The sequence below is a fragment of the Oreochromis aureus genome, linkage group 15 (assembly GCF_013358895.1).
Source record: "Oreochromis aureus strain Israel breed Guangdong linkage group 15, ZZ_aureus, whole genome shotgun sequence".
NCBI lineage: Eukaryota > Metazoa > Chordata > Actinopteri > Cichliformes > Cichlidae > Oreochromis > Oreochromis aureus.
Genome location: NC_052956.1, coordinates 14,113,902 through 14,248,654, shown reverse-complemented (window position 1 = coordinate 14,248,654; position 134,753 = coordinate 14,113,902). Strand labels below are relative to the sequence as shown.

At 40.4% G+C, this 134,753-nt stretch overlaps 5 protein-coding genes and 1 long non-coding RNA gene across 7 annotated transcripts; 2 read left to right on the top strand and 4 right to left on the bottom strand.

Moving 5' to 3' along the window:
* The first annotated feature begins 14,911 nt into the window (after window positions 1–14,911).
* On the top strand, window positions 14,912–55,708 carry enpp1 (ectonucleotide pyrophosphatase/phosphodiesterase 1). Its single transcript, XM_031744706.2, has 23 exons — window positions 14,912–15,206; window positions 20,225–20,294; window positions 23,996–24,056; window positions 25,986–26,083; window positions 26,164–26,243; window positions 31,132–31,251; window positions 32,621–32,730; window positions 32,837–32,902; window positions 32,998–33,070; window positions 34,434–34,542; window positions 35,923–36,054; window positions 36,170–36,201; window positions 36,336–36,463; window positions 37,608–37,677; window positions 40,007–40,094; window positions 41,273–41,457; window positions 44,151–44,190; window positions 44,275–44,435; window positions 46,299–46,434; window positions 47,934–48,002; window positions 50,454–50,586; window positions 53,666–53,810; window positions 53,945–55,708. Exons 1-23 carry the CDS (start codon window positions 15,078–15,080, stop codon window positions 54,095–54,097), a joined length of 2,388 nt encoding a protein of 795 aa, XP_031600566.2. The 5' UTR covers window positions 14,912–15,077; the 3' UTR covers window positions 54,098–55,708.
* A 155-nt stretch (window positions 55,709–55,863) lies between these two features.
* Window positions 55,864–67,887, top strand: sytl3 (synaptotagmin-like 3). The gene is made up of 14 exons (XM_039598827.1): window positions 55,864–55,961; window positions 58,619–58,913; window positions 59,529–59,738; window positions 61,120–61,187; window positions 62,003–62,054; window positions 62,162–62,228; window positions 62,321–62,393; window positions 62,835–62,962; window positions 63,286–63,408; window positions 63,600–63,766; window positions 63,886–63,982; window positions 64,702–64,872; window positions 64,982–65,044; window positions 66,045–67,887. The coding sequence occupies exons 2-13, from the start codon at window positions 58,816–58,818 to the stop codon at window positions 65,018–65,020; spliced, it is 1,293 nt and encodes a 430-aa protein (XP_039454761.1). The 5' UTR covers window positions 55,864–55,961; window positions 58,619–58,815; the 3' UTR covers window positions 65,021–65,044; window positions 66,045–67,887.
* Window positions 59,627–62,940, bottom strand: LOC120433141. Its single transcript, XR_005608353.1, has 3 exons — window positions 62,821–62,940; window positions 61,089–61,150; window positions 59,627–59,762 (listed from the first exon to the last, which is right to left on the bottom strand). It is a non-coding gene; the product is annotated as an uncharacterized LOC120433141 (long non-coding RNA).
* Window positions 67,888–68,037: 150 nt separating the features above from the next.
* Window positions 68,038–99,425, bottom strand: ezrb (ezrin b). Of its 2 annotated transcripts, XM_039598826.1 has the most exons (14): window positions 99,310–99,425; window positions 97,658–97,763; window positions 92,118–92,201; window positions 86,156–86,251; window positions 83,805–84,079; window positions 82,766–82,849; window positions 82,499–82,645; window positions 77,483–77,579; window positions 76,837–77,000; window positions 74,455–74,585; window positions 73,545–73,705; window positions 71,883–71,975; window positions 71,490–71,726; window positions 68,038–69,570 (listed from the first exon to the last, which is right to left on the bottom strand). In XM_039598826.1, the coding sequence occupies exons 2-14, from the start codon at window positions 97,667–97,669 to the stop codon at window positions 69,406–69,408; spliced, it is 1,746 nt and encodes a 581-aa protein (XP_039454760.1). In that variant the 5' UTR covers window positions 97,670–97,763; window positions 99,310–99,425; the 3' UTR covers window positions 68,038–69,405. The 2 variants fall into 2 exon arrangements, with proteins under 2 accessions (XP_039454760.1, XP_031600564.1); XM_031744704.2 differs by lacking the exon at window positions 99,310–99,425 and having other exon boundaries at window positions 97,658–97,867.
* A 2,108-nt stretch (window positions 99,426–101,533) lies between these two features.
* Window positions 101,534–107,635, bottom strand: rsph3 (radial spoke head 3). The gene is made up of 8 exons (XM_031744765.2): window positions 107,380–107,635; window positions 105,583–105,664; window positions 105,364–105,505; window positions 105,122–105,267; window positions 104,078–104,281; window positions 102,643–102,805; window positions 102,401–102,487; window positions 101,534–101,677 (listed from the first exon to the last, which is right to left on the bottom strand). Exons 1-8 carry the CDS (start codon window positions 107,487–107,489, stop codon window positions 101,598–101,600), a joined length of 1,014 nt encoding a protein of 337 aa, XP_031600625.2. The 5' UTR covers window positions 107,490–107,635; the 3' UTR covers window positions 101,534–101,597.
* Window positions 107,636–114,941: 7,306 nt separating this feature from the next.
* On the bottom strand, window positions 114,942–133,691 carry tagapb (T cell activation RhoGTPase activating protein b). Its single transcript, XM_039599085.1, has 14 exons — window positions 133,572–133,691; window positions 131,302–131,387; window positions 124,792–124,962; window positions 121,879–122,043; window positions 120,030–120,071; window positions 119,592–119,676; window positions 119,439–119,492; window positions 118,989–119,058; window positions 118,583–118,722; window positions 118,120–118,281; window positions 117,664–117,773; window positions 117,161–117,347; window positions 116,839–116,920; window positions 114,942–116,723 (listed from the first exon to the last, which is right to left on the bottom strand). The coding sequence occupies exons 1-14, from the start codon at window positions 133,689–133,691 to the stop codon at window positions 115,594–115,596; spliced, it is 2,604 nt and encodes an 867-aa protein (XP_039455019.1). The 3' UTR covers window positions 114,942–115,593.
* Window positions 133,692–134,753: the final 1,062 nt, after the last annotated feature.

Genomic DNA, 134,753 nt, shown 5'->3' with positions numbered 1-134,753 from the left:
CCTGCAGACCTGCTGCAGGCTGATCAGTTTTTTTTTTTCCCCTCCACTGTTTAATCACCAATACATCTTCATGAGTCTGAGCACTTCCTGCAGCTATGGGCCCATCATAAAAAGTTTTCCCGTGTTAGGATTTGACCTGCGGCAGTTTAACCAGGGCATCGAAACTGAACCCTCATTACTGCGATTTTGAAGAGGCTCCACACAGAAGTCAGAGCTTTGATGTACTCTGAACATCATGGATTTTCAGAAATGTTAAAAACCACATTGCTTTAGCTCCTAATGGCAAATATCAACCACGAAAAACAGATTTAAAGGTCATTAGACATGGATTTACAGCTGTTTTATTTATTCTAGGCTCTGGGGCTTTAATATCAATGTCTAAATTGTAAACACTTTTTAATGACTCAGCTTTAAACGGAATCTCCCGACTGCACAGTAAATGATGTTATACTGCAAAATGCTATTTACTAATTGCACAGCTTAGTAAGTCAAGGAAACAGAGGGGAAAACACCAGATATAATGAGTCACACCATATTTGCTGTGCATCTTTAAACTGATTTACCTGTGAGTCATCCCCTCTCACTCAAACAGGTCTTCAGTTAGAGGAGATCCTCTCTGAAATGTGTCCTCTGTGATGTGCAAAGGCACTCTGATGATCTCACAGCACTCACTCAAAGTTAAGTAGGAGAAACAATAGATGTAGGTAGCTAAGCAGGCAGCTGTGTGTGACTCCATCTGAGCAGGAAGAAGTGCTATGACCTTCTAAAAAAGTTGGCAAACCTCATCATGACTTTGACAGGATTTCCCTCTTGGTCTGTGAACTAGTAAAATCTTTTAGATGAGCAAACATTGCACTGCAACCAAACAATCAGTGTCATTCATTGCATCTGTGGGGAGTTTCAATGTTGACTGTGTACACTGGGTAGGTTAAAAAAAAATTAGGTGAGAAGCAGGGACATTATCAGGAGGATGTAGCTGTGTTCCATTAGTGCAAGCAAGGCAAGCAGTACTTTTCTATAGCTCAGTTAAAAAGTAACAAAGTGAAGGTGATCTCTCTTCTGTCGTCTAAGAAAGGGTTCTGCCTCAAATGCATTCTATTTACCTCAGAGCGTGTTGGAGTTGAGTGTTGTCCAGTAATATGTCGAAAATTTTTTTTGCTCCTTAGCAAGATAGAGCCATTATATCACCGGCAATACAGCGTAATGCTTGGGGGTTTTCTTGTTGTTTTTTTGTGCTTAAAAACATTACTGCATCCCATTCATGGACAGTAACTGGTCAGTTCTCTGTGTATGGTTTATTTAATGAGTCACAAATACATAACAATGACTAGCGGTTCATGTCCCACTCGATGCAGGGTCCGCTGTTTTCCATCCAGAGCATCTTCCGGTGTGACGTTCGCAGCATTCATATCGTCTTTGATTCTCCATCAAGCACTTTTTTGGGCTTCCTCGTAGCCTGTTGCTGCCCGGGTCTAATCGTTGGGCTGTTTTCACAACAGACTTCTCATCACAACGGACAACATAGCCATACCATCAGGGCCTTGACTCTCGCATCTTGTCCGTGATCTGCGCCACTCCCCATCGTTTCCTGACGTCTTCGTTCATCACTCGGTCGAGTCGTGTGAGACCCAGGGGCCACCTTAGCATCTTCATCTCTATGGTGTGAAGAACTTGCTCGTGCTTGCTCATCGCTGGCCAGCACTATGACCCGTAGAGTGCCACTGGGCGCACGATTGACTTGTAGACTTTCACTTTGAGGTAGATTGGCATTCTCTTGTTGCACAGGACACCAGTGGCACAACAATGGCTGCACAGATTAAAAGGTGGGGTACATTAGGTGGGGTACAAAAGGTGGGGGTGCACTACTGCCATCTTGGATTGTGAAGGCAACTGGAAATGTGAAATTCTAGCTGTGTCCTAATTCCTAGGCTGCATCCTTCAAAGGACCAGGCCTTCGCGGTCTATGTGGGCCGCATCCTCCGAAGACTGAGAAGGCCGGAAGTGCGAGGCTGTGAAATGGGACGGTCTAGCCCTCAGATTTGCGTCACCAGCTGTCTCGGTGGAGTTTAATAAACTCAGCTGTCTGCTCCTTGCTCCATAAAATATAACAGGACACTGGAGTAAATTCTCTACCATCTCACACTTCTGTTTAATCAGTTTTCTGTTTGACGTTTATTCAGCTGTGTGGAAACTATAATCTCAGCCAAACCAATTTACTCAAGAACAAATAAAACACTGAAAAAAGCCAAAAAATAACATTTTTAAGTTATCTAAGTGACTTATATATCATGTTTAAACTAAGTAGCGAAAGACGGCAGGGATCTGAAAAGGATGTGCCGGGAGTTCACTTTCCTCTCCGGCTCTAGTGAGCCTTGACCTCCCAGTCAGCTATAAAGGTGGTGGGTAACAGACGTCTCTGAAAACGTCTGAGCACTTTTGCAAATATGTGATGTCTTGATAAATCGAGCAGATATTTGAGGTTTACACAGCTACATTCTTGCCTGAAAATATCTTAAAAGTTTATTTTTTGACCCAGAAAGATAATATTAAAACAAAGTAGCTGACACCATTGTTAGAAACTGGAATTGGCTGAGCTGCGCTCTGAATTCTGGGATAGGTTTGCCCACGAAGGATACACCCGACCCATCCTTCAAATCCGGGGAAATGAAGGACACATTTGTTGGCTGCATTTAGAGCAGCCTTCGAATTTGGACAGCCTTTGACACCTGGCTGTGACGTACTCAGCCTTCAAATGCAGCCTCCAAAGGATGCGGCCTAGGAATTGGGACACAGCTTCTGACTTCCAATTTCAGATGGAACACACCAAGTTTCTTGTTGGCATCCATTCTTTAAATTACTGCCATCTTGTGGCCACATCTGGCTACTGTCTCTGAAAGCAGAATTAAGTCTGCTTCACTGTGTTTACACTGGAATCCATATCAGTTCTCCTGTAGATATTGACAATTACCTATATCACAGGGCTCAAAGACTTTAAATTCAGTTGTGATTTATTTTAAAAATGTTTTTACTTCTTTAAATCAATTTAGGCCTGTTTTTATGAGCTTGTTAACATCTGGGCTTTTTTTTTAGATACATGGGCGACTACAAATTTATAAATTTATAGAAATGCTGTATATTAAAAATAAGGTATTTAAAATGGGTCAACCTTAAACAGCTGCAGCTATAATGTTGACATATATCATACCAATAGGGAACATTTCTATGCAGAGTAATTACTTTTGTTTTTGATAATCTACAGTTCTTTGTTAGTAAGATGAGGTGTTTTATTGCTACTTATACTAAAGTAATGGTTCTAAAAAATCAAAATCAAAATAAACATCTCCACTATGATAACTATAGATAATGATACTTTATAATTCTTAAGTCAGGAAGGTGTGCAACAAGGTGCAGGAGGCTGTGTACATTTAAGTAGCAATAGCTCATAAGTAAATAAAAACCTGATTTTTGACTTAAAAATAGCAGAAAAATGTTTTGTTTCATTTTGTTTTGTGTTTTTTTAAGCAGTTGCAAAAACTCCATACTCCGGGCTACTGCAAAGATGCCAATCTACTCACCTAGTCACCCTCTGCTGGCCAGTCCTTGAAGTAAACAGTATTGACAATAATAGAAGAGCTTTACTATTTTTGTTTTCAGTTAAAAATCTTTATTTATTTGCTTATTTATTGGCAGGTTGTATTTGTTATCTGTGCTTTCAGTGGCCTGAGCTAATTGATGTCATATTTCGATGAGCAGTTAACTCCAGCTGTGTTGCCAGTGTACATCTACACACAGAATTATGCACAAGTCCTGCACAAACACAACTCGTGGCAGGCCTTGGGGTGTGTAAGGCTGACTAAACTTTACTGGAGAACACGTTATGTAATGGCATGATACGAGGACATCATTAGGGCAATGCAAGGGAGACAGCAGCCATCCCTCCCCGAGTGTTCACCCCCCACCTTCTTCCCACCCTTAAAGCAACCTGAGAGGGGTTCCCTTCAGTTGCCTCCATGTCATTACATGAGGTTTAACGCGGCCTTCAGCTTCCCAATGACGTTCAATTAAAGCCTCTCATTTTCCCATCATTTGCTCTGCCTCCGTGACTCTGCCACTGCCCCTGCTGTCATTTTCTAATTATTCCAAATAGCCCTTCAATTAGAGAAGAATCTGTTTATTAGCCTTCACACCCCAGTGACTGAGACACACCTGTTCTGCTCTGCAGGGCAAAGGAATGTCACATTGCACATTAATGTGAATATTTTGGTCAGGACTGGTTCACTGGTTTTCATCTGTGACCTCTGGACATTTGGAAAGTTTGTTCTGATTGGGCTGTACCACCATGACATACGGGTCAAAGGTAATCTCGCTATGAATGAAATGTGTTATTTCGGTTTTGCTTTCTGTTAGATTATAAACAATCCATTCTGAAATCGATTGCTTTCTCCAACATTTTTCTCCTTAATTGGGCAATTTACTGACCCCAAATTAGGATTCCAAACACAGAAATACTACAAGTATACTTTATTTACCAAGAATGACCTGTATTGGCAGGCAGTATATAGCAATAAACCACAAGATTAAAGCCACCTGCATAATAATTTATTGATCCTCAACAGGGTGTAGGTTCTTAATCAGATTGGGATCTGGGAAGTTTTGAGGTTCGGTCAAAACTTCTACTTGTGCTCCTCAGAAAGTCCCATTTCTGTAACGATTCCACTTTTTCCTGCAGGATGGCGCCTGAAGTAGAACTTTGTATTGTGGCAAGATAGTAAATGTTCTTCACCTGTAGAAGAACCAGTGCAAACGCTACAACTAAGCACTAACTTAGTTGTCTAATTTTTACCTGGTATTTCTAAACCCTCGGGTAAACTCTAGTTTTAACGTCATAATTTCGGATCTTTGCACCGTCAGTCCAACTTGATATTGCGAGAAAACGTGTAATAGACACACTTGTCCACCATGTCCATTTCACACTTTGCCTCTGCAAAACGTGAAATAGGCATGCCAGCAGAAGTCTCAGTAACAGCAGAGGGAGATATTTTATCTCAAACCAACATGAAAATAATTTAAAAAAGCCCGGTGAAAGGCATTAGGAACCTGAAACCAAAAACACACAGATATCCATTGTACATGAAATAGCAACACTGAGCAAGGAGTGTTAGGGCTAGTTATACACACTGATGGGTGATTTTCTAAATAAAGTTAAAAAAAAAGTTAAAAAAAAAAAAAAAAAAAGTTAAAAAAAAAAAAAGGAGGAAGGGAAGAAACTGTAAGCTGGGAACGGGAAACAAAACTTCAAAGTAAAACAGGAAATAACCAAAGGATACTAATCCTAACCTAAATACAAACTCCTGACAACAAAGCATGACACATGGAAATAAAAAGGAACCAAGTGAAAATAATAAATAAATAAACAGAACAAGACAGATGCGATGTTGACACAAAGAACCTGAGAAACAGAAAGAATGCCTGGAAAAATCTAATGAGAAACTAGACTTGATACGGTCACAGCAGAAAAATGAAGGAAAAAAGCAGGAATAAAACTGCAAAGACAAGTATAGAAAGTCTGAACAAAAACTCAGAAAATGAAAACAAGACACTCAAATAATCTTCTGCTGGAATAAAGATGAGCACACTGACATGAAGATAAAACAAAAGAAGCAATCAAAAAAGAACAAAGAAACCAGCTTCCAGAGGTGAACCAAAGCCACCAAGAATCAAAAGTCTTGCAATCAAAACACACTCGTGTCTCACTTCATCCCCTGAGTGAGCCCCTCAGAGGGAGTCAGGCCAGGCTACATGCAAATAGCTCACAGGAGGTAGGGACGAATCAGCATATTTATAGATCTGTGTAGAGTTTAATTTACATCTAAGCTCTTAACATGAAGACAGATGAGTTTTAAGGGTTTAATCAATATCTGGAAAAGGATTGGGTTTGTTAGCTTGGGAGGGATTTGGTTATAAATGTTTAAAAAACATCACATATACAAATAAAATCCCTCACAACCTCACACAGCACAAGATGACACATTTCTTTTTAAAAAAAATTTTTTGATCAAACAACGGTCTAAAAACCTGACATAATTGATTTCTTATTAAAAAAGGGCAAACAGCATAGTGATAGAGCTGAGCTACATAAAGTGCAGATTATTTGACAACAGAAATCTGATTACAAAAATAGCCGGTGATTAATTCTCTATCAGCATTCCCTGTCCTCTCCTCCTCAGCTAAGATAACACTTGTGTTAAATACAGTTACAACTACGCTTACATCATCAGTGACCCACCATGCTCCTGTCTGCCTCAGCCTTTGTCCTTCATCACAAGTCATCCCTGCTGCCTACATCAGCACCATACACTCTAATCAACCCTGTCACATGTCTGCTGCGTTATTACGTAACACGTGTCGCTCTACACTGTATGAATATTCCAGTGTAGAGCGCACTCGCCCTGACACCAGCTTTCCTTCTCATAGATTGCCAATAAACTTTGAAGGCCTGACCCTCATTACATCAGCCTCAAGTGAGAAAAGTCATATATTGACTCTGAGAGATTGATTCAGCTCAAATTGATTGAAGTAATTAAAGACATCCTCCTTGATCAATGACTGCACTTAAAAAGATAGACACCCTCCAATTTAAACGATTTTTTCCCCACTCACTTTCCATTCTCAATTGATCTGTTTAGCCCCGTACAGAAATATTTTTTTAGCAGGCATCGTTAACCCTAGTGCCTCAAATCTCATCCATAAGAAAACTGCATAAATTCAATATCACAAGATACAGGCAAGTACCCGCATTGATGTTTTTCAGTGATTTTTCAGTGGGTTTTTTTTTACTTGTAATTCATCTTTTTTTGTGGGGGGAAAACATAAATGAATATGTAGGTATTATAGTGGTTTTTATACTTGTATCCCAAGGTGTCACATATTAACCTTCCCCATTTTAACTGTTGCAGTCATCAGTAATTTGAGACCTCAATGAGCGTAAACCATTTAATTGGATGAGAAACCATATTTCATCATTTCAGTGGATCTCCCATCCCTCTCTTTAATATCATAGAACTACAAGGATTTCTCTGAGCCAGTCAGGCTACATCACAGTTAATAAAGTCATGGCATCTAACACCCTGACCCCCGACTCTAACCCTCACCCTAACCATATGGTAACATTACCAACCTTAAAAATTAGAAGTTTTGAAGAAAAAAGGTCACAAAACTAAAAGTGACTGCCCTCTAAAAGTCAGTGTCTGACATACTGTTATCACATATGTACATTTTCCCTTTTATGTTGTTTGTTTATGATTGTTTTTTGCTATCCGCAGTCTTGCACAATGATAACAGCCTCCTCTACTTTTACTCATAGTGAATCTAATGTCATTATAAATAAAAAATGAGAGAAGCAGAGAAATATTTGTATGACCAGCAGTTGTCACTGTATCTTATTAACAGAAAAACTAAAAAAAAAAAAAAAAAAATGTCAGTGCTTCTGTTGTACCTAATAACCCGTCGATGGCACTGTGGATCCAAGTAACACTTAGTGGCTCTCTGCTGTCTGCAACTAATTGCACTTTAGTTCAGTTGTCCCTTATGGTACATCATTCCAACATGTCCTGATGCATCCTCAATAATCCAGGAAAGCAAATCCCAGAAAGCTGATTTCCCTTTGGAGAAAAGATTCAATATTCACCCATCTGACTTCTTCAGACTCAGTTTACTGCATGTTTAATAACAATAATATCATTGCTTACATCAGCATCATTCATTTCATGATCGTTAATATTAATGATCATGAAACTGAGGGCGGATGGAGCAGTAATGAACGATTTCTCCCACTGAAATCCAGCCACTGAGCAGAATTTAGGACAATTCCTTTCCCATTACTTTATCCCTCAGTGTTTTGAACACACATACATGTTAAAGGTAACTTCTTGTGTTCATTTCCAACTCTATATTCATCATTTTCAACTATACCCCAGTAGCTTTGCATGATTCCCAGTACAAATGTGTCTGTATTTATCTTATACTTGGCTTTGGTGCAGCCCCCAGGTCATCCTTAATCTGAAACCAGCAGTATTAGCTCCACTGACTTCATCTTCTAGCCTTTGGTCTGATTGGCTGCCCCAGAAGCCATGTGCTTGGATATTCCTCTCCCAGGAAGAACTGCCTTAAACTGAGCCTCAAACTTGAATTTTTGGACTACATGGATTACTTGCAAATCACTTATTGTTGCGGGCGACATGCATTCCACTTTGATCTTATGTAGGCTGGACTGGTAAAACTCAAATTTCTGTCAGTGTAAGAAGGTTTAACTACACATATAATCAATGAAATATCCTAATATAAGACAAAAAAGCACAAGTTCAACAGTAAATCTCAGTTCTTCTACATGATAAAAAAAATGGTGCTCTAGTAAATGAAAGAAACTTGCCAGTAGGACTCTTTGATCTTAAACTGTACCATGTGTGTAAAAATTAAAGAAATTTATCATTTAAATACTTTGTACTGTGAATGGCCATGGGGGAGATTTTTATCAGTAGTAAAAGCTCTATAACTTGTTAAATTGCAGTCAAAGGTCAGAAATTTATGTCTTCATTCACATTTTCTAAAGCCATCTAATGGACTGGATTGGAATTTTGCCAGACCCATTCTGGTCCCCGAGCCTTATGTTTGACACTCCTTTTCTAGAACTTTGAATACATTCCCACCATTTCAACTAGATGAAAAAAAAAAGAAAATCATAATAGATCTCATGTTGTCACAGTTCACTCTCCAGGTGACTGTGATAATTACTCTTTTGTTTGCTGTAAATAAAGCAATTTTATCTTTATTAAAACCAATTCAAAGCAGAATTTACTCAAAAAGCCTTTACCCAGGATCAGAAGACAAGAACACTGACTATTGCTTGCAGAAAGTGTAAAAAAAAAAAAGATTACATGTTACCTTTGAGTAGAGTTGGCAGGCCGCATGATAGAATTTCATCCTGGGCAAAAAAGGGCTGCAGCTGCAGACCTTGACCATAATACCTCCACAGACACATTTATATGTGGAGAGACATATGCACACCACGGTCTGCTAATATATGTCCCAAACTGTCACTTTGTGCAGAGTACATTTCTTTCCCTGCTGTTCTCTCTGTGCAGGGGTTCATTTCCCAAAATATATTCAGTCTATGACAGAAAGCTCATCTGACATTAACCTCATGAGATTTTTCCCTACTGGAAGATGTCTTTTTCTGGTTTTACGCTGTCTCAAAGAATCAGTGACACACCTGTGAAAATGCACAAATTTTGAAACACAAAGCTACGTAAGACAAACACAGAACATCTTGTACTAGCGCTGGTCTTCCACAGGGAAAGCATGCTTGTTTAACCCAGAGGAAATGTGCAGATTATGTGTGTTTTTCCCTTGTGTGCCTTAAACTTGAGGGACATCCCTTCTCATGGGCAGTATTTGTGCTTATTCTACCCTCTGTGCTTCACTGTTATTTGTAGTTTTTGATGCAGAACTACAAAAGCAAACTTTACCAATGCACAGCAAGAAAGTCCTTGGTTTGAATCCTCTGGCCAGCCATGGGTCTATTTGTGCTAAGTTTGCATATTCTCCGTGTGTTACCATGAGTTCTCTCTGGGTGCTCCCACTTCCTCCCACAGTCTAAAAATACACATGTTGGGTTCGTTGGTGATTCTAAACTGTCTGCTGGTGTGAATGTGAGTGGCACCTCTATTGCAGGTTAGGCAGAGTCCAGGGTCTAAGCAGGGTACTCTATGTACTATGTACTCTAACTGGATGAGCATTTCAGAGATTGATGGATGGATTTTTAATGCATAAAAATGAAACATGGAAGAATAACAAGACCAAGAGCAATGTTAGCAGCTCTACATAAGCTTTCAGAGGCTTGGAACAAATCAGCGCTACCATTAGTGCTGAATTAAGAAAAAAAATCTGCTTTTCTTTTAGTCACATTAAAAAAAACTTGAGCAAATATGACAGCAACTTCAAAGCTTTTTAAAGTGTCACATCCAACCTCAGCAGATTTGTAGCATCATTTGAAAAAGTGAAACTCAAAAAAGTTTAAACTATCCAACTAAAACCCGTTTACACCAGCTTTCACACCTCCATAATGTTCATAATGCAGACTGATGTGCTGTAGGTGTGTATAACCTTATTCCGGCCCTTTTCTGATCCCAGTAACTCAATAAAGTGTGCTTATATAACTCAGATTTGCTCTGATCTTACAAACATGGTGAAGCTAAAGCAAACTGCTAATGTTCAACCTTATGTTTTATGTTGTAGTGTCACATGCTGTCCTTTCTTATATCAAAACTCAGTTAAAACCAAAAATATGTCAGCATGTTCCAGGTGGGCAACATGTTCCAGTTGTGGGTAAGTATATATCAATATTTCTTAAAGGTGCTCATTATTTCAGGGCAACAACAAAAGCAGGCCTCAGACTGAAAGCATAGGCGCTCCGCTGTGAATGCTGACAGGTAGTTGGTGACACACATGCCTGTGAAGACAGAAGACTTCAATATTGGTTGAGGATTGTGCAAAGTTGAAGAAATAACTCAAGTGCTTGCAGTAAATCTCAGGGCGGGGAATGTGCTTATAACTGTCAGCTGATGAATTCTTTAACCTACTGCACCAACTGCTGCTTTCACAGTGTATTATTTATAAATCGAGGCTTTATCTGGGTTCATCTCCTCTCTGCTTCTCATCTCTGCTCTCAGTGCTGCAGATTGCTTCAGCAATGTCAGCAGTGATTGCAAAAATAGTTGTTGTTGCAATCTGTTGCACATGAATGAAAGGTTTAATTTTATGAATGCACATATGATATGTTTGAAGAGCAAAAGAATTGTTAACAGGAAATTCTTTACTGTCTTTTTATTGTTTCTTTGAGTGTCTTCTTTACTTCTTTATTTGATGTTTTGCTTCCTATGTTAATTTACCCACTGTGTGTCTGCCTCTTGCTTATCTGTCAAAGCAAGCTGCTAACTGTCTGTGAAGGTTCTCAGTCATCCAGGTCATCGTAGTCTAAGGAGCTTGGAAAGCAAAGAATCTGGACTTCTTTAAGTTTTCTTGAAGACATTTCACCTCTCACCGGAGAAGCTTCTTCTGTTCTAAGAGCAGTTGGTGGAGAGTCTTGGGAGTGTCCGCAAGAGGGTCATGGACCCCCTATTGATCCTCTGCCTAATCACATGAGCCAAAGTGTGAAAACGGGTGTGGGTCACAATCAGCCAAGGTTTCAGGTGAACCCATAGTGAAACCTAGCCCCACCCTATCATGTGATTTATTGAGGTCAAATGGCCCAGGATGTGAGTGGGCATTAAGGCGTCTGGAAAGGGATCTCAAAACTGGATTATAGATGGCAGACAGTTGGCTACCGCCTCTCCCATAGAGATAGGGTGAGAAGTCCAGCCATCAGGGAGGAGCTCAGAGTAGAGCCGCTGCTCCTCCACATCGAAAGGAGCCAGTTGAGGTGGTTCGGGCATCTGACAACAATGCCCCTTGGGCGCCTCCTCGGTGAGGTGTTCTGGGCATGTCCCACTGGCAGACCCAGTACACGCTGGAGACATTATATCTGTCAGCTGGCCTGGGAACGCCTTGGTGTTCCCAGAGACAAGCTGGAGGAGGTGGTTGGGGAGAGGGAGGTCTGGGCTTCTCTGCTTAGGCTGCTGCCCCGCGACCCAGCCCCAGATAAGTGGAAGAAGATGGATGGATGGGTGTCATTATCGGTCATTATTGAACACCTTTACAAAGTTTTTCCACAACCTTCTAAGTGCCCAGGCCCACTATTGGGTCTCTGGGTTCAATCAACTGAAAAGCAAAGCATAAGTCAAACTCTTCTTGTTTTATTACAAAATTCCTTTTGATGATGGCTAGCCAAGCATCCTTTTGCTTTCAAGAGGTTCCCTTAAAAAGGTTTACATCTTTAAACTTCCATACACTATTGTTTCCTTCTTTCTTTAAAGACAAAGTTCCTTGTGCACTCTCCGGCCACTCCAACTCCTTTAATTCTTCATGGCACGGACTCACCAAGGTGTTGGGAACATTCCAGAGGTTTTTGTCCACACTGACATGATAGCGTCACACAGCTGCTGCAGATTTGTCAGCTGCGCATCCATGATGGGAATCTCTTGTTCCACCACATCCCAAAGGTGCTCTATTGGATTCAGATCTTTGTGGAAGCCATTTGAGTTCAGTTGGACTTTAGCAGGTCGTTTTGATCATCTCTACATGTCTAAATGTTCTGGGTTGCTGCCATGTGATTGGTATTTGATACTTGCCTTAACAAACAGTGAGTGTAGAGTACAGTACATTACTTTTCCTTTTATTCCAAATATTATTTGATGTAACAAAATGTTCAAATTGATCTGACTTGAATATTTTTAAATAACAAAAACAAGCTTGAAAGGATTTGATTCCTATGACAAATACTTTGCAGCTCAAAGTGCACAAAAAAAAAGGGTTTACTTGGATTATTTTGTCAGTCCGAGCGTTAGGTCAGAATCGTGTAGACATTAAGTGCCAAATGTGTAGGTCAGTATTAAAGGTCATGTTGTAATATCCAGCTGAGTCAGGGGCAGCTGTAGGGAAACACAGCTGAGAGACACGCAGCTCACTGAGCAGAACACACACACAGAAACAGTCACTGTAACAACAACATGAAACACACATCCGGGCATGCATGCACAGCCCTATAGCTTACAATGAAAAACAAACTCGGGCTTATGGAGCTAAGACACACACACACACATACAAACACACACTGGGAGACAAAACTAAACAGACAGTGAGAACATGTAGCCCTGGGCTGTTTATGAGTACAAGACAACACAGGGGTCAGAGGTCAGGGGCACCAGCCACATGTGATAAAAATGATCATACAACTGGACACAGCTGGATGTGAAAGAAACCATATTATATGACTGCTTATAGTGACAGGACACCAGCTCTACCACAGGGAGGAAAATGTATTATAATAGTGAAAGTGTTGCAACAGCACCATGTAGTGGATGCTTTAATACCACAGAGTAGTGTGCTTGGATATATGTGCATAAACTGCAAGTGCCCATAATAATCGATTCAAAGTTAGAGAATGTGAGTTTAAGTGCTTCCTGCAAACAAAAATGTGCTTTTGTGTTACTGTTAAATCATTTAAATTGTGTTTAGTTAGAGAAGAAGCAAATCGCAGTGAGGCTACTAAGAATCGACATCAGCTAATACTGCACCTGACACTTTAAATGGGCAACGGGGTGATCCAAATGAAATTTTCATTAGGTCAGAATGGTCAAAATAACCCGCAGTCGAGCACAAGTTAGTGTGTGATACACCAACATAATATACAAAGTTTTATTTGTATTTTCCAAAGGCTTCACTGAAACTTTAACAAAATCCAGTTGAATATGCTTTACTTTTAACAGCCTCTGCTAATTGCTGGTATGAAATGTCTTGATGGGATCTACAAAACTTCTGGCAGGATTACCTTATTTAATAAACACCATTAAGCACCAAAGATGGTCGATAAGTCCAAGCTGCAAAACAGCTCTGCTTAAGAGGCACTTGAAAAGAAGACCTTAGTATATTTTTGAAGAAGAATAAGAAGAATGTGTGAAGCTAAGATAGCTTTAATGCACACATAAGAGGGTGTGCATTATTTTAACTCTCTCTGGCAAGACAGGAAGAGAAAAGCGGCACTATTTATGAATGTTAAGTGTCATTCACTGAGTAATATCAGTGTCTGCCCAATGTGACAACTGCTCTTAAAAATGTTATTGTAAATATTGTATAAGTGAAGTCCAGGTCATACAGTGTTATGTAGGAAATTTTCAACAGGAAAGGCTGGAAAAACTCTGGAATTGTCACTATTTTATTACTTTTATTCCAAATTTCCATGTCTAATTACTACATTGTAATATTTTCCATTCTAATATTTTTCTGGCAAATATTTTTTGCTTGGTTATCCAAATACTTCCTAAGACTGATCTGTGTGCCTCCAGAATTTTTTCATAGGGGCGGGCTTATGGGGGGCACAAAAAATTGGGGGATGGCACACCAAAAACAGAATTAGCAGTTTGGCGGTGGGGGGTTGGTGGGTGGCCAGTGCTGCTCCCCCCCCCCCCTTGGTGGCACCCCTGTCTGTGGGTGGATGAACAACAGGTACCTTTCAGAGACAGGTGCAGTTTGGGCCATACATCGCTTCTAAACCAGCCAAGTACAGCTTACAGACCTGATGGAAGGAACTCTGAAAATAGCTTGGTTGCCTGAGGGTTATATATATTGTTAAAATACAAAATTAATTTTTTTTCTCATGAGGCCGAATATCTTTTGTTATCGGTGTTATTCCTTTTTGTCGACCAAATTATTTTTGAATAGAAGAAAGAATATAAGAGGTGGAGCAGCACCCTCTAGTGGATAATTTTTCCTCCAGTGGATAATTTTTAGCAAGTCAGTCACGGTAAGTGAAATTAAATAAGACTATAGTCAAGCCAAAAGCCTTAAATTTCTATTTACGGAAATGAACATGTGTTGAACTGTTTTTTAAATTAATTCATATATTTGCATGGGACTCAACCCTCGAATTGGAACCTAATGCACCACTTACGTCTGGCCACAAGATGGTGCCAGCACCATGACCCTATAATGGATTTTCATAGAAAGTCCATAATTACTGTATCTGTGTTTGCTTTTTATTTCGAGTCAATGTCCTAAATCAAAGAAATTAGAAGTGATAAGACGTTTGAGGCATGCGTATTCTGAATGTGTCAGTTTTTTTCTTTTAAAGTGACTCTGACTCCCTTTAAATTGGTTAAAGTACCATTTCCTCCCCACATTAGAAGAAAATGAGTCAGAATAAGGGGGAGTTTCTGCTTTCTGCTCTGCTTTTATTAGTCTTGGATCCTCCTCCTTCCTCAGATCTAACACATGTTGCCACTTTGCAAAACCTTGAAGACGTCAGAAAGGCGGGCATTTCCCCTCTATATATTCCTCAGAGCTGCATCCCATCCTGCTACTCAGTCCAACCTGGAAAGCACTGGCAGGCGTCCTTTTTTTGTTTTCGTTTTTTTGCGCTCAGCAGCATGGAAGTGACCAAAGGAGAGGACGGGTCAGCGGAACAGGCAGCGTCTTTATTTGGGACACGAGAGGTGGAGAGTCAGAGGAGCAAGAATGAGAATAAAAGGAGTTCCCACCGTAAAATCATTATTGGGGTATGTTCAGTTGCACTTTGGCAGCATGGAGGGCAACTTTAAAGACGATAAAGCGATTGACTTCCGCAGTGTGAAAGTCACACATTATAGTTAATGTATGTGTCTAAGCTCCTGCCACTCATATTGCTGCATGATCTTAAATGTGACTTTTAAATTGGGAAGCCCTCAAAGTGTCAGGGACACTATTGTTATAGATAATATTATTGATTAATAAGTAGCTGCTGTCTTTCGTCCTCTAGAAGAAATACTGAAAACAAAAACATCTGTCCCTGTTTGAAATGAAGAGATGTCCATCTTTTTTCTTTTGTGTCATAATTGCAAACTGGATTCTGGGGTTTACAAAACCCTGCTGAGTCTTAGTCCTTTTTTTGTATAATTGTTGTCAATCATTAGACAGTTAACCCAACTGACACTGTGTGATGTTTAACTAGGGGAAGAGAATCATCGTCAGGGATCAAAAACCACATCCTCGGGTCAGCATTTCTGCACTGTTTACTCACACTGTCATTAATCCACATCTGCCACACAGACGAGACTGTCAGTGTTGCCAGCGTGAACGTGGAAACTAAATGTTTTCACTCCAGTGCAAACAGACACAGGCCAGCAGGCTCTCTGCAGGTGGACAAGACCTGCAGTTGTTAGTGTGAAGCAGGTCTGGGTGGAGCTCTGACCACACAACGTTGACTCGGATTCAAACTGTCATTTCGGCCAAATATTGGTTGTATTCAGACAGTCGGAAAATGAGTCGTCCTGCCAGTGCTTTGTTTTGATGTAGTTTTAGTGGTTAAAGATGTTACAGTGCAGAGGCACAGGTAATAGCTGAACTATATAACTATAATAACTATAATTATTTATAATGTTGACTAATTGTGGAATTAGTTTCTAACATAATTGAGCAATATTTGTTTTACTCTAATGCAAGACTGTTCAACAAACAGACAGGCACAGTGCTGTGATAGTCAGCACTGATGCTAAAACTAAAAAGCTACTGGTTTGAATCCACTGGCTGGCTGGAGTCTTTCTGTGTGGGGTTTGCATGTCCTCCCAGTGGGCTCTATCTGAGTACTCCAGCTTCCACAGCCCAAAGATGTGTGTTCGGTTGATTGGCAGTTCCTGAGATAAACTGTGCAAAGTGTACCCCGCCTCTAACTTTTATGAAATGTGTGGTAGGCTCCAGCACCCCGCCCAAGAACCTGAATTAAACAGTGAAAGAAGATGGATGTGGACGTTTGTCACGGCTTGGCCTGTTCTTCCTGTGCTGCCATCAAGAATAGACTAATTTAAACCGGCCCATCTTGACCCTGGACTCTCTTACAAAACACATTGTTAATTTTAAGATTCTGACTTGATCAATAACCTTCAGTGTCCAGTAACATCCCCACATCTGGGCCAGTAGATCAAAACTTTGGTAGGTGTAATCTGTTATAATGTAGCATTGGTAAATATGTAATTATTAGTCTAAATCTGAAAAATGATAACTTAATAAAGGTTTAAAAATATGTCGACCAAAAGACAGGCTGTGCGAACTTTGACGCAATACTTGGCTATCACCATCACTGGCAGGAATGGACATTTTAATCTGCTGGGTCTGTTCTTTGTTTTCCCCAGAACAGTATTTTTATCACAGAAGGAACGTCTCAGAAAACAACAGCAGCTTTTATTGTTCACAGCTCCTCGGGACATTGAGACTAACCACACATAGTCTTTGTGGAGGCTAAATCTGGAGTGTGTTTCAGTCTTTACAGAAAAAAACATAATTGAAGCAATTGTAAAGAAAAATGCCGTTATGTTTTATGGACTGGTTTTATGTTGCTGCGGTCATAGTCGTATCAGAAAAAGTTTCTTGCTGTAAATAGTGAAATAAATTTAGATATTTTTTTTTTAAAGTTGGAAGTGGAAAGTTAAACATGTATGGAATGTGCGTGATCTCCTTCATCACTGAGGCATAAACTGCATGTCAAAGAAGTCATTTGAGAATGTGCACATCCTTTCAGCTATTCACTTGCGACCTTCAGCTAGACACCACAATAACCAGATGCTGTCTGCTTTGTACCGATTAGACACACACAAGGTCTAGACAATGCTACGCCTTGTGCTGTCACATATGTCATTTTTAAGGTCCACAAGAATTCGGACAATAGCACGACTTTGTAGTTTTGCCTTTGTACACTACCACAGTGGATTTTAAATTAAACCAATCAAGATGTGTTTTAAGTGCAGATTGTAAGCTTTAATTCAATGGGTTTACCAAAAAATGGTGCAGTAGCTGCTTTGCAATACATCCCTAATGTCTTAAAACCCCAAAATAACTCAAAAATAAGTAAAAGCTCAATCTTGAGTACCCACTAACACTTTATGACAATGAATAATAAAGTGAACGTCTACCACCCCTTCACCATGTAGATCTGTTCAAACTCCACCCACCTTAAACTGTTTTTTTCTATGGTAGTTCCTAATTTGCTCTGCTGCCTGAGAAGCTAGATTGCTTCATAATAGCTAAAAAAAAGCTAGATTGATCCATAATAGTTGCAACTGACACAGCATTTAAGACAGTTGTGCATCTGATTAACACAGAAAAGTAGCAGAGTTCTTGATTATAATTTTTTTGGATCAAGGATCCAGGCTTATGTGAGAGCAGCTTGTCATATCTACCATATCTTTCAGCTTTGTGCTTGTCATAAGGCCACACATGATGGCTGTTTGATGTGTAGCCCTAAGCTTTTGTGTCTAAGTCCACCCCTGAACTAGAATGACTTTTCCCTAAAAAGAGTTTTTGTGTCTTTGGGTAGCTTTTTTTTTTATGTCCACTTCGAAGATGGCTTTCATCTGTAGTTTAATTACATAACCTTTACATCATTCTCTTGTAGACAATGGAGAATGAGTGGTGGTCATGGTGGGGGGTCTGAATAAGTATTAAAGTGTGTTTCAGTCAGCCCAGTAGGTTTCCACCAGACAGTCTGTTTACTTTCACAACCCACAGAGACCCCGTCTCTGTGGGTCATTTCTGTGAAGCCCATCCGAGTTTTCAGTTTTTTTCACCTATAGCTGGGGAAAATAAGTACACGTATCCAGACACCAAATACAGCAGCGTGTTTTCATACCTGTATAGGAATTCCAGCTCTTGTGAATCACACTAAGCAGATTACTCCTGCTGTACTGCTGTAGCTTTCTAGCTTGGGAGGATCAGACTAGTTTTGACTTGAGGATCATTTCAGTTTGTTTAAACTGTAAATCCTCTGTAAAATCTTTCCAACAGGAAGGATTTATGTAATTCCACTTTAAGCCTGTTTTTTGAACTTTTTAGTTTAGCTTTTTTTCCCCCTTTCAGTTAAAAGTAATAGACTAAAGAAACAGTGTGAAAAGATTAAAAACATATCAGTTCTGGGAGGAAATTAGACTCTTTGTGCCAGCAAAAAGTGACACCAGAGAACAAAAGACTTGCTTTAAACTATGACTTGTGTTGTGCTAAGGAAATATTTGCAGCTGCGTTCCCAGCAGAGCGGTGACAAGATGGTCATAGGAATAAAAAGAGATAGTAATGCACTTACAAGTCATAATGCACTTACATATTATAGTCTTTAGAAACTGTGATTGTAAGGCACAATTTTACCAGAACAATAAATATTAAAATCTGGCGACACATTTAAAATGAAGATTTGTAATGCCATAACGAGCAAATATCCATGTCAACTGGCCTGGTTTGGGGCATTGCAGACGCTTCAAAATCAGCATCCGTGATAAACCTGGTAAACACTGTCATTTCTAAGTAAAGTGATCTTTGAAACACCCATCTAATTACAAACCACTCGGCCCCAGGGAGCTGCTGTCCTGGGGCAGAAAACTGGCGTTTTTAAAAAACAAACAAACAAAAAAAATTCTAGATCACTTCTTCCAACTGCAGAGAGCTGAGACTAATATATAGACAGATGGAGATGGAGATGGTGTGGAAATTGCTAAAATCAACAGTTGAGCCCGTGAGGATACAGATGGAAGTCTCGGTGGATGATAAAGGATAGCTGGATAAAGCAATGTATCTAAACCTCTTCAGCTGCAGTAAAACTTGTGTGAGGCTGTAATGGAGTAGGGCTTTGAGCTAAAAGCTAGTGTCAGCATAATTAGAAGTATACAGAAAATAATAGCATGGTGATTGAATAGTGTTTGCCACCCTAGTGTAATTCAACAGGTCCCAAATGCTAATTCTTAACAGTAAAAAAGGAACAAAGTTGAATAAGACGTGTACATTTTTATTTTAACTTGGAGATCTCAAACTGTGTATTTTTTTTCTTTTTTTTACATGATTGTAGTTTGGTAACAATGCACACAGAGTTGTAATGCGATCAGGGGTTTTCCCCTTGTAGCTGCGTGGTTTGTTGGACGAGGATCTGGGGAAAAACAGCATGCTGCCTCTGGTGCGTAAAGTGTAAATAAACTATTCAATAAAATAATTTTTTTCCAGACATAGTTTTTAAAAGGGAATTAGAGACAGTGAAGTACAGAGAAACACTGAGGCTGTTTGTTCTTGACCGTCTCGTTCCTTGGCTGTTTTTGTGATTCTCAGTCTGCATCTGCAGCTGCATCACATTTTTTGAAAAGAAAACTTGGAAATATAAGAGGGTCATGTGAGTCAGCTGGGTTCCTCTGCGAACTGTGGATACAACAAATTTCTTCATGATCGGTCCATTAATATTTTTTTAAGAGCCTGTAATGTCAGCCTCGTGTTAGTGATACTAAGAGGCAAAATAACAGCATGATTTAGTCATTAGGTGATGAGGATCCCATCTAATACTTAATTCTCAACACAGATGTACAACAGCCAACGCTGCTCTCTCTAGAGCTGAAGCTTTGAGCGTGGATTTAGTTTTGTTTATTTATGTCTTCTCTCGAGACAGACAAGATAATTGTTCACATTATGTTGAATTTTGTAGTGCTTGAACCTTTTTCTTAGAACAGCAAGATTAGTGGCTGCTATCTCTAACAGCTTTAACAAACATCTTGCCATTTTATCTTCTGGGTTATAGGTTCTGCTGCTGTGTTTACTGGTGGTTATCCTGGCTGTGGCGTTTTATCTGAGAAAGACGAAAGGATCAGGTAAGATTGACTGTTTTAGTTAACCAGCATTAAATTAATGTACATTTCACCTCCTCATTTTCATAATTCTTGCCCAATGGCTGTTGGAAAAGTCTCCAATCCCCCACCCCCATCCCTCTTCCCCCTTCATGATTTGTGCTTCATTTATAGCATATTTTTTCATTCAGCTTGGATTGCATTTAAATTTTAAAGAAACTTTTTTGCCTCTGGTATAATGGTGCCCTGGTCACCTTGGATTGGGACTGGCTATATTCCATAGTACTAATAGAATTTATTTATTTAACACCCCTGTTTCTCATCATACCACTTTATGCATGTTCTTGTGGTTTAACAAACAGGTTAAGTGTATCTTCTTCCTCAAAACAGCAAAAACAGTTCTATAAAGAATTTGAAAGCTACATTTCTTCACTGCCACGTTTGATTGCTTGCAGTCCCTCTTCCTTTGGTTGGTGCATATCCAGACATATTGCTGCTGCAGCTGTCAATAAGTGGTACAAGATGAAAATATCAGCGGGACTTCGTGTCACTGCAACACACATGTGCATCCTTCTGCGCAGGAAACAAAACAACAATCCGCATAAGTCTGTTACTGCAGAAATTTCTTTGAATTTTACTTTAGTAGATGTATAGTCTGTGAAGTGCAGGTGTTGAAAATGTGAATAATGTCAATACAGACCTCAGCGCCCTGTATTCACAAGGATTTCAATGCCTTTTCTTAATGAATTCTCAGAGCTAACCTTCGATATGCAGCTGTCAAAGTGCTGACCCGCTTTTTCTTTCACTCACATGTAAATCTAAGTAGTACCACATTAATACATTTTCTGTCTAAGCTTTGTCTAAGTCGTGGTTTTCACTCATCATGGACAGTGAATAGAGAGCTTTAGCTACAAGAGCGTGAGAGAGATTATCTCAGGTTACATTTTGGCATTTATTCAGCGAGAACTCATTTGGTTCGGTTGTCACTTGGTAAAATAACAATCAAGGCTCCACACTCTCATGTATAGGACCTAACATCCCGCTGCAGATCCTCCAGAAACTTGAAACTTGAAGTATTTAGAGGAGCAGTAGAGAAGGATAAAGTTACCAACCAGGCAGCAAAAGAGAGACAGAGGTGAAAGTTAACCCCCAAGACGCCACATGGGTTGAGCGTATGTTTTTGTCAGGGTGGTGCAGGCTAGTTTTTTCTGCCCATGGTTGCAAAACAAGTCGTAAATACCCTCTTAAGTGACAGAGGAATGTTTTCTGCAGCTATAGATTCCTCCCGGTTAGACGTGGGTAGCAGTGTCAGTATGCTCTTTGTTGAAAACCACCATGCCAAAAATGCTCCTCCAATTTAGGGGGCAGCGGCGATGACTGTGGGCAGCAGTCCCCAGCCTGGGTGGGGTCCTCTCTCTCCTGTGGCATTTCCCTTTAACTTGCACTCTATTTTCTCCTCAGTTAACATAAAACCTTCGCATATGGGAAGAATGCTTCTTTTCACTCACCAGTCCTTACATCTGTGCAGCTTTGTTGGGACTTTCACATCTTTCATACTGCTGCTTTCTTGGTGAGGCCTTTGGCAACAGATTAAAAGAAACAAAAATAACCCAGAACTCCACTTGTTCCTGTAGGCGGACACTGTGTTGTACAAAATGCTGAGAGCAGGTTTTTATGACGATTACTCACCATAGAAAGCCGTCTCCTGAGACAGAGCATCCCCATGTTAAGTCCAAACCACATAGCTGGCCCCAAAGCAGCGAGGAGGGGATTTTTCACCCATGTGCTAAGGCTCCCTCTGTCGTATGCCCTGTCAGTACTTCAGGAGACTTGATGGATGCATAAGGAAGGCAGATGTTTAAAGGTTAAAGAGGTGACCCAAAATTTCCTGCTTGGTGATGCCTTGCCTGTGGGAAAGTCCTTGAGAAAGGAAGGTTTCTTATCAACCTGTGCATACCGTTACAACATTTGAGGGTGTATTTTCAGTTCGCATTTGATTGCAACAACTAGAATAAATGTTATGGTTGTTTACTGTCTGTTGTCTTTCTCAAACTAAGTGTTGCTTTTGTTTTCTAAAAGCTCCAGTAAGCAACAATCATACATTTCTACATAACGCAGGAAGGAAGTGCTGCTCTTGCAGCTCTCTCTTAGATAATATACTAATGATGCATAAACAGCAGTATTGTATTAGCCTCTCTCACAGCAGGAAGAGCAAGTGAGGGCTTTTTTCCTTTTTGTTTTTTGTTGTTTTGGGAGGTTTTTTAGATCAAATTTTTTGTAATGCTTCATCACCTTCATTCGCTCTCTCTTCTCTCAACCAACCTTCATCTTCACAGGGCTGCTAAGACACTGTGCCTGGGATTACCGTAATAACCCTAATATCACTGAAAAGCGCAGAGTCGCTGCTTTCGGGAACCATTGCAATTCTTTCAATCAAGCAAATGGTTCAGGAGTTACGGGAGTTGCAGATATTGAAAAGAGCGTTGCAAAACACCTGTCTGATGCCAGCGACAGGTTAGGCTTGAGAGAGTTAAAAGAACAGCAACAAATGGAGCATGTAAAAACGTGTAAAACCCAAACACACCTATCAAAAGAATAACCTAATAGTTGTGTGTATTTGATACAGACCTTCTCATCAGTAAATGCATCAAGTAGGCACAATAAGAGCTCTAATGGAAATGAAGCTCATTTCTTCTGGGGTATCATAATAACCATGAATTGAGGATAACAAGACGGGATAAACCCCGTCACCAGTCTGTCACAAGGCTAACACAGAGAGGAAAACAGTCTTACATTCCCATCCTACAGCCCATTTAAAATCAAACTAACATGCATGACTTCGATCTGTGGGTGGAAACCCATGCAGACTCCTGCAGAACACTCAAACAGCCAACAACAAGATTCAGACCAGTAGTCTTCTTCCTGAGTGGTGTCATTATCCAACACGACAGACACGAAGTGAAACTGTGATATCATGACAGCCCTGTTATATAAGCAAACAGCTGATGGCTAAAAAGTTTGCACTGAATATGGCATGTACAGTTGTGTTCACGGGTTATGTAGTTCCCTGATGTAACAATCCAATTAATGCATTCTTAAAACATCATAACATCATTGTATATATTTCACTTATCAGATAAAGTGAAATAATGAAGGGGGTTTTTTTTGGGGGTTCAGTGCATGTGTGGACACATCAGGTTACAACGTGTTATGTTTCACTTCTTTGTTTCCAAGATGGTTTCTATGGTGAGCACATCTTCTCCGAGGCAAAATGAAAGCACAGCATGTGTTCTGCCTCGAAATGCTTCCAGTCTTCTTGTAAATGTGGATGAAAAAGTAACGTCACTTTGCACTTACACATCCTCTTCACTGGTAGTCAAATTATTCAACAGTGCCATTTAAAGGGTGAACTTGACAGATTGCTTTAGTTGGTGTCCACCAGATGGGATCAGATTATATCCTCAAAGCTTGTCAGGTGATGTCCTTTTGTGGTAACTCTAAGTGTTTAACATAGATTCAGTTATTTATATGAAAGCTTTTAAAATCTGTAAGAGTTTGAACTGAGGATCTAAGTGGTTGTCAAAACAGTTCTAGTAACTTACCTTGCAAGATCACTGTGTCATTTTAATATATATTATTTATTGAAGTTTGCATTTGCTCAAAATTGTGTTGAAATTAAATAGAAAACCTCAATTTTCCTTAATAACACAGTTCTTTTCTTACAGGAGGGGAGGTCTGGCTGAAAGAGGCCTTTCAGGAAGTCAGGCAGCCACAGTGTCCTTCTGGGTAATCACATACTTTTGTTTGGCTTCAGCAATGTGAAAACAGATCTACTTTTCATAAAATTTAATACACAAATTCCACCTGGGCTCCTTTGGATTACATCAGCTCTGGTCCTCCTCCGTCTGAATCCTAAGTTGTAACATATCACAGATCTGAAAGTGAAACTATTTAATCATATCGCCCACATTTTCCCTGAGGAGAAACCACTGTTCACTTTTAGCAAACACTATCAACATACAAAGCAGGCTAGAGTTTCCTTTCTATCACTCTCTGGTTGCTTACCCAGCTAATGTCCATATTTTTATCTTGCACATAGCTGAATCGCGGCTTGTTCTCTCCCAGTGGTGTTGCTTTATTGGGGAAAAGTAACTGTCTCTATGGAAACTGGGGTAATGGCTGAGTAATCAGGCATGTGTTGATGAGTTGTGTCTGTGTGTTTGTACGAGAGCGTGGTCACATGTTTGTGTTTCTGTCTTGGTGAGGGAGTAACCTCAGACAGACGCGTCAGACTGTGGAAAAATGGTCCTGTGGCTCCAGATGAAGCTATTTTAGTTTGAAAAATACAATAAGACACACAAATGTCTCTAGCTTTTATATGTGTTTTTTTTTTTTACTGTTTCTATGGATGCACCACACTTTTACTTTGTTTTTTATTCTTTACAATTTTTTGCAAAATGTTGATTGAAAACGGTTTAATTTCTTAAATATGCAGAATATTTTAGGACCATCTTTATCAAAGTTTTGCAGAGATGTGACAACTAACCACGTGGTGTTAACTTGTCCATCTTTTTAAACATGTAACAATCACCATGACAGTGTAGGATGAATTAATAAGGACCCAGTCACACAGGCCTAGAGACTGGTCTGCAACTATTTAACACTAGTTATGAGAGAAAAATGAGTTTTTCCTGACAGGTTGACAAAATCTTTCTTATGATTATTTTGGTTACTAGCATATTGCTGCTCCTAGTTTGACTGGATGTGATGAGCTTGCTCTCTGAGCTATTGTGAAACTTTTAAAAGTGACATGCAAACCAGAAATGGAGAAAGTTTGCCTTCAGTATAAAAGTTCTACTATAGTGCTGCAGTTTCAAAAAGCACATATTTTACTTTGAAGTTGAACCTTCTCTATTTCCACTTAGTGTCACACTTTTGCAAATTTTACAACTACACAGCTAATACCGGTAACACAAACTGGACAGTGTTATGTTTTTAGGGGAGATTTCTGGTTTTATTGTGAAAAACTTTGTGATTTTTATCTGTGAAATGAGGCAGACAAATTTTAAACCATGTCCGCATGATGTCACAACAAATTGCTTTAATTGTATCTATTTTTATATGATTTTCTGAATTCTATTGATGATTTTATTCTACATTAACAGTAAAAAATGAAATAGATTTTCATATTTACAACTCTACAGAAAATCATAACTATCTCTTCCTCCTCCAGGTCTGTTTCACAGCTTGTTTTGGTTTTCAGCCACGGACATTTCGGTTTTAGTTTAATGTCAGCGCTGCTACATAGTACAGCGCATTCAGCCACAGGTCTAATTCTTGCTCTCAGTGGCTTGAGACCAAAGCAATGTTAAAGGGCAGACATTCTAAGGGACATGATGTTGATAGACTCCTGAATTAAAAGGATACGGATAGGAGGACAGAAGATGATTGAAGTGTCACAGATGGAAAAGTAAAGTCAGTCAAATTTTCATTTGTCTTAAATTTGGTTCAGTTTTTATGTTTCAGTGAGCTATGATATGAAAGTTCGAAATGACTGACTGAAGCCATTTCGAGATGCTGTTGTGTGATTAGACTTGCTTATAGAAAAACTTGGCAGAAGGAGTGGAAAGATGACTCCAGATTATTAATGACGAATATAAACACAGGTCAGCGTCCCCTTAGAGAATGTGTTTATCAGATGTTTTTCCTGTCCAGATTTTCAAAGCCTCCTCTCATCCTGGTGTCTTTGGACGGTTTCCGGGCAGAGTATCTGAAAGACCATGCGAGTCACATGCCTGTTATCAACAAGTTACGTAAGTCAAAAACATCGCCTGTCTCACAGTTCTTTACGATTTACGGCTCAAGGTAACAATGTGACTTTGTTGCATTGCAGGTAATAATGGAACTACAACGCAATACCTGAGGCCTGTTTATCCCACAAAGACCTTTCCCAACCACTACACCATTGTGACTGTGAGTGTTTCTTGTTCATTGAGAAATACAAACAGGTTTGTCGGGCAACAGTGTTTGGTCAGTGATGATGAATAACTCATGTTGTGTAAGGATGTATTTATAACTGTTCCAGTGAACTTTGGAGCACTTTTGTTTGCAGTTTGAATGTGATCTGACCAACCCAATTACCTGGGACACTTACTACAAAGCACATTCAACATACCCACATGACATCACATGAAGCTGGTTATTAATTTCCCAGGGTTTCTTAATCTACCTGTAATCTAGCAATGATTAAGAAACCCTGTGTATGGTCATATAAGACATATGACAAGTCTACTGGGAGCAGATGGCATATTTTACCAAGAGAAAACTACACACTAAGTAGCAACAAAGTTGCTGCAGCCAAAGCCAGCAGCATGTAAGTCAGCATGATAGGAAAAGCACCTAATAGTTACAGTTAGAGTCCTGATTAAAGGTGTGAATGTGCCTTTAGTATGCCTCGGTTTCAGTGGTCAGTGAACTGAAGGGAATATTCTATATACATGTAAAGTGGGCATGAAATACTTGGTGTATAAAGGCTAATTTACACTATGGACCCCTGCTCTCAAAAACTGAAAAGACGTAACACTGTATGTGTAGCTGGATTTAAGAAACCTGTGATGTTGGAAAATGTCTGGATGTGTTGGGAAAAGAGAGGCTATTTTAATGCATAAAATACGGCTGATTGCTCTGAAGGCTCTCCTCCACACAGTGCTCATTCATAAAACGCTTTACAAACCCAAACATTACAGCTAACAACTGGATTTTTCCATTTGAGTCCAGCTACCCAAACAACAAAGAGGCAGTGAAAGCGAAAAGTATATATTTAGTTTTAACATAAAACTCATTGTTGTAGTCAGAGGCAGCACAAAAGTGATAACTTGAAACAGATTTTTCGTTTTAGTCACCTTGCTTTCCATTGCGTTATCGGTTCTGTCACTAGTTAGCTAACATAAACTAATGTAAGTCCATTGACCACAAGGAACCAACCAATCCGGTGACGTAACGTTCTGTACTGAAAGATTATGGCACTAAACGTGTCTTAAAAACTTTCACTTTAAGCACTTATTTCTTAAATCCTGCTTCGCAGACAGTTTTACATCTGTGTCAGTTTTTAAGATGATGATGTAAAATAGCCTTTATAAATGAAGTGTTTCATGTCCACTTTAAAGTTAGGAAAGAAAGCTATAAAAATAAATAAAAATAACTGCTTTAGTTAATACACTTATTCCAGGATTATACTTGTTTGTGAACGCGAAAACCGTGACTTATTCTTATTATACTTTTTTCAATTGTGCTTGAAGCCAAATACTTAAGGCCTCACTCACAGAAGCCTAGACACTGGTCAGTGACACCCCCTCTCTGTTTAGTTTGGTTGCTAGCAGATGTGACTGAGAATAAAGTAGCAAAACATTTAAAGTAAGAGAAGCTCAAACTCTAAATCTGTATTTAAAGAAGTGTAAACATCATGCTTTTTCTAAAATGACACTTCCACAGGATGGTAGGAATGGTTGAGGCCTAATGGCTTACATGTGTATGGAGAACAACTCCAGCAAGATGCTTATAAGATAAGATAAGATGGCCTTTATTAGTCCCACAGGTGGGAAATTTGTTTTGTTACAGCAAAAGTGCAAAGTTATGTAGCAGAAATTAGAAAACACTGGAATGCAATAAAATACAATAAAATAAAATAAAATACTATATACAATAGAATAAAATAGAATAGAATAATATATATAATAGAATAAAATAGAAATACAAATACTATATACAACTGAGTAGGAAAATACAAAAACACAACTTCGTCAGAAGAAGAATTGCACGTATAGCAGTCTTATTGCACATGTGTGGGTTTGTGTGTTTGATCAGCTGCAAAAGTCTTTATTGTAGAGTCTGACAGCAGTGGGGAGGAAAGACTCTGAAATCTCTCCGTCCCACACCGTGGGTGCCGCAGTCTCCCACTGAAGGAGCTGCTCAGTGCCGTCACAGTCTCATGAATGGGGTGGGAGATGTTGTCCATCAGGGATGACAGCTTAGCCACCATTCTCCTGTCACTCACCACCTCCACTGGGTCCAGAGGGCATCCTAGAACAGAGCTGGCCCTTCGGATCAGCCTGTTCAGTCTCTTCCTGTCCCCAGCAGAGATGCTGCCCCCAGCAGACCACACCATAAAAGATGGCTGAGGCCACCACAGAGTCATAGAAGGTCTTCAGGAGAGGGCCCTCCACCCAAACGACCTGAGTCTCTGCAGCAGGTACAGCCTGCTCTGCCCTTTCCTGTAGAGGGCGTCTGAATTATGAGTCCAGTCCAGTTTGTTGTTCAGATGAACACCAAGGTACCTGTAGCTGTCCACAGCCTCGATGTCCATACCTTGGATGTTCAGTGGTTGCAGTGGAGGATGCTTGTGCCTGCGGAAGTCTACCACCAGCTCCTTGGTTTTACTGGCATTGATCTGGAGGTAGTTCAGCTGGCACCAGTCCACAAAGTCTTGAGTCAGTCCTCTGTACTCCTTGTCGTCCCCATCAGTGATGAGGCCGACTATTGCAGAGTCATCAGAGAACTTCTGCAGGAAGCACTGGGTGGAGTTGTGGGAGAAGTCTGCAGTGTAGATGGTGAAGAGGAACGGAGCCAGAACCGTTCCCTGTGGGGCCCCGTGCACTGCAGACGACCCTGTCCGACACACAGCCCTGAGTCCTCACATACTGTGGTCGGTCGGTGAGGTAGTCCAAAATCCAGGTAGTGAGGTGATGGTCCACTCCAGAGTTCTCCAGCTTGTCCTTCAGAACCGTGGGAAGAATAGTGTTAAAGGCACTGGAGAAATCAAAGAACATGATTCTCACAGTGCTCCCAGCGGTTTCCAGGTGAGCGAGGGAACGATGTAGGAGGTGAATGACGGCATCATCCGCTCCAATGCCAGGTTGGTAGGCAAACTGAAGTGGGTCCAGTGATGAGCTCACAAGGCGCGAAGCTGAGCCAGGACCAGCCGCCCAGGGTCTTCATCAGGTGGGATGTCAGAGCCACCGGCCTGTAGCTGTTGAGGTCCTTGGGGCGTGAAGTCTTTGGCACTGGAAAACAACACAGGAAGTTTTCCAGAGCTGTGGGACTCTTCCCAGCCTCAGGCTCAGGTTGAAGAGGTGCTCCATCACACCACACAGTTGGTCCGCGCAGGACCTGACGACCCTCGAGCTGATGCCATCTGGACCCGCTGCCTTCTTGGCTTTAATCCTCCTCAGTTCCCTCCGAACCTGGGTGGTTGAGAGAGACAGGCTGGAGCCTTGTGTTGAGTGTGTATTGGATGCTGTTGTTGGGGTGGGGAGGAGAGAGCAGGGTGAATAGAGGAGGTGTGAAGTGTCTGAGGTGTCAGAGGTGGAACAGCAGCAGTGGGGGTGGGTGAGTCTGCAGCCGATGTTGGAGACTGCCTCATGGCTGAATCAAATCTGTTGAAGAAATGATTCAGTTCATTTGCCCACCTCACATTCCTCCCAGGCAGAGAGTTCTGATGTTTGTGGCCTGAGATGGTTCTGAGGCCTCTCCAGACTTCACCAACATTGTTTTGCTGAAGCTGGTTCTCCATCTTCTGCCTGTAGCTGTCCTTCCCATTCCTTATCAGTCCCTCAGCTCTCTCTGCACCCTTTTCAACTCCTCTTTGTCTCTGGATTTGAAGGCCCTCCTCTTCTGCTTGAGGACAGCTTTAATTTCTGAAGTAATCCAGGGTTTGTTGTTGGAGAAACACCGTACAGTCCTGGTAGGTACGGTGTTATCCACACAGAAATTAATATAGTCAGTAATGCATGTAGTAAGGCTGTCGATGTCCTCTCCGTGGTCGTCACAGATCACCTCCCACACAGTCGACTCAAAACAATCCTTAAGAGCCTCCTCGCCTCCTCCGACCATCTCTGCACTGTGCGGGTGGCTGGTGGCTCCCTGCGCACTAAGGGCTCATACACAGGGACAAGGTGCACCAGGTTGTGATCAGATCTGCCCAGGGAGGGAGAGGTGATGAACTGTATGCCTCTTCAGCATTGGCATACAGTAAGTCCAGTGTTTTATTGTCTCTGGTTGGGCAGGTCACATACTGGGTGAAGGTGGGCAGTGTGGAGTCCAGTGAGGCATGATTGAAGTTCCCTGATATTATGAGGAGGGCTCTCGGAGATTGTGTTTGCAGTCTGCTGACCACAGAGTGGAGAGTGCGAGAATTCCCGGGGCAGGTAGTATGGACGCATGCTAACGGCTAACAGCTCAATGTCTCTGCTGCAGAGTTGTTCTTTCACAGTGATGTGCCCAGGGTTACACCATCTGTCATTCACAAACACTGCCAGTCCCCCTCCTTTCCTCTTACCGCTCTCTCTCGTCCTGTCCGCTCGCAGCATCTGGAATCCCGGTAGTGTCACGCTCGTGTCCGGAGTTAGCGGTGTTAGCCACGACTCCGTTAGCATCATGATGCTACATTGCCGGTACTCCCTCTGTGACCAGGTTAGCGACGTGAGCTCATCCATCTTATTGGGCAAAGATCGTACATTTCCAATAATTACAGAAGGAAGAGATGGTCGATAACGTCTCCTTCTCGGGCGACGGCGCTCCTTCCCAGCACGACACCCCCGTCTTTTCTTCCTCAGTTCACTGGGAATGTCGAGTCTGTCCGCCGGCAGTACCGCTGCGGGACGCAGCGCTAACAGCTGACTTATAACGTTGACTCCCCCTTTATTGGTTGAAATCAGACACTTCAATTAAGATAAACTGCTGTGGTTACTGGTAATATTTGGGGTTGAAAGATGGTGAGAGAAGAGGTAATCACCTTTAAATCCCTGCAGCCACAGAATCAAAGCAGCTCATTGTGACTTGGTTTATCTTATCTCTATTCCTGCAGGGTCTTTATCCCGAGTCTCATGGGATTGTGGACAACAAGATGTACGATGTGAACCGAGATGCTTCCTTCAGCTTGAAAACAGATGAGAAATTAAACCCCCAGTGGTATCAAGGAGAACCGGTAAGTGAATCTGTTGTGTAGAAAGGTGGTAAATTAGTATAGCCAGGGGTGCACATAAGTGGTCCGCAGGTGCGCATTCGCTGTCAAAATAAAATATGCGCACCAGATAAGAAGTTGCAACGCGCGTTTGCGTACATATAAAAGGCACCGTTTTTGTCCGCTAGAGTGGGATTTTCACAGCATATTCTGCACCAAATCTCTGTGCGTTCATCATTTGTTTGAAGCCAGCTCACCTCCTGTAACCACTTTTCCGAGAATACGCGCTTCTTTTGCGGTTCGGACTCCTTCTGACATTTCTTTGGAGGTGGAGGAACACCAAAGTAATTGCTTAAAGGAGCTTGCTTCTTCGATACCTTTAAAGTTCTAAACAAATGTCTGTCCTCCTCCAGAAAATCTTAAGTACGCAAACGCGCGTTGCAACTTCTTATCTGGTGCGCGTCTTTTATTTTGACAGCGAATGCGCACCTGCGGACCACTTATGTGCACCCCTGAGTATAGCAAAACTCAGGCTCATAGCGGCCAAAAGTAAAACCTGCTTATTAAAACAAATCCTTTTTAGGGAAATTTAGGTTCTGTTGAACATGATCACAAAAATGTAGCTCTTAAGGGAATACTGTTTATTCCACACATCTGAGAATCCCAGCGTGTTGTTCATAGTCCTGCAAAAGTCAGCGCACTAGTCATGTGTTAGAAATAGAAATACTGTGCTCATCACAATGTAATTTGCTTTCTATGAACGACACAAGTCAGTGAGCAAGTTTGATTGCCGAGAATCGCTTCTCCCTGTAATGAGTTTCTTGATTATAATTATGGATTGAGCTCGGGCTAAGTGACAGCTTGTGAGGGCTGCGTGTTGTGCTTGTTTAGATGCTTTGTGGTTTTCATTTAAACGGGAGGCCTCTTAAATCTCATTTCTCAAGTGTGTGACAAACTGCTCTTCTTGAAATTACACAATGCAGCAGCCATATGGCTTTTCAGGAGGGAAGGAGAGATGGATGACCCCTGTCAAGCAATTTAGCTTGTAGGAATGAATTCTTTCATAATGACTTTTGAACCAATACAGCTAAGTGCATCAGCCAAATGTTTAGGAGACAGCTGCATAACTAATACATCTACCTGCAGATCTAATGGGTATTAATTTAGAATAAAATCCTACTCTTAGGTTGCCTTCTGACTTGACAGGGCTGTGAGGGATTGCGCTTTTAGCTCGATGTACTAAACACTGGTGCCGCGATGTACTGAAAATTAATTATCCATTTTTCTACTGCAACTCACTCACAATAAAGTCTAGATGGCACTCTGTTCTCCTCCTTTTTTTTAATTTCTTTCATTTTTTCATTTCTCCATCTCACCTAACTTCTCTCGTCAGGTCTGGCTCACAGCCATCAATCAGAAACTGAAATCAGCAACTTTCTTCTGGCCGGGCTCTGATGTAGCCATCGATGGCACCTTCCCAAGTTTTTACAAGAAATATGATAAGTAAGAGCAATGCCATGCAAGCTTCTGATTCAATGCCAATGAAGTGTAAAATGTAGCTTAATGCAGCGCTGTATTGATGCTTTCATAAATTACATTTGTCCCACAGGTCTGTTGCATTTGAGAAGAGAGTGTCAACACTGCTTGACTGGCTCAATCTACCTGAGGGAGAAAGGTTCTTGTTCATCTTTATGATAACAAAGACGATGTCGTAAGTTCCCATTAGGAGACTCTCTATATCACTCGTAACTGTTGGCTTTCTGTCTTTAGACCTGACTTCTACACTTTATACCTGGATGAACCTGATTCAACAGGGCATTCCTATGGGCCAGAAAGTACGAAGGTGAGTTATTTGCCTGGATTAATAAGCTGGTTATTGATTACCTAAAAGAATAAGTAAAAGAAGGGAACATCATTAAAGGAAAGCTCTGTGTGGAAAATTTGTGTGCTGACGGTGTTCATCAGCTGACTGAGCATGCTTTACAATGACGGGTTCACTCAGTTGTATAATGTATGCCTGGGGTTTCAGTTAATATGCTCCTGCTAGTGTAAATTGGTCCTGGTGAGGGGCAAATTAAGCACAAAATGAAGAAGAAAAAAGTGTTTAACTGCTTTAACCAGGATAAACACATTTTAGGATTAGGATTCAACTTTATTGTCATTACACATGTATAAATACAGGGTAAGAAAATACAGTTTGCATCTAATCAGAAGTGCAAGAGTAGTAAGTGCAGTAAGAGCAGTTATATAAGATACGTTAAGTAGAGAGCTACTACGGGGAAATGTATGGATATACTGATATATACAGATAAGGGTAGTATAAATGGTGGAATAGTTATGAACAGAGAGACCAAATATACAGATGAACTACAGACAAATGTACAGATGTACTGTTGTATACAGATATACAGATGATCTGTATAGCATACAGATGTTGTATATTGCTATACAGACAGGCAGATATACAGATGTACTATGAACAAATATACAGATTTACCACATTGTATCCATGGAATCCGGCCAAGCTCAGGATGAGGGCACCATCTGAAAACTGTTCGTCAACTGAGGGAACTCGACGCTGATGTGAACAATGGATTGTTTGGAAGGACATCTGCACTAAAAGGAGTTTGTCCATAACAAACTGTTTGAGCAGAAGGGTGTTAGTGAGTGTGCTGATTGCTTTTGGGGGGTTTTGGAACTGTATGTCTTGTCTTGTTCAACAGTTTAAAGAGAAGCTAAGTTGCTAGCCGACCAGCCACCTGATTCTGGCATCTGTCCTGAATGAGTCCTTGATGCCTTTTAAGTGTGGTGTTTTTGGAACGTAGGGGATGCTGTGGAGTGATTATGACTCTCTCAGCTTAATTAAGACCTTTTTAGCACCTCTCTGGAGAGATGGAAGTGGTGGTTGGTGGAAGGGAGGTCTAGTCAGCTCTGCTTACTGCTGCCTGCACAACGAAGGACCAAACAAGCATTGTAATGCTGTTTTTCCATTTTCATTCATTTATAGTTATTTTCTTCCACTGAAAGTATTAAGTCAAACCTCTTCAAATAGTCAAGATCGTTCATTTTGCTGGGTAAATATTTATCTAAAGCACATTGTTGATAAGGCGTTTGCATGGCAAAAGCACAGTGATTCTCAGTGTTGTTGTTCCAGTCATGGTAACATTTTAACTCTGTTAGAACTTGAACTTCTGTTATTCATTTAGGTCGTTGAGGCCTTGGAAGAGGTGGACAGGATTCTGGGCACGCTGATGGATGGCCTAAAAGCGAAAAACCTGCACAATTGTGTCAACATAATAGTCGCATCTGACCACGGTGAGATGAATACCAACTCTCCACAGCTGGGATACAGTTTACATGGGTTGACTGAGACAGAAAATTACCGGTTTACTGAAATTAAAATACACTTTAAAAGAAAAGAAACATTATCTTATGAAAGCTAGCAGATGGCTTAGTTTCTGATGGAAATACTGAAAACGACTGATTCACGGAAGTGTTAACTAAAATACAAATGGACATATTTTTAGCATTTTTGAGGAACAGAGCTGAATATTGCAAATGGAATTCAAAATAGCCAGGCTTTCTTTCCATTCGCTCACATAAAAGAGCATTTCTCAAGCCATACAACTTTTCCTACCTATGAGTACTTCTTATTCCAATAAGTAACATCATCAACTGATGATGATAACATGGAGACTGAAATATAGCAGAAATGTAACACTTCTGCAATTTGACAAGCAATTAATCCTGCAAGAAACTGTAAATCTTAGGATTTGAAACACAAAATAGTCAAATAAACATTTTGATTCCAGTTAATTATTTTATCGCTGAGAGCATTCTCAGTGCTCCTGTTCAGTTTGAAGGTAAAATGCTGCACATTAGCGCTCTGAAACTTCAAACTGGATACCTTTAAACATTACATGTTACTGTTACACACCCTAATAAAGGAGGCCTGAAATTTGTTGGCAGTTCAAAGTTAAATGACTTTTGAGTCTTTGAGTCAGTTAGTTTACCTGCTGTCGGTAAGAATGGAGACCACTGCCACTGAGGAACTGAATAAAGAAGTCATGTGCATGTTAATTAAGTAAAATGTTCTCAGTATTAGAGAAAGAGGTTTCCTTGGATGGCTGGAGACCAGATGTTTAGCCCTGTAATTACACACTCAAGATCAGCGTGTTGGAGTGGATGTGGCTCAGGGCGATGCCCGGATATCCTCATCTGAGACATTACTTCCAAGAGAAGAAGTACATTTTCTAAAATCCATGAACAGATTTTGTTCTTCATTAAAGGTTTAGCTTCATATCATTTACAAGAGAAGATGTTAATTTTAACTTTAGTATTTGGTAGTTCCTAGCTTGGCAAGGCAAGAAACAAGCAATTAACTGGAGCGCTCATGCCAACACATGTTACACTGTCATTTTAAATGCACAAGTCACATCCTGCATACACTGCAAACTTAAGCTCTGTGAATCTCTAGAAATGAATGGAAAAGTACGCCACAAATCTTCACCTTTTATTGAGGAAAGCTTTAAACTTTGTATTTCAGAGGAATTAAAAACCTTTGTAGCTTTTATACAACATTAAACAGTTCTTAAACATTATAAGGTTTTGTTTAAGAACTTCTTCTGGTGCCTTTCTCTGTGTCATTTGTTGCCCTGCTGAAGACAACCTAGTGAAATGACTTCTTTTCAACAGGCATGGAGAGTGCTTCATGCAAAAGGGCATCATATGTGTCAGATTTCCAGAAAGATACCTCTGGTTTTACTGTAATCCAAGGCCCAGCTGCTCGCATCAGACCAAGTCGCCTCCCACAGGATTACTTTTCCTGTGAGTTCCTGTTTAAAGACACCAGAATTTCCTTGTTCCCAGATTGATATCATTACTCTGTACCACTTTGTAGGAGATTAGCATGCCTGACTTGGTACTGTGTTTCTTTTTTCAGTTGACTATGAGGGCCTGGTGAAGAACTTGTCGGTATGCGAAATATTCCAGATCGGACTCTTGTATTCATAAGAAGAATGAAAGATTATCTGCTTGCTTGGAAAGTCAAACAGTCCCATTCTCTCTCTGTTGTGTGTTGATTCTCCTTGTCTGTGTCCATTTTGAAGTGCAGGACCGTTGATCAGCCAATGAGGCCGTACCTCAAAGAAAACCTTCCCAAAAGAATGCACTTCGCTAAAAACATCCGCATAGAGAGGGCTCACCTCTATATGAAGTCAGGCTGGCAAGCAGCACTGTAAGTAAACAATCAGTGATACTCTCTTTAATGCTTACTGTGTTAGTTCATCAGGTCTGGCTGCATGAAAACCTTTTATTAGTCCTATTAAAGGCATAGTTTAGTGCTAACTTCTGACCCAATTAAGTTAACATTTTTGTTTACAGGCATGTAATTAGTGCATTTTGGTTTTACAACTTCATTTTCAAACTTCGCCTACATGCAGCCTTGATGTGTAGGTGTGATGTTTTGACCCTTATTATTATTATATTATTTTATAAAACAGAATGTTTATTGTTTCGCTTTAAGCCAGCAAAGCTGTTTTTTAAGAAACAAGCTGACATATATTATATATCTTTATTTTTATTTTTTGCTGATGCTTTTGTAATGTACAAAAAAAACCTGACACTTCTGGTAGGGCACAAAAGTAAAACAGATGGGTTATACTGCAGTAGCCTGCTGCTTTGAGATAACCACAGTTCAGAGTTGGTAGTTAATACTGGGTCCATTTAACAAAGGTTAGCTGATAAGTTCTGTACAACCAAATCTAAAAATTTGGATAACATGAGAGAACTACTTAATTAGTGCTCAGGGATATCCATAACACATGTAGCTTAATAAAGCAGTAAAATGTCAAATATAGAGCTTTTAATGCACTATTTTTTAATGTAACATTAGTTTTACAGAAATTCAGTGCTTCATGTGTGGTTATAAGTGTCATTTTTTTCAGATTCATGAGAAGAACTAAGAATAAAAAACAAAGAGTGAAAAGTTTAGGTTTTGTTTCGTTGCAGACTGATATCGGGGGACAAGTCGTAGCAAGTCTTCTGTTGATTACCTGAGTTCATATCGTGGGAAATTCTTTTTATTTTTAGATATGCAGATTCACATGTTGCTCAGAAAACTCACATTGATTCATTTATAGTACTTACTGATAGGATCACGTACAGCGTACACTGCATGTTATAGCAAGAAGCTGTGCAGATACTTCCTTGAATGTCATTCGTGCGATCATCCAAAAATGCTGTAGGCTTAACCGTTAAACTGATTCAATTGGCAGACACAATGTACAGTTACACCTAAAAGAGAAGCATTTTTAGTGACTTCCAGAGTTTATTTTGTTCTGTGTTTTTTCCCTCAGATAAATTTTATTTTTTCTCCTCAGTAAACACAGTGATGTCAAGTATTGCACTGGCGGATTCCACGGCTCTGATAACCTCTTCACCAACATGCAGGTCGGAGGAATTTAATTTAAAGATGTTTATGTCACTTTTGAATTATGAACATTAACTCTTTCTTCATCTCATTCTCTCTCATTGGTTTAGGCTTTTAACCAGAGACAGTTAAAAACTCAGTAAATTATTTGGCATAGTCAGTTTAATATACCAATTTTAAGTTACTAAAAACTAAAAATGTGTACTTTGCACATCTAATCGACATCTAAATGTGTTAAGTAGAAATAAAAGCAAAAAGTTGTCGGTTAAGTACTGGAGTGAATTACAGATACCTGAAAATTCAATTTAAATACACAAAAAAAGAATTTGTGCTTTCTTACTTGCCATTTCTGCTAGTTATGCAGTGAGGCAGACAAAAAAGAAGCATGAACAGGAAGTATAATATCTTGGACGAACCATAATTGTCCTCCCTCACACACAGCAGTGAACGTTCAATAATGTTTTGTCTGCAATAGATCAGTGTTAATAGCACCAGTCAGATCATTTCGTAAGATCACTTGGCCACAATACACAGAAAGATAAGAGTTGTGTCAGAGATGTCTTGTCAGTGGGTTTTCCCCCTTTTAATCATCGCATAATACCTCACACATATCTTACGATGTTTTGACACACGTTTGGATAAGTCATGCTATGAGAGGGCAATTGTAGAAAAAGAAACTATCTTGTTATATTCTTTGTTGTACTGCTGTTTGCTCAAAAATATTCGATTTGTTCTGGATTTCTTTTATAAGTAATGTTCGAGCTTTTGTGGCTACATATACAATCACAGCTAAGAATTAGTCCAACATGATCTTTATACTGTAGTTTGTTTATAGAAATAAAAAAAAGGATATATTATTTTAATCAGTGAGCTTTAAATATGCATATAGACAGATTTTTGAACTTCTGGAAAAGCACCATCAGTGCTGAAAGGTATAAACAGGTTTTAGACCAACATCTGCTCTTATTCCGATGACATCTTTTTCAAGGAAGGGCTTCTATATTTCAGAAGGACGATTTTGAATTACATACCACAGCTATTACAGAATAAAGCACGATGTAATGTCTTAATAGATTAGCTTTAAAAAAAACTCTGGGTGCTGAACTGATCGTGGGCGATCGTGGCTCAAGAGTTGGCAGTTCGTCTTGTAATCGGAAGGTTGCCAGTTCGAGCCCCGGCTCCGACAGTCTCGGTCGTTGTGTCCTTGGGCGAGACACTTCACCCGTTGCCTACTGGTGGTGGTCAGAGGGCCCGGTGGCGCCAGTGTCCGGCAGCCTCGCCTCTGTCAGTGCGCCCCAGGGCAGCTGTGGTTACAATGTAGCTTGCCATCACCAGTGTGTGAATGTGTGTGTGAATGGGTGAATGACTGAACGTAGTGTAAAGCGCTTTGGGGTCTTTAGAGACTAAGTAAAGCGCTATACAAATACAGGCCATTTACCATTACCATCTGCCTTTAGTCCAGAACTTCACCAGTTAAAAAAACTTACATCGTGAAACAAATACACGACAAAGAAGAACCAGGACTGTTGAGAAGCTAGAATCCTATATCAGTCAAGAAATGTTCCTCTCCCCAAAGTCCAACAGATGGTATCCTCAGTTTCCAGATGTTTATGAACTGTTGTTAAAAGAAGAGCAGATGCTACACAGCGGTAAACACGGCCCCGTCCCGGCGTGTTTTCTCACAGATTTTGGAATTAGGCTTGTAGTGAAACAAATTAAAGGAAACATATGCATTAGGTATGTCTAGACCCGGGCTGAAGTACCATAATTACATTTTGTGTGGAAGATTTCTCTCCACCCACACAATCAACTTTTGACTGAGTTTGTTTTAATTGAGAAAGGTGTTTCTGTCTGCCTTCTTAATGTCAGTCTTCATGGTATTTTTGTGTATGCTTCCGGCCGTGGTTTACACTGGAATTTGCCTCAGTATAATTAGCTTACAAGACTGCTGACGGATCTAAAAAAAAAGGAAAGTCAACTTTTGTGTAAGTGGTTGCCAGCCTGCCTGCACACAGCTAGGGAAAGTTGCAAACTGCGCTTGAAATAGATCACAGACAAATATCTGTGAATCCACCCAAGGCTTTCCTAGAATTGAAACCCTTCACTTCTGAGGTTTTGTAAGTTCATTTTACTGTTTTAGTTCCTTTCAAATATTTATGCATTATCTAATTAAAGTGTTCAGTGATTTATTTTTGTGTACAAAAACAATTTAAATGTAGGTTTCAACTTGATAAACTGTCAAACTGTAGACCATATAGTTCAATGTACGCACTTGTTTATTTCAAAGGCTGCAGAGAAATTAATGAAAGTCTTACCTGTTTTTTTTGTTTGTTTGTTTGTCTCCATCAGGCGATCTTCATTGGCTACGGTCCAGCATTTAAACACAGCACAGTTGTGCCAGCTTTTGAAAACATTGAATTATATAACCTCATGTGTGGTAAGTCATTTTGTTTGTTGTTTGTTGTGCACACTGCTCACTGTACGTTATTCCCCTGTCCTGTAATGAAGACTAATATTTTTTCTTTATTCGGTTATTTACATATTCGCTCATTGACTTTCATGCTGAGAGCTAAATGAGAACATCCATTTTACTCTCGTACCCTGAAGTTTTGTTAGCCCCTCGAGGTTGCCAGGCGAGCTGAGGAGACTACAAGAATTACTGATCAAAACCAAGAACTAGTCCGCCCCACAAACCTTCTAAATTGATACCATAGTCTTAAACTGCAGGAGATATAATGTTTCAATCAGTGAACTCTAAACATGCTCATAGGCTGATTTTCTGTCTAAGGTAAGCATGCTGCAGCTACATATTTAGCAGATAAATGTGACATTAGCAGCAATAGCTTGACCTCAGACTATTTGCTGAACGTGTAACTATTTCTGCAGTGACATAATTAGTTTCCATCGCTTCATCATATGAATCATGTCCACAAGACACAGTCAAGTCAGCAAGTCTACAAGAGGTCATCTGATTTCATTCTTATTACTTTGCCTAACGTAGTTTACTAACCCCATAATTCATCAAATTTATAAAAACAGCTGCTTATTTTAAAAAGATAAGTTAACACACTTGAGAAGAGGAAGCAGGTGTGCTTCGCCTGCACTGAGTTTCAGATCTGTGCTATTTTGCTTCCAAAAGAAAAAAGTGTTAGAAAAAAGGAAACCACATCTACCAGACTGAAGAAAAGATAGAGTAACCCGGTTATTTCAGTACTCTAAGTCAAACGGAACACACAACCATACCACATAGTATGACAGCTACAGTACTGGTTGTGTAGGTCAAAGTAGAATAAAGCTCAGTAAGGCTGTTTGTTCATCTTCCATTAATTCAGGCAGTATCACTTAAAAGAAATAGAATTTAGGCAGATTTACTCTTTGCTGGTGTATTTTTTTAACGTACATAATAAACTGACTATTAAGGTTCACTCTCTTTGAAACAAATGTAAATTTGTATAAGTCTGAACTCTTATATCTGTACTGTGTGATAACTTTGGTAAAGATTCGGTGTTCTTGACTCTTCTTTTAATTTCAAATACACTGACATGTTGTCTTATGTGATGTGTCCTATTTATTTATTTATTTATTTAATCATTTTCTCCTCCATTTATCAAACAGATCTTCTTGGCATTAGTCCCGCTCCAAACAACGGGACCCACGGTAGTCTGAACCACCTCCTGAAGCACCCCGTCCATAATCCAGTTCTCCCAGCGCAGCTCTCCCACGACACCCCCTGTGACTCTAATGACCTCCTCCCCTCTGACAACCTGCAGTGCACTTGTGAATCCCAAACCACAGAAATGGTATGTGCTAACCAGATTTATTTTTGGCCTCTCGATGCAAATGTCAGTCCTATTCTTCGGTCCAGAATGAAATATATTTACAACTAGAGTGAAATGTGAATTTTTTAAAGCCATTAATGGGACCCACTGAATGTTTTTTTAATAGGTTTAAAGACACTAAGATTATTGTCAACCTACTAGATGGATGGACACAAAATTTTCTTTGACTAGACAGCTATGGACCAGTGCCTGGTCAAAAGTTAAATTAGTCTTAACTTATTTTTATATGACATGTTCTTCCTGTCAGTAATTTCTCATTTAACTATACAAAGATCTGCCAAACATCTATGTTTTTAAAAGATTTTATTGCTAATGCTAGCATTAGGTTTTAGCAACATACATACCCACTGCATATTGGTTTGAGTATCAAATGTGTATTACACAGTTATAAATGACAAACTAAGCTTCACAAATGCGCACATTAAGTTGTGTCTCAAATGCGAGTTTAAAGCTGTTTTATTTATGGGCACATTAATAAAATACAAAAGCTTTCTGTATATATAAAACTATTAGAGGCATTCTCTTTTTACAGATTATAGTTGTGTGCAGTTACATCCATATGCATTGGTTAGATTTGAGACTCTTCTCCGGTTTTTCAGCTGATGAGTGCTTTGTGGTGGTAGATAACTGGGACATGTGGGCCTTTTGCTAGAGTCATAATTTCAAAGAGTTTTGTAAATAAACAGAACAGCTCATCACTCCTACATCACAAGATCATGTAACACACCTTCAGGCTTATTTTGGGACTAGTTTCTATCCATAGTGGCATTGCTGTAGACTTTTAGGTGCTTCACTTAATCATTCTTTGTGTGCACAGCGAAAAATGAGAATTCACCAGGAACACAGCAGAGCTCGGGGATCTGACTATAACTACAGTTGCATGTTCCATGAAGCTAACATATGATGTTGTTTGATGTGTTAGTCTCTAAAGACCCCAAAGCGCTTTACACTACGTTCAGTCATTCACCCATTCACACACACATTCACACACTGGTGATGGCAAGCTACATTGTAACCACAGCTGCCCTGGGGCGCACTGACAGAGGCGAGGCTGCCGGACACTGGCGCCACCGGGCCCTCTGACCACCACCAGTAGGCAACGGGTGAAGTGTCTTGCCCAAGGACACAACGACCGAGACTGTCTGAGCCGGGGCTCGAACCGGCAACCTTCCGATTACAAGGCGACATCCATGGATTCTGTCAGTGTTTTGATCTGTTCACCATCAACATTGCGTGCAGCAGCAACCACAGCCTCCCAGACACTGTTCAGAGAGGTGTACTGTTTTCCCTCCTTGTAAATCTCACATTTGATGATGGACCACAGGTTCTCAATGGGGTTCAGATCAGGTGAACATGGAGGCCATGTCATTAGTTTTTCTTCTTTTATACCCTTTCTTGCCAGCCACGCTGTGGAGTACTTGGACGCGTGTGATGGAGCATTGTCCTGCATGAAAATCATGTTTTTCTTGAAGGATGCAGACTTCTTCCTGTACCACTGCTTGAAGAAGGTGTCTTCCAGAAACTGGCAGTAGGACTGGGAGTTGAGCTTGACTCTATCCTCAACCCAAAAAGGCCCCACAAGCTCATCTTTTATGATACCAGCCCAAACCAGTACTCCACCTCCACCTTGCTGGCGTCTGAGTCGGACTGGAGCTCTCTGCCCTTTACCAATCCAGCCACGGGCCCATCCATCTGGCCCATCAAGACTCACTCTCATTTCATCAGTCCATAAAACCTTAGAAAAATCAGTCTTGAGATATTTCTTGGCCCAGTCTTGACGTTTCAGCTTGTGTGTCTTGTTCAGTGGTGGTCGTCTTTCAGCCTTTCTTACCTTGGCCATGTCTCTGAGTATTGCACACCTTGTGCTTTTGGGCACTCCAGTGATGTTGCAGCTCTGAAATATGGCCAAACTGGTGGCAAGTGGCATCTTGGCAGCTGCACGCTTGACTTTTCTCAGTTCATGGGCAGTTATTTTGCACCTTGGTTTTTCCACACGCTTCTTGCGACCCTGTTGACTATTTTGAATGAAACGCTTGATTGTTCGATGATCACGCTTCAGAAGCTTTGCCATTTTAAGACTGCTGCATCCCTCTGCAAGATATCTCACTATTTTTGACTTTTCTGAGCCTGTCAAGTCCTTCTTTTGACCCATTTTGCCAAAGGAAAGGAAGTTGCCTAATAATTATGCACACCTGATATAGGGTGTTGATATCATTAGACCACACCCCTTCTCATTACAGAGATGCACATCACCTAATATGCTTAATTGGTAGTAGGCTTTCGAGCCTATACAGCTTGGAGTACGACAACATGCATGAAGAGGATGATGTGGACAAAATACTCATTTGCCTAATAATTCTGCACTCCCTGTACAGGCCTCTGGTGTGCGCCGGATTTATGGTTTTTTATTCGTAGTTAGTGGCAGTGGGTACCACTTGGTCTCTTCTGATGAAGTTCATTAACACATAGTGAAGTACATGGAGTAATAGAAGTACTACTATCCTACTCTCAAACTAGAGAAGCTGGGATATGTACAAAAAAAGAACTTTAAAAAATGCATTGACATCAGAGCTTTATATACTGAATACATGGTTAAATTATGTTAGCTATTTCTAACACAATCATGCTAACAAGATGTATGAATTTCTTTTCAGGTGGAACAAATGAACAGAAATCTCTTGGCATTGAGCTCAAGTGAGAATCATTTCACTTTTCTTTGCACATTTGGTGGTTTTAGAGATGCTTCTGTCTGATACACATTACACATTTTCTCTTCAGGTGAGAAATCCAGCTTGCGTCGCCTCCACGAACCTTTTGGCATCCCTCGAGTCATCCAATCAGGTGCCACATTTTGTCTGCTGCACCACTTAAACTACCTCAGCGGATACAGCAAAGACCGGCTCATGCCCCTCTGGGTATCCTATACCATTCAGCCTCTGGTGAGTCCGCTGGCTGGAGCTTTTATCTCTAAACATAGCCTGTAGAGTTGAGTCGTCCCGGCTATATTTCTTCTGTGGTTATGGTTTGGCAGCAGATTGCACAGAGTTGTTTAGTATCTGAATCCCTTTCCTGAGGAGCTGTTACTCATCTTCTCTGCTCATGTTGGCTCAAGCCTTTCTTGTCTTTGTCACTATGTGGTTGAGCTCTGGTGTAAATTATGACCTCAAGCAGAGTGATGCATTCCCGGGAGACTTGAAACTATTACTGTACTGTCTGAATCATGGTGCGAGAGAGGAAGCAGCATTGAAGCTATATCTAAACAATAGAAGTAAAACAGAGAATCTTACTGTACCATCTGTATTTTTTCCCTGATACTGCAGATTGTTTGTGACTGAGCCCCTTATCTTCATCACACTTGTAAACCTACACAGAACTTCAGTTTCCAGCTTGTCAAAGCTAAGCATTTCCATGAAAAGCTAGCTTTAAGCTAGTTTGCCTACTATAAAAGATGGACAATGTGACTAAGATATCATTGAAGATGTTTCCTGGACAGAGTCGTAATGTTTAGTATTTTATGACAAAGAGGAATAAAAGTAAAGAGAATGAACCAAAGAAAAATGGTTTTACATGCAATTAAATATTAATTTGCTGTTCATTTATTATAGATACTTACACAAGTTCACATCTGTGGCCCTGGCCTCTAGCTTAATGCAAGATCTCATTTAAAATTCCTTTCATCTGCCTTTTGGGGGGAAAAAAACCCTTTTTCCACAAGTTTATTGTATATGTTGTAACCCACGAGCTGTTCGTACAGGCACTGACACTATATGTTACTTTAATCTCAGTAAAGAGTAAAACTACGGCTCCACTGTAACATTTACCAGTGAAAAATTGCAGATTTCTTTCAACGATTTACCGACACCATCGTCTGTCTAAAGCATCTCCACAGTTTAGCCCTTTCTGTCACTTTGATTTGATTGACTTATTGCCCATTTTCTGTCTAAACATTGGCATTTAACCCAAGAATTCTTAGCGCTTGTATGGGTTGCCTTCTTAAAAGCCTCTTAAACAAATAGAAAATATTTTTATTGTAGTCGTGCTGATTTGTCTTTGGGGCGAGGCCAAAACCGCTTTGGGGGATTGCCCAGATTTTTTGTATGCGGTTTAAAAACACAAAAGTGCATCTTTATGTAGACATGGTGTAAATGGTATGTGTTTCAAAGCGGGGCAGCATGGTGGAGCAGTGGTTAGCACTGTTGCCTTACAGCAAGAAGGTGCTGAGTTTGTGTGGGGTTTGCATGTTCTCCCCGTGTTTGGTGGGTTCTCTCCGGGTGCTCCAGCTTCCTCCCACAGTCCAAAGACATGCAGATGTGAGTGCGAATGGTTGTCTGTCTCTCTGGCAACCTGTCCAGAGTGAATCATGTCGTCCCCTGCAACCCTGAATTGAAAAGATGGAAGAAGATGGATATTTTAAAGCTGCTCTTTTTTCTGGGAAATGGAAACACCCAAAAATGTCTTTCTTTCATTGTTTCTATTTAGCACTCTATTCTCTGAAATTATATAAATGTTTTGCATAACTGGTTCCAAAATGATATAACCCATGGTGCTACCAAGAATTTTAAGAGGAAACAAATGTCTTTTTTTCCCCTCTGTGACAGAGGACGAAAGTGATTTATTGGTTTTGGGTTTTTTTGGGAGCTGTGCACACAGAATCAGAGCAATGCCCTTGCTGACCCATATACACATGGAGAGCAAAATCCAAGCCAAGCGATCTTACACAACACTCGGCGTTTTAGTCTGGACTCCCACTTATACTGTCAACACTGACTGATCCTCTCTCTCTACCTCTTACTCTCTCTCAGACCAGAGTGCAACCTCTGAGCCCAGAGTTGGAGGCGTGTGTCCGTGCTGACGTACGCATCCCAGCAAACAACAGCCAGCAGTGTCTGCGCTACAAAGACAACTCTGATCTTGCCTATGGCCTGCTGCATCCCCCCAGTGAGTGTTTGTGTTTGTGAACCCGCATGTGTGTGGTATTGGGGGAGACAGTTCATCCCTCTCGGCCTGTGTTGAAGTCAGGTCGACGTGTTGCAGAGCACATTTTCACGTACAGAGCAAACATATGCTTCACAGCTGCGTGAGAGAAAAGCATCCACTTCCTCTTGAGTGACACTCTGTGGATTAAGTGTTTATTTATCTATTTCTGTATATCTGTCTTTTGGATGTTCAGAGATAAGAATACACAAAGTTTGTGGTAAATTTTCCAGGGTTAACAGAAAAAGCTGGCCAAAATGAAACCTTGGATCTGCCTCTGGTTCTGGTAGAAAGTGAGCACAGCGATAGCAGTGATAGCAAATTAATTAATCAATTAATTGGTCTTGAGTGAATTAATGTAGCAACTTTATAATGTGAACGACTTTCAGTTTTTCTGGAGGTAAGACGCAGTCATTAGCACTGCCGCCTCACAACGGTTCAGACCTCCTGGTCCTCCAGTTTTCCACTACAGTCTAAAGACCTGCTCATTATGCTAATTGGTGGTTCTAAATTGACTGTAGGTTTGTTAGTGTGTGGTTGTCTCGCTTTCTGCATTAGCACTGTAACAGGCTGGTACCCATTCAGGGTGCTATTGCCTTTTGCAGCTCCTACACGACCCTTCATGTTGTGTTTAAGTGTTTGGAATGTGGAAACAATGTGGATGTTACAAAGGTGACGTGTAGTATTTTATTGATTAGTGCTTAAACAGCTCTTAAACACAATCTGTTTTAGCTGTGTTGTTATGTGGGCAAACCAATACCAGTACAAACAAGAGCACACAAGAGGGTACAGCTCCCCCCGAAGGGCAACATTACAAACCAAAATTGTGTATTTTATTATCTTTACCCATACGATTAAAGCAGAATTGTCTGAAACCTTGAGATTTTAAGAAATATTAGTGCAGTGTGTGTCTTTGCAAAAATGCAAAAATTTTCCAAGGTCACCTTTGACCTTGAATGCTAACAATGAAGGTCAAGTTCAAATGCTTAGCCAACCTAGCTACTCCTTTCTCCCAGGCCTAGTTTGTAGGTGGGCTGGAGCCTATCATAGCTGCCATGGTACACCCTGAACAGGTCACCAGTCTGTCGCAGGGCTAAAATCCTACAATTAACCAAATACCAACTTTCATTGCCATGTGTCTGAGTCAGCGATCCTGGAAGCTCCTGCCGAATTTTACGCCAGCTTTCCAAGCATGAGAAAAAACTATTTCAGATTCTTCTGACACCACATCAATGCGATTATTAAAATTAAAATAAATCACAGGAGATGTAATAAAGAAGCCCTAAATCTGTCTGCATTTAACTCCACTAATTTGTAAAGTTTTTCTCAGCCAGTAAATCGGTATGCTTTAGTTTCACAGTAGACACATCAGTCTTTCACAACATGTAATCTAAGTTTTAATCCATAGCCAAATTCCATGCCCAGCAAATTCAGTTTGTCCTAACCTCTCATTTCCTCTATAGATCTGAGTGCCAATGTTTCAGACTCTCTAATCACGAGCAACATGGCACCGATGTTCCCTGCATTTAAAGGTGAGTCAGTTGTTTATTTGTTTCTAACTTTCCAGCTGCACCCAGACCGGTAAAAAGACCAGCAGTGATTCACAAGCTCAGCATTTCTTAAAAGATCTGTCACAACTGAATGGGTCGGCTTAACAGCTCTCTGGATCTTTGAGACATGATGGCAGGCTCGATTTTGTTAAATGGGTCAAACACTCAAGTTTTCAGACAGCAGGTATTGCGGTTTCGCAGTTTCCATTGCTCCAAATTATCCGGAGTTGCTTGAAAGCTGACAGTAAGCTATACTTTATCCTATCCCAAGTCCAGAGATCTAACTGATGTAATTATGCGAGACTTCTCCACCCTAATTTACTTGAGCTTGTTCTGTAAAACGCAATCAAAGGTTTAGTTAGTGGAACAGTTCCAGGGTTAGTTCCCCTGCTTGCATGCTGTGTGTTTCCCTTACAGCAGGATTCAGCAGATAGTCAGTATGTTTGTAAAGCGACTCACCACACTGTGCTCCACAAAGGAGTGCATGCAAGTTCTTCAGTCAAGGATCTGTGCTGGTTTACTTTCATACTTCATCCTTTATGTAGATATGACTTGAATGTGCTGGATTATATGATTATGAAGCCTGAACTTGCTCTCAGTGTACTTTACAGCATTACAAAATCATCTCTCATATGTGAAAGAATGTGTACATCCATGGTGGTCTGGTAATTTCACTCTGTGGTTAGTTAGCCAACCCAGAACTGTTGAAACCTGTAGATTGTGCTGGGTGATTAAGATATTGCAGAACTGAGTTTTATCCTGACAACAGGCAGCAGAAAAGTTTCCACTGTTGTGACTTGTACTGTTACTGGAAACTCTCTCTCACTACTTTGAAATCCTGTTGCACAAAACTACTGTGTGCTGGGAGATGCTGCCCCCTGGTGGCTGAGTACTGTCTTTGCATGAGTGAGAAGGGAGGAAAACGTGTAGCAGGGGCGATTCTAGGATGAGAGCTTTGGGGGTGCTGAGCACCCAGAGAGCTGCCCAGCCAAGCAAGATAAACTATTCATCACGATGAGACTTCTTCCCCGTCTCTGCCAGTCCCTGCATCCTTAAATGTCTCCAGTTGTCCCGAGTTCTCTCTGACTGTCTCCTTGGTGCATTTAAACCCCTGTTCCTCCCTGTCCTTGTCATCTGTTGTCATCATAATTTTACCATCTCTGTGCTCGCCTGCAAATTTCTTTATTAAATCATAAGATTCTTAAATTCATCAAGTCTCTCTGTGCCTGGGTCCTCGTCACAAAACATAACATCACTGTTTTGTACAGACAATTTAATCCCCACATTTGTGAAAGAAAAGCAAAACACTTTTTTGAAAAGTTCATAACAAAACATTCAAATCTGATAAAGGTTATTTAAATGCTGCAAAAGAAGAATGGATTGGAGTAAAAAAATACATATCCTAACCTTAATTACTGGGAGAGAATAATGAATGATGCTCATAGTGAGTAAAAAGTAAACTGACTGAATTATTTGGACAGAGATTCACTTTTATTGTGTATGTATAATATAATCCAGATACATAAAAAATACACTCCAAAAATAGAAGAGTCCTTATAATGTACAAATGTACAAAATATTAATTTAAAAAAATTTAAAAATGGAGGCAACTTTGCCTAGGGTACAATGTATACTATGTATAAAAAGATCTTTACTGCCGCTACTACTATGGCTCTATGGCTCTTTCTTTTATTTCAACCTGCGTCGCCTCACCTTGAGGTTGACAAATCACTTTTGGTGGTCAACTCTCTCAAGCAGTTTAACAGTTTCTGTTGTGCCTGTCACTGTTCCCTGTCTGTTTTCTTACCTGGTTCTTCCTGACCTTGTACTTTCTCCTCACGTTCCCCTCTTTCTTCTCTCCTTCTTTGGACTGACAGTCATACACAAATAGATGAAACAATTACATTAATATATTTATAAAAGATATAAATATTGAAACACTGATCCAAAATTCTTCTTGATTGATGGATCATTTGATCTTACACTTTAAACTGAATGTGGCTCCTTTTTTTGAAAAAAACTTCCTTATATCCATTATGAACCTGGCTGTCTCTCTGTACACAAACACACACACACACACAACAAGAGTTATAAGGTTAATTGGCATCCAATTAGTTAGCTAGTAAGTACCTTGGGTTTAATATCGGCACATGCACATATGTGCCGATGGGATATCTACACTTTTGTTGTTAAAATATTATGTCTCAACCAAGTACTGTATGCTTTTTATATTTTTAGTAGTGTGTCACACAAACAGCAAATATTGTCAAAAAAGTAAGAAATCAATGGGCTAAAGACGCCCCTTACCTGTAGGAAGACCAGACAAATACTTTAGCATGTGCATTGCATGCAGGGAAAAAAAAGCAAAATAATGTGATGTTTCTGTACAACACAGTGGAGCACTTAAAGCTTTTTTTGTGTGTATTTTCTCAGCTGTTTGGACGCATTTCCACGATGTCCTCCTCCCAAAATATTCACAGCAGCTGAACGGAGTCAACGTCATGAGTGGGCCAATATTCGATAAAGACTATGATGGACACGTCGATGAATTAAAAAAGATTTCAGGGTAAGACAAGCAAAATAACATTTACTGTTGCTACACTGTGCAGTTAAGTCCTTTTGTTGTCAGAAGCTGCATATTTTTATGTTGACAGTTTAATGGTCTGATTAAATTCAGCCTTGTTCATTTATTGTGCTTTACAACTGCTTATTAGGTGTTATTAAAAAAAGACTCAAAAGTTTCCATTTGGCCTTGACGTAAATGTCAGTTGATCATAAAAAAAAAACCTTTTCCAAAGAAAACTGCAACTTCAGTTTCGTTTTGAAGTTAGTTCTTAAGAAAGTAACTGTGTTGCAAAAATGCTGATGTAGACATTTCCATTTATTCCTCTACCAGAAACAGCAGGTCCGAAGCAAATCAAGAAAGGCTTTCTAATAGTGAGAACACTAGTACAATATTCATTTTCACACCATCCATCCATCCATCCATCCTCATCCGCTTTATCCGAGATCGGGTCGCGGGGGCAGCAGCCTAAGCATTTTCACACATGAACAACAATTTTGATTTTTGTAGACATTTCCTGAGTGAGGTGTATGTGAGCAGGACCACAATGTGTTACAAATCCATATTCTAATGAGGGCACACACACATAAAGTGTGTTATGTTATTTAACTGTGGATGCTTCTGGACACCGTTTGCACTTTACCATCATGTTCTTGTCCTGCGCAATAAAAATGAAAAGAATCGCCACTAATCAAAAGTTGGAGACCTCGCTATTATTTTTACTTCACCCTCCAAGCAATTTATGTCAGGTTATTGTAGCCGAAGTGCAGGAAATGGGCACCTTTGGTTTGTTTTTGGCCTTTTTTTTTCCTATTTCTGTTTTGTTTTTTTCTACAAGCAAGCAAACAAAGCAGAAAAATGTAATTTGATTACAGATTAATTGCAGATTAGTGCTCTACTTTAGAACGAGTTACGCCCAACACCACTAATTAGTCATTTTCCAGCTTCCTACTAAAAAATGGTCATTCTGTTTCCTGCCTGAGGCAGCTCCCTCACCCAAACCAAACTGAGTTTCTCTGTTGTGTCCTGAAACTGAGAACATTGACCAGACATTTAATGTTTATATGGATCCACACAACAAAAGTATCAACAAATAATTACATAAAATGTCAGAAAGCCATCATAAGATAAACAAGTACTCAGATAAAATCTAAGAAACGCTCCATGTAGTTCATGTGTAAAACTGACTATCAGTGTCCAGGCAGCTGAGCGCACTTAATTAGATGAGATCTGATGGGGAATTCTAAAGTGATGCAATACCTGAGCTGCTGTAGACATTCACTGTAGACATTTACAAACTACATTCAGGCTTTATCCAGACTAAAGTTTTGATGTTAAAATGCAATGTATTACATAAACATCCCTGGTAGGTCTGGTAGAGCATTTGCACATGGCTTAACTCAAGTCTCTGCCCTTCCTGCTTCCTGTCCAAAGGAAGGCCAAACAAAATATCCTAGCTTATATATCCATTGGAACGCATCTGAAAATGAAGATTGCATGACTGTTTGTGTACACCAGGCATGCCTCCTGCATGTAATGGTACGTTAGCTGTTAGCATTGAACACAAGGTCAGTAATCCCCCTGAGCTGTTACTTAATGTTAAACTAATCAGATATCCTTTTTCTTCCGCAGAAGGGTTTGTGATAAGAGAACGATAATTTCGTCGGAGGACATGTAGTGACTGATAAGCAAATGTGGGTTTCAAACGTCTCCAGTTTCTTCTCTTCCAAACTAAGAAGTAGTAATAGAGCTAAAAAAAAATGAACAAGAAACAGTGTAGACTCTTAAAAGTTGTGTGTTTTTTCTTATATAACAAAATATGTATATGTATTGTTTTGGCCATATGCTTAAGTTACTGAATTTTTATAATATATTTTATATGTATGTCTCAGTATATGCATATTATACCTAATGTGTAAAGGCTGACGCGCTCATTTTGCACATTAGCTTTGTGCACTGGTTCAATACACCCCACCCTCACTCCACCCAACCCCCCAGTGATATTAATTTAAGTGCATAATTGAACTCATTGCATCGTTTTTGTTTGAATTAAAGCACTGATGCAGCCTTCACATGCACAATTATGCAAAAACTCAAAAGACCTTGAAAAAGTGTTTCCTCAATGTAACCCATTCCCCTTTAATAGCTCTCAGTTTTTGCTTAAATACTTCATGCTGGCTGGAAAATGTGATGTCATATACTCAGATCAAGATTTGGAAACAATGAGAGTTGAATGAAGTTTGGTGGGTTGCTTTGTGACTGTTTGTTAAACAACATGCAGACAATTCTTAAGAAGTCTTGAGCACTTGAGTTGAAGACAGTTCATCCAAAAAGGCTTCTTGAGAAAGATAGTACATCATGAGTTGATCATAAAGGGATGGATATGGTCTGCAACAATACTTGGGTAGGCTCTGGTGTTTAAACATTGCTCAGTTGCAGCTCGTTCTCACACGCGACACTTAATATACTGACGAATTGTCACGCGTTCCATTCGCGTTCCATGGGAATGCGAAAGGTGACCTTCCGCGTTCCTATGCTACGCGCCGGTGTGGATGAAATCGAATAGAACGACGCTCCCGCAGTAACACGCGTTCCAGCCGTGTATTCCAGCCCTAATCATAACCTTATCCCTAACGTTCACCACCACCTTAATCGTGTTAGATTTAAGTAAAATAAACGTACATGTGTAGATTCATTCCAAACGATTCTCATGTTTCCTAATTTTTCCAAACTCGTAATATAAGGACGCGTTGGGTGGCCGAAAACGTAATATACCGACGATTTGTCACCTAGGGTAAAAGGTTATGCTTTGGGAGTGAGAACTTGTTGTCAGTTGGTACTCAAAGTGTGCCAAAAAATATCCCCTTCATCATTACACCACCAAGACACTGAACTGTTGAAATGAAGTAAGATGGATCCATCCTTCCATGTTTTTTATGCCAAAATCTATTCAGATGTAAAATGAGAGAAATCGGACTTAAAATACACCCGATGGTTATTTTTTAACCAGAGGCTTTAATACTGAGGTATTCAATTTTTCCATTGCAGCACTTTGATTACGTGTGATCTCTCATCTCTCCAGGAACGAGGCTCCCATCCCGACACATTTCTTTGTGATCCTGACCAGCTGCGGGAACTCGACCTTTGGCCCTCTGAACTGTGTAGGTCCACTCCAGGCCAGGTCCTTCATCATGCCCCACAGGCCCGACCACACAGAGAGTTGTGCTGTGAGTAACATCATTCGTCCCACATGTTTCTGCACAGTCTATCTCAGTTTGCCTCTGTGGAAACCTGCTGTCAGACCCTGCTTGATACTGGAGAATTTTAATATACGCCTCCCCCTCTTTCTGCTTTTCTTCAGAGCGGGACGGACTTGAAGTGGGTGGAAGACTGGCTGAAGCTCCACACTGCTCGAGTGCGAGACATCGAGCTCCTTACCGGACTCAGCTTCTACCACGACAGGTTATCAGTGGAAGAGACGCTGCGGATGAAGACATTTCTACACACTTCTTAAACTCACAGACTTTATCAAGTGAAGCTTTAACTCGCAGAGGAAGCCAAATTGGTGTGCAGATGTCAGCCCACATGGACAAACGGTTAACCCGATAACTGTGGGTTTAACAGATGCTTTACTTATAGACTTCCCTGATTTCAGACTGAATTCATTCTTAAGCTCCATCCATTATTTGAAGTGACATTTTTAAAAGAAAGTTTTATTGATTTTGTTTGTGCACAAAATAAAAAAAATAAATAATGAATGGAGCTTAAAGACGCCATCACATCTAATAAAATGATTCCAAAGTATTTCCGGGTTCCCATGTTCAGATTGGAAAACGGGAATAAAACTAAAGGGAAAAGAGAGTTTTTATTGATGGAAGAACTGTTGATGTTGAGTGAAGCTTGCCACACATCAGGGGAGCTGTCTGCAGCAGCTGGAAAAACATCTAACATGAATATGTTTTGCCCTTCTTTTTTTGTATGTGTGTTTTTTTTCTTTTTACACCCATTGGTATTTTTTTGTCTTTTGTAAAATGAATGAATTATTCAGCTTTTAAATGTGCGTCTATGCTGTATGCTTGGAAGGATTACTGTATGAGACACGTTTGAGCCAGTCTGGGCTCAGACACATAAAAGCCTTTTCTTCCTCCAACACAGGAGCAACACAGAGAGACATAAAGCAACTGCAAAGAATACTGAAAGCAAAGTATACATTTAGCAAGGGTCCCTAGTGTTGTATACTAAAATAGGTGTTAAATATATCACAGGTCATGTGAACTGTGTAGCGTGTGGTCTTGTGGTTAACACATTCGCATAGTCACAAGCTCGCACCGGTCCCAAGCCCAGATAAAGGGTATCCAGCATAAAATCTTAGCCAAATTAAACATGGGGATCCATCTACCCAGGCGAGGCTTTTAGAAGAGAGCAGCCTGATGTACCTTCTGTGAGAACCGTGCACGCTAGAAGCAGCAGATGTGAAGCTTTAATAACTGTTGACCACATGAGGCAGCTGTAACCCTGAACAATCAAGACTTCAGAAAATTGATCTCCTTGATGATCATGATCGTAACTTACACCTCACTGGGGTAAAGCAAGTCTGGGAAAGCTGTAATGTTTAAGGATCATTCAGGTAACCTCTCAGTGCTGGTAGTAAACGGAGTTTACTGATGTTTATTCTTCTTCACAAATAAGAAAAAATCAGATTTGGTGAATCATTGAAGATTATTTTATTTCTGTCTTTTTTCTGACTCTTTCTGGTTGTTTTGTGTCTTTCGTGCCATTTTGTAACCTCAGTGAAGTGATTTTACATCCCTGTTGTCATTTTGTTCCTCTGTGGACATTTGGTGACTTTTTCCTGGGAAACTGAATTTTCAGGCAGCTGCTAAACTTCAGCGTTTAGTTGGAGATGAAGAGAAGCTGTGTGAGCTCAGTAGGCCCGTTCATTAATCCGTCCGTGACTGTGTGCGTTCGAATGTGTGGATCAGCAAAATCTTTATTCGGTCTTTGATTCGCGTACTGCTCGTATATGAAGTCATATAGATTTCATGTATACCAAGCCTTTTCTATTGGTTGCTGCAGTTTTTCACACATGAAAAATTTCATATAAAAAACAAACTTCCACACTGAGCTTGTGACTTGTTTCCTTTTCTTTATAACTTTTCATCAGCCAAGATTGAAGGTGCACAAATCACTTTCGCTTCACATGATTGCAGTTAGAGCGTCATGCAGAGCGAGGGAAGCAGCAGTTGCTCTTCAAGTCTCCTTCAGGTTGAAGCAGTGCATGTAAATGTGAAAAGGAAGGAAGCCGTGCTCTCTACGTTACCCTATAAAGTCTGCCACTTCCTCAGGCTGACCACTCCGGCAGCGCAATAAGCCAGAAGGTAAGATCTTGCAGCTTTCAGCTCTGCACCTCGTAAACTCTGAGGTGACCCAATTCTCATGTCAGAAAACCTGAGCTTGCTTTCCATTTGAGGTTGTTGCAAGGCTGGTGCAGTTGTCACAATACTTTTCTCAAGTGTCGGTTGATGGTTTGGCAAGAAAAGGGTACAAGTTGTCTCACTGCATCTTTAGTCATTGAGAAAGAAAAAAACGTTTTGTTGCGTGAAATCTTTCTGTGAAGTCTGCCATTCAGTTGCTGAATTGCTGAGCTGGCTGAATAAGGTCTACTGACTGTGTATTCTCCTCTTATGATGATCAATCTGTATGACTGTTTTATTACTTCATCTGGAGTTTATATTTTCCAAGTGTACCTTGAGTCAGTAGTTTCTGACTCAAGGTACTTATATGAAAGTTTTGAAATCCGGCTCAAACTGAAGCAGAGGGCACGTCTCTTGCAAAGGAAATGCAGAAAGATGACGCCAGCTTTTCTGAGCTGTTTTTTTTTTCAGTTGCTGTGGTGAACTGCATGAAGATGACAGTTCACCATATTTAGTTTAAATATACACGCAGCTCGTTAACATGCACACAATTTCCTGGAAAGTATTTTGGGAGCCTGTCTCACCTCACAGCAAGGTTTTGTGATGTGAGTAAGATGGGTCATTTTTAAAAATGTGTACCTGACATACTTTCTATTGTCAGTCACTGTGGGTTGCAAGCATGACAAGGCAGCTGTGAGGTTCTTATTTGGAATTCACTTGCTGCACACGCTTCTGGCTGTACGGCCAGAGTTTGCATGCTGTCACTGAAGCCTTCCTGGAAACCCATCATCTGGGTGGGAAGTGTGTCAGAGACCACGTGACCGCCTTGGGGTTTCTCACGGTATGCTATATGTAGGTCTCAATGAAATTAGTCAAGTGCCCTTTTTACTGTCATTGCCGCGGTGGGCTGAAACAATCCTCCTCCTTCTCTTCTCGGATGTTAAAACACTAACCACTAAACCACGCACACCCTGAATCATTATGGCCCCTTTGCATCGTAGAGGCGAGTCTGAGATGAGTGTGCTTGCATTAATGTGATAACGAAGACGATCATCTGTAAACCGAGCTACTCTTCGAATGAGGAATCTGTTACTAGGAGTTTTTAAGTGTGCAACTTGTTGCCTCACCTGGTATTTAGAGCTCAAGAGAGCCACAGAGCACGTAAGCAGAGGACAGATAACAGCCGTGTCCCTCTCTGAGCCGTGAGGCCTAATTATTACTGGCACTGGCTGTTTTCTTCAGCCTCCTGGCAGCTCTGTTTAGTGACAACGACGGGCCTTATCTGCTAACACAGGCTGACATCCAGCTCTACGACAGGCCATTTCCCCTCTGCTCCCCACGCCTGTGCGCTGCCGGGAAGGAAAATGGTCTCAGTTCAGATTGAGATGTGAAGCACTCGGGAATGATGTCTTCCAATGAGATGAATGAGATATTAAAGAATCAGCTTTCTCCTTTACTTCCTCCTACGCAGCTGATTGACTCTCTTTATAAACTGACCACACACCCAGCTGTGTGGTCAGGCATGCAAGCAATTCAGTTCAGTTTTATTTACACAAATCACAACAGCAGTCGTCTCAAAGTGCTTTAAGTTGTAGGGTAAAGATGGTACAATAATAGCGACAATCAGACAACTGCCTTTGACCCCTTGGCGACAGTGGAAAGGAAAAAGTCCATTTTAACAGGAAGAAACTTCCAGCAGAGCTAGGTTCAAGGAGGGGCAACCATTTGACTAGTTTGGGGGTGAGGGGAGGGAGAAGAGACAAGCTGTGGAAGAGAGGCAGAGATTAAAAATAACTATGGATTAAAAAACAAAAAATAATCTGCACGACTGAGATGTAAAGACAAGAGGTCCATGTGTTGGCCAAGCCAGTTCACAGCTAGTGCTAAGTTGTTTGATGACTGTTTGTGGTAAAGTAACACAGTCACAACTCTACATGCAATGTTATGCAAGGTGAACATTTTCAGTAAGCGGTCAGTCTTTGACAGATAACGCTCACTAATCTTCACCTTATCATTTTAAGGACTTTAATACAAGACATGTGATGTGTTCAAGATATTCTAGCTTCTTCACAAACACACACAGCTGATCTTCTGCTGTAAACCTCAAACCAGTGGCTGAGCTTATTTCCAAGCACTGTCAAGTGACTTCTTTTGAAGTAAAACATGAAACAGATCTATTGATCTAATAATAAAAACAAAAAAGAAAAAGAAACTGGGACACGGGTGCACGTCAGCCATCAATAATGCACAGGGTTGGCATTTGGTTTGCTTTGCTGTTGCCCTACCATCAGTGAAGCATCGCTGCTCTTCCTGCAGCTGAGGAAGCCGTGGTGGTTTAACACAGCGGAGGTCTGTGAGGACATGAGCAGCATGAGGGGAAATGAGGGGAAACTGATCGACACAGATCTGGACATGTAATTTTTTCATGACATCCTGTGCCGCCGAGCAACTATTTACGTCATCAGGTGTTTCTGACGCGTAGCTCCCGGGTATTCTTGGAGATAAGAAGGTTATTTCAAATCATTCAAGTAGAAATACTATAAGTAGCTTTCTGATGTGGAAGGGGAATCTCCGCTGCTCGCGAAATAACCTTTGCTATCTCCCTTTTTTAAATCTTTCAGTTCCAGAAGACAAAAAAAACGATCTGAGGGTTGGGCCCAGTGAGGGGGAGGACTAAAGAGGAGAGGAGGAGGAGACAGGAGTGAAAAAAGAAAACGGTGAAGCAGAGAGGAGGACAGACAGAGAGAGGAGGACCTGTGACAGTGACAGAAGACCTGAACCAGTATTTCTTTCTTCTTCTTTTTTTTTATTCAAAAACATGGATTTAAGTTTGCTTCAAGTTATGGAGAGAGAGAGCATCCTGGAGGTTCTTCGGAGAGACAAACAGATGCGAGCAATCGAAGAAGACAGGATCAGGTGGGTCATTTCAAACAGTGTTAATGGGTGCTGGGATGAAATGAGATTTTTAGGGATGCTGGAAGGAGGCAGGGCTGACTGCTCTTATATTGATTATGTGAAAGCGAAAATATGATTCTTCTGAAAACAAAACCTGTTTCAGAGATGTTACCTGTTACAAATCTGAACTGTTAGTAGTTTCATACTTAACATACGGACATGAGTGTGATATCAGAAGTTCATATTGTGCCATAAAATAAAGAAAGAACCTTCTTCTCACACGGGGACTTTAAATCTTGGTTTTTCTGCAGCTGACACTTAATTCTGCTCAATAAAGTGTTTTAAACCTTGTTAAACTATGGTAACTTTGTGTTATGCTCACAAAGAAACCCCATATGTCCCCATTGTCCCCATATAAGGGCATACTTTTTAAAAATCATACTGTTCTTTAGTTTTTATAGCAAGAAGAAATTAACTTTTATCTGCTGGCTTTATGTTGAGTATCTCTAACAGAGTGATGCTTTTCTGAAGGATGTTTAAAAGATAAAAATGTACCAAAAAAAGTTCATTATTGTCAGAAGAGAAATGTCCGTGAAGTTCGCAGTTAAAGCTCTCTGTGGTTCTCCCTCTCCTCAGGAGGATGAAATATGACCTGCAGGAGCTCCGAAGGAAGGGTGCAAAGAGCTATGCCCGGCAGTACGGTGAGCGGACCTGCGCCCGCTGCCAGAGGCCGCTGGGAAAGTTCTGGAACTCTGGCGCAGTCTGCCGCGGCTGCAGCCACCGCATCTGCAACAAGTGTCGTGTGGGAGCAGCGATCTGGAAGTGCACGGTCTGCCACGCGTACAGGTAGGGAAGCCACCAGCGAGCCTGCTGTACAGAGGGTTGAAATGTGTGACTCAGCGAGGCTCAAATCAAACACTAAATGACTGTGCGTGTGTAAAGCCCAGCAGTGACTGAAGGTTACTGTAATTGAGGCTCAAATCTCACACTTTCACTTTTACTCTGTTTGTGTACTGTTGAGAGAGCCCGTCGTTGTGCTGAACTATCCAATGAAATGGTTAAACAGTCCGTGGGAGATCAGAAAATGACATTTGAAATAATAACCTGACCAAATCACTTGAAAATTATTTGATAATTCAATGATTTAGAACACTAATTTAATTGTGGATGGACCTCCTGCCTCCATAAAACGTTCCCCGTAACAGTATACGATTCCCCTTCAAAGTAAAGGCATTAGGGAATAGTGGACAGTGGACCAAACCACTAAGAGCCCCCCTAACTTCCCTAGATTTAGCTACACCCCCGTTAAACTGCAGTTTCTCGAGTCAGCAGCTTCACGTAAAGCCTGAAAACCCCCTCTCCAGCTGCAGGAACATGATGTAAAGACTGACTTGCAGTTTGAAAGGCACCGATTGCTATAAAAAAAGAGGAAATTGTGTCAAGGACACTAAAGCAACATGACTGAATCAAATCACTCAAGAGCCGACTAACCAAAGCAAGAGTAGAAAAACTCCAACTCCATAAAAATGTGGGTAATTATTCTGTTTAGCAGATTTATGAAGGAAATGATAATGAGTGAAAACCGATAATAACAAGGTCTTTGCTCAGATTGATTGATACCTACATTAAATCTGCAACTTTAACATGAGTTTCAGGTCAAGTGTCGCTGTTCTAATTAATCGTCAACATTCCAGCTGTTTGCTAGTCAACCACAAACTATTCTAATAACTTTTAAAGTGTCCTGATTTAAAATAGCTGTGACACCAATTTGCTTTTTTAGTTGGAACGAGATATTTGAACACATCCTGTCGCTTCTTTGAAACTTCCCCTTCCCTTCCTCTATATGAACTCTGTCGTAAATATTTGAAATATGCAGATAGCATCTCTGAAAAGTCAAATTTAGATTAGGTGTATTTCCAATACGTATTTGCGGCCTCTTCATTTTCAGTGTGGGTATTTTATATGTGTAAAAATGTGTCCAAGTTTATAGATGATTTGTTCTGAATACTGAGGGCGCATGTTTTCCTCCGAAATCCACGCCTTGGTTTTCAGAAAAGGATGTAACGTGTTCTTTTACTACTTTAATTATCTGTGAAAGAACAAAGATAGATTTGTCAAACTAAAGCTAAATTCAAAAGAGAAATGAAGATGTTGCAGTTGTAGTTTTATTGATTGTGGCTGTCTTGTCATTTCTACCTGCTCATCACGGCGCTCTTCTTCTTCACAGGGATGTAAAAATCAAGTCCGGAGAATGGTTTCTAGAAGAAAAGTCAAAGAAATTTCCAGTCAACACAGGTTTGTATGCAAAACCCAAACTGCATGCATACACACAGGGTGTGATTTGCAGGGCATGGGAGTAACTTCCCCCATCTCTGGTCTGCACATCCTCTGCTAAATAATTTTTTTTATCCCCTGCTCTGATTTTTAGCGCTACATCTTCAGACAGTGTGCAGGGCAAACAACAATCAAATCAGAAATTCAGTTTGAGTGTCAGAGCAGCAGAGATCCTGTTCTGCATTATTTCGTTACATGTCATTCCAACTGTTTGGCTTGCAATTATGAACTGGGACTGCTGTCTCACATCCCTAAGAGACTAAGGAAGTTATGAGGACCCTTGCTGCCTTTGCAACTGATAGAGATAGAGTCTGCTAATCTGACAGCAACCCTCCAGATAGAGTTTAACATAACCGTCAATCACAAGTTAGAGCTCACGGCTCTGATGTTCAGTAAACAGCACAGGTCACCTCCTTGAGTTACAATCCTGAGAACGTTAATTTAAAAAGGGAGAGATTAAGATATTCTCATGGTTATCATATGTTGTGAACTTGTTCATAATTATTCTGTAGACAATAAACTGACAGCAGCTGTAAATAAGTATACAGGACCGCTTGCATGCTGCATACACAGCTGCTTTTCCTTTTTTAAATATAAATCATTATTCAATATTAATGCACGCTTGTTCAGCTACACTGACTCATAAAATATGAATGAACGCAGTTGTTTTATGTTGCTGGCTTTATGTGTTCAGTTCATAGTGTGGCTAGGCATCATAACACTTAACTATTAAGGATATTTAAATGGTTTTCTGTTCCTTTCTGATGTCCTTGCAGACAAATATGAGACGGTTGGGGAGAAACTATTGAAGACCTACAATGTGCTGAGGTATGATTTACCTTCTAAGTGTTTATTTCTCATTTTTCTACATCAGGTTAAGTCTCCGTCCTGATGTGGTTGTAAAATAAAAAATTTTGACTCGTGTATCTTCGCAGTCATATAGCCATTGTGCCACCCACTCCTCCACCGCACTTGGATTATCACTTCCTGAGCAGATCTGGGGTAAAGTATTATTTTCTTTTCCCATTTTTTTTACAAGATAAAATGAAACATGCATAAAGTAATTAATCATTATTATTGTTTTTGATCTGCAGGATTGGAAAAACTCAAAGCCTTTCACCAAATCTGTGGAAAATCTAATGGTTTCCTTCACGAGTCACATTAAAAGTAAGTCGTCGTTCAACCTCAGCCTAGTGGTCAGCATTGCCACGATCAGTAATTCTTTACTTCTTAATGACAGAAAGTGTAACACACCACAGGTACTCTCAGTGTGCAGTTGTGAGAAATTGTTGCTTCGAAATTAGTAGCATCACTTCCTGTGGATGTTATCAAACACACTCTGATCATGAGCTCAATATACGCACTGTAATAACCACAAAGGAAATTCACCAGAGATAATTTAGAAGAAAAAAAAAGCCTTGTGAGCTCATGACACCTACTGCATCAGCAAAAGAGGCTTTAGATGATGCAGGAGATAGCACCACCACGCACGCACAGCTCTTTGAGCAGTGTTGTTTGTCCGAGCACAGGATGCACCTCTTCGTTAAATTTGTTTTCCAGTAAACAGGCATTTACTGGGTTGTGCTTTTCTTACATTTCCTTTTGCAGAGATTTCCAATTCTCAAAACGACGTCCGTGAAGATCTGCTGAAAGTCGACAACAGATGGAGAGGCTCGAGCTTCACCCACTCCACCCAAAAGAGCCTGTCCGACACAGACATAAACAAATCGAGCACGGTAGGTCGAACGCATCAGTCACTGAACTCCTCGAGTTTGTAATAGTAGTGCTGCTTCTGCTGCAAGTGAAAGTGTTTTTGCAGAGCACATATTTGGGCCTGAGAGTCTAAGCGGGGAATCACAGAAAAGGCGGTGAACTGATTCAGGGCCTTTAGCACCACCTGCTGGTGATGAGAGTGAATAACTTCAGCAACCTCAAATCTGAGAGAGAGTGCGACTTTTTGCTTTTTGTGCCTAAACTGCTCCTTGATGTTTTCTAGTTTTATATCATATGAAAATGTTCAGAAGCAGAGTAAAGAAAATGACTCTCTTTCTTTGTGCAGCTCTTCAAAGTCCCAAGTCTTCCAAACCTTTTCAAGAAAAGCAAAGACAGCGACCAGGAGGGCTCATCCACCGGGGCAGAGGACGAGACTTCATTCGGTTCTGAGTACTCTGGAGGGAAGAGAGTAAGTCACAGCGGATTTTCATTAAAAAATAATAAAATAAAATCCCCAAACAACATCCAGTGGTTGAAATATTCAGAAATAACAGCCCTGATCAGAAAATCCCCTCTCATAATTATCCTCTCTCACACCTCTCTCATCCTTTTCCTCTGAAGTGTAAAATTGATGCTATAACCTGTATTTGGCTCCCTCAGGGCAGCTGCAGCAGCACCAGCACAGAGTTCGGCTTTGAGAGCGTTTCTGTGACCGGAGAACTGGAGCTGGCTCTGGCCTTCAACACCAACACCTCCCGTCTGGAGATCACAGTCGGCGCCTGCAGAAACCTGTCCTACGGAGACAGCAAGAAGAAGAAGTGTCACCCGTAAGGACACGTTTGATGTCACTCTGTGCAACACAAAGAGGCAGACCGCATTTCCTGTGATTTTCCATCAAAGCTTCAACAGCATTTTTTATTTATTTATTTTTTATTCTGTTGCGCAGATACGTGAAAATCTACGTGCTGCCGGACAAGAGCTGCAAACTGAAGACGTCAGTGAAGAAGAACACGACTGATCCGGTTTACAATGAAGTTTTGAAGGTAAAAACAAAGAACCTCTTCAGCTATTTTTGGCTGTCTCTCTGAGTCATCAGTTTAATTAAACTTGCAGTATGCACATATGCATGCTCATGACTTATGGCAACAAGATTATAGATTTCATGGGCAGTTAATTCCTCCTTTGAAAGTTTTTAATCTGGTGCATCAAAAATATGATCTACTCTGAGATGCCATCATAGTCTGTATATAAAAGATGGACATAGCCACTGTGACATCTTAGTAATTGATGTAAACTCCTGCTGTGAAGACTTGAGCTGAGCCTTTTCACTACAGTCATCTGGGTGTTTTAAAGCCAGAAATAAAGAGCAACTACTTAAAACTGGGGGACACTTCATGGTACCCCTGCTATCTCCCTTTCTGACTCTAATAATGATTCAATTTTACAAAATTAATAGCATCGCATGTTCTATAACACTCAAAACTAGGCCCTGACACCATAACGCCATCAGAAGAATTTCTACACAGCAGAAAGTTTTTTTAAAACCGAAGAAGACATAAAATCAGCATCCATCTTTTATATACAGTTTGTTTGTTTTGAGGTTGGGTTTTTTATATATATAGTCTAGACAACACTACCAGAAGGCCAGCACAAGGACTTTTACCTGCACTCATGTGCTTAATCAGTGTTTGAAGTGTTTGAACATTTTAATAAATGTTGTGAACGTAAACAGCATTCACTAACATTCAAATGTTTTTCACAGTATGGCATACAGCGCAACATGCTCATTGGAAAGAGGCTACAGGCGACTGTGTGGCATTCAGGTACCCTGAAAAGGAAAGTTTTTCTTGGTGAAGTCCTCATCCCTCTGGACGGCTGGAGATTTGAAGACAAGGCATTCCAGTGCTTCAACTGGTATCCACTGTGTCCGAAGGTAAAACGGAGAACGGCAGAAAAGATTAGTTTATTATTACTAAAGACTTTTCCCTGTACGGCTGATATGGAAGTGGTTTTCTATAAAATCTCCTTCCTGTGTCCTTCAGCCTGAGAGACAAAACGGAGGTGCTGCGGATCAGGAGTGAGGAGAACTGCTGGCCGGAGTCAAGGTGAGTTTGTAGCTTTCTTAAATGTCTGTCTAGCGCTTTGTTTTCGTCAGGCTTGTGTAGTTTATGTGTTTTTTAGTTCATATGTAGTAGGTGGTGTAATACGAGTGGGACAGTGATTCTGAAAGCTGTACTTTACAAGGTGTATGTACGTGAGTTTGAGGTCACATAGTCGAGCACAGGCGTAAACCTACCAGATCAGCTGATCTGTGCCACCTGATACCTTTTTATTCATTTAAATTGGCAAATCAAATCATATAGGGCGATATTAAAGCTGCTTTGGCCTGCAAACCACTTTGCAACCCACTTACATCTACACTCATCTGTGCCAGTGTCCCCAGAACAAATAATTTAATAAATGTCAAATATAAATGATTCAATATCGAAATAAAAGTTTTCTTCTGACTAAAGGTTATTTTATTTGCTAGTGATATCGTCTTGTTCGAAATCCTGCAGGTGGTTTTGGTTTTTTTCTGGTGTGGTTATCAAGTGGGCTGAGGTGCAAGCTATGAAAACCACTATTTTAAGAGAACGTCATCAACACTTTTTAGAAAAGGCTGGTCAAGGTCTACTAATAAAAGTGAAATAAAATAAGTAAAAAAATTAAAATTTTTTATTTACATGAGCTGAAATTGTGTTTAATATAAATTTTAAAGGCACATTTCAGGAGCCTTAACCTTTTAGGTTCATTCATTTCAGCACTAGGGGTCAGGAGAGGATCTGTTTTGGATACCTTGTGTTGCCCTTTCAGTTACTGAGGTAAACTGGGCCACATAGCAATGATCCACTAACCGTCCTTCACACCTTCCCATTAATGTAAACATGACTCAGAGTGTAAACACATCTCATTGTGGCCCTGTGTGTCTCCTTGTGTGCGCAGGCCTCAGAGGTGTGCTATGTGTGTTCTGGTGTGTGACTTTGTGAACGCAAATGTAATTGTTCAACAGGCATGAGGGAGCGTTTACATAACTCGTGTGTTTGTGTATGTGTGTGTCTCATTTAGGCGTCTGACTGCGGGAGCCAGCAGAGAGCTCGTCCACAAGACGCCCATTTCTAAAAAAAGGGAGACTGAAGTCATCCACTGCTGCTCGTCCAGGACGTCACTCTGAACTTGGACCTGTGGGATAAAAGCACCTCCTGCCTCTCTGAGGCACCATAACGGGGACTTGAATGGACCAATAACAGCAGAGATTCACCTTTGAACGTCCTCTGTGGAAACACTTTAATGCTGCCTGTGAAGCATCTACAATCGTTATGAATGTATACACCACCTCAAGCAAAGCAGTTGTGATTAATTAATAGTTTTTTTGCATTATAGAACAGACTATAAAAAATCTATTGCTTTATAGAAACATTATTTATGCTTGTTATATTTATTTAGCTTTCTATTTATTTTTTTAATCTGCTAAACTCCTTGAAACGTGAAAAAAATCCAGTTACGGCTCCAAGTCTGCTTAATAATTACTTCATAATATCCTTTGTTGCAGTTTTAAGCTAAAGAAAGATTGGATAAGCCAGCTTCCTACCTAACATACCGATATATTTCTTTATTAACTGCTTGTGGATGCTTCATAGTTGCAGACGTTTACAATTTTACTACTTTTTAAATGTTAAACAGTTAAAGTGTTGCCACTTCCGTTCAAGGCCTCTCTGCTGACCTTCGGGGCTCCGTTCAGACCCAGTTTCCTCCTTAATGCGATGTTCTTCTGTCAGAGGAGAGCAAGCAACAAAACGTCCATGCAAATAAAATTAGTGGAAGAGACGCTAAGCTAACGTTACTGACAAATGAAATCTGGAGCCACACCCGGCGGTGGAGCGGAAGCGGTTTGAGTCGCTTCAGACACACCACACAGCGGCTCTCCGAGTACAAAGACACCTTTCTTGTCTCTGTGGACGCGGCGTGTGAAAGCAGAAGAAGAAGAGGAGGAGGAATAAGGAGGTTTCTGTGCTGGGAGCAGTGATATCACTGACCTGGAATTCTGTTGACTCCGCGTTCTCCCGGCTCACCATGGCAACTGGAGGCTCAACAGGTTAAGCGTGACGTCAGCTCGCCTGCGTCAACAGGTGGAGAAATTGACGCCAGCAGCGGCACAGGCCGCATACAGACTCATTGTATTTATTTATTTATTTATTTTTGTTTACATCCAGCACTTTAAGACGCTCAGTTAGCATTCAACTATTTACAGTGTATGTGTAGTACAGCTGTCAGATAATAAGTCAATCAGCTTCCACGTGCATGTGTGTTTTCGTTTTTTGTCATTTTATTTATTCTTCTGTCACACTGAATTGCTTTTGTAAAAATAAAAGTATCTGAATATGAATCAAAACAACGTGTGAGTCCTGACATGCTGATATTATAAATATAAAGCTCTACTTTTTGGAAAGCATTTATCTGTAACCAGTGTGTCTGACTTCATTTTAGAGCTCATCTTGAAAGGAAATTTCTGCATCAAGTTTCATTTTCAATTCATTGAACATCTGGTGAGTTCTTTTATTCAAAAACACAAACATCGATCTCACAACATCCCAAGCCAGAACCAGTCCATGGACTACCCTGGACTACCTTTTCATACAGTTTGGCTTTATAATGCTCTGACAAAGCTAAGATCATCAGCGCCCAGCATTCGTTGTTCGGGAGAACATGAAAGTTGGTACAACCTCCAAGGCAATCCATCCTGTCATCCTGGTCTGTCTTTAACACTGTAAAGCCAGAACAATGACAGAATGACCAGAAAATTCTAATATTTTTTTGAAAATTGTTTTTATTGAACCTTCTGACAAATATATATATTTATATTAATTTGCATATATGAGTTTTAATTTGTATCAAATATGATACACTTGGCTTTACATGGTTAAACCCACCTGGGCTGGCGAGGCTAAGACTCAGAGGCATAAGGCAAACCCACTAAAACATCCCGGTCCAGAAAGCATGAGGACAAAAGTGTCTACTTACTTTGAAATATATATTTTACAAAGTACACACAGACATGTAATCAGGTTTTTTTTTTAATTGCCAAATTCTTAAACACCTCATTATAAAATCCTGTTCATATACAAAGTCCAGCAGAGCTGTGAGTCAGTAAATACTAATAAATGTCCAGAGAGGAGAACATGAGAGTTGGTTTTATGTAATCTGGGTCAGTCCATGAAACTCTGGAGATGTAACACAAATGAAAAAACCCCAAAGGTTTTCAGAATTGCAACTTATTGTTGTTGTTTTTTGTTTTTGTTTTTCTGGTGACTAAGCACCTTGGCTGAGAAGTGTCGAGCAGCTGTCTGGGACTGATCCCTGCAGAAGGGCAACCAAAGGCCACTTTAGAGTGTGAAAAGCATACATCGCATGTTCATTTCTCACTCTGCAGCCACATGACACGGAACAGACAGAAACAAATATTAAACTTGCTCTCAAGAAAAAGATGCATCGCTGTTCTGTGAACTGCATGGCAAAAAAGCAATAATAACAATGTTATTATTAATAATAATAAGAATAATAATAATAATAATAATAATAACAATAATGATAATGATAAAAGTACCTAGATAGCTAGAGATCTTCTGACGTGATTTTAATAGCATGCAGCTGAATATAATTCCTACGGTAAAAAATAATAATTTACAATTAATATTTCTTTAATTTATTGATCTAAAGGAAAACATATGGAACATAAGACTGTTATTGTTTGGTCAATATATAAAATCTTTAAAACATATTGAATGTTTTGTTATCAGAAGATAGCAAAAATATACAAACCAAAATGAAATACCCTTTTAAAATGTCCCATATACAGTATAAATATCAAACTAGGCATGATTTTTTTAACCTACAGAATAGCAATATTAAACATAAATGGAAGTGTTCAAATATGATGGAAAATAAAAACTATTTTTCTGCTCGGTCCCCTTTCTGAGTGGTCGCCATGAACAACAAACGGTCCTCCATCAAAAATAAGCGAGGCTTGTACTATATTCTCTCTGTGCGCGTCATAAAATACTAAAAAAAATTGGCTAATCCTCCTACTTCATCCCACCTCTAAAAGCAGATGATTATTTTTGGTCTGAATTGCTCAAATTACACAATTAAATACACAAATGGGAAGTGAAACACTAAGTAGAGACAAAAGGGAAAGTTTTTGGCACTAATATTTCTTCAGAGGGTTTGCAAAGTCCTGCATCCAGCAGGGCACTCATAACAGCAGGAGTTTCTCTCTCTCTGTAGTGATGCTTCTGCTCTGCTTATACTGCTCCACTTTAGTCTGCAGCCGTGTGTTAAACGTATCCGGGTTTGGTTGTGTGTTGATCTGGCAGCCGAAGAGCGAGATATGTAGTGACCATTCAGAAAGGGTACGTTTTCCGAGGGCTCCTTATAAGGCTTCGAACTCGTCGATCCTCTGCTTGGTGTTGCCCTGCCTGATCTGTCGCAGAGTCTTGTATTTGTCTCGGCCAGCCCGCACGTTCTCGCTGTGGAGGAGGTCATTGGCGGTATTCTTGGATTCATCACGTGCCTGAGCCAGCTCTGAGGTCAGGGCCTGAGGGTGGAGGAAAGGAAGAAGAATGAGATCAGAGGGCAAAAATCAACAATGCCGCCTCTTATACAACTCCATGAATGAGTCACCATGTCCATTTTAGCTCACTATAGCCTCGAACTTTTTACTCCCCAAAGACATGTATGTTAATCAGTCTTTAACCTTCCATCTAGCAAATGCACATCATGTTTGGCACCGCCTACACAAAACACTATTTTGGAAACTCAGTTTCGGCATTTACACGTGGATGGGGACGACAAAGATTTTTCCCTCTTTTTTTGCCATGAGACAACAACATCTCCGTATGATAAGAGTTCTATCAAGAGTTCTATCAACGTGTGTTGCTTTAGCGATAAACATTTTCTGTTTTTTTCTTTTCTTCATAAAAACACCAGTGTATGTGACGATGTAGCCTAAATTGCATACAGCGTTTCCAGCAGTGATCATTTGTCCAAGCTCTCTCCTGCTGTTTGCCACGTGTGAGAAAGGACGACTTGTCCTGATCTGATTCTCCTAACACTTTCTGAAGTTAATAGCTGAAAACAGGCTGTGACGACGATCCTGAAAATCAATACAGTTTGCTTGATCACTTCTTGATTGGTCCATTAAAAAAAATGAAAGAAGGGCTTGAATGTATTCTTCAGCCCTGAGAATTTTACACCATTATCTCCTGTAATTATTAAGTTAAACTTGGCTCAAAAATCAAATACATTTCCACACATCTCCAAGAGATTTGGAAAACTTTCTCAGCAGACTCATCATTTTCTTCCAAACTCTTGTAGTTTTCCAATTAATAACAACAACATACGACTACTAGAAACAGAGAATATATTGTCTGGGCAGTCTGTGGCAGGAACCTGAGAGCTGACTTTATATAAACTAGTGAGCAGTAAAGTTTTTGCTCTCCACACAGGAAGCGACTATCAACTGGGCAATTGGCGATAACAGAAAGTCAATGACATATCTAGCAACTTGAAGCAATGACGGGTGAAATAACCTCTGGCCATGTGAAGTTTTCACAACTTCTAGATGAGCACTTCAAGTTAATATTGATGTGAGGGAAGCAAAGGATGCTGTTAACTGTCATATGGTATGGCGTGGTAAATGCCTTGACAACCAGAGCCCGAATCGTCTGCTAGCGACCAACTGTCAAAGCGATGCGTGATGAGGGGTTCGCTTCCTGCATAGACGCCCCTCATTTCTGAACTCAGCTTTGAGATAGGGTACAGGCCGATCAGGTGACTGAGCTGGTCTCCAACATCAAGTTCACACATTCAAAGGTGCCGCTGATTTCAACTTCCTGATGTTATAGTCGAGTATACTTATAGTCTAGTATAGAAAATCGAGCCAGAGCTCAACAGCCTCGGTTCTACGTGAAGGTCAAAAGAGAAGTGAGAACAGGATGAATGCGGTGCAGAAACTTGTAATCTTTCAAGTTTAACTGAAACTACAGCTGTGAACTGGCTTTTACATAATGTAGTGCTATTCTAGTCTTATGGACTGCAAACATTGCTTTGGTGTTAATAGTGTTTAAGTTGGATCAAGGCTTCAATGAGAACTCTGATGCATTCAAGAACACCAGGCCCTTCTGTGCTTTCACAGCCAAACTGTTTGTTCCAGTTAAATTCTTCTCTGTCTAGGCTTGTTTCAAGCTGTCAGCTGATTCGGACTAAGATTACCTGAGGAGGAAGTTCTATTTCTTAATCTGTCTGTACAGATCTTCTACCCTAATGTTGGGTAACACAGTAACAGATAAGCATGAAAGCAGGTAATTCTTCCTGATTATTTAACTGAATTGCAGCAACCACACACGCAGCACTGTTTTTGTCTGCTATCATTAACACAGCTGATAACCTCAGATAAAGGTGTGAGTGTGCCATCACTCTCGCCAATGACTGACTGCGTGAGGTGCTAGTTTTCACCTTCAGCTGTTTCTGGACGCGCTCGTTCTTCTCGGCCTCAGTCAGGCGGTCCTCCTCTTTGCGGTGGTCGTTGATGCCGTCCATGTGCAGGTCGGCGCTGTGCATGCTGGTGTTGTCGTCACTGTTGTCGTCCACGAGGTGGTCATACATGGGGGGAGGTGGTGGCGGCAGAGGCGTCGTCATCACATTGTGCAGCTCCTCCTTGGTTTTAATCAGATCGTCCTGAGCCTCACGGGCCTGGTGATGACAGAGAAGGTCAGTCAGCTCAAAATCAACGCTAGAGAATTTCTAACTGCAAATAGGTCTGCAATCATTTAATTCAGTTCTTGTTTCAGACAGAAACAGCTGAGTGAGCCTGAGTAAACTGCACTGTGGTCACGTTAAAGCTCTCACCCTGAGCTGCCATGAGTTGGCCTCCTCCTCCTTGCGTTTCTTAGCCTCCTCAAGCAGGCTGATCTTTGCTGTGTGCTCTGCCAGCTCAGCAGCCTGACACACACACAAACACAAAAAAACAAGAAATAAGAGAAACGTATTATTTTATACAGAAGGGCAAATAAAGACTCTTGTAGCATCCAGAAAAAATACATCTCATTTTGTTCATGTCTGTTGTCTTACACTACTACTATACTACTTCTGTATCTACACTTCAGGAGACTAGAACCTTCTCCTTCTAATTAGAAACTAATCTAACACACCACAATTGTTTCAAAGCATTTCAAAGAGTTTCCAGAAATAAATATGGGCAGCTTGATTTATCATAAGTGTCATATTAAATGACTTTTTTTTCCCTGTTTTGTTTTTACTTCTCCCCCCAAAATAAAGAAAACTTTGTTAATCAGATTTTAAATTTTCTGTAAGAATTTAATTTTAATGTTAGTTTAAACCTTCCTTTGATCTTTCACTTGTTTGATATTTTTAGCTTTAAGCCTCAGTATGCATTAAAAAATATCAAATAATATATATTAAAAAAATTCTAAAGAGTCACAAAGAAAGCTAGATTTAAAACTACATTTGATTACTAATATGTTTGGAAACCAGTGTAAAAACTGTAATAGTTCATTTTTGTATTATTGTAAACTGCCGGTATCATTTAAAAAAAAGAAAAAAAGAAACAGGAAGCAGCTGTCACTGTGAGGAGGCATCTTCATTAAACCTAACAAGACCGTGTAGCCTCACATTCTTTCTCACAACTACAACAATGTCAACGGCTTGTCTTTCACCACACTGAAGTATACCCTGCTCAGCATTAAACGCCACGCCTTCTCTAGCTGTTCAGTGGGTGTAGGCTGCCTCCAGCAAGCCATGAAATTATGTGAAAGGTGCTCGGCAGGAAAATGAAGTTAGTGAAACGCTATTATTAATGAGATACGTGGGTTCAAACAAGTTCGTATCAATGTTCTCACACGTCTTCTGTGAGCGGAAGCTGCACATGGACTTAATCCATTACAAATGTCTTAATGGGGTTTAAGTAAAGAGGGCGTCGCAGCAGGTGTCTCACTAATAAAACTGTGTCCGGTGCCTGAATGTGGAGTAGGAACCACAGCTTTTCGTGTCAGGACAGTTGAACTGAAGCACAGTCTTGCAGGTGGTCCTGAGGGGATTCTAGTCTGAGGCGCAGCAGTGGGGACCAGCTAGACACTACAAAAAGGTTTTGTCTGGAGCAACAGTAGCCAGGCATCAGGACATGCCTGATAATAGATCTCGGCAATAAAAGTGTGTGTGATAAATCTGTTTTTTCACTGTCAACATAATCTTACAATGAAATAAGCCATTTTAGCCTCCTTCCTTCTCCTGTTCAGGCAGCTTTTTTCTGATTGGTTGCTCTTCCTGGTGTTAGACCTGTGTCTCTGAGATGACCATATAAGGAAGATCCCTTTTCTTTGCTGTCACACATAGTCTGACCCTGAATTCCTGACTCAGAGGATTTACTTTGCACACTGGCCTCAATATTAAAAAACAGTGCACATGTTTATCATGAGCATCCACCTATGTAACAGTACTGAAATGAGAGGAAAATAAAGGAAAAATCACAAAAGACTGATTTAAAACACCGACCAGCTGCTCCTGACTCTTCTTCTGTTGCTCAGAGTGGCGGGCTAGCTCCTCTTTAGCCAGCAGGGCAGCCTGACGCTCTGCCTCCAGACGAGCTGCCTCCTCCTCTGCTCTCCTGCGCTCCTGCTCCAGCATCATGGCTCTCTGCAGCTGGTCCTGCAAATCTAACATGCAAAAAGAGGGGGAAAGAAAATATAATATGACACAAATACTTTATTTAAACATGTAGATATTTATGTTCACATGTTATTTTTTTTTCATTATCTTATTAGATAACAGAGCAGCAGTATATGTCTGTATATTTGTTACTATTAACTGAGACCACCAACTCACAGCAGTCTCTTAATAAGGAAGTTCAATAAAAAGTAAACCTGTCAGATGTCAAACATGTTTCCTGAATACCAAAAAGCTCTGCACCATGACTGTGTGAACGCCTTCTTATTTATAATGCTCCGGGTGTTTGATCAGCTGGAATTTAAATCATTTAACAACAAACATTGCAAATCATTTGGAGCTAATTTACAACCAGACTGCTTCCGTAAATCAATCAGAGTGTTTTGTCTTTTGCTTTTATGACAAAACTGCAGACAGTCCATTCCAAGACGTAGTTTTTATTCCTCTGTTTTGAATACAGAGCCATATCTAATCAAAAAGACAATGAATACTAATAACTGTGCTTCATTCCGTGCTGCTTTTACTGTTATTTTGGGGGCAGGGGGTTGCCTTTGATTAATCATTTAATTTACCCAACAAGTAAACTGAATGCATAACCTAATAACCTATTGTTGCCTACCTGCATAACAACACGTACACACATATTCCAAGTATTTTCTCACACACACACACACACACACACACACACACACACACACACACACACACACACACACACACAGCCTTCCCCTCGCCTCACCTTTCTCTGCCTTCTTGGTCTTCTCCTCAAACTGGTAGAGCCTCATCATCAGGTCCTGCTTCTCTTGCTCCATCTGCTCCTTCTCTTTCTCAATGGCCTCTCTCTTCTTCTTCTCATTCTCCAGCTGGGCCCTGCAGATAACACAAAGCAGCCGTGAGGACACAAACAGAACTGATATAGTTGATACATGGTTACTGCAAAAAGCACACACACAAACGTGGCATTTGGTGCATGTTTGCAAAAACTGCTCTATAACAGCTGGTGAAAATAACAAGACATTTAAATATAACTATATATATATATATATATATATATTCATGTAGTTGTATTATACAGGTGAAGTCTTGTGATTTTAAGTTGCACAACACTCACAAAGACTTGGCAAACTGAATGACTTCAGGGTTTATGAGAGCTATAAAAAGCCGGCATGAAATCAGATGATAGAAGGATGTGATCAGAGCCCTCAGTAACCAGGAATTTTACTCACAGCAATGGAATTATTGGCTAACTGTTTGTCCACAAAATATGTCGATCTGCCTGATGCTTAATCTTAAAAAACTAAACAGTTCATTTTCTCAAATTTGGGATGAGTTATTCATCTCTCTGTTCTCTACTCTTAGTTAAACTTCGTTTGCTCATGTCTCCTCCTGCTGCAGAAAAAAACCTGATGTCTCTCTGGGTTTGCTAATGTTTAAAGGGGACATGAAATGCTAGACACATCAAAGCTAATATACACAATTGAGCACTGCTCTCAAAAACTGGCACAGATGTAACACTGTCTGTGAAGCTGGATTTAAGAAATAAGTGCTTAAAGTTTTAAAAAACATGTTTAGCGCTATCTTCTGTCAGTAGGAGGGAGCGTGACGTCATGTGGTTGGCTGGTTGCAACAGACTTAGATTAGTTATTGTTAGCTAACCAGTGATAGAATGGATAATTCAGAGGAAAATAACGACACTAAAACTAAAAATCTGCAATTGTGTTGCCCTAAATAGAACAATGAGTTCTGTGTTAAGAAACGGAGTCAATAGTCTCAGTTTTCACTGTCTTTCTCTTTAGCAGTAATTGGCTGCTCGCTGTTTGGCTAGCTGCACTCAAACAGAAAATCCAGCTGTTAGCCAAAATATTTGGGTTTGTAAAGCACTTTATAAATGAGTACTTAGTAAGGTAGTTAGTTTTAGTGTTGTTAATTTCAACTGAGTTATTGATTCTGTCACTAATTAGACTTACATTAGTTTATGTTAGCTATTACCGCAACCAACCAACCAACCAACCACATGACATCACGCTCTGCACTGACGGAAGATGGCGCTAAACATATATTTAAAACTTTAAGCATTCATGTCTTAAATTCAGCTTCACAGACAGTATTACATCTATGTCAGTTTTTGAGAGCAGGGCTAACTGGTCTAAATTAACCTTTATGGGTAGCGTTTCACGTCACTTTTAAATGAAGTTTCTTGAGGGACTCATCGCAAATCATATTGTAATTGTGTTTGAACACCAGCCAACCTGATTACTGGACAGACTGCGGGCTACTATGCGCGAGCCTGAACTGGTGATCTGATGGCTCTCCCTCTGGTATTCACTGTTGTTGTCTGTTCATGGTTACGTCACTGTGTTTGAACAGCTGTGTAGGACAGACAGTGAGCTGACAGCTGCTTTTGAGATCAGGGTCAACGTTCATTCAGTTTCAGCTCAGCCAACACAGGAAGTACATTTCCTACACTTCACCTTTTTTGTAGTTATTATATCAAACCTCTAATATTTTCTGTGCACCTCCCTTTTCTTTCCTCCCTGACCTCTGAATAAAAACTAATTAAAAAAAGAAAAAGTGATTCATTAACTTTTTGCGCAAACTTTACTGCGCTCTAAACACAGATTTTTAATGAGTAAAGTTTATACCCATCAATAAACACTTAATAAACTCTAATGAAAAAAGTCAAAATAATATGTAATTTTTTTGTAAATGTATTAAAAAGACATTCATTTTAAATTTTACCTAAAAAAAGCATTAAACTGCAAAAAAAAGGAACCCCTTTTTTAAAGTTACTATATTAATTTTCTTGTCAAACTGCAGAGAAATAAACTCAATACTTAACTATTAATCAAGTTACTGTGAAAATAATAACTGATAAGGGGTGTTAGTAGCAGCTGTAGCAATGACGTGTTCTAATGTTGTGATTGATTGCTCATTGCTCATTTTTATTTACAGCTGACTCAATGAAAACACATCAGCTCTTATCAAAATCTCAGTGAATGCCACGAGGATAAAACCATAATAGTCTAGAGGGTTTATGTTCTTACTGAAGACAACAGTCACACAATAATTTTTAAGTGTGAAACAACTTCTTAAATGACACTCATCTCCACAATCTGCGTACCTCTCCATCTGCTTCTGGTGCTTCTCCTCTTTGGCCTGGGCCTTCATCTGCTGCACCTCAATCGTGTCGGGTTTACGGCGACGCATGTACAGCTCGTGGTTGCCCATGCACAGGTGCAGGATGCGCTTGTTTATGCGCAGTCTCGGGGCGTAAAACACAAAGTCCTGAATTTGGGAAAAGAATCAAACAATAATAACGATAAGAAGAAAACGGAACAGACACTGGGCTGAATAATGAATACTGGTGCTAAAAAAAAACCCCAAAACCTCTACTCGTAGTAAAAGGCAGAGCGGCCTGAAGTGCACAGATAAGGTTTATACCACTTGCTTTTGTGTGTGTGTCTGCAGTCAATCACTAACAGCGCTGCCTAGAAAGCAGCTCTGGCTATTCTTTATGCTCGATTGCAACGGGAGATATGCCTAATGGTTTCCCCCTCCGCTGCAGAGAAACATGATGCCACGGGTAAAATGGAAGCAGCGAGCTTAAATACAGAAACACACTGTAACCCAAAACGCCCTGAAAAGCCAAAGAATTAAAGCCAAAGAATGCTTCAAGTAAGGGAAATTACACAGAAAAAAGGACCTTTGAAAGAAGAGGTTTAGAAATATCAGTGTGTGTGAATGCATCTATGAGATTTCTAACTCACCGGAGATTTCTTGTCAATAGGCTTGATGATGAATTTCTTATCATTGAAGGAAATGTTTCTGATTTCACTCCAGGGGAAGCCAATCTTAGGGGTCAGTCTGAAGGAGAAAGCACAAGAAAATAAATGTGAAATAAGTGGGACAATGTGGGTTTCCACTGGGACACAATAATAATCATTTTCTGATATAGTGTGACCTTCCTGCATGCTTCCACTGAGATGGATAATGGTGCCAATACAGTGTTTTAAACATAGAAACCTGAATTGTCTGTTTAGTAAGAGTGCATTTTTCCACCAAAAATGTACTGCACATAATTAACCACAGCTTTCTTTTTTCACACTGCAAAAAGCTGATTGCTCTTGGTCTTCTCTTGTCTGAACTCAGCTATTTACACCTCCGCCTCTTTAAAGAAATGGACTTGCACAGAGCATGATGAAGAAATAAAATACTACATCACACCCAGTTTTTATTGTCTTCATACTGGTTTCAGGTCTCGTCCTGAGGTTTTATTGCTAGTTTACACGGCACTGAAAGGTTTAGCACCTTCATCCTTAGACAAGTGTCTCTTTCTTTCTGTTCCAAGCTCAAAATACTGACCTACAAAGACAAAGATCTTAATAAAATGAGACTTTTTAAGTAGCTTGTGTGCTTGCTCCAATAAAATGTATTTTATTACAATGTAAGTAATGTTTCCAGCACTTTCCTTGGCATAATGTGCATTCTTATCAGTTGTTATTAATACTTCAGCTCCTGCAGTTAGTGGATTAATAGACAAGTAATCAGCAACTGAGAAGTGAGTCATCGTTTCACTTTTCTCGAATTTATGCTAAAATCTCTAATTATAGTATTTGAATGTAAAAAACTCACTCTTTAGGTCATATCATTTTATTTTGGACTAAACAACCAAACTGAAGGCAGCTTGGAGTAAATTTGCAAATTAATAAATCATTAAAGTGACTCACAATTCTAGCCCCATTTATTATAAGAATACAGACAGTTTACATATAAAGCTATAGAAATACACTGAACAATCTCATTTGGATCACATTTCATTCATTCTGAGTCAGAATAATCCTCTTAGCATGGATTTCAGTAACGAAGTATGAGGGATGAATCTGGGGTGTGGCAGGCTGCTTTGTTGTGCCAGAAAAGAAAACACTGAACGAATGCCAATGTCTTTCAACACAATGGAGAGTCGCACTGTAAACATGGAGAGGCTGATAATGGTGTAATCTGAAAAAGCAGCCGCACACCTCCCAACGAAACTCTGAAACTATGAAACTATACTCCCTGAACTGGAATTTCGCTCCAGCTGACCCTGACACATGCCTGTGGAATTGAGAAAACAATGTGGAAGTTATCTGCTGAGTATTTCTATCACGCTCCTGTGGTCTACGGAGGTGTGCTTTATCAATTCATTTTGGTAACACAAAACTCTTTGCTCAAAACTTGTTTCGATTTTTGCTTTGAAAAGGAGAAACCATGAATAAACAGATTTCACTACCTAGACTCTCTTTTAAAGTTCACTAATATATAAGAATTCATGGGTAAGAAATATTAGCGTTTGACTGCAATGGCTGCAAAAATGCATGAGTAATAAAAGGTGTGCTCCAGTTTCAGGTACTGCTGCAGTCTGTAAATGAAAATTTGTTGTAAAGTGACAGTAAAAGGTCAGATAATGACAGCTAAACAAAGCTGAATAGATAACAGAGAGTAATGCTGCATACTCAGGATACTCTGAGACAGAGCTGCATGGGTGCAGCTGTCTCTGCTTCAAGCTGTACACTGGTCCTACAAAAAGCTATGTTGTAGCTGTTTACTGGCACCAGGGGGCAGTGTCAAGAAAATGTGTGGAATAACTGGTCTGTGTGCTACTCTTGTTTGAGTTTGTGCTGTTATGTGTCTTTTTGCTGAGCTCTCATTGCGAAAGACTCCAAGAATGATTCTCAGCCGGAAAAGGGTGCATGCCCACTCCAGATCAGAATGGAACTGAAAGACAGACTGGTGTGGCATCTTGGTGACAGGGATACTGTATCGGAGAGAAGGCAAAGCTATTGATTTACAAGTTGCGGGCAGTGACCAAAAGAATGATATTGGAGATAGAACTGGCAAAAAGGACCTTCCTTCAAAGGGAGTCTGGACTCGGTGTCAGAGATAAGGAGAGGCGATCAGTCATTCAATAGGGACTCTGAGTAGAGCCGCTAAAGGAAGTGGTTCAGGCATTTGACAAAGACCTCTCCTGGGTGCAATGTTTCAGGCATGTCCTACTGGAAGGAGTCCCTGGGGCAGACCCAGGACACAATCGAGAGTTTATGTCTCTAAATTGGCTTGGAAACACCATGGAAGAGCTGAAGGAGGTGGCCAGGAAAAGAGATGATTGGACGTCTCTGGGTGGACTACTGTGCCCACAAGCTGGACAAGCAGCAGAAAACAGTGAAAACTGTCCACTGCAGCTGCTGTTTGTGTCTTTCATGCTGCTTTTTGCAGCTTTTTAAAAAATTAACAATATTTCCTCTTCATGGTTCCCCTGTCTGCTTATGCAAATTTAAAATTCCAACCTACATCAAAATCCCCTGCACACAAGTGCATCTGTACAGGTTGCATACCCAAAATCATTCACTCTATGTAGTAAAATGCCTCCACAAATAGACACAACTCATTCACCAGACTCATTCTGCTGATAATATCATTTATTATTTGCTGACTTTAGTAGCTAGCAGAACTAACTTACATCTGAATGTGCCACCAATTAATTTAAGAACTGTCTCATTATGCTTAGGCCCAACCGGCAACCAGTTTTTAGGCCTGCAACAATGATGGACAGGAGTCACAAATCATCACTTTCACCGACTGACAAAGTCTAAACTAAGGCTTAAATGCGTGACTAATTAAGAAACAACCGTGTGGTAATATGTGCCTTTAATAGCTACTCAAAGAACAAAACGGCAAAGATTAGCAGCCAGCATCTTTACTCTTTTAAAATATGCATCATATGCAGTAATCTACCGAAAATCCCAATATTGGTCAGGCTCTACAACAAAAAAAGTTATTAAAGTAACTTTTATCTATATAAAAAATGTATATAAATAACTGTTTCAGCTCCAGTGTGTCATTCAAGCTTTGACTAGTCAGTGCTACACAGTTAAAGCCAATTAAGAATCTATTTATTACACCCGTTTAACTCCTAAATGCTAAAAAGTGAATTTAGTGTGTGAGGCTGCACTTGCCTAAAGACAGAGCTTTGGCTGAAAAAAGCAAAAACTGCCCTTTAAAAATGAGCTACAGCAGCGGGAGCAGAAGGAGTTAATCCAGCTCCAGCCTGGGTGAAACCTTGGCTGCACTGTTGTATTGTGGGCAGGCTGCCCTAATTGGAGAGAGAGTGTTGTAGGTTTGCTTCGCATTCTTAAGTGCTGCACAGCTTGAAAAACCAGTCGGTGTAGCCATGGTTACAGCAGAGGGCACCATGGAGGAGAGGCATTTTTATGCTGATCCCAGCGAGCGCACAAAGAGACACTCACACGAGACCTGGTCTGATTCCTAACAATGTATTTGTCGCTCTTCTTGGAGGTTTCATACCTCAAGTTGCTAAATTAGACTTAAAGTGAAATGAAAGCACAGGAATCACTCAAACACAGTGGCAGTAAAGGTAATTAAATCATTTAGATTTGAGAAGGCAATAAACCAAGCTTGTAAATGTTCAGTTAGAGGCCTGACGAGGGAGCTGAGATACTGAGCTTTCTCTTTAAAACGTCATCAGTGTCCTGTGCTCATTTGTTCCACAGACGGAGCAGACCGCACTGCATGGCAGGAAAGTGGACAAATTTAATACGTGAAGAGCGACAACCGAAGCCAAAGCAGGCAGCTTTTCCAAGCACGGGGTCAGTGACTGAAAGGCCAGTCATCTGGGATGGAGTGCCCCTTTAACACAGTGTACTTCACTCCAGTAACTACACACAGGAGGCCACAGGGGATCTCAGAAGTCATTTCACCAAACCAGAGGGTGATTATCTCCCAAAGTGTCTTGGCCTACAAACAAAGTGGAAAATCACAAGCAATGCCAGAAAGCAATGTGGAAACACCCAATCAGCAGTGTGTGTTGGAGCTCTCAAAAAGTAGGTCTGCCTTCAAGCACAGCACCACAAACTGATCAAAGGATAGAAAAAATACAAACATTTACTTTGTTTTATTTGTTTGTTTTTAACAGAAAAATGGGTAGAGATTAACTGTACACTTTAGCCTGGTTAAGCAAGTTTATCTCAGTGTTACCAAAGGTGAGACCGAGAACTGAATCAGATGGAATGAAAGGCGAGGCAAAATGTCTGCAGCTTTTGTATATCATCTGCATTTTTAAATGGCCCAAAAATATTTGCTATGCGTCAGGAGATTTTTTTTCCCATTCAGAATTATGTAGAGCATGAAGTGAACCTCTACAAACAACTGATAACCTTTATCTTTAAAAGAGACTAGGTCACAGTCACCTGAGGCAGTCAAAACATAAGTACTAAAGCCATGAAACCACATTATGTGGCAACTTGTAGTCCAAAACCCTGAAGAACTCCATATAAGAACCTATTATTTGACCTGCACAGCAGACTTTTGACTCAAAGTAAACTGCTGATTTTGAATTTCTTACTCTCTGTATCTCCTGTGTCTTCATTGTTATTCTTGTTATACTGCCTGCTGTAGAACAGGAACAGTGATTAAGTACAGACATGAACCTGGCTCAGCCAGTTTAGTTGTGCAAATGGTAAATGGACTGGTTCTTATGCAGCACTTTTCAACTCAACTTGAGCACTTAAAGCGCTTTATACAGCAATATCCCCTAATACTCACACTCAGGTGAATGCATCAAGAGCAACTCGGGGTTCAACCTTGGGAATGCCGAGTAAAATAACCACAGATTGAACCACCACCATCAATCTGATTAGTAGATGGCCTGGTCAACCTCCTGAGCCACAGACACCTCAGGGCCACAGCTACAACAACAACAAGAAGAGACACCAAGGAGCTGCGCTTACTTGTCATCCTTCTCATAAATATTGAGTCCCAGGGCGTCCACTCCCAGACGCAGCTCTGTTCCCTTCTTATTCTTGATGTCGAAGTAGTTGACTCCGTACATTTCAAGGTCCTGGGCGATCTTCAGGTACTCCAGCATAGCATCCTCCCTGCAAGAACAGGCAAAGATCAGGAGATGAAAACCACAACAAATTTTTGTAATTCCTATTAGGACAGCAGGATTACACAAAAATAAATCTTAACAGTACTGCAGAAATGCAGTAACTCACTTCAGCATCCCGTGGTGCTCCTCGTGCCACACCTGGATCCTCTCCTCCCACTGATCTTTGGATAACTTGTGCTGTTCCATGACTCTGTAGACAGAATGAGAGAAAGAAAGTATGGGATTAATGTAGAAACATGTTATTTTCATGCAGTTTCTGTGGCATAAAGTGGAACTTTTTGGTATGGGATAGCATAACGTGGCAACCCTCTGGCTGATCTGGGAATTTTGTTCACTTATCCTGCATCAGAGTTATAGTAAAAAGCACAAAATGCTGTTGAGTAACTTTGGACTTCACACTCCATCCTAATGCATATATGTTTATGTCTGTGTGGTTGGAGGGGCTTAGAGCTACAGGTGTGTTTTTGTTGTTGTTGTAGATTTCTACAAGAATTTCAAATTTCTTGCTTAGGTTCATTACAAGGCACCACTTTGTTGTTTAGTTTTGCAACAATCTCTACGCCTATGGGACAGACACATACAAGCATTACGCCCAGACATTCAAAACGTCTTCAAAGATAAATTTAAAGTGCCAATCCCTGACACACCCACTCACATTTAAAATCCTGTTCCTGGTTACTAAGCGTGGTAAAAATGGACTCCTACTTTTAACCTCAAACTATTAACCTGTAGAGTGTTTTATGACTGGTGCGGAAAAAAAATAAAAAATAAAAAAAATGTATATTTATTTATATATATATACAAATATATATATGTGCCAGACAGGAAATTGTAGTAACTGCATATATCTTGGTGAGGGTGAAACAAAAGCCAATCTAATTGGATTACAAGCATAATTTGCTTTTGACTCATTGTTAATTAGAAACAATGTTTCCTCAATAAAATTCATCCCCTCTTTTGTTTCTTTGGGTGGAGACTATGAATTTCTTTGGAGCTGGTTCAACCAGTGCTGCTGATTTTAAGCATGTTACTTCCTTTTTTCGAAGAAATTTTCCCTATTAAAAGCAAATAAGGACAAACAAGTGGTTTAGATTAATAAGCTAAGTCTGCAAATCTCAATTGGTGATTCTGAGCTCACATCTCACCTGTGTGGCAGTAGGCGCTCAGACAGGAGGTACCCAGGCCGGTGGACATCCTTATCGTAGTCTCCAAACTTGGCCTGAACAGAGTAGGAGGCCAGCAGCACGGCTGTCTCTGGTGGGCAGTAGACCTCGTCGCTGAGGATGCTCTCCTTCACCTGCAGAAAGAAGAGCTTCTGGGTGATCTCCTGGATCAGCTCCTCAGAAACGTCCTCTGGGAAGAACTTGGCACGAAACTTGAACTGCAGGGGGTTCTCCTTCTTCACATCCTGAGATGACACCTAGAGAGAAATTATACAATAAACATACTCACTTACTTGATAAGTTGGTTAGATAAGAGGCTGATATGTTATCTAAGCAGCTGCTATCTCAAAGTATTCCAAGTAATTTTATGGACAGGTTTCTATTTTCATTCAACTTTTCAAAGTGAGTGTCAAGCTATGACTTCAGTTACAAATTGTAAAACTGGACCGTATAAATGCCAGGACTGTCAGAGTGTAAATCAAGACTTTCTGTAGCAAGAATCATCCTGTGAATCATGACGCTATAAAAGCATGTTTTAAAAACAGTTTCTCTAACAAATTTATTATTATTATTGGATACAAAACAATTACAATCGGTGGTATAAATAATGGCTTTGATCCACACTTGAAACCGTATGAAATCCATTGCGCTGTAATGACCTTAAAAGGGGGATCTGCCCTTTCATTTAGTGGAAATAAACTTTATTAACTCCCAGCTACAGTGTGTGTTTACACAATACACCTCTTCCTCTACTTTCAAAACAGGAACCAGGCGGTCTTGATGGAGAGAATGGGGCCAGGAATATTCCAGTTTGATCACTGCATTGTCCTGATGAGCTGCACTGTCAGCGGACAGTGTACAGTTTGCTGCTGCTGACTGAGGCAAGTATAACTCTCTCTTTCTCTCTCTCTCCCTCTCTCTTTGGAAAAAAAATTATAAATTGACAGGACAGATTAGCATCGTTTCTGGCATTTGTTTCATTCAGGAAGGTATTACTCGTAACCTTTCTTTTCAAATCCACAAGAGATAAACAAGATCAGTGTACTCAACATTATTTTTAAACTCTGAGCTTAACCCTCCTCATGGGAGCCAACAGAGGCTGGTGTACATTTCAAATATTACCCCACACATTTTTCTTTCAATTAAAAACTTGGTGCCTCTCTCCTCGCTTCAGTTTGAGATTCAGAAGTAGCACGCGACTAGTGGTTCAGTTTTGGAATCCATCAGTTATCGTCTAAGGACAAAAGCCGCTGTTTCAGGGTTTCCAGCGGAGCCAAGAATTTCTGTTCTGTGCTGCAGTCATTGTTTACAAATTCAGATTAAATTTAAAAGCCTAATAAGAAGTTATAGCATTGCCCGACAGTATAGATGGTAGATTCACCTTTATGATTGCTGTCTGATTTCTAACTGACCAAAGATTAACTCGAAAGCTTCCAAAAAAATGACCAAAACTCGCTTCCAGATTAAGTGGATATGAATATGCACAAAGAGATTTTCTAAGTTCTTGTGTTTAAAGATCAGATTATTAGGACAGGATCAGCTGCAGAGTTGAACATGTGGACTATGGGCAAATGACTTTATCAGCTGGCTGATTTTCTTTAGGCTGCTCCCTTATTCACAAGCTTCACATGTTTGATTTGGCAGATTTATTATTTTTTTTGTTTTAAAAACCTAATGCCCTCTTGACGCAACCCCAAAAAGGATCTGGGTCTCCTCCCGGAATCGAACCAGGGATCTTTTGTTTGTCAGGCAAATGTGTGCTTTTCACAAGACTGTTTTTGTCCATTTGATATTGCAGATCAACACTGAGCCGAGTGCAGGTAAAGTGTGTTTACTCAGGGAAAGAGAGGAACATAACAGAGGCAGCTATGGTTCACAAAGAGTTCATACTCTTTGTCAAATAATCCACCTCCAGCTGATAACATGTAGCCCTGACCCCCTCCACCTCTTCCACCCTCCTTTGCCACCGCAGGACACAGAAACCAGGCGGGGCTTCAAAGATCAGCTGTAATGTCATATTACACATACAGCAATATGGCAGCTACTGATTGAATGAAAGGCAAACACTAGAGCTTTGAATGCATCGTCCCCTCAGAACAATGCATTCTTTCTCTATTACTCCATATTAATCCACAGGGAAGGGTGTGAAAGGAGCCAAGCAGACATGACATACACGCACAGTTTGCAGGAATCAGGTATCATGTAATGAAAAGCAAAGTGCCCATCAAAGTATAAATCAGACAAAAGTTTGACATTATCCGTAATAATAATCATTCACAATTAAGTATCAATACACACACACATAAAAAACATATTTTAAAGCTGGGTTTTACCTTTTTGTCCAATTTTAGCCAAGTGTGGTAACCTTTGCCGTCCACATACTGAAGCCCGAAGTACCAGACTTCACGCAAGCCGATGGTTTTTACCACCTGCACAGAGAAACAGAAAGCATTCAGATTTAGCAGAGCTACAACAGCTATTATCGCCTAACCCACTACAACAGAAATCTTTTTGTAGCTTAATAACGTTTTTATAAACTCGATTGCGAAACAAATTTTTTCATTTCCAGAAAAATACAAAGATTGTGGCCTTCATGCCTCGTAATTTTCCACATAAACTAACTTGTAATTTTTCTCCTCTCACAATGACGATTTGTGAAAAGGCCTTTGAAGGATTTTCAACCTTTGGCAAAGTCTATACAATCTAACCTTAAGATGACATACTCAGGTACCACACTAATCGGGTGGACAGCCCTCATAGTATTACACATTCTCAGGCTTTAGTTAATGCAGTTAGGCACTGCCAGGACAAACAAAGGTACGCTCTTAAATGCTACATGTTTGATCCCTCTGGCCACGTAAGATCCTGGGCATGAACCACTGTAAAACCATTCATTGTATTCTCACTGGTCTCTGAGGATCTCTCCTCTCCTTAAAGGAAAAGGGACATTTTCTTTTAAATCACAAAGAACACAGTTAAGACAATAAGTAAATCGCTACAAAAATAACTGGAAAATATCATTTCTAAGGATCATTCAATATTAATAAGTAATCATGCAGCAAAAAAAAGACTCTTTTGATTAAATGCAACACTTAGCTAAATCCACAATGTTTTTCTCTTCTTGATAGATATCAACAAGTCCCTGAATGAAAGAAGACTGGCTTTGTTTTAGACTTTTAGATGGATTGTATTTAGTGCAGCAGCAACAAGACGAGAGCCTGGAATAAGAGAGCAAGAGCACTTCAGCCTGCATCTCACCTGCAGTGAAACTCATAAGGCTTGAGAAAACAATCGGTCCTTTCATGGTGCTTTTAGATTTGGGGTCCGCAGACTGAGAGGGAGAGATACCAGAAGGAACAGCGACACATATACCTAAATGAGCTTCTGTTTCAGATTCAGTTGAAGAAACGCCTGATACCACTTTGTCGTTGAAGTAATCCGTATAAGCTTACCAACAACATTGTGGTTCACCTAAAAAAATAAACTAGCTTCCAAAATATGCTGTACAAGTTACGGACACCTGCTGACAAAGGATTTCGAAACTAATACAGTTCATTAGAGGTGGATTAAATCTGAACCTGGGGACACGGTTTAGTGGACTGACTTCGCAGCAGGGTGATTTGGCAGGTTGCCTCGACTTTAATGGGTTGCTGCTAGTTTACCTCAATATCCGTCAAGAGCTCTGAAACCCGAGTGTAGCACTTATTCTCTCCGAGTAAAACATTCCAGTTAGAAACTTAGCTTCAAGGTTTTTGGAAATTCTATTTAAGCCTTTTGATTACATTTTTAACATCAAACAAAATCCTATTTAGTCTCAATACCTTACAGTTCAAACTATAAAGAAAAACCAGTAAGACACATATTGGGCTAAGTGGTAGAAAATGAATTAATAGACTGAATCCTTTGGCTATTTGTTTAAGTTTTAGTAATGGCTTAGAGTAGTTCACTATGAGCCAATGAGCTTCATCATCACTGTGACATTACATTACTGAAGTCCTGTGTTGAAATCTCTGAGTATTTTAACTATCACTGTCTTGGTATTGGTGGAGTCAATCTGACAAACAAACCAAACACACTACATGCTTATCACAACAGTGGCACACCCTAAAGCACACCCTGCTTTACTGCACTTTTTGACTCCGATGGGATCATCATTCACAAAAACAAACACTGGATTATATTTACTGAAAGTAACAACTGAGACCACAAACTGACAAGGAAAGTGTTTACTGAAGTTAATGATGAAGTGAGTTAAAGGGCAGCTTTTCACAGACTTTAATGTAGCTGGACTACTTTTTCCAACCAGTGGAGTCGCCCCCTGTGGACCACTAGAAAAAATGCAGGTTTAAGGCAGGCACACCCAAACAAGAGCCCATTACTCTTCCTCACGTGTAGTGCACTGCAGAAAACAAGACACTTTCCCTAGTTATCACTACTGCAAATACACTGTGTGGTTTAAGGAATTGTCCGCCCTCACCTTACTAGCACTAAAGTCTCCGAACAGCAAACTGCATTAGTCGCACATCAGTGCAATCCGACAACACAAAGATAAATAAATAAGGGAACTGTCAGTTAATGTCTGATCTGACAGCGCAAATTACTGCTGAGTAAGTCTTATGAAATCTGCTTATATATTTGCTACTGGTTAGGCAGCACTAACTGAAAACTCTTTATTTTGCTAATGATCAGCCTGAATCTCATCCAGAATGAGAATTTCTCATTTTCTTTCAGAGAATGTGTTACATCCTACCTGCCAGACCAGATATTCACATAACTAAATTTTTACCCAGGAAGCTCTCTGTTAGCACTTTTTCAAGTTTATATCTTTAAGTTACACTGAAATGAAGCATCGTAAAGCAGGTGATCCACAGTATGGGGCTAACCCTGAATCCCAGAATCCCAGCTTTAGTTACGAGGCTGTAATGTCTCCTAATGTTTCAGTGCTGAATTGAATGGCTTTTGGCTGACTTGTGGATGGTTTTACTTCAAAATTTCTTGATGGCATTACCCAGCATGAATAAGTTAATTTTCATACATAAAACCAAAGAGGCCAAAGAGGCAACCCGGACAGCTCTCCTTTTTTCTGGCAATGATTAAGAAAAGAGGGGGGAAAACACCTGTGAAATATTTTGCAGTCAGGTTAATGCTAAAAGCCATCAGACGACGAGTGAAAGTTTCCCCTACTGGTTTATGGGAGCTCAGGCCTTGTGGTAAAAAAACAGGAATGCCAATGGCCTGAAAAAGCATTACTCACTGGATCCCCCAGGCAGAATAACCCAGAGTCTTCCAGTGACTGAGGCGGGGAAGGGAGGGGTTCCCCCCAAACAAGGACCGACCACGACAAAGATGGAGCGCGCCCTGAGGTGGGAGCGCCGGTTCGAGGCAAATGACAATGACCATTACAGTGAAACGAATAGTAACAAAGGCAGTGTTGCAAAGCCAGAGTTGCTCATTTTAGTAACTAAGAATAGCTCTACCATAACACAACCACAAACATCCCGTTGGAAACATGTTACCTCTCTTGACAAGGAACTCAGCAATGTTTTTAAATGCATCTTTGACATATGGGGTTGGGTGCCACATTGTTGTGCTGCCACCTGTCAGACAAATTTCTTGGACTTGGATTCGGTTCAACACATTGCTGCACTGTTTAAAAACGATGCCATGATTTCAGCTGCTTCACAGCAATTGTCCCTCCGGCTTTTAACTGATCCAAGCCAGTTCTACAGAGCTGAAGCTGAAAATCTGTCGAAACCTCACCAACGCAGGAGAAAGTATCTGGAGGTTGAATGTGGCGAGATTTAACTAACCACTGCTACTACTGTAAAATGCAGTGGCAGTGATTTTCCTAACTGTGGCTTAAGGCAAAACGAAAAGAAGCAGGAGTCACATGGAAGTGAAACCGTATGAGGGTGTGTAGGGGAGTGGCAGGCGTTTCTCCTTAACAGCAGCATGACAAGGACGAAGGCTATGATCAGCGCTGACCACACGGGCCACGCCAGGCCTCACATTCGAACTGGGAATGAGCTCACTGTTGTTACTCAGCATTTCCACAGAAGCTGCTGAACTCTATGAGGGTACTTCTGTTTTCCGTTGCCGACTGCTTTCAAAAAAAAAAATAATTTTTTTTAAATCAGGCACAAACAGACTTCAGGGCCAAGGAATTTCCAAAGTTACTGTCACACATTTAAACCTGGAGGCACAGTGAACGGTTGCTCAAAGCTTTGGAGATAATTTCCCATGCCCTGAGCAGCAAATTGTATTGATGTATAAAAATAGAGCATTGTGAACTGTCTATGACACTCACAGAGAGGGAATGATTATCTGTGGCACACCCCACTTACAGCCATTGTAACAAGTAGGTGCCTATAAAGAGAGGTGAGCATCAGGGTCTTTAGTTAATCTTTACTTGAACAAAACTAGTGACGATGCTGCTGCTATTTGAAAATTTGTGATGAACTGATCAGTTACATGCAAGTAATTCATACACCACTTTACACGAGACACCAAACATGACCATTTTTGAATCTGGATGCTTTTGTTGTGTTTTTTTTAGCTCAATACTACACTTAACATGACTGCATTCAAATGTCTTTGACTAAAAAAAACAAAACAAATGAATCCACAGTCGGCTCTACTTTGCTATTGAAAAACAAGTTAAACAGGAAGTGGCTAAAACAATGCCTTCCCTCCCCCGATGCTGTCGTAAAAGCCACAGAGTAGCTCATACTAATGACTCGTCATCTACATTTGGATCTTTGCTATAGAGTTTCACAATGGCCTCATAAGCAACAGGAAAGTGAAAATTAAAATGGTCTTCTTTAGTAAGGCAGGTGACCAGTTATAGCAACAACAAACAAAGCCACATACTATGATTACGTAATGTCATTCACCGTAGTGGGTAAAAATATCAAACTGACTTACATCAACACTCAACTCGCACCTGATGGAAGACTACAGAAACATAAATCTGAGGTTAAATGTCAGCACAATTAAGCTGTAAGGCTTTGCAGAAGAATGAAGCAACCAGTAATAATTTACAGTCAGCGAAGACCACTTCACTAGACAGCTACAGTCACAACAGGTAAATGTTTACTTCACTGTAACCACACCTTTCACTCTGCACTGACACTGTGTAACCAACCACACAGACTTCATTCACCACTTTAAGCCATAAACCATGAAGTTGATTCACATATTCATCAAGTTCCGCGTTCACTTCATCTTAGGCGTTATGTTAAGCTGTTGTTCTTCATCACCGGAAACTTTTAATAACCGTCCCTGACACTGATATGGAGTCTTTAAGCAAAAAGATCCTGTAATCCGGTCTGTGCTGGACAGCTTTTCATACCCGGATGTAATGACTGGAAAGTCACAACAGCCCAGTTTACTGGTGCAATAATACAGGTCACAGCAGTTTGAAAATTTATCTAAATGCAATTCTTTCTGGAAAGGAAACTTTAAAAAAAAATGCTTGATTTGACAAATATTTTGATTTATAATGTGCATTAACTTAAGTTAATGCACATTGAAACATTGTGAATTGAGTAAGTGCATGCACGGAAAAAGTTTAACATGTTGGTAATTAGTTTTATTGCCAGCAGAGACGATCATTACAGTATGAACACTAAATGTTAGCTGAAGCCAGGAACTGCTGCATAAATACTGTAAGCAACAGGAAGCAGCTAGCCTAACTCAACAAAATCTCCCAAAAACACATGTTTTAATTCTTTTATTTATTTGGGTAAAGGACATGAGGCCTCAGGAGGAAGAATGGGAACACTGGGATTTTGACACTCAGTATGCAAGCACTTAGTCTTCAGTCACACAGGCTTAGAGACCAGTCAGTGACCCCCTGGCAACCTCCAATCACTGGGGAAAAAAGTGGTCACTAACAGATTGCCTTGGTCACCTGTACTTACCTGTGTTATAATTTGTGTCAGATAATTTTCCTCCATCCCACTCTAACCCTTATATCCTCTTCTGTCACAACTCTGCGTGTCGTCCTTCAGTACATACACAAACTTCCTCTGCAGTTCTCCTCTTTCTTCCTGCCTAGCAGCTCCTTACTTAGCATCTTTGTCCAGTATATCCACTATCCTTTCTCAGCATGATTTCGAAATTTGTGCCAAACTATATTCACCACCTTAGCTAAAAGATTAAAAAACTTTATTTCAAAATAGATCCCAAATTGTTAACTTTTCCACATAATATTGTTTCCAAAGTCTTTAAAATAGATTTTTAAAAGGCCAACACTGATGCCACAGTCAAGTACAGAGGTGATATGCACTTTACCTGGTCAAACAGCTGCTTGCCGGTGGTGCTGGGCTGGATGGCAAATTCCAGCTCAGCGTCCATGGTGGTGACGCGAACATTGACCTGCAGAAAAACATGAGAAAAAAAGCATGAGTTCAAATGCTGATGCAGAGATACAGAGGGGTGCTTATAGGTAAAATAAAATACAAGGTAAATCATACTAAACTGCTGCAGAGCAGAGCTGCAATGTGTGTGTTTATGTGTGTGTCAGTGTGTGTTTGGTAAGGGGGGTGTATTTGCAGAGTAAACAGAAGGGGCTCTGCTTTCTCAGCGACAGACCGGCTGATTGAAGGGAACTGTGCTGCAAAACTGGAGGTGTTATTGATTAAAATATGCAGTGACGAGTCCAACTCATGAAAGTAAAATGATATACCATAAGCACAGCTCACACCAGTTTCCCAAGCTAATAATGGCACAATATATGTTATTCTGGATGGTTCAACTGAAGTAACTCCATTCACTCAGTCCTATTCAAAACTTCAAAGTCTTTCAGTTCTCTGGTTAATGACTGATCATAGTGACCTGTGCTTACAAAAAGAGGAGGTCCATCTTACTGAAACCTGCTCGACAGGCCCAGAAGTTAATGCCCACTCACAGCCATCCACCCCGGTAATTAACGTGCAGAATCATTTCAAACAATATGACTGCCGTGCTTCGCTGAATAATGAAAACTGACGTCAAGTGTGTCTCATAATGGAGAGAAACGGTATTCTGTATTGTCGGTTTGGTTAGTAATCAGTAAGCAGGATATGAAATTCACACAAAGACCATGCAACAGTGCACAAATATTTACAGTGGCTGCTTTGAGGTAGCCCACATACTGAAGCTCTTTTCTGTGGCTATAATGTCAACCGTCTCTGGTATTTGTGGGGGTTATGAAAAGCCACAGATACTCAGGGTATTGACTGATCTTATTAATGCCCAGTGAAAACGATACAAAGAGGTTAGTGGACACAGAGTGAGGAGAGAGAAAGGCCTCCAGTGACATCTTTCATCTCCAGTCCATTGTGAACTACACTGAGCCTCAGTGGTGAACAAACTGAATGACGCCCACTGGAAAAGGGATATCTGGGCCGGAGCAGCGACGAGTCTGGTGACTCAGAGGGCCGCTGATTCCCATGAAGCTTTACGGACTGATCAACTAACTGTCACACGCAAATCCTCCAGGGAAGGCAAATCCAATCACAGCAGTGCATGGAAAAGCACCTCACCGCTGTGCCCTTCAGGATACTGTAAGAACACAGCCGTCAAGTCGGTGGATATTCAAAATGCCCCATTTATTGCCCCAGTCTGCTGCTGCTGTCAACTCAGGTTAGCTAGTCGACTCACATGACATTAAAACTCAGCAGCAGCACGGCGAATTCTGCTTTACCAACAAAATAAAAACAATGAAGCACTGAGCTCAACCCTCCAACGGCACATGTGCATACAATTTGAAAGGTTTTGAGTCATTCACCGCGCTTCAAGTCACAGCTTGGAGGTTGGAGAAGGAGGGGAAGCACTGCATTTACTTTACACAGCAAAACAAAGCTCTCCTTTCAGTTGCAGTGCCCCAGTAGCCCTCCGCTATCATCATCTACATCCCAGAGGAGCCAGATGACCTAACACAAAAACTGCACCAGAATCGATCAGAAATGGCTCTATTAAGTATTATTTTTCAGGTTTCTTCTGTTTAAATTACTGTTCTCTAGCGCTGACAGTTTAAGGTGTTACAAATTGAGTTACAGATGTAACAGTTACAGATGGAGTATCTAGGAGAAAAGAAACACACACACACACCCTAACCAGGAGAGAATGGAATATATGAATATGTGGAGGAGACAAGCCAGTGGAAACCACTGAGTGATATCTGATCTCAAACTAAGTTCTCCAACGGTAACTCACAATAAACTGAGGCCATTCACAGCGGTAAAGAAAACATGACACATATGCTAAAAATACACCAGGCAAGGACCCAGAGTTCCACAAAGAGCAACTTTAGTCAGAGGAAAGTCTAGCAGTTCATATTAACCATTCATACCCCAGCCTCATATTAATACCTGACTTCAACATTTTAGTAACAGAAGCCCTGTTTCCTAAAGCCACTGTAACAGCGCAGGTTATGCAAATCTTCACACTCCTGGAGGAAGATGCACCGCAGTGGTGGCTATGAAACATTAACAAGCAAACCGAGCTCTATGGCAACACAGATTATTAAGCAGTGAGAGCCAAAACATGGTAACAAGTGCACATGATCAACAGTGTGCAGATTTTCCCTCACTGTTAGAATTAGATGAGGCGATCAGACCCTGATGTGGTGCACAAAGTACCTGAAATCAACTCATTCCACTCCCTTTCAATTTTTTGTCTCCTATTGCCTCCTTGCTACCTGGTTATTTCTAACCAATCACTGAAGACCAACATATCTGCCTGAATCTAAAGATGTTTTATGCTGACATTGAAGTGAACCATACCAAAATACTAGTTTAGCAAGGGTTAAGAATGAAGTAAAAACAACATTGTGATGTCAGAGAATACAGTTTCATCACTGTGTTAATTCACCCATCTTACTCAATGGACCAAGAAACCACTGTTTCAACTGATGGGAGTGAAAAGGTCTCTACAAGCAAATGTAGAAGGCATTAAATCTGGAAGTGAAAATAAATGACCAGCCTGGATTAAGGCTCACAAGTGGAATCTTTGCACAGAGCCAGGCTGCCTGTTCCTTCCAGTTTCCAGTCTTTATGTTAAAGCAGTCTCCTAGATCCTCTTTATTAACCCCATCTGCACAAGATGTTGTATGGTTACACTGGGTGTGTGTGTTTTAAGGAACAGGCTGGAGGTAATCTTTAGAAAAGGATAGATTAAATTATCTTTTTCTAATCAGGTTAGACACTCATTGCAAGAAAGGTTACTGTAACAGCAATTTGCTTTCACTATTGTTTTTCTTCCTATAGTGCCATTTCCAAATCTAACATGAAATTGAGACTCTTTAAATTTAGAGGCCTGACTGACTTGGTTATTCCAGTCTCTAAAGTCTATGCATACATAACCCCTCCCAGCTCTGTATAACCACGAGTTTGATTAACGTTCCTTTGGATGTTTCAGTGGTAAGTTTAAGAAGTTTCTCTAGGTTAAGTTAAAAAATAAAGTGGTCATCACCTCAGTAGTTAAACTGTGAATAGGCTACGGTGCATTCTTCAGTGATGACCATTCAATATTTAACCTCTGCATAATTTGCATGGCTTTACAAGAGTCTGGTACAAAGGGAGTCACCATGGCGATATACCAATAAGTGACTGCAGCACAGGAAGGACAGAGAGAGAGAGAGAGAGAGAACAGGCCGGCTCGTTCTGTCAACATTAAACACAAGTAACTGAAGAATGAGACTTCAAGGACTTGTAACCATTTTGGGATTGGTGAATCACGCCTGGAGGGTGTTCCTGGCATGATTGAGTTATCAATTATTTAAAAGGAACAAATATTAACAATGGGACTGGACATGAAAAGAAAACACCCATCCACGCTGATGCCAGCCACGCCTTGTGTGGATTGTGTCACAGGGCTGTGATCCCGAGGAAAGACGATTCTGGGAGCGCTGAGATTTACTTTGGATAATGTGCAGTTCAGAGGGGTGAACGGGAGACCTCGCTGCTTGTGATAAAACACAATGCAGGAATGATTGGTATCACACCCATCATCTGAACTCTAACATTTGCAGGGTGCCTGTAGGTTTCTCTCTCAGTTTGATTCACATTTAAGGTAAATCTGCATTTTTGATCCTTTGCTGCTTGACTGTGACTTCACATTTACATTTGCTGTTTCACAGCAGATGGATGGTTAGATGATTTTGGTGGGTTTTTGTGAATTACACACATAAGAGCTCAATCTATGTATGGATCTATGTCTATGGATTTGGCACAGATTTTTTACACCCATTTATCAGGGGGTTGGGACCATTACTAGGAGATTATGACACCCCTGAGGCTTGGTTTGTGTCCCTTTCTGGTTTCTCAGGATCATTAGCTAAAATAAAATATACCTCATCATTTGTTCATTAGGGTTTTCCTAAATGTTTTTAGACTTCATTTTGTGTCTTTGAAATAAAAAAAATGTGTTAAATTGACACAGAAGGTGCATTTTCCTGAAGAAGAGATAAACACTACCAGCTGTAACTGTCATTTCTCAAACAAAAATGTTTGAGAGGGGAAGAAGAGGGGATTTTTTAAAGTGCACAGACTGCATAGACTGATGATTAAGTAAGAAAATCCTCAACTGACTAATAGATGATGAAATTAAACAGGCTGAATGTAACATAAGGCTCCTCTGACTGTCACTGTGGGTTTTGTTTCCCAGCTTTCCCCACCCACAGCATCGAAAGAAGAGATTTACTAAAAAAAACAAGTGTCCTGCTGACATTTACTCATGCCATGTCTGAAAGACTGGGCCAATCATGAGGCCACACACTGAATTAGTCTTTAGGATAAACTTTGTAGGAAGGAAAAAAAAGGCCTTGTGACTTCTTCTTGGTATCATGGAAAAAAATACTCTGACATGATTTTCTAAAAAGGCTGTTTTGTGTCAACTGGACTCCGTGTGCTGCCGCTATCAAGACAGCAATGATGTCATTTCCACAGTGACGCTCATGACAACCCTGAGGCGTTTCTAAACAAACAGACAACATGTCATTGTCATCCCTATATGAATCTGTTTAACAGCAACCTGTCACCATAATAACACAAATTGCACAACTGCACCTATTTCTGATACTGTTTGCCTTTTTCCCATTGAGATACTTTAAAACTGTGAGCTTGATTTGCATGAGTTACTCATGCAAACAGCTTGGCTTAATTTATCTTTCTGACATTTTCTATACAGAGAAAAATATTGACATAGGCTTCAATCTAACACATTTCCATCACAAAGAGGGAGAGATACAGGACGAGCCATGTGCCACTGCACAGTATGTAAGAGCTCGGGTGGGGCAAAGTGAGTCAGGAGTAATTGAAGGCTAAAAACCTGTTCACATATACATGGTAACTACATAAAATACAGTTTATATAGACAGCAAGTCACTTTTTTGCCAGTTTTCCACCCGACATCTGTATTTAAAGACTTTCCACTCTTATCCAGTAAAATAGCATATAGCTATTAAAAATATAGATCTACCCACTTAAATTGCAACCACATAAAAAACTAAACACTGCTCAGGCTTATCTTTCAAGAAAAAATAAATAGAGAACAATAATAAAGACGTAAGACATTGACTTTTTCAATGGCATTCGCCTTTAACATGACTACTGTATTTTTACTAGAGCTAATAATCTCAAAAAGCTCTAATGTCATTATAACAGTGACGCTCTAACCACATTTTTATGAGATTCGCATAATACAAAAATAATAAAAACATTTATTTATATTTTTTCCGAAGAGGATTTGAGACTGTGTTAATCGTTACCTGCTGTGATTCAGTTAATACAATCTACCTGTCACAGAAGTAAAGAGTGAAATTATACAGAAAAATCAAAGGGGCTGCTTACCGCTTTGGGCATTTTTCTGTCCTTTTCCCGGCTTCGAGCGAGGAACTTTCAAATAAAAAAAGGAGAGACCTGTACTCCGAGCGACTGCGGCTTTCACTGCGCCTTCCTGAAAAGAGAGAAAGAAGAGAAACGAGTTTCGGCCACTTCTGCGCTACTTAAACCCGACTGAGGATAGCCCGACACTCCTGCGGACTACAGTCATCAGGATGAATCACCCTGGAAACCAACAAGCCAACGGCAGCTGGATACAACAACATAGGAAGTGGGCTTTTCAACCTTCAAATTAAGAGCAATTGGTCTCACTGGTCATTACTTTATAGTAATCCCGTGAAACACTGGTTAAAAAAACAAAACATTAATCCTTCGATTATTTTTCATATTTATTACAATTATTATAATTAGTATTACCCCTCGTACTACTATAATAATATGAGAATTATCAATATCCTTCCACAAAGCAAAATAGCGAAATCTTCAGTCTATGAGGAACTTCTAAACCTAAATATTTTCATTTGGAGTAACAAAATAAAAACCCATGTTTGCCTCTTCAAATGGATGTACTTATTTAATTTACAGTGATCCATTAATGGGCACTACCATGCTGCTTATCAGTGGATCACTGACGCACTGTCACATACGTGGGGTTAGGTTAAGTGGTGACTCTGAACTGGTCGTGTGAATGTGTATCTGGATGGTTAGCCATCTGTGTTAGCCAGCAACAGACTGATACACATTAACCTATACAACTATACATATTAACAAGGTAAAATGGTGATGTTGGTTGTTTGGCTTTTTTTAAAAATTCTCTTACAGCCATTTCTTGTCTTTTAACAATGAATACCAAAAATGTCGCGCTTCAAAGGCTTTATTTTGAAATGTAACACCGGATATCCTGAAACTTGCTTTACCTTAACACTGAGTCACAAAGACACCATGCAGCTTAGCTTTAGTACAGAAACACACCTCAACCACTACCTTTAATAAACGTAATGGTCCCCACCCTTCTGTGTTTTTGGTCTTTTATTTTGAAGACGTCATTATCTCAAAAATCCACACCCCACTTCATATTAATGGAAGCCTTTCATGCTCAATATTTGCCTGCATCGCCTCACAAAGTCGATTAAAAAGAAAGAAGAAGAGAGCAGAAACAATGCTGTTTTATAGTGCATTTAGCACAAGGAGTGCTCAGCTACAGTGTGACAAAACGGGACAAAGTGACGACAGACAGGGAATATTTCACCGGGACTGTAATGTCTGCTCTGGGTACACACCCACACCGACGGGGAAACGACTCAAGCTCAGTTTATGACACGTTCCACCTTTTTCCACTAAAAAGATTTCCTAATAAAAATACACGGTAAAATATTTAGAAGACTAAACCGTGGGCTCCTAAACCCACGCTGTATTAATGCTCCCCTTTGTGCACAAGCTTCATCTGCGCCGCCCTCAGCCACATTCCCATAATAATCCCAAAGACACCTGTTGTGAGATTTGCCTGCTTTGTGTAATGCAGCACAAAAAAAAGAGTGCAAAAATAAATAAATACATACATACATAAAACCAAACAAAGTCTTATTTTTAAGCTCTTCCATCTCGCTTTGCTGCCGGGGTCGGTCAGCAGGACGGAGGTGTTGAAATAAGAATAGTCTTACCGAAGATGAGACGGTGGTTTGCACGGCGGGTCCGCACACTCCCTCTCCCGCTGCTTCTCCAGCCAGGCGCAATATGGCGCTCATACATCCCTGTGTGCCGCCCTTGCAGGCTGCAGGGCAGCAGGGTCACCACTCGGGGCCCCTGGGACCCGTAAGGGGACTCTGAGGGACTTCCCAACAAAACCATTAATAGTTTCATTGATGTTTGATGAGCATTTTGGCAGAGCTGGGTGTTTTCCCTGCTTGAGTGGGGAATCTTGGTGGTTTGTCACAGGGCCCACAGCTGCAACGTAAAGTGTGATAATAACAATAAATAAATAAGTATGGTGTGCAATGGCTCTTATTTAAAGTTAGTGTGATTAAATTATGCAATTTAATCTTTTGGTTATTTAATTATTATTTAATTTGCAGGTTTATTTTTAAACTGTGCTTCTCTTTTATGACCTTAAAATAACAACACCTAGTTAGACATCTTAAGGTATTTCTACTTTTAAGATAGTCAGTTGTTTTCTATGTAGCCCAAATTTTCAGTGCATTATACGAAAATCGTGTAATAACATTCAATAACCACAACAAACAACATAAACTTTTATTTTTTCGGTAAGTTATCGTGTTAAGAGCGCTGTCACTTTGGCAACTGTCTTTTAATGTTGTTTTTTTTAATACTTCCTCAATTTAGTGCGCAAAGACTCAGGTGTCACCTGTCCTGAGCGCGGAGTTGCATCACCGCTCAAACTTTAACAAGGGAAATAGCGCGTGTCATCCGCCCTGCGCGTGCTGTACCGAGAGCTGGCGTCAGAGGTGAACCGGCCAATGAGAGGACGGGATTAAAATAGAGCCGTATATATCGGAGGTTAGACCTACTTCTCACCATAATGCGAAACCAAAGAGCGAGGTGACAGGCCCGCCTGCCCCTGCTTCTGCTGTTACCTCGCTTTCTACAACTACAGCTTCACCAGCGCTATCATTATCATCATCACAACCGCTTTCTAAGCAAAACCTACTGAAAATAGGTGTGTCTCTAACACCTGGAGGGTAGCCTGAAACCCATGAAACAAAGCTGGTACTGACACATTAATCCTCGCTGGTTTTTAAAGCAGGAGAAATTATCAGCTGCTTTAAATACATTTTCTGGGTGCTGGGATAATGTTGCCGAACAGACACAGTAATGCAAAGCATTCTTGAATTTGCCTGTTAGTGTACCTGAATAAACTGTTTGCAGTCGGATGCCAGATGCAAAAGGTTAAATACACAGGAAGGCACTTTGAATGCTCCTCTTGAATATCTGGAGTTCCTTAAAACCTGTTTCACTGCCTGCTCTGCCGATGATAATCTTTTTAAGATTGCTCTTTGAACATTAGATTTTGGCTGATTTTCTTTCATTGGTATGTTGACAGCTCAGTAGCACACAGGAACTTTCTTCAGATAAGCAGTAAATGAACAATTGTACTGCAGAACTGAAAGAAAAAGCTTGACTTCAAGGGAGAAAAATGAGGAAACCTGAAGCAGTTTACACTGAAATGTAACTAACTTCAGCTTTTTAATTTTATTATCTTGAGGTCGTGGCATGTTGTCTCAATATATAGGTGCATAATTGACAACTATTGCACCCAAGTCACAAGTGCAAAAAAGACATCACAGAACTACTAATTGTTGGAGCCTGGCCGATATATCAAACAGGCCGATGTCATCATCTTTGCTTTTTTGTGCTGCTCCCTTTAGAGGTCTCCACAGAGGCTCATCTGCCTTTATCTCATCCTATTCCTCGTACCCTGTCACACTAACCCTCTGCATGTCCTCCACTACATCCATGAATCTTCTCTGAGGTCTTTCTCTTCTCCTCCACCACTATTTGGCCAAAATATCTCAGCTTTACTTTTCTACTTTGACTCCAAACCACTCAACATGAGTTGTCTCTTTGATATGCTGATTTCTAATCTTGCCCATTCTTGTAACTCCAGATGTAAAGCTTAACATCTTCAATTCCAGCTCTGCCACTTCCACCTTGGGCTCCTGTCTAATATCAGTCGACATTAGCTATCTATGATATAAGCTATCATACCAGCCATTTGTGAACAGCCAATGAATGAAAACTTAAAAAGTTAAGAAGAGCCACCCTTCAACCAAAGTATGAATGTTGACATGGCATAGTGTGTCCAGCTGAGGGCAGTTATTACCTTACCTCCTGGCAACCTGGGTTTGGAGCCATGAACAAAACTACCAGTTCATGAAAAAAAAAACTTTTATTTGTTGTAAATACATTCACACACTTGTGTATACATCTCTCTCTATGAATCAGATTTTTCTGGCTGTGTCTCTTCCTCGTTAAAGCGCTCGAGTCTCTTCTGGGTTACATCGTAGATCATAGCTGAAACAGACAAAAACATGGAAATGTTTCAGTCACACAGGTGCAGCCCCATCCCTGTCCTGTTTGACTTCAGTGACAGCTGTAATGTTTAACACGCACCACTAGATGGTAGTCACACAACGCACGCGTGAGAAAATTTTACAAGAAGTAAATGCAGGCCTCTACCCTCCTGAACCAATTTTTTTAACCATTGTTTTTTTTTACCTGTTATTTCCTCCGGCAATTATTTGTCAAGTTATTATAAAGACTAATTTCATCAGTCACCAGAATATTAAAAACTGCACACATGGTCACCAGTCAAATCGTTTTTTTTTTTCTTTTAAAGGGTTCAAAAGTTGCTGACCTGGGTCTAAAATAAAGTTTTTAAAAAGCCTTTTTTTCACCTGTAAGGTGTACTTCCTCCACCCTCAGTGCTGTTACAGAATCCTCAAATAGATTTCAATTTGAGTGGCACATCCCATTCTTTTCATTTCTCTGCTTTCTCTTTGAGTTGGTTTGAACTTATAAAGCACTTTGAAGTGATAAAAAAACGGATGCTAAATAAAAGCATGACTATAGAAAATCTACAGCAATGATGAGTGGACTACAGAAAATTATAAGATGGAAAAAAAAACTAAAACATGGAGGTTATTAGCAAATTTAGGTTTGCATACATCAACCCAAAAAAATCTCAAAAAAAGGGATTGTCATCAAAAAATTAAATAAAATAACAATGTCTCTTACTGTCAAGAATCTCTCTTGCTGTGTATCTCCTTTCCACCCTGTTGTTCACCTCGTTCATTAGCCATGGGAAGAAATTAGTCTCGATATCTGTAAATCAAAACCACAAATATGATTCATCCGTTAAGTTTGAGTCAATTATCTTTTCATCTATTAATAGACACAGATGTAAGGAAATGACGCTTTAGCAACAGAGGGCAGCGACACCCTTGTGTGTCAAGTAGGTGAAAGTTCAAGAGGCCGACCTTTCTCCACGGGGTTGTAAAAGTAGCCATGGCTTCTCAGCGAGGTAAAGACGGCAGGTAGAAGACCGGCCAAGTATTGCTGGGTGTACGCCCGGGCGGCGATCTTCTCTGCAATCTCCTTTTCTTTTCTCAGCACCTCCCTCTGCTGTGCAATTCTACGCTCCTGAGGGAGGAAGGAACCCAGATTAATCTGTTTAATCTGGTACCAAAAAAACTCACTCTCATGATGTCTGAAATCCTGAAATCCTCCACCATACCTAGCAGGTGTAAGCAGCGCACAAACACTGTGAACTTTATTATTCTAAAAATTGTCAGTGAGCTCATACTCATGTAGCTTCACTACACGAGTATGCATAGTGACACATAAATACGAATTTTAGTACTCACATACAGTTAATCTGCTTCATCCGCACTGTGACATTACTACCATATCAGATTTGGTTTGATGACACTGTTTCTCTGGCAACATAAGCCAACAGAAATTATTTGTGCTCCATGTGTGACTTCTTTTTAAAAAAAGATGATGAGACACCACACATATCTACAACAGCTAATCTTGGCAGGAAATAGATGTCTAAACTGTTCCCACTTTATTAGGTACACCTCGCTAATAAGGGGCGGGACCCACTTTTGCCTTGAGAACTGTTTTAATTCTTCATTGCATGGATTAAGCAAGGTGTTTGAAACACTCCTCAGAGATTTTGGTCCAACTTCACATTGGACACCATATTGAAATTTCCATGTTTCACCAAATTTGGACCCTAGCATCCAAATTTCACAGCAGAAATCAAGATTGATCAGATCAGGCAACTGTAGGCAGTTTCCTGGTCTTAGCTGACAGGAGTGGCACCTGGTGTGATTTTCTTCTGCTGCTGTAGTCCATTCGCCTTAAGATTCATAACGAGTGATTCTTTTGATTGCCTTCATATCACCTCAGAGCAGTCTGGCAGTCCCACTGTTACTTTTGCAACAAGCAACAATACATTTTCTTCAGCTTATCCAATTCAGAGTTTTGAGGGAGCTGGGGCCTGTCTCATAGGCATAGCGGGAGCAGACCCTGGACAGGTTGCCAGTGTGTCACAGGGCTAATACAGAGAGACAGACAACCATTCACACTTGTGGTTAGAATCACCAATTAACCTAACCCTACTAAATGCTTGTCTTTGGACTGTGAAGAGGAAGCTGGAGTACTTAAAGAGAACCCAGGCCGATGATGGATTGAGTTGCTGGCCTGTGACTGGCTGATTAAATATTTGCATTAAAAGGAAGTGCAATAGGGGTACCTAATAAAGTGGCCGGTGAGTGTAGTTATAATAGATAACAAAATGGTACTTTTAGGTGTTCAAAACTGTTTAGCATAAGTCCAGTTGCATGTTTAGTGCTCACAGGAGTGCGACACGTTCAGATAAAGAGAGAGTTTCTAGAACTTTCATACTTTCTCCTCATTGTGTCGTCTCTCCATCTCCTGGAGCCGCTGCACCTCTGCCAGCTCATTATTTCGAAGCTCCTCGAAGGCTCTCTGCTGGGCCTTCAGACAGGCAAGCTCCTCCTCCTCCATCACCTCCAGCAGAGACTGTTCGATTGTCTTACCCACCAAGACCTCCAACACTGGCTGCACCTCAACGTCAAAATCAAACAGCTGCAGAGGGCAATTATAAAAAAGCGGTGTTTTCCTGTGAATTTTACAATATTTTAAAAGTTGTTTTCATTACTATCTTACAAAGCCAAAATAGCAGCACTTTTCTTTTTCAGTTCCACAAAGTTGGGCAATTCACAGGCTACAGAATTAAAGGCAAAGACCAACACTTGAGTCTTGATGACTGACAAGCTGATAATAAAACAGAGCAACATGGAATAAGAAAGAAAAATCAACTTCAAAATAAATAAACCAGAAAATCTGAGAAATAAAAATTTATTTAAATAGTCTAAGTATTGCAAGAATAATCAAATAAAATGATGACAAATTATTCAAAAAATGAAAAAAATAAAATAAAAAATATATCAGTTAAAAAAGAAATCAAATACGCCATACAGCATACAATAAAAAGAAAGAAATGTCATATAACAGAAAAAATAATATTAAATGACCTCCAACCAGTGAATAAAATAAATTACAAATTAATATGGTTAAAATGGTTAAAAAGCCAAAACAATATATAGAATAACTAGAGAATTGTTAAAACACAAAAAGCAAAAATAACCAAAATAAGTAATGCCTATAAAGCAAGCTCATTTCTGCATGTTTGTCCCCTGCCAACTAAATCTGAAAAAAAAATATTTTGCTACAAAACATGCCTGAATGCATAGTAAATTCTGTACTTTAGTCTCCGAGCCAAAGTGATTGGCAACCTTATAAAGAGAAGTCTTAGTCTGGGTTATTGGCTCCTCCAGAACAATAGAAGGCAACAAACAGGTCTAACCTTTTTTTATTAGAACTATGTTAATGCTATTAAACAAACCTTCTACTGGGACTACTTACCTCTCCCTCTTCTATCTGTGTTTCGACATCTTTGCCAGATTTGGCAGGTATGAAGAGTGGAGTTGCTGGTCTGTCCAGGAAGGGGTCAGTCTGACACTCGATGTCCGTAGTTGCAATAATATTGCTCAGTTCTTCAAGGTAGAGCTCTGAAAATTAAGCAAGGTCATTATAAAAACTCCATGTTTTTGGAGTCAAAAATAATTATTTTACGTGTGCTGAAGTTGTCTAGGGAATTATTTTACCAGTTTGTACATCAGTGTGTTTTCTGCCCTCCAGTGCTTCAGGAGTGTTGGGTCTAAATTGCTCCCTGGCCTGTTTTCGAGCGATGGCCCGTCTCCTGTTGGCCTGTTGTCTTCGTATCTCTGAAGGGTCTGGCTGAGCTGTCTATCAGTGGGGAAAAGAGGGAAACAACTACAACCTACGCTGCACAAAGAACAGTAAAATGAATGTTTCACACTTACAGTTGGTATGATATGCTTGGCGTACGTATTTCCTCTGACAACACGACGATCATACATAATGTTTCCATAATGACGCTTTGTCCTGCAGGAAGACGACAATTCATTTAAATGCATGCAATAACTTTCCAACTATTTCCGGCACCTATAAATGTTCACCACCTGTAAACAACCATCAAATGCTTTGAATCTATTAGGTCTGCGGGACTTCATAGGCTGAAAATCTTTTCTTTTTTTTTCACGTTTGCATTTTTTAACCTCAAAGGGAAAATGCTGATCCATCTTGTTCTAGAGTTTGACAGCTGAAGCATGCGACATTTGAGATACAGTTGTGGTCTGAAGTTTGCATCCACTCATCCTGAGTATAGACTAGAACAGAATAGAATGGAATAATCCTTTAATTGTCCCACAAGGGGAAATTTGGTTGTAACAGCAGCAGAAGAAAAGCACATATACAAACAGAACAGGACACAGAACAGAAACACACACAATTTTTACAGAAAATAATATTTTATGAATGTCATGGTAATTTCAGAATTCAAATGATTTCTTTAAATGAATGTTCAGCATACATCTTTAATGACTTTAAAAAACAAGAACTGGGTGCGTAAGTTTCAATTTATTTCTGGATTTTGTCTAATCCACGTAGAGTCTAAATTATACGCACAGGCTGAAATATTCGCATATATTTCAGCCTTAACCTTAATAATTGGTTAAATGTCCCTCAACCAGTTCTTGTCAGAACTGGTAGATTCATTTTAATTCCTTGGTTTCCTGACACACACGTGGCTTTTAAGTGTAGTCGCCATATTTTCAATAGGGTTGAGGTCGGGGCTTAGGAAAGGTCACTTGAGAAGCTCAATGTTAGCCTGCTTCATTAATCCAAAACCAGTTTGATTTGTGTTTAGCATTATTGTCCTGCTGGAACACCCCACTATGACCAAGTTTCAACCATGTGGCTTTTGATTTGAAGTGAAGTTGAAAAATTTGGAGGTAATCCTTCTTCATTATTTTTACTTGTACACTGCACAAAGTGTACAACTGGCAGCAAAACACCCCCAGAGCTTGATGCGACCACCACAATGCTAGACAGCTGGTAGAGCGTTCTTAGGTTTGAACCTTGGTGGTTCCTGGATTGTTCGTGAACATCCTAACCAATTTCTTCTCATCTGAGGGTAACCGTTTAGGTCTGGAAAAGTGGTAACACATCCTAATAACATTTACTTATATACAGTTGTCTGAACTGATGATCCAGAAATCTGGAGTTGTATAGAGATGGCTCCAATCATTTTTATGGTGGTTAAAAGAAAATACCAGTTGTGCATAATCATGATTGTTTATTAGGTCTTGGCCTATTAACAATGTAGTATCTTCAGCACCTACATTTAAATCTCAAAAGATTTCATTGAGTACATGTATGATTTGAGCCTGTGTGTATACTTTTGCACCTAATTATTGGCATTAAAGGAGTATGCTGTATAATCATTTCAACATAGAAAAAAGAACAGTTTAAAGAAATCATTAAAATCCCAAAATTACAGTGCCATTTGTGATCATGACGAGTGTATTTAAACTTCTGACCACAACTGTATCTGATTTACTCAATTTTTCAAGTAACAGGCTGCTTTAGCTCTCAGATTTTTATTACTTGTAAATGAAATATAAAGTTCAGCTACTTTTTCTTACAGTCAGTAAAGCCGCTGTAGTGGATTTTGTTTCCACCGCCAATATGCTATATTTCAGGTACAGCTAACCACTTATAAGCTTGCATTTAAGAGACCATGAAAAACGGCACCGTACTCTTCAGTCGACGTCTCGCTGTACTTTGAGCGGTTCTCGACAGCTCTGGGGCGGCTGGAGAAGGTGTATGTTCCGCTTGGATCTCTGTGATTGTGTGAAGTAAAAGCCATCTTTCAGAAAACCCCAGACACTCTAGCGAACGGTTAGCTAGTTAATGTCAGTGTTTAGGCCTGACAACAAACGGTAACCAAGAGGCTACAAACTGTGGTAGCAACCGTCTCCAGGAAGTGTACCGTATAAGGTCCGTTGACTCACTTCTTTTTCTTTTTTGGTTTTCACTTTCTAATAATACAGATGTAAATGTAATAAAACCAAAGAGTCGGCTTTTAAAATTAGCCCTCTGACATAAACGACAAATTCTGTTTAGAATTAGACATAAAATAAACTCGAAATGTTTACTTATTCGATGTGCACGTGCATGATATTTATTTTATTTTATTTTATTTTATTTTATTTTATTTTATTTTATTTTAAGGCTAAAAAAAAATCATTTAGACGAAAAAGAAAATGACGTATTATTATTGTTATCATTCACCAACCCCAGCTGAATTTATAAATTAATATAGTCATAGAGGTCAACCCCCAAAAGCTTTTTTTGTATGAAACTGTAACCATGTTGTAACCTTTTTTTTTTTTATGTCTTCAAGACATGTGCTGGCAAAAAAGGTTGAAGTTCAAACACATAGGATGTGTTTGAACTTCAACCTTTTTTGCCAGCTTTAAGATCAGTTTCATGTCACATGGTCATGTGGTCTAATAAGTTGAAAGTGTATGTCTTTTTATATTGTCTGTCACTTTTATAGGTTTCAGCTGAGTATGTGTTGTAAGTGAAGGTCTTGTGAAAGTCACAAGTAAAACTTAAAGTCAGCTGTTTGTTAGTGCCAAGTATACAGCTCATAAAAATGAAAAGAAAACTTTGAAAAAGACATCAGATCTCAATGTAAAAAAAACAACAAAAAAACATGTGGACTCAGTAATGTGTTGGAAATGAAAGGATTCTGGAATAACTGCACCAGTGTAGGGTCTGATAATGGGTCAGTGGACTTCATCCTGATACCTAATGGGAGTCAGGGTGCCGTTGCCTGCTTGTAGACGTCTGTGCATCCCTCTATGGATGTGTCTCCCCAGACCAGCACTGACCCACCACCAAACCTGTCACGCTAAAAGATGTTTCTGGCAGCACAGCATTCTCCAGGGTGAGTCTGTTCTCATCCGTGAAAAGCACGGACCTGCCATTTCTAGTATTCTATAGCTACTCCCAGTCAGGCACCACGTGCAGGGCAATGAGCACAGGGGTCACTACATGACGTCAGTCCCTCAAGTCACAATCGTGAAATCTGTTTCTGATTGTGTTATCAGAGACATTCAGGCCACCAGTTGCCTGCTAGAGGTCACTTTGTAGCTCTGGCAGTACTCATCCTGTTCCTCCATGCACAAAGGAGCAAATACCAGTCCTGATGGGTTAAGGACTTTCTACAGCCCTGTCCAGCTCTCCTAGAGTAACTGCCTGTCTCCTGGAATCTCTTCCATGCTCTTGAGACTGTGCTGAGAGACACAACAAGCCTTCTGGCAATGGCACGTATTGATGAGTTGAACTACCTGTGCACTATCTGTAGGGTCCAGATATCGCCTGATGCTGCCAGCAGTGACAATGACCCTAGCAAAATGCAAAACTAGTAAAAAAAGAGTCAGAAAAGATGAGAAGGGGAAAAAAATACCAGTCACCGCCACCTGTAAAACTGTTCCTGTTTCGAGGATTGTCTCATTGATGCCTCTATTGTTAATTTCATGAACACCAAAGCAGCTGAACCTGATTAACAACCCCCTCTGCCACTTAACTGACCAGCTCAATATACCAGAAGTTTAACTGACCCTGATATGTTGTGATTAAAAAGCGATTTATTATTTTTTTTTAACAGGATATTTAAGTAACTGTACATCTTCAGGTCTTTGTTCAACTGCTTTTATTCCTATGATGATTGTACTTTGTCCCAAAACTGAGCTAAATTAAATCATGACTGAACTAAGTGGATTCATCCCTTAACTTTCTGTCTGTGTATGTGCTTATCTTGAATGTTGCCTTGTTATCTTTTTGCCATTAAAAATGCTTCTATGGAGCTTTCTACTATAACGACTTTTCTTTAAGCTTTCAATTCGTGCTGTGATCAAAACCACCATCTCAAAGTCAAGATTGAACTGCCAGTTTCAGACAAACAGACATGCAGAAAAAACTTTTCAGCCCATAAACAGTCTATTAATGTCAAAAACAAACCCAGTATTGTAAGCACCTGCTAGACTCTTACAACACATCAGAAATTCTGAGAATAACCTTTTGATGCAAGAACGACTTCCTGCACAGAAAAAAAAAGCCAAAAGGTGACGGTGTCATCCTGCATCTTTTTTTTTATTTTTTTGCATATAAAGACATCTCTTAACACTATACGAGATAAGACTTTCTCTAAAAGCTAGTATTGACAGTAAACATACACAGAGTTTCAGTGTCTGACTTCAGATGTGAGCAGTGGTGCAAATGTGGTGCTTCTTCACACTGTTGCAGCCTAAAAAGAAACAAAACAAGCAAACAAAAAAAAAGCAGCACACTTGAAAACAGATTTGTTTTTACCCACAGCTAACACTTAACCTTGGCCCACATGAGTGTCTTAGTAAAAAGCAGAAACTCAGCTCAAGATGATGCTCAACCACAGAGAGTTTTGAGAGCTTTACAAATAGAAAAAGTCTGAACGTGTCAGAGAAAAATAGGGCACAGGAACTGACACCAGAGTCTGTGTGGAGGGAGGACAAAGGTGAGAGTTCTGTGGTGAGAAGTGGCACTTTTCTTCGTTTCCGTATCGATGATTTAATTATGCTTTTGTTTGTCGATATCGTTACATAACAGGCAAAATGTTTAAATATCCAAACAAAGGTTCGTTGTCTAATTCGTCTAATTGCTGCAAGTGCAACCCCCCGCTGGAACTGCATCATGTGTTTTGGGTAGGAAAGGAATAATGAACCTTGATGTCTATTCAGGTGGGGAGTTGAGGGTGGGAGGGTCTGCGTTGTTAACATCTTCCTACCACAGTGTATTGTTTATGCCTCAGCTGCCACAAATCATTAAAATCATTACACATTATTAAAGGGCAAACTTTGCAGATTGCCACTCTGTTAGTTTCTTCTCATTAGTCTTGACTGACAGCCATGGTATTATGTAATCAGCAGGGCATGCTTCCACACATTCATTCTTTTTTTCAGTACAGTAATGGACTCACAACATAATCTTTTGTACTTTTGATTCAAGACTTCAACCCCACTGCGAGCCTGGATGTGGATGAGCAGAACAAAAGGACAAGCCTAAATGTGTTGTGCCGAACTTCGGTGACGACACACACAGAAAGCGGTTGTGGGTGAGGGTTGGGGGGAGGGCGTCTAGGTCTGTCAACATGCCCCCAAGCCTACACAGAAAGTGGTAAACCAGTGTCAAGGAAAGTAGTAAAACCTGCGGCAGGTAATTACTGTAAATGAAAAACAAATCTCCAGCATGCTTATTGATGAGTGCCGGATGGAAAACCATTACAAGTAAAATCAATCCAATGTAAGACTGGTTTGAGACTGTCTATTGAAACCTGCAGTCAAACAGTGTCAGAATAATAAAAAATAAAGTTTTATTTGTACAGAATTTTTCAAAACATGATTGTAAAGTGCTTTACAGACCACAAGCCATGTCAGTTTGTGTTGCTGATCCAAATCAGGGCTGCTAACCTATCCCTGCTATCACTGGGAGAGAGGCGGGATATACTCTGGACAGGTCGCAGGGCTAAGACAGACAAGCATTCACACGCATACTTACACTTAAGTTAATCTGACATGCTTGTCTTTGCTCTGTGAGAAGAAGCTGGTGATTCCAGAGAGGACCCACACATACATGGGAAACAAAGAGTCTCCAGCAGGCCAATAATTTAAACCTTCTTGATAGATGCATATATGAAAGCTGTGGTCCATCATCCTGCCCAAGGATATTTTGAGATGCAGACTGGAGGAGCCAGCGACTGAAACACCAGCCGTGCAATAAGTAGATTACCTCTCGAGCCACAACCACCCCTTAGGTCACTTCTTCTTCTTTGGTGACTAGCAGATTGGCACAGTCACCTGTGCTTTGCATGGAAGGCATTTACTGGTCGTGAAGTGAAACCAGTAGTGAAAAAGTGATCATGTGCTTCCAGCTCATCCCTGATCCGATATCTCATTCTTGATAATCAGCATGTTTGATTTAGTGAAGATTTTAGCCTTGCTGACGCAGCCGGTGCCATATATCCAGGCTTGGGACCAGCAGTGAGAGTACACTGACTTGCTGAATAGAATAATAAATAAATAAATTAGAAATAAAATTAAATAAATAGGGCTATAAAGAGAAAGAGTGGGAATAAGAAATGTTTTTATAGAAAAGCTTTTTTGTAAAAATTGCCTTTAATGGCAAATTTTGGGGAAAAGATAACAAAAAGTCTTGTAACATGTAATGCTTCAGTTACTGGTGGGTACTCAAGTGAGGACCCTGTAAAGGGTTAAAAGTAGATACTGAGTTTGCTAACCTCAGTCTTCTTGTAAAGCGCGCTCCAGCTGCAAGGCTCTAACAGAAAACGTCTTTAAGGTGGCTTCTGTAAAGAGGTGGGCTGTGGGAACAGTTAGGGGGGCTCTGACGTTGGTTCATGAGGTCTGAGTACATCTATAGTGTAGGCTGGAGTGAGTGTCATTTAGAGCCAGGTGAAGTGGGAGATTTACTTTTGGCAGAGACCAGAGTATTGGGAATAGCCTAAATGTGATAAGATGAAGGCATGGAGGCATTTACAATGTCTGTTTCAGATAGAAAATATTTCTTTTAACCTTTTTATGACAAGTGATCATTTGTATGTCAAAAACAGAGCTGAGAGTCAAAGATTACACCCAAGATACAAGCAGAGGACAGATATGACCTGTTCATTGGTGTATAGTCTATTTTTCCAGAGTAAGAGTATCCCACATACAGAAAAGATCAAGAACACATTCATGAAACTGTATTTTCAATCACAGATATATCAGATTAGGTGTAGTAAGTCTAATCATGGTGGGGTGGGGCAGTGGTTAGCACTGTTGCCTCACAGCAAGAAGGTCCTGAGTTTGAATCCAACAACTGGCCAGGGGCTTTCTGTGTGGAACTTGCATGTTCTCCCCATGTTTGCATGGATTCTTGCTGTGTACTCCAGCTTCTGTCCACAGTCCAAAGACATACACGTAGTGGGTAAGGTTAAATGGTAATTCTAAATTGCCCATAGGTGTGAATATGAGTGCAAATGTTTGTCTGACTCTCTCTGTGTTAGCCCTGCGTTATATTGGTGACCCCTCCACAGTATACCCTGCCTCTCGCCCTATGGCTCCAGCCCCCCCCCCACCCCGCGGTGCTGAACTGGATAAGAGAAAGATTATCCAATGTTAAATCAACCAGTTGAAGGATTATTTAACTTGAAAGTAATTTGTCAATCTGACTAAAATGTGTCAACAACTACAGGATGACAGGCTTTCATAAGACCAACGCTACTAACTGATTCTGATTTTTTCAGATTTTTCCCAAAACAAGACCAAAAGCCTGCAAAAACTAAAAACACTCCCATGAGCCTCTGCTGTATTCATGTTAAGTGCTGACTAGAAACGCTGCTTGCAACACTGTAAACTGTGGCGATTGCATGCTGATGTTAGCATTTACCTCAAAGCGGTGCAGCCTCGCGTGCTATATTTTCTGACCTTTTAAAGACAAAAAAAACCCCCAAGTGACCAACTGCTGAACAAATGTATCCAGAACGCCGTGCTAGTGACTGTCAGCTTCCTCCACAGTAGAGTTTAAAAACTGACTTTTAAAATGAAGATAAAATATTTCTTTCATTGCAACTCAAAAGATTTCTTTTGCATATTGTTTGTTATCAAACCTTTTGATGTTACTATCAGCATCTTAGTTTGGGGGTTTGGAAATAACCTGCAACAGAGCCACCGTGTTTTTATGTGGAGATCCTTCGACAGATACCCCAGTAAAGAAAAAACGAAAGCTATAAACTGAGGTCTACATTTTGGAAGAATTTTGAAACGTGCAAAGAATGTGCAGAGTTGGACTGTCAGAGAGGTACTAATAGAGCCCTGGTTGATTTTGAGGCTTGTGGCTGTGTTGTATTACACAAGTTCTTCCTGTTTTTGTTCTCCATTTGCTAAAAGATTATAGATTAAACAATTCTCTCTTACATATGACACAGGAGTCAATGTGAATGCCTACAGCATATGATTGCTGTTGATTTTTGTTTTTCTGTGCCTTTCCTATGGAAATGAGTATCAATAAGTACTTGCAGGACACTAATCTCTCTGTCTTTGCTTTGCTACTTATCTTACCTTTCTTCCTCTATCACTGATTTTGTCCTGGACATAGAACCCTGCCTACCCCGCTCTCGCCCCCACAAACCTGCAGATATCAGAGAGCACTTACCTGAGCTCAAACCTGTGAAGAAACTGAGAATCCTCACCTGGGTCAGTGCCAGTTAAAGTCACAAAGAGTTACCTGTATTAACATCGGCCTGAACTTTGTGGTACCTGGAATACCTGTGAAGAAAACAAGAGACTCGCAATCCTTTGCATGAATAATAATCTCCTGAACTGTGGCACATGCTTAGCTTTTGTTAACCTGAAAGCATTCATTACAATTATTAAATGTTTTCCATTGCAGTTGAGTCTGCAAAAACTCTAATGTTGGTGGGGAACGGTTGTAGCTGAACCCTCCAAAGTGAACATGCACTTTTTGAGTTCTTCACCTGTGGAAGGAGGCTTCTGTCCATCAGCTTCCTCCGATATCTGTGTCTTATTTTCTGGGCTATTTTCTTCATGCATGCATATTTTTCATGCACAGTTTACATTTTGCACATCCTCACATTTTTACTGAACAGTTCTATGGTCACATATGTATTTTTAACTTTTTTATTTGCACAAGTTGCCTTTATCTGATTTCTATAGTTTGTATATTTGACACTGAATGTCAAAATACCGACACCACTTCTGTACATGCATGCACTTCCTTGTCAGTAAAGCAGATTAGTATGTTTTTTGTGTTTTTGTGTGTCTGTCTTGGTGTTCAGTATACAGCTGGATAAATCAGGCTCACTTTCAGTTTAACTTGGCAAAATTACACAAAAAAAATCAGCTTGTCAAGGAAGGAAAGAGTGTGTTAACACCGCGTAGAAAGGAGGAAGGAGAGGTGGCATCAGCTCATCTGCTGTCACAGACAAGAGGAACAGCAATTCGCAGAAAAACCAAATCCGCCCATGTGACAGAATCTGGTTTCCTTCAGCTTTAGCATATGTGCCAGAACACGCCGTTCTCTCAATGAAGCCTGTTAGCACGTTACGCAACATGTCTAGAAAAGAGAACTCAGGCCAAAATAGCCACTCTCCTCCTCTCTGTCATTAATTTAGACACTAATGATTGCACTGCAGGGTGATTAAGCAGCAAACGAATGTACAGGCATTTGTGAAGCTCACAGATACACAGACAGGAACTTCTTTAGTTTGGAATTGTTTTTATTGCATTCTTATATTCTTTTCACTTTGTTACTTAAAACTGTTTAACCACACGCTTTACGGCACCAAAACACTCATTGATAAAGATTACATACATTGCTAGCTTACTTTATGTACAATTCAGCATACAAATACAAAAAAAAAATGATCAGAAAAGTGCTTTAATGTAGTGGAAGAATAAGAAAGGAATTATACAATGAATTAGATTCACATAAAGCAAACAAACAAACACACAAAAACCATAGTGAACATATATTATACTATACTGTACATATCACCATAACAAACAACACTTGAGACGAAACATAGAAATTCGTAGCATATTTTCTCCACAGCAAACTGTGTTCATAGCTTCATTGTGATAGACTAAATATCTATCATCGTAACTACACAGAAGTTAATACTTGTACTCTTAACAGTACTACTGAGAATGTGCAGCCATAAAGGCGTCACATAGCTGACATTTATCCAAAGTGAAACAGTGAACGATAAAAACACTGGACTTTGTGCACCAAGCATGGGTTGCTGCTGGCTTTCAGCTTTGCTCCCAGTAATTCATGCCTGTGAATTATTTCTGTCTACAATATTTGCAGATTGTGACAAAATCCAATCTGCAAGGCAGATATTAAGTCAATCAAACGTAAGACTCCTTTGCATAGGAAAGTTCCTCAAACACAGGCTGGCTGCATCTCCGTGACACGACATCGTGTTGACGCGTCGACACAGACTCGGACATGGCTCTCTGGCGGAAAGGCTGCCGTAGATTGACAATGTCTGATTCCTGGGGAATGCATTCCTGAATTTGGATGCACTGAGGCTTAGAGTCATAATTTACAGAGGATGGACGAGACCTGCTCCTCATCTCCTTTACAGTCAGTGAGCGATACTGTGGGGGGGGACCCACATTCTGCACCGCCTGTTCGTATGATGGAGGGCTGCAGGGCTGCCTGCTGTCCACATGCTTGAAAACTTCAATCGCAGACAGAGGACGTGGTCTGTCCACAGGCTCGGCTGGTGGATCAGCTTCGCTCTGTAAGTCCTCCTGGAGGGTTTCACAGGGGAAGGCGTTTTCCTTCTGTGAGTCTCTTTTCTGGCTGCTTCTGCTAAAGGCTCCTAAGCTCCTGGTCCTCATTAAGACTTTAGTGGCAACTCTCATGGACTGAGAGCGCTTCCTTTCTTCTGGTTTGGAAATCTCCTGCTGTCCCTTAACAGCCACTGAAGGCTGGCTGCTGGCGTTTGCCTTCCTCGAGCATCCTGGTGACACCATTGGGGAACTGGTGAAAACAGAGCTCTCTGAATGGTTAGAGGTAGTGCTTTCGAGGGAAGAGCAAGAACAGTCTTTGCCCATGAAGGGCTGCAGATCTCCATTGGAGGTGTTCAATTTTAAGAAAGGCATAGTTGGCCTGGCAACGCTACGGCCTCTGAGCAAGAAGGAGTCATCGGAGATCTGCTTTTTCAGAGGCTGCTCGCCAAAATCTGCCTTTTCTGTGGAGCAGTCCTCGTGGCTCCTGGCGTGGCTGCACAGGCCCTTGAGATCGTCCGAGAGGAGGATGATGGGCTCGGAGCACCGGCGGTTGAATTCTGGCTTTGTGTTGAAGACCGCATCGGACCAAGAAGAGGTTGTCGTGCTGGGGCTCGGCGATGAGGATGAAGAAGTAGAGCCATATTCTGTAGACGTGGACATGATATTCTCTCCCACCTCTGCATCTCCATCTGGGTCGGTGCTATCATACGCAGAGTCCTGATGCTGGCAGGAGACGGAGTCTGTTGAGGAAAGGGCAGACATGATTAGAATCCATTTAATCTCATTTACCTCTGTAAAACAGGCCAATAAAGGTGTCTCAGCATTATTGGGGGCTTTATTTGCTAATTAATTTACCTTCATCGGTGTCCAGCAAGACTTTGGTATTCTCTCCAAGAATGTCACAGTTCTCAATCAGGAACTGAGTAAGATCTGTCACCTGCAGAGAATCACACAAAGACAAGCAAACATTAGGAAAATGAATAACAACAACAACGTCAAGGGATTCTGTAGACAGATTCAGTGCTTCACTTGGTCCAAATACTCGGTTTGTTATTAGCACCTAAGTATGTGCTAGTGCACGCCCACTTATGAAACCGCTTGAGGTTTTTTGCACTGTGAGCCGCGAGGCTTCAAAGCACTCAAAGCGAGAAAGTAAATTCATATCACATCTTTTCACCTTTTGCATCTTCTCCTTCTGCTCCTCCAGCGAAGTGTCATCCAGCTGCAGCAGCGTGGGGCCGATGCACACCGCCAGATTGTAGGCATCCATCTTGTTGATGTCTGCACTCTCCAGGATGTGATGGAAGACGCAGATCAGATGCTGCAGGAGGAGTCTGTTCAGCCCGGGGAGTTCATCTACCACCCTAGTTTGCGGGTAGCAAAAAAAAGGGGAAGCAGGAAGGAAAAAAAACAAAACAAGAAGGTTAGCTTGCCGCTCTTTTTTTAAAAGTCTCTTCCTTTTTTAAAACAGCAGACAGACTTAAAAAAGAGAAGTGGGCTATGTTCGGGTCGGATTGTATAGCGAACGTATGGAATGATTAAAAACTTCCCTCAAAACCACAAAACCAGTCATGAAAAAAGAACGTAACTATTTTTTTAAAACATATAAATTATTTTTTTGTGTTTTTTGTTTTTTAAACGGGCAGTGCCGAGGCTCATTAGCAGACATCGACTGCTTACTTTGTGATTTCCAGAGTTCTCTGCTGGGTGTCTTCAATGTCCAGAGCCGCCATCCACTTGTCATAATACTCAGACCTCAGCAGGCTGCCAGGAAGCTCCTTCAGAAAACTCTATAAATAGGAGAAAGGCATTGATTAGACACATGTATATTAGAGGCTGTGCACTAGCATATTGAATATGATTAAGACCACCTATTTGACAGCTTCCTTGTCAAGCGCTCTAACACATTCAAGGAAGTACTGCTGCTTTCTTAGAAACTATAGCAGAGGGTAAAGCAGTAGTAGTGTGGCCGTTGTGGTAGCAGTGGTTAAAATAACCTACAGTCAAAATGCTTCTTTATCAGTGATGTAGAAAGTACTTTAGCGCTAATATTAATCGTGGATTTGCATACGTGGTAATGCTAATAGTATGCGAAGAACACGTGAAGTGTGAGCGCCTCTTAGTATGCAAACGTACTTTGAGCAGTCCGACGAGCAGAACGACGGGGAGATCGCCCATGTCCACGCTGCCGCCGCTGTTCAGCTGCTCTCTGATGTCTTTCATGCTCTTGCTGTTGCATGGCTTCCGAAACACTCCCTCTGTGGAGGGGCCTTTCTTCCTCAGCAGCACCAGCAGCTCCTGATGAAGCAGGACGGGAGAGAAGGAAGATGAGATTATCATATATGATTTTTTTTTTTTAAACACACAAACACAGCAGCTCTGTATGTGTGTGGGGGTGTGTGTTTTTGTCTTGACTTATTAATGTGCACCGTTTGTGCATGAATGCACGCTATCATATCATATTCAATCTTCAAAGCATTAAGAAATCATTTTAAAACACAGGCTGCTAATATCTTGAAACCAATGCACAGAAAGTTCTCAAAGTGAGCTAAGCTACTGATATGACATCAACTCTGACATTTATCAAAGGGCAACTTACTGTGACTGGTTTGGGAAGTGAGCAATCGTCTGGGCATATCTTGTGGAGGGGCTCTCCAAACAGCTGAATCTTGTTTTCTATTTCTGGTCGCTTTTTGCGGCCCTTTGACAGCCTCCTCCTCACCACGTTCCACTTGGTGTCTGTTAGGAGCAGAAATGTTTTATCCATTTAACATTTTATACTCATAAGACACGGCAACAAAGGCAGACGTGCAAAGAGTCAAAGCCCCGAGTGCCAAAAAACAAGCTTTCTGTACTCGTTCTCTCTTATCAGCGGCTAGATTTCCTTTCGTCTGTGGTTGTTCTCTTTGGTCTCTTCTCTGCACATGGCACATTTAGTGAGGCCCTCCCTCCCACCAGAAAAAAAAAAAAAAAAAAAAACACCGTAAAGAGATTTTCAAACTCACCAGTGGGCTGTCTCTGCCTGTCCTCTTGATTATTCAACTGCTTCGACACAGCGCAGATCTTCGCGTTGCCCTGGTGACAAAATAAAGAAAAAGTGGCGTGGTGAGCAGCGTGGAAGAGGAACACGAGCATGCAACAGTAGCCCAGGGAGGGGTTGTGGCTTTTTTTGTGTCAAATTGCACGCCTTCTAACACGTGAATGAACAAATGTTAGATAAGTCTTTTAGATGTACAAAAGACAGATTTCTAATTATTTTCGAAATTCTAATATAATTATTGCTTTAATTTTGCAACTTATCAGTCTGTTTGCACTTTCTGCATTTAACATACTATGTTTATTATGTAACAACTGCCCAGTCAGCGTTAGCGCAGAGGCACAGCTGTTTTTTACCAGCAGGTGTCTATTTTGAACATTTTCTACCATAAGAAGCCAGAAAAACTGGGATTACTTACATCGAGTGGAAACTCAATCAATTCTTCCATGCCACCTCCTGTTAGAGTTTTGGTCTGTAGGAGACGGAAAAGAGTAGTTTTTCTTCAGTAACAGCTCTTAAAAATGTTTATGTTTTTAAAAAAAAATGTGGCGGAGCAGATAGCGAGACTTACTGTGATATTGCCACTCAACACCTTCATCAGGACGTCTGGCGGAAAAGAAGAAGAACCGGTCCTCGTTTTTGCTTCTTTAACTTTTCTGCAATGACGATGAAACACATTTACTTAGAGGAGTGGCACTCACTGACTGTTTATCAAGTCTGAATTTTGAATTTATAAAGCAGCAAAACAAAAAATAAAATGATGAAGTTATTGGGAGTAAAGGGTAGTTCAATGGAGCCTCAAGAGATTATTAAAGAAATAAAGTTTTACATTGTTACAAATGCTGCCTTGATGTTTGCATAACTTAAGAAGCCGATATGAATATGTGCAGAACAATTACAATAAGTGGCAGAAGTGAACGAAAAACTTGCACAATGCTTTTTATGAATGGCAATAACTGGGAGAGCGCCTGCGAGAGTTTGCTGATATAAACAATGATCTTGTTCTTACCTGTGAAGAGTATCTAACCAGCGTTCTTTCACCTCAGGCGAGCTGTGGGCAAAATAACGGCATGGTATGAGTTACTAATCCACACAGAGCGATTGAAACAAGCCAGCAGATTACAGTGGGAGGAATGACACGAAGTGCGGCCCTCGCTCTCTTTTAACAGTTCTGTCGGAAAGTGTAACTCAGTCATGGGAACAGGAAGCAACGTCACGGCGGGCCCCAACCAGAGACATCTTCCACTTCCTCATATGCTTGCTGTGGCTTCGTGTCCATCAATGGAAACACGCCGACGAAACAGACGAGCCTACGTATATACACCTGTGCGCTTTCACCTTTAATGACCTGATTTGATGCCAGGCGCTTTAATTATAAACTGTCTGCGCACAGGCCACAGGAAAATGTCAACAAACGAGGCCGTGGCCTCTCACGGGATCCACGGTCGACTCGGTGTGAGTGAGCAGGAGTGAAAGTTTCACACACTGAATCATCACCAGAGTCCGAGCATCCGATCAGAGAACCAAATCGTCTCATTTTCAAACAAAACAACTCAAAACCCACTAGTGCATTCATCACTTTCTTGGAATACAGCACCAGCTGTGAAACGGCTCTTGGTTTGATTCTAATAAGTTTGCGAGAAACGTGGGAGTGACTGCCCCAAATGAAGCATTTCTAGACTTTAGTGCCGTTTGGTGCTCTTCATCATAAATTCACTAGAGAGAGAAAAATCTACTTTGACTCCTTTAACAATGGAAATGTCTAGACATACAGCATCTGATGTGTTTTATCTTTATTGTAAAGGCCAGCATTTCCAGATAAAGATCATCTGATGTTAATTCCCTCCCAGCTCCACACTTCCTATTTTACAACCTTTTTGTCTTGTGATGCTACTCTGCGGACTTTCTACTTGCCACTTCCCTATTTCATGAAGGCCACAGATCATCTGACCTTTTACTACATATGCACGAGTGTGCATATGTGGAAGATTTCATAAATTGAATGACCGGCAAAAAAAGCAGTCTGCCGAATAAGAAACAGAAAGCTTATAGTTGCAAGAGTGTTTTTATATTGCAAAATACTCGTATTTTCTCCTCCGTCAGTGCTTTAACAGATTGTTTGCCTTGACGTCTCTCTGTAATCTTTTCTTGAAGAGCTCATGTGGCCTTTTGGAAATTTTATTCTGGCCTATTTATTACTTTTGGTTTTCATCAAAATTCACTCCATCTACTCACAGCTGTGGTTTACGACATATGCAAATACTGAATTAAGCAAAAAACAGGATAAGCTCCACTGCGCCTGAAAGCTTGCACAGCATGGCAGCACAAAGGTTAAGCTCTGAGAGGTTCGTGTATCCGTTTGCCAAGAGGCAATTTATTTTCAAATGAACTTCCCACACTACCACTGAGCCCTGACTTTAGACCGTAAATGTTTTGTTTTATTAAATTCTCCATATTGCCGACAGCTGTCCTCTTTAGCTTGTGAAATAGGTTGTTGTGCGTTGGCTAATAGTAACCAGAAGCCTATACAGTCAATTAAATTAAGTCTGGTCTCTAATCTGATTCTCAGTTCCCACTGTGACCGTTCGTCAACTCAACTTCGACGCCTCTTTATTGAGATTATCCATCTAAAAAAGCGCTATATAAATACAGGCCATTTACCAGGCCATTTATTTACTTCTGACAACAATCAAATCAAGATCCACATGTGAGCTGTGATGTTTAGACACGTGTATCCAGGTATTTAAGCGTACAGTGAATCAGTGACTCAACACTAAATATGCTTGGCCATTTCCATGTGAGTCATTCACTGTGTGTATGAGTTTGTGTGTGCGGGGAGGGGTAGGGGAGCTTCTCACCGAAAACACACCAGACAAAATGTGAGATCCCAGGCCAGGATGAGGGTCAGCCTGAGGTCAATGTCACCAATCAGTCCATCCTCTTCCTCCGGTTCATCCTCGAAACTGTAAAGCCAGACGTCCTCAAGACTGACTCTGTGCTTCAGTCGGTAGCTGGCAGGCGACCTGTTGAAACAGAAATGAAAATAAAACCAACACTCCTCTAAATAATTTTCATTAATTTGTTTCTAAACGTGTTGTTTTCTTAAGATTACAAAGCAGGTTTCAGTTCCATAATTTTTGGATGAGTGATTGATTTTCTTCCCTCCTGTGAAACCGTTGAAAAAATATCTTTTATATGAAATAGCGCATTTCCTCTCTGTGAAAACCTTGGCACTGAACACAGAAATAAAAACACGGAGAGAAAAAAAAAAGCCGTAATTTCTCCTGTGACAGCTTGTTTTGAAAGTTGGTCCTTCATGGGAATAATCGTTGGTTATTTCTGCGAAATAATCAATGATCTACTCTTGCACCTGAATTGTTGACTGATTGCTGCACTTGAAAATATGGCGAGCAACAACGGTCACATGCTAAGTGTCAAAAAAAGGGTCAAGATTTCGATCAGCCCCCAGTTTATTAAAAAAGATACAAGTTTATGACAAATAAGAGTCTAAAAAAGAAAAGGTGACTCATAAGAGATTAGAGAGGAATTATTATTTGAAAAAAAAAAAAAAAAAAAACACCACAAAAAAGCCACACAGAGGATTTCTATGTATGACCTCGCGGACCTCCATGTGCTTGCACAGGGGAGCTGACTGGATCCTGAAGCGCCGATAGATTGAAGGAGCTGGGAGGTGTTTTGGTACTAAAATAGAAGGAGAGAAGCGATGCGCTGATAGAAATAAACATGCTGTTTATGTGCACAGCTGTTGTTTTCAGGACAGATTATGAACAGCTTTGTCAGAATTTGGCAGATTTCAGCCAGTACTGTTTGCCCAAAGTCGGTTTCTTACTATAAATACACAAAGTGTTTGTCGTAATTTCATCACAATAACATATATTGAAAATAGTCAGCATGTATAGGCAAACTATAAGCATGTAAGGTTATGAAATCCTCTAGACTACAGACAGCTACTTAAATGAGAGATTCATGAAGTTAATAAGTTTTCTATGTGGGAGTGTGACGTGTTCTTAATTTGGAGTCTGGAGCTTGAGTTTACATTTCTGTTTAAACACAGGCGGCCCATCTGTGCACCCTCTGCATTAGATTGGTATAGATCTAACAAACAAAAACAACTTTAAAGGTGTTATTACATGAGTTGCTGTTCTGAGACTGTCCTCCCCATGAAAAGGTTGTTTTTGTGTAAGCTGTTACGATGACCTTTAATTTCCCTGATAGCAATGAACATTTGGCCCAAATGTGGTCTGCAGTTCTTTTGCGACCCATATGTGGCCTCCACTGATTCTGAGTGAATCTGGATGCACTCTCTCAGCCACAGGCACACCTTATACAGGTCAGTTATCGGGCGGTTTTTCACATTAGGGCCACATCTGGGCCTCTAAAGTCTTAATCATGCTACAGCTGAATCAGAAGTTCCCCAAGCGTGCCTGGTATCTGGGTTCACATCTTAAAGATAAACAAAAGCTGTGTGAACTGGGTAGAGTTACCACCACTGGAATCTATCACAACATAGCTGTGTAGCGTGTGTTTAACGGTGTGAAAGGTTGCATTTGACATCAAAATACGATCTCCTCCTGACTCTTAAGTGAACAGGTTTTGTGCTGAACCTTAGCCAAAGTGGTTCTGAATATGAACCTAACAAGACCACGAGTGAGAAAGTGAAAGTAAACAGCAAAGTGGAGCTAAACTTTGGCCCAAACTCGAAGCCCGGATCAAAAATCAGGTGTGCTCGTGACACCTCCACCTCCACCTCACCATCCACCTACACGCTGCTAAAACGCTGAGATGGGCTATTTCACATCGTAGCAGAAATGAGAAAAAGTGCCCTCCGACACCTGCTGCGTGCCTGTTTCTTCACAGCAAACTTTAAAAAACACACACACGCAAACAGATAATGAATAATAGTAGCACACAATCATCTCTGGATGTAATGATCTCATAGATTTATAGGCTCAAACAGGCTGTTATGCTGTATGACAGTGGTGTGCCAGCTGTGTTGTCTACAGGAACAGTAGGCAGGTTGTGGTACAGAGATGAGTGTGATGTCCTCCCACTCATTAGGTATAAAACTTCCACCGTGTTTGACAAACAGATCTGATCTGACTAAGCCATGCAAACAGTGTTCACCTGAAGGTGTATTTAAATGCTGTTTACATTAAAAAAGAAAAGAAGCAGAGGTTTACTTATACGTAAAAACAATAAATAGGATGTTTGATGGTGAAGAAAAGGCGTGGGCAAATGTTCAGAACATCTCAGGGTTTTCAAATTTGAAGAATTTTAAGAGTGATTTGAGCCACACAAGCACTTGTGAGAGTATTGAACCAGCAGCTCTGTTTTTTGCTTCAAAGCTGAAGCGAGGGTTAAAATAACTGTTGAGTTTCCCCTAATGTGACTCCACTCCAAGGGAACCACCCGACTATCTTCTTCTACTAATTTAAAATAAGAGAAACGACTCATAAACAATGTCTGTTGCTGGGAGATTCCCCAACTCTCCGAGTAGAGTCCAAAAATACACATTTTGTTTTCACTTCCTCTTTCGCTCTCCCATTCCTACTGTACAAACACATGATTAATTTCAACAGAAAGTTGCTAAAACAACACAGCGGCAGTACGACTGAATTTCCTTAGTTGTGATTTATTTTAAAATCTTCAGTTTTACAAGCAGAAACTGTCTGGGTTTCATACACACACTCCTGAAAATATCTGATCATCACAAGCTAAAATGCTGGGGTTTTAGATTAATTATATCTTACTTGAGTTTGGCGAAGACAATCACGTCGCTGAAGAGGAACAGGTGTCTCTCCCTGGTTTTTGAGCCCTCGCTGACCTGAACGCACTCGTCCAGCAGCAGCTCTCCGTTCTCGCTGGTGAGGCCGAGGACAAATGGACTCTGCTCCACAGACACCCAGCAGGGACCCTCCTCCCTGAGCCAGAGGATACACAAAAAAAAAAAAAAAGGAGTGGGTGACGGGGAGAACCCACAGCCAGACGAGTCTAAATATGGTGATTTCCACATGGAAATGATACACAGCTGATTTTGCATCTGAGAGAGATCAGGTTCATGGCATAGTTTAACAGCTGGAGCCTGATGTATGAACAATAATATGACTTTTTCATAGAAGAATAGGCGTACGCATGTAAGTCAATCCTGATAAGGTGAAGCACAGGTGAAAAATAAAGTTAGATGTAGGTCAGGATAAATATCAAAAACTCATATATACACTCACCGGCCACTTCATTAGGTACACCGTTCAACTTTCTAATCAGCCAATCACAGCATCTCAGTATATTTATGGATGTAGACGTGGTCAAGATGACCCTGCTGAAGTTGAAGCCAGGGATCAGAACGGGGAAGAAAGATGATTCAAGTGACTTTGAATGTGGCTCTTGTGGTTTTGGTGCCTGATGGGCTGGTCTGAGTATTTAAGAAACGGTTAATCTACTGGGATTTCCCCCCACACAACCATCTCATCAGTGTTTACAGAGAATGGCCCATCAAGTGAATGGCAGTTCTCTGGAAGAAAATCCCTTGTTAATGCCAGACAGAGGTCAGAGAAGAATAGCCAGAGTGCTTCGAGCTAATAGGAAGGCAACCGTAACCCAAATAAATACTCGGTGCAACCAATATATGCAGAAGAGCGCCTTGACGCAGAGGGGCTACAGCTGCATAAGACCACACTGGGTGCCACTCCAGTCAGCTAAGAACAGGAAACTGAGGCTAAATATAAGAAAAACTTTGTTTGATGACTCCCGATCTCTGTTGTGAGATTCAAATGGACGGATCAGAATTTGGCATAAACAACGTGAAATTATGTATCAACAGTTCAGGTTGCTGGTGGAAGTATAATGGTGCATTTAGCCACCACAGTGACCAGATCTTAAGGCAATAGAACATTTTTGGGATGTGGTTGAAAAGGAAATTCACATCTGGATGTGCAGCTGACAACTCTGCAGTAACTATGTGATGCTGTCATCACAGAGGAGTGTTTCCAGCACCTTGCTGAATCTGTGCTACGAAGGGTTAAAGCAGTTCTCAAGGCAAAATTAAGCCCAACTTGGTACTAGAAAGGTGTACATAATAAAGTGGCCACTGACTGTATATGTATATATTCTTTTTAACTCTTCCAGGCTTCTTGATGAATTTATTTTTTAAAAAAGGAACCATGCATATGCACAACATCGTAAATGTGGCTAAAAAAGATTCGCTTCTACTAAAACAGAATCAGCCTTAAATTTTATGCATCTGTCTCCGGGTGTTTCTGCTAAAAATGAATATTAATCACTTTAGGAGAACAAATTTCCGTAGAAATGTATAATTCATATGTAACACGCTGCATAAGTTTTTCACCGGAAACGTATGAAAGCCGATGGTTAAGATGTGAATTGGTATGCATGAAACTGCCTTGTCATAAGAGGACATACCAGAAAATAAAGAATGAGTTAGTGAATCCGTAACTACCGCTATTTATGTTTAAATTTACTCTTAAGCTACTTATGATAATAAGTAATTTGAATTCTAGGCAAATACAGCGTAAGTGCAGAAAAAATGGACGATTAGAGCCTGCTGAGCCACCCACCCCTCGTTTTTGAAACTTTTCTGTAGGCACACTGTCTTGTAAATAAAGGGCCACATTACTAATACTCAGTGGACTATGGCATGTTTTTCAAGTGGCATACTTAGAAACTGATGCTTTAAGTGAACAAACATGTTACATAGTAATATCCTAACAACTCAAATTTGTCACTGCCATTGTGTTTTCTGGTTATTTTCCAATATGTGTAACACAATAAACCACTATTTGTCTGATCAATTTCCTCCAAAGCGCTGATCCTCTTCCAAATATCACAGAGAGCAGAAATGATGCTCTAATTCAAAGAATAAATGTCAGATGTGTGCATGACGCTATCGCCAATCCTGCTCAACTGATCTTGGATCAATAAGGTCATCTTATTCTTTACAGACAAGTGGTCTGATATCAACTTACTGACTAAAGTTTGCTTATTTGTTCAGAAATGACATTTACCAACATGTCTAAAAACCTGACTCACATATCTATGCGTAGATGCTTTTGTTTTCTTTTACTCTTCATAAATGCCACCAACCTGGTTGGAGGAGTTTGTCACATTTACTTCACTGGACTGACTGCTGGTGTTAATTAATGTATAAATAACACAAATATTTGCAGTCGGATAACAAAAAATGAATGTAAAAAGCCAGCGTGCTCATGTTGTTGCCTCCCTGTTGTGTCTAGAGTGAGCCTGTGAAGATGACGAGAGAGTAAGAGCAAGTAAGAGTTGTTTGTTCTAAATGCATATGAAACCACATTTAGTGGTTGATCTTCCCACTTGGTCTGGGGGAAGAAATTCAAATTGTTATAGTAGAGGTACTTCCCCTGACTGCTGGAGATGACACATTAACTACGGGCATATAAACTGTGGGAGAAGCTTTGTGTTTGTACTTACTCACAACAGGATGAACCATAGAAGTTCAATAGTAAAAGTGTGTTAACACGAGCATGCCACTGCTTTGTTTGTTTTGTTTTTTTTTTTAATTTCAAAGATTAGTTTCACAGACTGGGACCACTTTTTTTTTCTTAGTAAATATTGATGTAAAATCAGAAGATAAATGCACTTTACCTACTCTTGCTTTGCTAATTAGCCAAGCTACACAGCCAAAAGATAGCTTTGCTTTGTAGCTAGCTGTGCTTGGTTAAAATGAATTTGTGTTTTGTGGACTAAAATTCAAGGCATAAGGCTAGATTAGATATTTGTCTACTTGGCACACAGTCTAAACATCAAAACTTTGAACAAGCTAAGCCAGCTGCTCCGCTAAAGCTAACACAAACCTGGCCTGCTAACCAAGCTAGGTGGGCAACACTGGTCTTTTACTGTTCTACTGCTTTTTTTTTGTTTTTTACATATTCTTTATGTACTAATATTTTAATTCATTACAAAGAAGTCCAAATTTAGCAGCATTGACGTAAACCACAGAGACCCTGTGAGGTAGATGGACTAAATCCATCCAGGTATAAGAGGTGTAATCACGCCTGTTCGACTGCGCCTTACTACAAATATCTAATCAAGCCAGTCACATGGTAGCAACTCTAGCTAGGCATGCAGTCATGGTCAAGACAACCTGCTGAAGTTCAAAACTGAGCATCAGAATGGGGAGAAAAGACCAAAATGTTTTGTTGATGTCACAGGTCACACGGCCAGACTGCTTCCACCTGATAAGAATGCAACAGTAACAACTCATAGGTTCTTGAAGAAGATGGGCTACAGCAGTGGAAGATCACACCCACACCAGGTGTTACTGATATTATCTAAGCTAGAAAACTGAGGCTAGAATTCACACAGGCTCACCAAAACAGGACAACAGAACAGAAAAACTCTGCCTAGTCTGATGAGTCTCGGTCTCTCCTGCAACATTCATATTGTAAGGTCAGAATTCAGCATGAACAACATTGAAGCATGGATCCACCTACCTACCTTGGATCAACAGGTCAGGCTTCTGCTGCTGGTGTAATGCTGTGGGGGATATTTTCTTGGCACATTTTGACAACTTAGAGCAACTGAGTGATGTTTAAGCACCACAACCTACCTGAGTATTGTTGCTGACTATGTCTGTACCTTTATGACCACAGTATACCCATATTGTGATAGCTGCTTCACTAGATTACACATTGTGTTACTGAGCATAAGAAGGGTGTCCAACCCACTACTAGCAAAGTGTACCTAATAAAGTGGCCTATGAGTGTATATAGTGTCAGAAAGGCGTGAAAACTGGTCGAAAATGGGAATCTGGTACAGTGAATTGAAGGTACTTTTTCTTAGTTAAGCAATAAACTAGAGTGTTATTTTGAAACAGTCACGTGGGGTTTTTTGTTTTGTTTTGTTTTTTGCTTTCTTTGCACAGCATTTTTTATTAGCTAACTCAGGAGCCTAGTGTTTAAACATGTCCAGCTTTAACCATCTTTATATTTAATAAGTATAAAACTACTGATTCAGTGTCATTAGAACTATGATTCACAGCTTTATTTAACACTGTGTTTTCACCCCACTACATCATTAACACATATATATGTAGAATCCAATAATAACATAGTGCTTAGCTCTGTGAAATAATATAGCTATATATGTCTAATTCTGCCTCTTTATGCTGAGGTATACTCTACGTCAGTGGCAGTCCCACCAGAGTGAAACTGACACCCACGAAGTCCAGCCCCCTCATGGAAATGCCTGATGTGTGTGTGTTTGCGTTTGCGCGCTGATTAGCTGAATGTGTGAGAGTGGGATGTGTCTGACATTTCTCTTTTTGCTTTGAAGGGATCGCCCACTGCGTGCTTTGGTGGTCTTAACATGACAACGTCTGACGAGTGTGATCGTTATAAGGTTAAATTTTATAGCCAAATCAAAGCCCACGTGTGTGAAATGCCCAAAGACAAAACAAACTGTCAAACTGAGGGTTTGTTGAGAGGAGTAAAAAAAAAAAAGCTTCAGCATCGACAACATATTTTAATTATTCAGTTTTCTATGTTTGAGTCTCATCTAAGGCCACGTTTCCATCTATTTAAAGACGTTTTCAGAAAACATTTCAGGTTATTTGTTGGCCTAAGCTTACAATTATAAGATAAGCTACGTTATTATTCCAAAGAAATGTCCGCAGGTTGCTAAAACCCTTCAGGATATGAGATCAGCGTGTTTAAAATAGCAACTGAGGCCGTAAATTAATTTGTTTTAAAATACTGAGAAATTGTTTGGCTTCTTGTACACTCAGTGAGCAGCTATCGCACAGCTTCAAAAATCAGTCATTCAGTGTTATTACTGAAAGAACCTGCTTTACGGGAAACATAGAAAGGATCTTTTGTGGTTCATGAAATTAAACTCAGGGACAGGAGTTAAGATGTTGCTGTAGTAATATCTGGAAGCACGCTGTTTAGTTTCATATTGAACTGATTGCTTGTGCTGTCAAAACATGGAGGTGCTGGTAATGACCTCCTGTTGATTTATTCAAAAAGGTCAACTTCTCATGGGCGAGAATAACCGGTTAATTAGGTTTCCTTGACAGATCGATATCGTCCGCGCTGCTCGCCTCTCACAGCCTGGTCATGGCCGAGGTGAGGAGCCACAGTGCATGTGCACGTTGTTGTTTCAAAACCCTGCTGTGTAATTCCCCGTGGGGACATCTGTGTTTGTGGCCTGAACAGAGTAGGCAGCGTGGCCTGCAGGGTGACAAAGCGTGACACGTGGCGGGATGGAGGGGAAGTTAGGTTTTTGCTTGTCTATATAATGTGTGTGAGGCTATTCTCTAATGAAGAGTGTGCTGCCATCTATAGGGTGGAGGCGACACTGAGGCTACTTCTTCCTGTGATTGCTGTTATGATTTTTGAATTCTGGACTTGACTAAACATCGGAGCCTGACTCTCTAATTAGATCAAACTCAATCAGACAGTTAAGTGAAAAAGAAAGCTTCACGACGACTCGTACGTTTCTGTATGACTTTACCAGTCTCTTGTTGCCTCAGGTCATTGAGGTTTGCGGGGATCTGTTTTATCTTTTGTTATAGATTTGCTGCTGTGCTTGGGAACATTCTTCTGCTGAATGACCCAATCTCACCCAAGATTTAGCTTTCTGACACCTAAATCTCACATGTGACTCTAGAATACTTTGGTATACAGAGGAGTTAATGGCTGACTCGATGATTTATAGCTACTCAGGTCCTGTGGCTGCAAGACAAGCCCAAATCCTCACACTTCCACCACCGTGCTTGACGGCTGGTATGAGGTGTTTGTGTTGATATGTACAATATAAGACAATACAATACATTTCTCCAAACATGGTGCTCTGCACTCCAGGTTGACTTCTGGGAAGGTTGTGGTGAATGCTCCAGCACACTTGCCATTAGTTAATCAGATAATCAGTTAATCACATGCATTTGATTGCACCTTTAATGCTACTTACCCTCTTAATCGCTATGGAAACAGTACATTTTTTCAATGTTTTGAAATTTTAAAGCTAATTGTTCCATTTCTATCATAAAAACAAATAACTGTACGTCAGATAATTACACAGCCTTACTTAGCGCACACTTCCTTCCCCACGAGTTATGCTGAGCTGTGCAGAGATTGTCGCAGCAGAAAACTGTAAGGCACTGTTGAGCGTGCAGCACTATGATCAGAGTGTGTTAAAATGACTCCAGGCCGTACAAGAAAATAACGGTTGCACATGTGTAAATGCATCTAATAAGATAGTCTTTTGCACACCTGATAGGGGACCATGGCATCCCCAAAGCCTTCCCAAAGACCAGAGATGGAGCTGAGCGCCGTCTCTGAGCCAAGTGTCTGAGGTGCTGTAAGAAAGCAGAAGTGATAGATAAACAAAACTTTTTGTGTCTGCCAAGAAAATAAAAACCATTAATTCATATCTGTCAACATTTTGCTGACAAGACACAAGAGACACAGAAGCATTTCAGTCAGGGAAGAAAACCGCAACAGAAGGTTTGCTGATTTGCACAATTTAATAATGGATACACTTTATATTAGGCCGCAATCAGAGATGGCAGAGCTGTGACCGCAGTGAAGCTTATATTTAGACTGAGGAAATAACTTATTCTCTGGTGACCTTCCACCTGCAGACAAACGAGTGCAGGAACAGCTTCAAGAAAGGCAGCATAATCGCTTAAAATAGCTGTTCAGTCAGAGGTTCCATTAAAGTAAATACATTTACCAAGAAAAGAAACGAAAGCAAGCAACACAAAGTACTTTAATTTACCAATTTCAGCCCTTCAGAGGCCAAATTTTACATTTCACTGCTTAAAGTATTGAGTACTGAACTTAATAATGCTCTGGATTCCAGTCAGAAGGTCGGGGACTGAAAGCCTCGTCCCTCTCTGCTCTAACAAGTGAATACATGTGGACGAATAAATGTTTGTAGGGGGACAGATAAAGGCTTATTCTGAAGACTGAAGGATTCAAGTGCCTTAGCACAGAATATACAATTTTCAAATATAAGGAATTGTACGAGATAGCCAAAGGTAGGAATGAGTTCCTGTGTGATTCAGTGGTCCTCCATATTGAAGGCCAAACATCTGTGTGCAATAATAAGATTTTTTTTTTTCTCGTGACAAAGGACAACCGAGAGAGGATTTGAAATTCAAGAGTACACTTCCATGAAATTAATCAGCTCCGTGTGCACTGAATACGTCTCACGTGTTTGCATAAAGGAGGGGCCAATGAGAATCTGTGTGGAAAGCGAAGGTAAACTGAAGCCGTAACTACACATATGAGCTCTGAAATCTGGGTCAGGCACTTCCTCCATCACATATCAGCTTCAATCTCGGTAGTTTAGGACGCTGATTGCCTGATTGTATTTTCTCACTGCAGTTAGTGTCGAGCTTTTTTGCATCAGGCCGTGTAACGATCTGCAAATAAAAACAAATCTCACGTGAACTTTGAAAGATCAAGATCTCTGTCTAAATAAATAAATAAATCTCGGTAAATTCCCAGATGATTAAACATGCAACTATTTTGCTGGTAATAACTGAAATGAGTAAAGAAAATCAACAGCCTATTTATGCAAGGTAATTCATCATTTTATTGAGGGGGTTATATTGGTTGGGTCTGATTATTGGGGGGGTCATAACCCCCCTAACCCCCCTGGAAATTACACCCCTGTCTCAAGGTTTGATTTTATTTTGTAGATTTAAGGCACATTTATTTTACAAAGTTCAGATACAAAAAAATATTTATTTTCCTGAGTTATCAAAAACACTTTTGATTCATTCATTTTAAATCTATTAATATGACTAGAAAAGTTAGACAACATAACAGATCGACACTTACTTGCCATTTTATTAGGTACATCTTGCTATTACAGGGTTGGATCTCCCTGTTTGTCTTTAATTCTTCATGGCACAGGTGCAAGGTGCTAGAATCATTCCTCTGAGATTTTGGTTCATATTGAGCTGAGTTTTATGACATGTGTGTAATGATGGTGGAAGCAGCCATCAGAAGGTGATTACACTGTAGTCATAAAAGGATGAACATAATCAGCGGCCACACTCAGACAGGCTGTGTTGGTTAAATAATGCCCAGTTAGCATTAAGGAGTTTAAAGTTTACCAAGAAACTGAAACGTTGACACAAGCCAGGAGGGATCCGTGCTTTCATGCTGTTCACAGCAAGTTACATGTACAGTATATCTTCCTTAACTTACTTTTCTTTTACTCAATTGCACTGATGGATGAATAGTCTATTTCTATTATTTCTACCTTTTTCTTGTAAATGGCTTTTCTTTGGGGAGTTTTGAATGCATTTGAAGAGTTTAGAGGAACTTCTGAAGTTGCCTAATAATTGTTGGGTAACACTCCGACGCACTTGGACATTTGTTCATTTGCGTGAAGGAAAACAAACAGTCTCTCTCCGTCCTTGTTATGGCTCTTGCTGCTGCTGATGTTGCGCTCTAATTGTCAGACAAACTGAGAAATTGGATGAAGCAGAGTTGGAGATGAAGGAGAACAACAAAACAAAACAAACAAGAGCTGGAACTCTTAACAAAGTGTCTCTCTCTGGCCTCTGTCCCAGCAGCTCGGAGCCAGGCTGGCGCACAAAGTCCGCCGACTGATGACGGACGCGACGGAGGACACAAAGGCTCATTGTTACCTGAATCCTGGAACCACAAATGCCACTAAGGGAGCGTGGCCAAAAGTGTCACCATTAACAAGCTGTAGGTCCCATCTGCTGGAGATTTGCTTTGTTTTTAGAGTCTCTGTACTAGTCTAATAAACACTTTTTTTTATTCTTTTTGGAGAAAGCTGATAATATTTCTCTCTCACAGTCAACAAATAGACCAATAGCACCCATCTCTCCGAAGTATCTTACGCTTGGCTGTTTTCTTAAACAGACTTGTTGGGAAAATCTTCCGTTACCGAACGTTTGATATTTACAGAGGATGGTCCATGTAGGGCTAATTTCTCTTGATTACGAGAACAAGAATAAGAATATTAATGCACTCAATATTCATTCAATGAAGAAATAATAAAGCACCTTGTTACCAGGGAAACGATAAATTAATGCTTTTTATTAATATGGCTGTAACTTGGCTAGGTTTAGGTGTAGAACCAAATAGTCTTGAGTGGCTAAGCCTATCCAGGAGAGATCATAGGTGTCGGTTCCGGAAATATTATTATCACAGTTCAAAGAAACAAGTGTGCATTGCTTAGTAGAGACAGGAAACAAAGCAGTTGCCACAAAAAATGCTATTTCCTCTGTTAACAGCATTTTGTGTGGTGATGCCTTGTGTATACTCTTGCCACGGCAAGAGTTGAAGTGTAGGTTGGGTTATGGTTAGCCATTTCACAGTAAAGTGGATTCATCTGCTTGAGTTCAGGATCAAGTGAGGGTAAAAATACTCATCAATGGGGGCTGCGGTGAGCAGACAGCCAGCCTGTTGTGATTTGGTGCTGTATACACAAAACTGAATTCAATTGAATTGTATAAATCAAAACCTCCAACTCCAATCATGTCCTCTATGTTATGGAATTGATTAAAAGGCACTTTTAAAGTGCTTCTGTGTGCTGCCCTGATCTACATAGCACACATGCTGACCTCATATAAGCCAGTTTGCAGGTTTAGACCCTGTGACTGGCTTTTTCAAGGTGAAGCCTTAAAAGGGAGTTAACATATTTCTGCTGTGAGGATCTCTCATCTTTGGAAAGA

What these genes read in the sequence shown, in the direction of transcription:
- enpp1 (XM_031744706.2), top strand. Translation starts at nt 15,078, where the DNA reads ATGGAAGTGACCAAAGGAGAGGACGGGTCAGCGGAACAGGCAGCGTCT. An exon ending in CAGCCACAGTGTCCTTCTGG is followed by an intron (nt 24,057 to 25,985) that starts GTAATCACATAC and finishes TTTCCTGTCCAG; the next exon opens with ATTTTCAAAGCCTCCTCTCA. An exon ending in TTTTACAAGAAATATGATAA is followed by an intron (nt 32,731 to 32,836) that starts GTAAGAGCAATG and finishes TTTGTCCCACAG; the next exon opens with GTCTGTTGCATTTGAGAAGA.
- sytl3 (XM_039598827.1), top strand. Translation starts at nt 58,816, where the DNA reads ATGGATTTAAGTTTGCTTCAAGTTATGGAGAGAGAGAGCATCCTGGAG. An exon ending in ACGGTCTGCCACGCGTACAG is followed by an intron (nt 59,739 to 61,119) that starts GTAGGGAAGCCA and finishes TCTTCTTCACAG; the next exon opens with GGATGTAAAAATCAAGTCCG. An exon ending in CTTCACGAGTCACATTAAAA is followed by an intron (nt 62,394 to 62,834) that starts GTAAGTCGTCGT and finishes TTCCTTTTGCAG; the next exon opens with AGATTTCCAATTCTCAAAAC.
- ezrb (XM_039598826.1), bottom strand. An exon ending in GGCTAAAATTGGACAAAAAG is followed by an intron (nt 84,080 to 86,155) that starts GTAAAACCCAGC and finishes ATTTCTCTCTAG; the next exon opens with GTGTCATCTCAGGATGTGAA. An exon ending in GAGCGCCTACTGCCACACAG is followed by an intron (nt 82,850 to 83,804) that starts GTGAGATGTGAG and finishes TTCTGTCTACAG; the next exon opens with AGTCATGGAACAGCACAAGT.
- rsph3 (XM_031744765.2), bottom strand. Translation starts at nt 107,489, where the DNA reads ATGGCTTTTACTTCACACAATCACAGAGATCCAAGCGGAACATACACC. An exon ending in TTACAACCCCGTGGAGAAAG is followed by an intron (nt 102,488 to 102,642) that starts GTCGGCCTCTTG and finishes TTTGATTTACAG; the next exon opens with ATATCGAGACTAATTTCTTC. An exon ending in AGCAAGAGAGATTCTTGACA is followed by an intron (nt 101,678 to 102,400) that starts GTAAGAGACATT and finishes TGTCTGTTTCAG; the next exon opens with CTATGATCTACGATGTAACC.
- tagapb (XM_039599085.1), bottom strand. Translation starts at nt 133,691, where the DNA reads ATGAGCCTTTGTGTCCTCCGTCGCGTCCGTCATCAGTCGGCGGACTTT. An exon ending in TGATTGAGTTTCCACTCGAT is followed by an intron (nt 119,059 to 119,438) that starts GTAAGTAATCCC and finishes TTTTGTCACCAG; the next exon opens with GGCAACGCGAAGATCTGCGC. An exon ending in AGAAGGAGAAGATGCAAAAG is followed by an intron (nt 116,921 to 117,160) that starts GTGAAAAGATGT and finishes GATTCTCTGCAG; the next exon opens with GTGACAGATCTTACTCAGTT.